This window comes from Prosopis cineraria, unplaced genomic scaffold (assembly GCF_029017545.1).
Source record: "Prosopis cineraria cultivar Desert tree isolate PC_DT_omini unplaced genomic scaffold, ASM2901754v1 PC4, whole genome shotgun sequence".
Classification (NCBI taxonomy): Eukaryota; Viridiplantae; Streptophyta; class Magnoliopsida; order Fabales; family Fabaceae; genus Prosopis; species Prosopis cineraria.
The window spans coordinates 4,533,701-4,673,655 of NW_026555335.1; the positions used below are offsets into that span (position 1 = coordinate 4,533,701).

General features: G+C 33.9%; 16 protein-coding genes, 1 long non-coding RNA gene, 1 other non-coding gene and 2 pseudogenes across 32 annotated transcripts in view; 11 read left to right on the top strand and 9 right to left on the bottom strand.

The window, feature by feature from the left end:
- Window positions 1-3,883: 3,883 nt before the first annotated feature.
- On the top strand, window positions 3,884-8,219 carry LOC129309546 (uncharacterized). Its single transcript, XM_054951155.1, has 4 exons — window positions 3,884-4,130; window positions 5,137-5,365; window positions 6,054-6,206; window positions 7,344-8,219. The coding sequence occupies exons 1-4, from the start codon at window positions 3,939-3,941 to the stop codon at window positions 8,045-8,047; spliced, it is 1,278 nt and encodes a 425-aa protein (XP_054807130.1). The 5' UTR covers window positions 3,884-3,938; the 3' UTR covers window positions 8,048-8,219.
- Window positions 8,220-11,810: 3,591 nt separating this feature from the next.
- On the bottom strand, window positions 11,811-11,883 carry TRNAE-CUC (transfer RNA glutamic acid (anticodon CUC)). Its single transcript has one exon. It is a non-coding gene; the product is annotated as a tRNA-Glu (tRNA).
- Window positions 11,884-13,744: 1,861 nt separating this feature from the next.
- Window positions 13,745-16,686, bottom strand: LOC129309643 (uncharacterized TPR repeat-containing protein At1g05150-like). Its single transcript, XM_054951298.1, has one exon. The coding sequence runs from the start codon at window positions 16,421-16,423 to the stop codon at window positions 14,024-14,026; it is 2,400 nt and encodes a 799-aa protein (XP_054807273.1). The 5' UTR covers window positions 16,424-16,686; the 3' UTR covers window positions 13,745-14,023.
- A 7,875-nt stretch (window positions 16,687-24,561) lies between these two features.
- On the bottom strand, window positions 24,562-26,585 carry LOC129309454 (plasmodesmata-located protein 2-like). 6 transcript variants are annotated; one of them, XM_054951041.1, is made up of 3 exons: window positions 25,744-26,584; window positions 25,123-25,230; window positions 24,562-25,003 (listed from the first exon to the last, which is right to left on the bottom strand). In XM_054951041.1, exons 1-3 carry the CDS (start codon window positions 26,408-26,410, stop codon window positions 24,996-24,998), a joined length of 783 nt encoding a protein of 260 aa, XP_054807016.1. In that variant the 5' UTR covers window positions 26,411-26,584; the 3' UTR covers window positions 24,562-24,995. The 6 variants fall into 6 exon arrangements, with proteins under 6 accessions (XP_054807016.1, XP_054807012.1, XP_054807015.1 ...); XM_054951037.1 differs by having other exon boundaries at window positions 25,627-26,582; XM_054951040.1 differs by having other exon boundaries at window positions 24,562-25,230; window positions 25,744-26,585.
- Window positions 26,586-31,381: 4,796 nt separating this feature from the next.
- On the top strand, window positions 31,382-36,305 carry LOC129308133 (uncharacterized). 2 transcript variants are annotated; one of them, XM_054949163.1, is made up of 8 exons: window positions 31,382-31,708; window positions 33,651-34,072; window positions 34,167-34,239; window positions 34,352-34,432; window positions 34,528-34,591; window positions 34,896-34,983; window positions 35,076-35,160; window positions 35,274-35,927. In XM_054949163.1, the coding sequence occupies exons 1-8, from the start codon at window positions 31,631-31,633 to the stop codon at window positions 35,301-35,303; spliced, it is 921 nt and encodes a 306-aa protein (XP_054805138.1). In that variant the 5' UTR covers window positions 31,382-31,630; the 3' UTR covers window positions 35,304-35,927. The 2 variants fall into 2 exon arrangements, with proteins under 2 accessions (XP_054805138.1, XP_054805137.1); XM_054949162.1 differs by lacking the exon at window positions 35,274-35,927 and adding an exon at window positions 35,958-36,305 and having other exon boundaries at window positions 31,385-31,708.
- A 10,052-nt stretch (window positions 36,306-46,357) lies between these two features.
- LOC129309713 (two-component response regulator-like APRR7) lies at window positions 46,358-50,814 on the top strand. The gene is made up of 5 exons (XM_054951396.1): window positions 46,358-46,706; window positions 48,301-49,101; window positions 49,608-49,793; window positions 49,967-50,092; window positions 50,255-50,814. The coding sequence occupies exons 1-5, from the start codon at window positions 46,632-46,634 to the stop codon at window positions 50,360-50,362; spliced, it is 1,296 nt and encodes a 431-aa protein (XP_054807371.1). The 5' UTR covers window positions 46,358-46,631; the 3' UTR covers window positions 50,363-50,814.
- A 3,800-nt stretch (window positions 50,815-54,614) lies between these two features.
- Window positions 54,615-58,844, top strand: LOC129307726 (uncharacterized; annotated as a pseudogene).
- Window positions 58,845-67,823: 8,979 nt separating this feature from the next.
- Window positions 67,824-69,713, top strand: LOC129309614 (uncharacterized). Its single transcript, XR_008592935.1, has 2 exons — window positions 67,824-68,499; window positions 69,391-69,713. It is a non-coding gene; the product is annotated as an uncharacterized LOC129309614 (long non-coding RNA).
- A 6,533-nt stretch (window positions 69,714-76,246) lies between these two features.
- On the top strand, window positions 76,247-77,634 carry LOC129309828 (acid phosphatase 1-like; annotated as a pseudogene).
- A 115-nt stretch (window positions 77,635-77,749) lies between these two features.
- LOC129308373 (peroxygenase-like) lies at window positions 77,750-79,337 on the bottom strand. Its single transcript, XM_054949453.1, has 7 exons — window positions 79,229-79,337; window positions 78,951-79,100; window positions 78,714-78,799; window positions 78,392-78,486; window positions 78,169-78,294; window positions 77,861-77,991; window positions 77,750-77,796 (listed from the first exon to the last, which is right to left on the bottom strand). Exons 1-7 carry the CDS (start codon window positions 79,335-79,337, stop codon window positions 77,750-77,752), a joined length of 744 nt encoding a protein of 247 aa, XP_054805428.1.
- A 1,504-nt stretch (window positions 79,338-80,841) lies between these two features.
- On the top strand, window positions 80,842-86,574 carry LOC129308539 (eukaryotic translation initiation factor). Its single transcript, XM_054949703.1, has 5 exons — window positions 80,842-81,116; window positions 81,461-81,629; window positions 81,722-81,847; window positions 86,169-86,234; window positions 86,323-86,574. Exons 1-5 carry the CDS (start codon window positions 80,914-80,916, stop codon window positions 86,368-86,370), a joined length of 612 nt encoding a protein of 203 aa, XP_054805678.1. The 5' UTR covers window positions 80,842-80,913; the 3' UTR covers window positions 86,371-86,574.
- A 395-nt stretch (window positions 86,575-86,969) lies between these two features.
- LOC129308541 (protein PROTON GRADIENT REGULATION 5, chloroplastic) lies at window positions 86,970-88,298 on the bottom strand. Its single transcript, XM_054949704.1, has 2 exons — window positions 87,849-88,298; window positions 86,970-87,324 (listed from the first exon to the last, which is right to left on the bottom strand). Exons 1-2 carry the CDS (start codon window positions 88,116-88,118, stop codon window positions 87,220-87,222), a joined length of 375 nt encoding a protein of 124 aa, XP_054805679.1. The 5' UTR covers window positions 88,119-88,298; the 3' UTR covers window positions 86,970-87,219.
- Window positions 88,299-89,943: 1,645 nt separating this feature from the next.
- LOC129308375 (uncharacterized) lies at window positions 89,944-90,813 on the top strand. The gene has a single exon (XM_054949455.1). It carries the CDS (start codon window positions 89,944-89,946, stop codon window positions 90,811-90,813), a length of 870 nt encoding a protein of 289 aa, XP_054805430.1.
- Window positions 90,814-97,086: 6,273 nt separating this feature from the next.
- On the top strand, window positions 97,087-100,732 carry LOC129309338 (uncharacterized). 3 transcript variants are annotated; one of them, XM_054950886.1, is made up of 2 exons: window positions 97,087-97,751; window positions 100,225-100,732. In XM_054950886.1, the coding sequence occupies exons 1-2, from the start codon at window positions 97,522-97,524 to the stop codon at window positions 100,325-100,327; spliced, it is 333 nt and encodes a 110-aa protein (XP_054806861.1). In that variant the 5' UTR covers window positions 97,087-97,521; the 3' UTR covers window positions 100,328-100,732. The 3 variants fall into 3 exon arrangements, with proteins under 3 accessions (XP_054806861.1, XP_054806863.1, XP_054806862.1); XM_054950888.1 differs by lacking the exon at window positions 100,225-100,732 and adding an exon at window positions 98,470-100,160; XM_054950887.1 differs by having other exon boundaries at window positions 97,101-97,751; window positions 100,167-100,732.
- Window positions 100,733-100,978: 246 nt separating this feature from the next.
- On the bottom strand, window positions 100,979-102,811 carry LOC129309337 (uncharacterized). The gene is made up of 3 exons (XM_054950885.1): window positions 102,397-102,811; window positions 102,151-102,230; window positions 100,979-102,069 (listed from the first exon to the last, which is right to left on the bottom strand). The coding sequence occupies exons 1-3, from the start codon at window positions 102,484-102,486 to the stop codon at window positions 101,361-101,363; spliced, it is 879 nt and encodes a 292-aa protein (XP_054806860.1). The 5' UTR covers window positions 102,487-102,811; the 3' UTR covers window positions 100,979-101,360.
- A 2,056-nt stretch (window positions 102,812-104,867) lies between these two features.
- On the top strand, window positions 104,868-109,962 carry LOC129308290 (heterogeneous nuclear ribonucleoprotein 1-like). Of its 3 annotated transcripts, XR_008592580.1 has the most exons (4): window positions 104,868-105,293; window positions 106,154-107,498; window positions 108,201-108,444; window positions 109,662-109,962. XR_008592580.1 is itself a non-coding variant. In XM_054949360.1 (2 exons), the coding sequence occupies exons 1-2, from the start codon at window positions 105,072-105,074 to the stop codon at window positions 107,354-107,356; spliced, it is 1,425 nt and encodes a 474-aa protein (XP_054805335.1). In that variant the 5' UTR covers window positions 104,868-105,071; the 3' UTR covers window positions 107,357-107,742. The 3 variants fall into 3 exon arrangements, 1 of the variants encoding a protein (XP_054805335.1); XR_008592579.1 differs by lacking the exon at window positions 109,662-109,962 and having other exon boundaries at window positions 108,201-108,725; XM_054949360.1 differs by lacking the exons at window positions 108,201-108,444; window positions 109,662-109,962 and having other exon boundaries at window positions 106,154-107,742.
- Window positions 109,963-110,272: 310 nt separating this feature from the next.
- LOC129308288 (uncharacterized) lies at window positions 110,273-120,002 on the bottom strand. Its single transcript, XM_054949359.1, has 24 exons — window positions 119,348-120,002; window positions 117,121-117,338; window positions 116,901-117,006; window positions 116,715-116,816; window positions 116,540-116,599; window positions 116,383-116,461; window positions 115,400-115,547; window positions 114,922-115,045; window positions 114,633-114,813; window positions 114,201-114,229; window positions 113,835-113,983; window positions 113,588-113,690; window positions 113,342-113,437; window positions 113,212-113,264; window positions 113,003-113,126; window positions 112,689-112,751; window positions 112,531-112,590; window positions 112,281-112,442; window positions 111,984-112,057; window positions 111,801-111,894; window positions 111,489-111,625; window positions 111,319-111,399; window positions 111,121-111,226; window positions 110,273-110,562 (listed from the first exon to the last, which is right to left on the bottom strand). Exons 1-24 carry the CDS (start codon window positions 119,522-119,524, stop codon window positions 110,494-110,496), a joined length of 2,595 nt encoding a protein of 864 aa, XP_054805334.1. The 5' UTR covers window positions 119,525-120,002; the 3' UTR covers window positions 110,273-110,493.
- Window positions 120,003-127,700: 7,698 nt separating this feature from the next.
- LOC129308347 (protein unc-13 homolog) lies at window positions 127,701-132,219 on the top strand. The gene is given in 6 exon segments (XM_054949425.1): window positions 127,701-128,435; window positions 128,879-129,751; window positions 129,829-130,284; window positions 130,477-130,663; window positions 130,755-131,429; window positions 131,432-132,219. Coding segments are annotated over 6 exon segments (3,060 nt in total). The 5' UTR covers window positions 127,701-127,871; the 3' UTR covers window positions 131,737-132,219.
- Window positions 132,220-133,845: 1,626 nt separating this feature from the next.
- Window positions 133,846-135,751, bottom strand: LOC129308379 (protein PIN-LIKES 1-like). The gene is made up of 6 exons (XM_054949461.1): window positions 135,707-135,751; window positions 135,288-135,361; window positions 134,854-134,979; window positions 134,535-134,614; window positions 134,060-134,226; window positions 133,846-133,950 (listed from the first exon to the last, which is right to left on the bottom strand). The coding sequence occupies exons 1-6, from the start codon at window positions 135,749-135,751 to the stop codon at window positions 133,846-133,848; spliced, it is 597 nt and encodes a 198-aa protein (XP_054805436.1).
- Window positions 135,752-137,650: 1,899 nt separating this feature from the next.
- LOC129309484 (protein PIN-LIKES 3-like) overlaps window positions 137,651-139,955 on the bottom strand; it is a 4,218-nt gene continuing 1,913 nt past the window's right edge. For 2 of the 5 annotated variants that reach the window (XM_054951078.1, XM_054951079.1), the window contains 6 exons: window positions 139,753-139,955; window positions 139,338-139,439; window positions 138,656-138,756; window positions 138,500-138,552; window positions 138,200-138,385; window positions 137,651-137,985 (listed from right to left, as the gene is read on the bottom strand). The exon at window positions 139,753-139,955 is cut by the window's right edge and continues 40 nt beyond it. In XM_054951078.1, coding sequence (XP_054807053.1) covers window positions 137,861-137,985; window positions 138,200-138,385; window positions 138,500-138,552; window positions 138,656-138,756; window positions 139,338-139,439; window positions 139,753-139,955 — 770 coding nt within the window. In that variant the 3' untranslated portion in view covers window positions 137,651-137,860. The remainder of the gene's footprint in view (window positions 137,986-138,199; window positions 138,386-138,499; window positions 138,553-138,655; window positions 138,757-139,337; window positions 139,440-139,752) is intronic. The other 3 variants (XM_054951081.1, XM_054951082.1, XM_054951080.1) reach the window with 2 other exon arrangements.

The following is a 139,955-nucleotide window of genomic DNA, read 5'->3' on the forward strand; positions in this document are numbered from 1 at the left end:
TATGAATGTGTTTACATATTTTTTTGATCATTTATTTTTATCTTTATTTTTTCAATCCATTTTATTCTATTTTAGTAAGTAAACATGACCTAAGTGATATGGAATGATCACTAGGACATGTGTGTGTGTGCATGTATATATATATATATATATATATATGTGTGTGTGCGTCTTTTGTTTTTCGTTGTTTGTCAAATGTGGATTTAGTATCAGTTAGTTTCAATAAAAATTAGTTATTATAATTATATTGAGTGAAGGAGCAAATTTAGTCATCAATTATCTTTTAAGGATCACTGAATAATCTATACTATTAAATGATACAAACTAAATCACAAACTTACAAAATAGTAGCACCTAGCACCAATCGTTTATTTTGACCAAACAGACGCCTGTTGACCAATTATTTGCCCGAATGACAAGCCATCAGTTCTTCCCCTCTTTCTTCTGATCCCATTTCATTCAGGAATTTTGCTTCGAGCCTTACAACCTTTCTTCCCTCTCCGATCATTCTATCTTTGATTCATGGCAACCTATCGCTGATGCCCACCGAAAGACTATAGATGTTGATGTTCACGGCAAGGATGACGATGATTTTGAGTTCTGCTATGGATTCTCCCCTTGCTTTTATGCTTAACTTGCCACCGCTAGATCGTTCAACTCCTCATCCTTATCCTCAATCCCTTAAACCTCATGGAGCTTCTTCCTCGCTTGATCATGGAGTTTAGTGAGTTAGGAAGAAGGAGCTAGTTGATGATGATGATTAGAGCTAGCAACATCGTGTTGCCTAAGCTTAGTCGTCATCCCCAACCTCCTTTATTCTTTACTAAGAAGTAGTTCTGCATGTTTATTATTAGAATTCCAATAGTGATTAATGATTGAAAGCCAATGTTTAAAGCTCCTCTGTATTTGTATGGTGCCATCTCTCAGAGAAAGTGGCACAAGCTAAAAAAAAAGAAGATGCAAAAAAAAAAGAAGGAAATAATAAACAAATCATTGAATTCATACACATGGAAAAATTTGAAAGGAACAGAGGGTGCTATTGACTCAAAGCTATAGATGGGATTTATCCTGAGGCAAGCTTTGAAAATTAAACCTAAACAATTGGGGAGAGATAAGAAGGAAGACACTCATCTCATATTCATGCACATACTCTACTTTTCTTGTAGAAACTCCTATTTAATATGACTTTTCTTTCAATTCTTGAAGGAACACTCACTCTACAAGTTGTAACTTTAGAAATAGAGCCATTCAAAAGGAACGCTACAAGAAAAGAAAGAATAAACAAATGAACACCGAGAATTCAACAGTAAGGCAATCACCTTCTCTGGTAGACGATATCATGAAAAGACAGAGCCACAACATCTAGACCGATTGCAAATGAAAGAAGGGGGGAGATGAACGAAGGTGAAGAGGCTGATGTAATGACGGGCCCACCGTTAAAAATAAACAGAAATTGGTAAGAAATAGACGGTAAGCTGTGGATGCATACGTTATAGTTGATGATTTATTTTATCCCACTTAATAGTATAGGTTATTCAATGATCCTTAAAAAATAATTAATGGCTACATTTGCACTTTTATTTTAATTATATTTGTATTATGAAAGTCAATTTGTATTATAAAAATTGTTTGGATTAAGTATAATGAAAAGCATTTTAAATGTATAATTATCAAAAGGATATTGATTTTTATGATTTATAATTTCTATTATACCAATACTTTATATTAAAAATATTTGAAAAATATATACAATAAAAATTATAAATAACATAAAATTCAATATATTAAATAATAAGGATAAAAAATTACAAAAATTGATATATTTAACAAAAATTATATAAATAATCAATTACATTAATACTCATAATTAATTGAAAAAATTAGGGGTAGCATGATAATATAAAAAATATCTATATTTCTTAACTCTTTCATTGATACCCCAACATTCAAGTGCACATTTCTTTTTTAATTGGCCAACTAAAAATTCTTATTTCAAAAGCTCTCTCGAGTCATCTTGAGCAAATATATTTTAATCACTTTGTCAAAATATTTTTAAAATGTGATTTTATTAAAAAATTTGTCCAAAAAACTTTTAACTTTTAGAAAGTTGCAAAAATGCTTTCTAAAAATAAAAGAAAAATTAGTTACCCAAATACATCCATTATCCATGTGAACGGTTAGCAATATCAAAATTCAATTCATTGTTAATGTTTGTTTCATCCAGAAGTGAGAATAAATTAGGCCTTTAATAAAGACTTGCAGCTTAACATACCTTAGGCCTATCCTAACTTATTCGTTAAATAGATTCAAATCAGGTTCAAGCTTTTAATTAGGCTCATTTAATTAAATAGGTTAGACTTATTTTTTCAAAGCCTGGCTTATAAGCCTAACAGACTAGTATAATCTCACACGTGCATGTGCGTGCACATGTATATATTTAGTAATATATTTCACTAACACATCAATTTCATCATTTGATTTTTAATCAATATATTTTTTATCTCTAATCATATTTTCAATCATATTGAACTTATATAATAATTTTAATATCGTTACTTTCTTGATATAATGTGTTATAGTTAGAAAGTCATTTCAGTTATTATATATTATATATTATAATTGATAATATTATATATTATATATTATATATTATAATAGTATTAAAGTATATTTGAGAAGTTGAAGACTAAAATGCAAACGTATTTAAAATGTTTACTTTTAAACAAACTTTTAAATAAATTTTTAGGTTGGACCAAATTTTAGGTAGGCTTGAGCTCGAGTTATAAAAAAGTTTTATATAGGCAACTCGATCTAGTTTATTTTCACCCCAGTTTCATTCACTTGTTTATGAAAACATAATATAAACATGTTCATAAATTATGATTATGAATACTCCAATTTCAAGTTGTTATAGATTTCAATACACACACATTAAACATATTCATATTGTTTGATGTATTAATATATCTAGTAGCAAAGCCTAGACATGGAGTTAGGAGGTGCAAAATAATATAATTTTAAAATTAATAATTTTTTTAAAAAATAATAATCACACTAAGACTAAAATTGTAATAATATAGGTAAATGACTATCACTTTTTCTTAGAAAATTATATTGAATGTGTTAATATAGTCTCTTATGCAAATATATCTTCCTTATATTTTATTTTAATCATTAAAATATTAAGTATCTAATAAGCTTTTAAACATACATATTTTTTATTTAGCTTAAAAGGTGTAAAATATCAAGAATTTGGGGTGTAAAGTTGCAAAATTTACACACCCTACTTGTAATTTTTTTTTCAAAGTGAGGGGTGCATTTGCCCACCCCCATGATCAAGTGACTCCACCATTGAATATATTTGAATATATCAAAACTTTTTAATTAATAATATTTTTAAAAGTTTGATAAATTATAGAGTATAATAATATTATATAATTCATGTAACCGAACTTACATAATAAAATAATACTTGTTGTCGTTGTTATATTAATATATCAAGTATCTATTAGCAGACTTTAGTTGCTATAACTGAGATCACAGAACAAAAGAAGAAAAGGAACACAGAATTCTTTTCAAAATATATTTAAATAAATTTCCCTCCAACCATCAATCAATTTTCAATAAAAGTTTCAAAGTAAATCCCCAGAAAACTCATTTTTTGGCTGAATCAATTTTGCAAGAGTTTATCCAAATCCAAATTCTTAAACGAAGATGTAAAGCGGAGAGGGAGAAGTATTTCTAAAATGAAGTATACGAACGAGAAGTTAAAAAAAAAAAAAAACCTAAAAATGCGAAGGAAGGGTTTTAGATTTTTTTTTTTTTGGTTGGATCAGAGGATTTTATATTATTATTTTAAGGAAAACCAAAAACAAAAACAAAAACCCGGGAAGAAGGGGCTTTGCTTTAGCTTCACCTCGCATGAAAATTGAGTCAACATGTGGCGCTGCAAAACAACTTGGCTCCGTCGGTTTTCGACGGCTGTGCGGCGGCATGTGGAGGACGAAGGTGACTGGTCTTACTCATCCGAGTGGTGGGGCGAGGAATCCCGGGGTCAAACCATTCTTCGAGCAACTTCCGGCAAAGGAAACGGAGTCGTTTCGGTCCTTGCCTACCCCTCTTCCAGACCTGTGAGTGTCTCTCTTCCTCATTCACCCTCTATGTTATGTGTGTGCCTTACTGACCTTGAAATATATGCGTGTCTTTGAGTAATTGTTCTTTTGATGTAAGAAATTGGATTTTACTGGTATTTAATGTCGACGTCTATTTGGGTTCCCGTAGATAACACCCAACGAATCCACCCCATGCCTGCCCTTTCCTTGCGTCGATCCTGAATCCATGTCAAAGCCCTATTCATTTGATGTGATCCTGGAACTTTGAAGTTCATCATTCTCTGAAACTTGTGCGAAAAAGACTGTGGCATACATGAGATTCTATGTTTTACTTTACTGACTATATAGACTCTACAATTTTACTGTATTTTGATTTCTAATTATCTTTTGATGAGAATTTCGGGGGGAAATGCGAATTTAGCTGGAAGATTTGTCTTGCTGGTATCTAAGTTGTTGCCGCAACAATATTTTCAGATTTACTGTTTTGGTTGAATTTACTTGAAATTTTATTGTAATATGATTTGTAAAACATGTGAAATTCGATGATTTTGTTTTTCTTCATGCTAGATTGGGCGCGAAGAAAAATGTGTTGGTTAAAACTTCGAGTGACTGCTGCTTTGATTAAGAAATGTGCGTTAATAAGCTATCTTGGTTTGGTCCTTCAATATTAAGCTATGAGAAGTGAGAAACACTCAGAGGCTTCTACTATCCCTTGTTCTATCTTCCAACATAACGAAGTTACATATATGTGCCCATCATACTTGAATGCTGGATATTATTCAGAGAAAATGAAAGCTATTATTTGTACAAACACACACTGTTTCCCTTGCAATTTCTAGTCCCTCTCCTTCTTATTTTGGGGTTAACATCTAGCTCCACCTTTCTTTTTTGGCAAACCGCAACATTGTGGTTCCTGATTTATTATTCAATGTGTTGCACTACTTTCATTTATCACTTTCCTGTTTCGATATCAATTGCATCTGCATCACATGCTTCAACAAGAAACTTGAATTACTTTGTACAGAGTAAAGTCTTCTGGTCAGAAATAGAAAGTTGGCTGAAGTGTAGGTATGAGGGTATACACCCAGCTATTGACTGTCGACAACATTTAAGGATACTAGGATATCAGTGGAGGGTTCTTCGTTTCAATGATGATACTCGCCAAAGTGCTGTAAAAGTAATGGCAGCTTACCAGGAAACGAAGCCAGATTCCATCTATCTTATGCAGCAACCACATTGTTTGGCTGTTCCATGTATGTTATTAACCTTTGTCTTATCCAAGAAAAAATAAACAATGAAGATATATGTCATTTGTTGACATCTTCTAGGATTAAAATCAAATTAACAGATTTGACGCTCAATTATCTAACCGTAGCAATCTGATATGGTCACTAGGAAAGGACTTTGATCACCAAAGTAAATATTATCCCCACAGAGAAGTCTTCTTCAGTTCCCATGTTAGTTTGTGTCAGTGGGAATTTTCTAGATATTTAATACATGTTTTCCGTTGGCTGTCTCCAGCATGCAAGTTGGGGAAAACTGATTTTCTTGTGCCTAGTTGATTTATTCAGCTTCTGTCTGCTTTGTGTGCTATTAAAAATTTACTTGCTTTTGCAATTCCTTGAAATAGATTAATTTTGAATCTCTCCTTTGTGCTCTATTGATATCTATTCTGTGAAAAATGCAGAGAGGGATGGAGCTTAAAAAAAAGTAGTGCACAAAATTTTGGTGTTTTGTACCCTTTAATGTAGTCTTTATGGTCACTATTTAACTTTGTTGCCATTGCCGTTTTTTGGCAGGCTATGATTTTTTTTTTTTTTGTATTTTCTGATCCTCTCCATCCTAGGATGAATCTTTCAATTCTATTTCAATCAAATACAAAGCTCTATTTTTTGAGTAAGAATACAGACCCTTATTTTGATTTGCTGTGTTGTCTTGCAGATCTGAGGAGTATGGTATCAGTTGGGCTGGCTGCTATAGCATCATGTAATTATGACATTGTCAGTGCACTACAGGGAAAGAAACCCATGCACATTTTATGCATCGGGCATGGTGGTGGAAGTTTACCACTTTTTTTGGCTAGTAAAATTCAAGGTGAACATTGTTGAACTCACATGTTTTCTATTGGCTTGTAGCAGCAGCATCTTGGCATCTCTGTTTAGCAATTGTATTTAATGGGAATCCCTTACATAACTTATTTTCATTCCTTTCTGGAAATTTCTTTATCATAGGAAAAATTTACATGCTATAACACATAACAAAAAGAGAAGAGAAGGCAAAAAAAAGGACAGAGTAGGAAGGATTCTTTTAACGAATGGAGGATGATTTATATGCAGTAAGCCTTAGAAAGGCAATCTAGCGACAATATGATCGGAATTAAACGGGCAAGAGGAGACATACGTCATAGCATTAGCCTGTATTGAATTGGTTGTTGCGACTTAAACAGATGCATATTTATCAAGCCCTTCATGGAATTGTTTTTTAGCAATTTCTTTCTCTCTACCCCTTGCTCTTTTGTCTCTTGCACAGATTAATTCTTTTGTGTATGCAAGCTGATAGAGCTCATGATTTTACTAAGACCTATAAGAGGAAATCAATGAAGGCAATGAGCTTAGAAGATAACATTATTGTTGGTTCAGATGTTTGCCCTCTGGATGCTGGTTATAAGGAAAAGTAATTGATGGTCTAGTGATGTGTTAGTCTTCTAGGGGTAAGGGTTGTGTCAGAGTCACTTTTTGGGTCTTTAAATCTTCCTCCTTGCCTAGAGAGAGGGTGTGGATTATTTGGAATATTGAGAGTGGTGAGGAGAGCTTTGGCCTCTCGAATGCCAGGTTGGGGGTGGAGGAAGTCATCTTTCTTCATCATTTTATCTTCTGCTTAGCGTATGTTTGTAAGTGGGTGACTTATATTTTGTGATTGTTGTTTGGTGGAGTGTATTTTTTGTGCTGTTTCTGTTTCAGTACGCTATAATTTTCAGTTCCTTATTTCGCTGTAATCCAACTTTGCTATTCGGTAATAGTAATTTTCAGTCCCCATTTGTGTTGTAGTTTCTGGTTTATGCTTGTTTAAAGCTTATTAGAATAGAGGGTTCCATCACAAGCTTAGAGAAGTCTAATGTTTCTCCTTCTACCGCATGCTTTTGGCAAATTTTCCAGTGTTTTTTCTGCTATGCTTACATTGGCAAATTTTAAACACTACCTGATCCATGTGCACCTTGCTTGAATTTTCCAGGTGCCGTTATTCACATTGCTGAAATTGACCCCCTTGTCATCTCAGCTTCAGTCCGAGCTATGGGTTTTCCAGCTTTCTCAGTCGTGACGCAATCAGCTGACCGGGTTGCAAAGCCTAACCTTATAGATGAAGTTATGTGGAAAGGCATCCATGAGAGGCTTTACCTCTACGAAGCAGATGCTGAGAAATTTATCATCGATAATACTAATACATATGATATGGTCTTCATTGATGCTTATGATGGTGATGATGTCTTTCCTTACAAGTTATGGGACTCAGGGTCTCCATTTCTTAAAGCACTTAGCAGCCGACTTCATCCTGAACATGGTACTGTTATCGTGAATCTGCATTCAGACATTGGTGTATCAAACCTTGGTGGATCTGTTCCTTGGGTTGATGAGCCAATTTTACCTATGGGAAAGTATGTAACTCGAGTTTGCCGAGCATACAAGGATGTGCTTTTGGGAACTGGAAACCCGTGTGGAGGGAGAAAAGATTCTGGTCTTGCTTTTGCTGTTGCTGTTCCATGGGTCCTGAATACGTCTGTGGTTGTATGTAGAGGATTTAGAGTCAACGTTGACTATAATCACAAGGATTTGGTAGTACGTACTCTTATTAACAAATCCCTTGAAGTTGAACAAATCATGAACTTGCCGTTCTCATGCGCAGAATACATAAGGAGGGATTTTGTTCTCGTTGAATAATGACTAGTTTGTGCAAAGCAATGGGTCATTTTCTCGATGTCTCCATCGTGCCATCAGCCGGGGGCGGAACCAGCGGTAACATTGTAGGGGGAGGAGGCGGGATTTAAATTAATATAGAGTAACTAATTTTTATTTTTAAATATTTCTTTTAAATGATTTGTACAAATAATTTTATAACTTACAAAATCATCGGATTAAAAATTGTGTGTGACTATATAAAATTTTAAAAAAATATTTCAAACTGCAAAGTGACATCACAAATCTATATATTATTTTTAACAAAAGATTACATGGTTTAGATGTTCGAAATAATTTTAAATAAAATTATATACAAAATTAATAATCAGTAAATAACTATTTAATTGAAAAAAAATCATGTCTATAATATTAATATTAACAATTACTTTTATTTTTAGAGGCGGAGATTTAATAAATAACCAAAATATTTTTATAAAGTGGAAAGTTATGTATTGTATTTATGTTTAAACATATGAATAAGAAATTATGTATTCTACCAAACATAATTATGTACAAATAGGAGATAGGAAGGTTCGGTCATCTATATATAATAGTGAAATCCATTGCCATTGAGAGGGACCCAATTCTATGCCACTACACTCCATTACTTGCTAGAACCACTGTTTGCTATAACTTTTGATGTACATTTTAGGTTTCTCCTCCTCCTCCTCCTCCTCCTCCTCTCTCTCTCTCTCTCAACAGCAAGGAGGCAAGGTCTTCATAAAATAGGTAGATGGCTGCCCTGTTTCATATGACCATTAACCAAATCCTGATTCTCTGGACTCCTACAATCACGGAGTGATTGTGATTGGCGCTCCCTTCCAAGTCATACACATTAGGAGTATGGATTCTTTGGCAGAACGAAATGCAATGTATAAAAGATAAATATATCAGATTAGTTATTAATAAAACTATAGACTTTTCATATGGGAACTTTATATTGTAGAGATGGTGGCAGTGCACCGGTGACATTCTCGGAGGACACATTGGGGCAAAGCAGCAATTCTCCCACACCAAGCTAGTGAAGTGCACTGCCCTCCGTCCCTCCCTCCTCCTTACACATCTTTTCCACCAGCAACCGTTGCATCTTCGCACCTCTCCTTATGTCCATCATCAATCTTCCTTTGCCTTGTGTTCACGGGGTTTTGTGACAGACAAAATCATTTTCTTTTTTACGATATTTCATCTATCGAGATGGACCGAGAGCAGCAGCTCAATGACCTCGAGTCGCAGCAGGGGACTCTGCTCGGAACACCATCGGCACCGGCTCTCAAGTGAAGTCTTCGGTCGGCACTCAGACTGGCGAACTTCTACTCTTATTTCTCGGAGGACTCCGGTTTCTGTTGGTCTTTATCAGGTGGTAGGTTTGAACAAATATGCCGTTGGTTTTGAAATATCGTTTAGGGGCTTGAGAGTTGAATTTTTGGAATGCCGATTATGATGTTTCATACTGGGTTAGAATTCTATGCTTAATGTCTAATTTCACAATACAAATCCGTGCACGAAAATATCCAAAATTTGGAAGTGTTATCATTGGCTTGAGCCTCGTTTTTTACGTACATGAATTTGAAGTTTTAATGCTTATTGTGCAGGAGTTCTGTTTTCTGAACTCTAAGGAATTTGATCGCAGAATGAAAAAGGAACATGAGAAATAATGTGAATGAAAATGATATTGGTATCTTTAAATAAAAGAAAATAATCAATAGGGATAAATACCATCGAACAGAAAAGATAATACGTCGCATATTGCTGAGAATATGAAATCCTATCTGTTACTGCCATTGATATTCGGTAATCGAGTCTTTTTCCCTGTTTGGTTTCTTCGCTAGGGGAGGAACAACTGCTGTAGATATCTTCTTATCCGCGTGCGTGTCTCTGCCGTTGTAGTCATATGCTAGCATCCCATGAGAAGAGGGTCTGGATTCAACGCTGCAAGAAGATAAACGCTAGTTACGGGATTGTGAAAATTTTTTCCCCAATTACAGGGATAGAGGATCTTGATTGAACTATTATTGCCTGTTTATATGCTGTGTTTCTAATCAAGTGTTGTGTGAAGTATGGCATCTCCCTTCCTTTATACTATGAATACATAATAGGAAATTGACGTGTGTTGGCAGTAAGAATTTAAGAATTAGTATAATAAAGCTTTATCCTTGGCCTTTTCTTAACAGTTATGCTACTCTGTGTTCTCACATGCTTTTCACTTGTCTTTGGCTCGGTTCTACAACAACGTTTCCCGTATTTGCACGTAGCTGAAGATTAAAAATTTTCACTGTCCTTGTCAAGTATGGAGCTTAGGAATTGAACAAATAGAGAAGAGGCAGTTCGTAAATGACAAGAGTGAACGGGAGAAATTGGGGCACCATGCTTTTAAGTGTGCCAAATTACCTATTGACTGATCGTGTTTTTGGTTCTTAGAGCTTTGTTGAAGACGAAGATGAGCAGGATTTAACATCTAGGAAGCTTCGTTTGATTAAAATTGGCGCACAGGATTTGATCGTATGAGGATAACATAGATTGAAGCATCTCATTTTGCTGAGCTAGGAGTGATGCTGGGCTTTGCCAAGGCGCCTTTACAGATTAGGACATTTTGTAATGAATTTTCTCATTCTGCCCCTGACTCCTAAAGATGCCGTGAAAGAAAGCCACTTGATCATTTACCAAACATGATATTAAAAAAATGCGTTTTTTTCTTACTCCCCCCCACCCTTTCCCCTCAAATCATGATTTTCTTCTACAAATTTTCTATTTTAATCTGAAAAGCAGCTTCATTGGCTAGAGTGAAATCTAAAACATAAGAGTCGAGTTTTTGACCTCTATTGATTTGACATCAAACACAACGATACCTATATCATGGAATAATATATACAAAGCTTGATTTTATTTTAAACGATAGTCTACTATCATTTAATAGAGCTAGCAATTAGGGTTGGGGGTTAAATGAGTTAGTTTTATGAAGTCTGATTATATCTTAGGATTTCATTTTGATCAGCCCGACCTTAACCTTCAAGGTCTTAATTTTTTTTATTTTTCAATTTAAAAATTAAAAAAACATATGTAAAATTTCAAAAAAATTTCTATGTAAAACATTAAGTCTAAAAAAATTAAGTTAATAAATACACAAGAAATTTAAGTCTAATGAAAAACAACATCACAAAATCAACATCAATAATAATTAGATTTTGCTAGCACTATTAACTAAATCTTAATGATTTTTATTATCATCACTATTAGTATAATTTTATACTTCTTCATGTGGAGCCTCATCAGTGGCAAATATATTAAAGTTTTAATATATTCTTTCTTCATCCTCATGTAATGAGGTTATGGTTTTAAAATTAATGTAATATTTAAATTTTTTAATATTAAAATTTAAAAAGATTGGCCCTTTTATTTTAAAACTTACAAAGGCCCTTTTAAATTCGAATTGTTAGTTTATACTCTAAAATAGCAATCTGATCTTAAATTTTTTAAGCTTAAAAGGATTGGCTCAATGAATTTGACTTTAATTAATGACTCTATCATCTAACATGCGTAAAAATACTCAGACCATAGTTAAATTGTCAAAAAGATAATCAAAATATTTAAAGATGTCAACGTTGTAAGCTGGGGACGAAAGACTGTCTGCACGCGTATGTTTGGATTAAAGATGATATAGAAAGATTACTTGAGGTGGCGGCTATTGACAATTCGAGAAGGAAGAGGCTAAAAGTGGAACCAGAAAGGCAGAAATAAAAAGGCAAAGTTCCGTTGCCGGGAATCGAACCCGGGTCTCTCGGGTGAGAGCCGAGTATCCTAACCAACTAGACTACAACGGAGATTGATCTTCTTTGCTGTATATTTTATTAAATTAATATAACCTTCCAGATCTCTATTTATTTTTTGTTTTTGTTTTTGACTAGCGCAATTAAAGTTTAGTAACCTCTTGCATTTCAGCTCCACATAATACACGAAATCTGTAAAGCTCTTGTACTCATAAGCCATAGATAATGTGACTGAATTCTAATTTTATGGAAAGCACGAGACATGCATCTAATTAATTACTAATTCTTGCTCCCTTCCTTTAAAATATATACATTTTTTAACTAAATTTAATTTAAAATATAAGTAACTTAGTATGTGTGAAGTTTTTTTATTTTACCTTTTATATTTATTAACTTAGATCTTTGAGTAAATTTATCTAGTATGAAATGTATTGATAATAGGGGCTCAAGGTAAAAAGAAAAAACAAAATATATTTTTATAATAATAAAAAATTTATTAATATATGAATTTCTTAAAAAAATTATTTATATTTTTAACGGAAGGAAAGGTGACTCAAGTTAACTATATTAGTTGTCTAACAGGACTATTTTGAGGTTCCTACATTCGAAACCGGGAGCCTAGCTAGAAAAGAAATATACCAAAAGACTTGGGTCGGCAATATCATGTCCCACCAACTTACTTAATGTCTAATTTCAACCCAAGCAACGTCTAAACTCCAAAGAGGAAAGAAAAGGAATAAAAATAAAAAAAATGATAATTAAAATCTTATAAAAACATTAATAATAATTATACATTTTAAATTATTAAAGTTTCAATAATATATTATAGTCTTTACTTTCAATTAAAAAAATATAAATAGTCAGTTAAAAAATTGATAAAATATATTTAAAATTATTCACAATGTTAGTTAAAAATTTACGAAAATCAATTATAATTCTTGATTTTATATTGTCAATATATAGATAATCACTTGAAAAATAAAAAAAATATAATTAAAATTATTTATAAAGTTAGTTAAAAATTTATGAAAGTTAATTGTAAATTGCAAACCAATTACTAGAATTTTTTTTTTGCTGTCAATATATAAATAAATTATTTAAAAAATTTATTAAATACAATTAAAATTATTTATAATATCAGTTGAGAATTAACAAAAGTCAGTCATACTTATAATTTTTTACTATCATTTGAAAAATCAATAAAAAAATAGTTAAAATTTATAAAAGTTTATTATAAATATTAAAACAATACAAAAAATAATTTATGAAAATAAGGGTGATTTGGCATTAGAATTTTAATAATTTAGAGTGTATAATTATTATTAACCTTTTTATGCAATCCCTAATTGTCGTTTTCCCTAAAAACAACCTCAATCACCATCATTCATCATTCGCTCGAAGCTTTTCCCAAATACAAGAAAAGCCATTTCTCACGTGTGAATAGGGAATCAGAAGATAAAGTCCATTATACAATCAAAGCTCACGAAAATACCAGACACTTCCCTTGTTTTCATGGATTCTGGGATTCATTCCAGAAAATACTCAGAAGTGGCTTTTCCTTTTTCCCCCTATTTTCCTGCAAAACTAAAAGGGATAATAAAAGAGAGAGGCTACTTTCAATTAACAGATTAAACCAGTCATAGCTGTACAGCTATTTGAATCAAAGTAGTCAGTTTCACTTGAACTTTTTATTTATCAAACTAGACATCTCTGAAAAATGCAGCAATCCGTTCATTAATTAGAGACATTCGTAGCAGATACAATACAACATACAACTCCATGTGACACTTTAAAATTACATGCAAACACTCCAAATTGTGTCGCACCAATGGCTAAATCATGCAATTCATCATCATCCCCAATTTGCCCTAGACATACAGTGATAACACATACTACTCCGCGAGGAATTTCTGGCTTCCATGTCAAAAGTCTAAGCTTTCTTTATACACAACAGAAAATAGTTGAAACAATGATCAGCTCAAAAATTAAAAAAGGAAATAGGTAAAAGATTTTACAATGTCTATAAACAGAGATACTTAAGCAACACGTGAAACAATTTATTATACAGAGGGCAAATTGCCCAGTTAAGCATGGACCGACGAGCTAACTATCTCACACCGGAAAACTGGAATAGCATAATGGGATAATACAGAGATGAAAAAATGAAAAGGCAAAATAAGCTTCAGTCATCTTGCTACTGCTGATTATTGGATTGCAGATTAAAGCAGGTACACTTATCCTTCATAGCTTCAGTCTCACTTCCATACTCCTTAAACTTGAACTCTTCGTGCTTATACGTAGAAGGCACCTTTCCTTCACTGTAGCATTGGTTACACAAACTGAAGTGACATTTGACTTCCTTGAAGCGGGAACCAATAATAGGGTAGCGACAAACTGAGCACACATAGTTGCCATGGCGCTTTCTATCCCCTGTTTCGAGCTTCAACAGAGTAGTCATGATACCAAAACCCCAATCTGGATCGTCAAACATGACAAGAAACTCAGAGAATGACACCAGTGAAGCATCAGATTCTCCACGAACTTCCATCAATTCACTAACACCCTGGGAAGGAACATAAATAGCCCTCAACAATTTGATGTATCTATTGGCATCAACTTTCTTAATCTGAGCACCACTTTCATTCATAGGACGCCACAGAAGTGCATCGAAGGCAACCCTTTTGCGCCTGTCTGGTGAACCGCCACAAATTGGAGCAAGAATAGCATAAAACATGCCCACATCAACCCTGCCCGAACCATTCTCATCCAAAACTGAAAGAATCCTCTCATTTATGGCTTTGACTGCTCCTTGAAACGTCTCAGGCTTCAGGAAATTAAGTAACCTGCGAAGTATTTCTTCCAGATTTGGCTTACGTATGGATTTTTCAGGGATGCCGGTACCAGAATAAGACACTGGCACATCATGTTGACTCATTTCCTTCTTCAAAAGCTCCACATTGCAACGACTCAATCTTGTAACCCTCTGAAATGCTCTAATTTGTAAGGCATAGGCTAGTTCCTGCCTCACAGTAGTCTTTTCTCCTACTACCTTAAACTTTGAGGCTTCAATAAGGCTAAATGACACATCTCCAGGCACATCCCCATTAGGTTTCGTCTTCTTTTTCTGCAGCTGCTTCAGATGTGAAATTGCATCATGCAATTCAACCCTATTTGTCATTTTTAACGCTTCCTTCAAAGCTTTTTTAGCTTCTTCAGTCTCTCCAGCTCCAAGTAAAGATACCGCCTTGTTTAGCTGTGCCCTCCAATGGTTTGGCCACACAGCTAGAACCCTCGCATACATCTCAGAAGCCCTCTGAAACCTACCCAGGTCCATATAAAGCCCACCTAAGTTGTACAAAGCATCTACATGACCGGGTTTCAGATCAATAGCTTTCTGAAATACCTCGATCGCCCTCTCATCCTCACCCATGGCGTGCAGAGCTGAAGCCAAATCACAGTGCGCATCAGCATAGTCAGGCTTCATGAAGATGGCCTCTTCCAATGCCTTCACGGCTGCCCTATATTCCCCTACGCCAAAAAGGGCACTACCTAAAAGTTTCAAAGCTCTAAAATGAGTTGGACAAAGAATTGCAGCTTCCCTATAATACTCACACGCACTTAAGACCATGCCTTCACCTTCAAGAGCAATCCCCAGATTGACATATATTTGCGGAAGCAAATAGGACCATTGGTTTCCACCAGCCTCAGCCGCTTCTAGTGCAAGCAAAAACTCTTCCTTGGCCTCCTTGTATTTCCCAAGAACATACAAGCAATTCCCAGCCCTAAAGTGCGGTCGGACATCAACAGGTTGCAACTCACAAGCCCTTTTAAAGCTCACCAGAGCCTCTTTAAACAGTTGATGTTCATATAGAACCCTACCAATTGCCATGTGGCCATCAAAAGCCTCTTCTCTGGACCTGGCACCGTCCGCACGACCCCTCAGCCCACCCAACTCTTTCAGAAACACTGCATAATCATGCCCAGACTCTTCCCAGAAAACCCTCTTATCCGAAATCTCCGTGGAAGGCCCCAATTCCCTCGACCAACCAGCATCCGAATACGCATCGAAATTATCCGCTTTTAATTTCCCATCTTTGGCTTGCTTCGTCTTCAATCTCTTTATCAGAATTTCCAAATCGTCCACAATCTTCCAGGTGTCGTCAAAGACAATTCCGTGGTTTGGCGACACAGCCCACGCAGCCGTCCTCTGCTTCTTCTGTGTCTCCACCACCACCCTCTCGTCCGCAATGGAAGACGAAGAAGCCTCAGAAGCCATGGGAACCCCTTGTCCATCATCCAAAGTGAGCTCCAAGCCAAGGGCGTCAAAGTCCCGGTCGACATCGCCCGCACCATCATCGTAGGTCCGCAACAAACCCTCGTAGGTGAGGCCCTTTTCCCCATCGATGAACTCGCCGTAAGTGCGGAAGACTTCGTCAAGAATGGCATTAATTTGTTCGTCGCTGAACTTGACCCTCGGGTTCACGGCCACGACGAGTGCGGCCATCTCTTCCTTGTTGAGACCCCCATCATGGTTGGCATCGAATTGCTGGAAAATTCGTCTGACCTTCTCTGATCTGCTGCCTCTAGTTGCCATGAGAGCTCGAAAAAGGGTAAACTGGTGGAGGTGGTGGCCGTGTTGTGACTGCGAAAGCCCCAAATTCTATGGCTATAAAACCCTAAATTCTGATATGATCCATTTGAGGTTTACAATGGCCGTTAATCTCCTGTTTATCTTTTTCGTCACAGTCAGATGATTTTTAATCCCAGCTGGGAAACCAAAAAGGCGAAAGGAGAAATACAACAGAGATCTCTCTCTCTATCCATTTTCTCTCCTGTCCTCTTTCAATCTGTTTCACTTTTTTTTTTCCCTGCTTTTTGTTAATTTTTATTTTATATGGTTAGACACCACAGGGTCTAATGATGGACTGGGTGAGTTGCGGGGCCCAGTAGGCTTACGATAGGATTTAATTTTTAATAACATTGGCTTGAAATGTAAGCGCGAACGTGATTGTGGAAAAATATGCCATCCATGACATTTTTTTATCAGGCCAATCAAACCACTATTTTTGTAAAACTGTTATTATTAACAGTCATTAGGTTTTCAAAAATATTTTTAATATATTTATTTAATATAAATATATAATTTAAATTTTAAAATAAATTAATTTAATTCTTATGCTCAGTTAAACTAAGTGTTCATTCATAACATTTTCTATAAACAATAAAAAATTGTACACGATTAGCTCACGTCAGAATAATAGGAAAAAAAAAGGTGATTTAATTAATAGAGATTCAAATTGTGGAAAAATATCATTAAAAGATCATGGAAGCAACTTAATGTTGGACAAAAATTAAGAGATTCTGAAATATTATTGTAGAACTATGAAATTGATTTGAAAATAATTTTAGATGATAAAAAACTATAATACCCTTACTTTACTCTTTTCTAAAAAAAAATTTCATCTAGCGAATAATTTTTTTATTAAATACGAATAGGTACTTGTCAGTTAAAAATGGTTGCTTGTTAAAATATGATCAATATTTGTCCCTTCTCACAATCAAGTTCTTTTAAATTATTGAACTTATTAATTAACATATAACTTCATATTAAATTTAAATGATTACTTGTTAATTAACGAATGACTAGTTATTAAAATATGAACTACACTTATTCTTTCTCGCAACCAAGTACTTTCAAATTATTAAACTTGTTAATTAGTAAATAATTTTTTATTAATACAAATGGATGTTTGTTAAATAATGAATGATTGCTTGTTGAAATATAATTTATAATTATCTTTTTTCATAAATAAGTTCTTTCATATTTTTACGCTTGTTAATTAGTAAATATTTTTTTAAATGTAAATAGCTATTTATTAATTTATGAATGACTACTTATCAAATAAAAAAAAGGAAGGAAAGAGTATTATAGCCTTTTTCTCTCTAAATTTATTTTTAAATCAATCCCTTAATTTTACAGTGATATTTGAAAAATTTTTAATTTTTGATTAATATTAAATACTTTTAATAATCCTTGAGTGATGTTTTCTACCAAATTATTTGAAATGATCGGGAGGCTAAAGGAACAGGGATTGAACAAGAATTAAATTAAGGATCATCAATTAAGTTTGTTATTTGATATTCTTTTAGTTAAAAAGGTTTATAATTAATTAAAGGAAGTTACTCCATACAAACTTGGTCGTGGCGGTATGCAGAAGCCAGAATCATGATTGCAATTTTAAAAAGCAAAGAAAACAACTACTTAAAATCAAACTGTTAATGATTATATTAACAACAACAGAAAAAAGAAAATCTCCCAATCACTCATTTCCTATTTTGTTTTGTCCGGTCAACCCTGCAAGTTTAACAGTGCACGCCCCCTTACATTTTTTTTATTCGTTTAACCAATTTTGATGATATTAAATACTTCTTTCCAATTTGGCTAACCTCATAATTTTAGAGAAAATTAATTTTTTTAATTTTAACTTAATTGTAATACAGTTTTTTAATTATGACTTGGTGTAATTTAATTTTTTAACTTTTAACTTTTTTATTACTTAATCCTTATTTTTCAATTTTTTTAAAAAATTATCCTTATCAAATAAAAGGGATAAAAGAAATGTGTATATCTTCTTCTAAAATATCCTCCACTTATTTTTGGATGTGAGATCTAAACTAACATGAAAAAGAGAGGTAATAAAAGTTGAGGGATTAAATTATAAGCGAGTTAAAAGTTAAAGAATTGAGTTATAAACGAGTTAAAAGTTAAAGACCACAGTCGTAGCGAGTCATAACTAAGGGATTAAGTTATAAGTAAATTAAAATTTAAAGAATCAAAAAATTAATTTTTTTTAATTTTTAACATGAAAAATTTATATCATTATCTAATATCTAAATTATTTGGTGGAGTTCAGATTTATAAATGCAAAATCATTGTTTGCAAATCCGAACTGACCTGGCTATGCTGACCCATACAACGAGAACTAGTCACCTGGATGATTTGGTTTATTGATTAAACCGATCAATTTGTAACTTAGTTGAATCAGTCTCAACTCCAAAAGATCATGTCAATTAGATGGGTTGACTTGGGTTAGATTGTCCCTCACTTTTTAAATTCTCCATCTAAATTGTAAATTATGAATTAAATTCAAATTCCTTAATTAATATTTTTAATTTTAATGTATTTTATTACTGTAAAAAATTATAATTAATATTTCTACCAGACATGTTCAAGACTTTAATCAAATATGGATATTTTTTAGTATTTCAATTATATTGTATTATTTTTAATCAATAAGGGTCTAGCTTCGGGCCGACCTCAACTGGATCACTTACTCTTAAACCACTTTTTTAATCAATTTAATGATCAATTTAATTTTCAATACGTAGTGCTCTTTTGATTTTATTCACAAGTCACTTTCAATATGTTTTATCAATATAAAAAAAAAACTTCAAAACTTATTAACTTTATCTTAAAATTTAATAAATTTTAAACTTTTTTATTAAATATATACACTTAAATAACATATTTTCTCTTTAATGTTAATAGAGTGTAAAAAAAATTTATGATATAAATTTAATAACATAATTTATGAATAGAATAAAAAAAATTTCACCTCATGAATAGTATCATCAGAGATACAGAAGTTGTTTTACCGGCAATACAGCGTTTGGTAGGAGGGCAATAATGGGCTCGGCTGTCGGATGTTGTTACTTTTCTCCTCCTCGTCTGGCGCCGATCTACCATACGGCCTTACAAAATGTCAAAGGCATCCCACCCCATAGGCCCCACACAGCAAGCGACACAATCTAATTGTAAAAAGCTCTGTTTATACTTTAGACCTTTAACTCAGGGGAGGTAATTCTGGTTAAACCAGATGGGTTTCATCTAATTAAGTCCAAAATATTTCAGAGTTGGACTTGAAAATTTATAAGATCTTTTTACTTTGAGTTTATCTGAGTGACCCGAAGAAATCTGGGTAAACCTTAAATTTAAATAAATTTGGCCCAAATATTCAAGTTCTTTTTTTATTAGTAATAAAATAATTTAAAAAAGATAAAATTTAAAACATAAATTTTTTTAGAAGAAAAATTGAAATTAACTAAAAAATAAAACTAAAATAATATTTAGTAATTTAAGTATTTGGTCGAATTCGAATAAGTTCAAAAGCATGAAGTGTTAGGATTGAGTTTGGTTATATAAATTTTTTTAAATGTTTGGGTATTCTAAATTCAATTTAAATAACCACAATTCAAATTAGGTCTAAGTCACCTGAATTATGGATTCCACTTTAATTTATCATTCTTCTTTGTCGCCACCATTAGATTTCTACTATAAAAAAAGTTAATTTATATTCATAGTCATTCACACAGAGTGTATGTTTATATGATCATTTGATTAGATACGAATTTGACGTGCCCGTTTGGAATTACATTCAAGAATCAGCCACTCAGAGGAGTGCGTAGTCAACTTTCACATTAGAAGGATATAAATTGCCCAAAAAAGAATGGAAACTCAAATTTGTGGAATCAATTAAGGGTGTTCAGTCTAAACCCGTCCCGGTTGGCTCGATATCATCTTGATCATATCAGAATGGATCTTGTCTTGACTCGAAAATAATCGAGACGGAATTTTACGGGACGGGATAGGAAAGAGGTTCGGGATGGGACGGGACACGAGAACACCATCGGGACGTCCCGTCCCATCCCAAATATTATATATATTATTTTTTATTTTAAATATATTAATTATATTAATATAATTTATACTTATATTAAGTATATCAATTATACTTTTAATACTTGCAATTCTTATTTAAAACTAAAGTTTTTTTATATTAATAATTTTAATGGCATGGAGTAAACATGATGATATCTTTCTTTATAATATATTAATTATATTAATATAATTTATCTTTATATCTATCTATTTAATAACTTTTATTTATAACATATTTCTTGTTTATTTTTAGAAGAGTAATTAACTTAGTATATCTTCACTAAAGTAGAAGAACAATAATTTGATGTTGTGTTTGACTTGCCTGTTGTTGCTAATCTTATAGCATAAAGATCATTTGTATTTGTTATTGTAATATGTAGTTGTGATTAATATAATTCAATAATTAATTTTAAATTATTGTTATTTATGTGTTTGTGTTGTTTTGATTTTAAACTTAATAAATTATATGATTTAAAATTTTAATAAACGTTATTATCTAAATCTTTTTTCGACATTATTCCATTTATCAAGACAGCGGGACGTCCCGATCTTGTCCCAGTCCTGTCCCAACTCTTAACGGGATGAGACGACTTTCGGTACAGGACGGGACGGGACACAAGATGAAGGTGTCTCGATTCCGTCTCGTCCCGTGAACACTCCTAGAATCAATGAGAAGATAAAGTCATTTTCAGCATTTAAATGAAGTCAGGTTCAAGACTTCATGGTTCACTGGTTATTTCACTGTCCACTAAGACCAATGATTGTTGATGAATTTAAGCTTGATGGATTTTACTAAAATAGAAATCCGGAAATCGTATGGGCGCTGACGCATAGTGTTATTTCTGTTTCACATGCATTGGCATCGCTGTGCATTGGTTGGGCCGTTCTTCTTGTCTTTCATTCAGGACTTAGGAGGGGAGGGGTTCCTCATAAGAGATAACACTGCAAATTTAGACCATCATATTAGATTTCACGATTGAAATTTGATAGTTTTTAAGAGTACATATTAATATATGCTGTTAAAGTTTCATAAAAATTCTACAAATTTACAACGAAGGTATAGTAGAGAGAGGCAACAGTAAAAAAAAATAAAACTGTGGCTTACTATGCATCTTTAATTTTTTTATCTTTCACCAACCATTCATTCTCACCTTACATTCTTATGACGAATCACAGTTCGTGGTTCTTTTTGAAAGAATTAGAGATAATAATTTAAGTGGGATAGAGTTATTCGGATCGTATTTAAAATATCATATTCTCTTTTAAAAAATTCATATAATCAAATTCGATCCTAACTTTTTTCAATGAGGTTTGGATTTGATTAAAGTTATCAACTCTACGTACAAATAGAATAATAAATTTTAGTAGGTGGATGCATTTAGATCAGACTTAACTTGAATCAAATTTATTCTAATTGATATTAAAATATCATACTCTTAAAAAAATTAATATAATTAAATTCAATTTTAACTTTTTTTCAAGCGGATTTGGAGTTGATGTGAATTATTGGCCTAAAGAGAATGACTCCCAAGTAATAAATGTTCTTATTTATTTTGATAATGAATCACATTCCTAATGATACGACCAACCAGTCAACCACACCACATAACTCCTCCTCGTTCACGTGACTCTGAGTTGTGTGCCGCGTCTCTTTTCTTCATTCCATACTCGCCCTTCAATTCAAGCCTTCCATTTTTAACAAAACATATCAAGAAGCAATATTTCATATAAATTACACGAAGTTACTGTATTTTCCTTACTTTGGATCACACATATATATATAAAGCATTTTTTAGAAAAACTGTTTGATCCAAATATAGAATATTAAATAGTTTTTTATAATTATTTTCTTGATTATACTTCTATTTCATTTATTGGTATGGGATATAGATGGTTTGAAATGACCTATAAAAATTAAATAAAATAAAATTTACTTGCTTTCTTTTGTATAGTATAGAAATTTTTCAAGATAAACTTTTTTATTAATACAATTAGAGAAAGATACTTCTTAAATTATCATTTCCTCCATTCTAGAATTATTTTAACAGGATTTTGCAAATCTAACCTGTATTATAGGATTAAACCAAATTATCAGTCCAAAATCTATTATGTTTTGTATTATAATTAATTTATTATATTTGTTAATGATATATCGTTGTAGATCAATAATAAACCCCTTGTATATTAATATAAACTGGTCATTCTCTCACATTTTTTAAAATTTAGTCCATATTTTTTAAATACAAGATTTTTTCCCATCAATAAGCCAATTTATCTTTATCTTTATTTTTGTTATACATGAATAACTTTGGAGAGTATTGGAAAATTTGAAGGAGGCGTACTTTTTTTTTTTAGAGCGGAGGCAATTGAAAATTTTTAAGGGCGGTTAACTGAAATTTTCAGGATATAATATCTAATTTTTTTATTTATCTAGAGGGGCAAATGCCGTCGCTGTCTGAAACCAAATTGGTCATTTCAAATTTAAAATCATGTTTGATTAATTTTTCCATCCCCATCCCTGGTGAACATCCATGGAATCCGCCACTCATCCTTGCCTGTTTGTTTTGAAAATGCCATCACTTCAAATAGAGAAATGGAAAAACTAACAAACAAGGACTTGTTTCTCTTTCCCCTTCTAATAATGATAAAGTTGACCCCCTTAGCTGGTTCATCCTTCATAGACAAGCCAAAAAGTTTCTCATCATCGTCTTGCTATCCATTATTGAATCCTTAACTTCACTCCTTTGATAAATAAAGAGACGTCCATGGATTAAATTAATCATATAAAAAGAGCAATTATGGGTCATTTAACAAATGTTTCTTTTTTTTCCCCCTGTTCTTTTGGCTGACAGGAATTTTTTTTATTTTTGTTTAAAAAAAAAAGCTCGCAATAAATTATCATGCTCAAAAAAATTACTTCCTCAAACAACTGGCTGTAACAGGGAAAACACAAAGAAAGAAGGAAAGAAGAGTAAACTCTAAAGGCTAGTTAGGTTCACTAGATTTTTTGTTCTGAGAAAGGGGAAAAAAAAAATTCCTTCGTTTGGCTGGCTGGAATTTCGAAGATTGGGAATCAAAATTCAGGGAAGAGACTGGAAAATAAATTCTTTCGCCTGAACTGATGGAAAAAATTTTCCATGAAAAATAATTTTCATTCCCTCTTTGTCTCCCCTTCACCTTTCCTCCTCCTCCTCCTGCCAGTAATCCATCTTCACCGACAGCTTCCAGATCTGCTCCATCGCCCCTGTCCCTCTTCACTGACGACTTCTAGATCCACTCCATCATCTTCGTTCCTCCATGAAGACCTTACCATTGGCACCCTCCAGATCTGCAAACATTGTTGTGGGTCTGGGCTTGATGGGTCCTAGTTTCAAAGAAGAGGAGTAGGTGTGTGGCTTTGGGTACGATGGATCTTGGCTTCTATGAAGTGGTCTTACCAATTTAGCTTTTGTTGTACAGTTTCAGCAATTTTCAGACAACAATGGCGGAACAGGAAAACCAGTGTCCAAGGGGGGATGGTTAATATTGTCCTTTCATATTTTAAAATCAATCAATCTATTTTATATGTTTAAAAAAAATTTCCACCCATTTTTAACGTCCCACCCAGCGCACTCTTAAATTCAATCCATTTTCCTTTTGTTTTTTTTAATTCCGTTTCCATCAAAATATTTTCAGTCTACCTAAGGGAGCGTAATTGAACGGACCCACATCTCGAAGTCTGTCCAATTGGATAACATGAATTTTCTGTAAGGAATCCAAATTCCCAAAAAGGAGCCTCCATGTCTTTGTTTGCAAGAGACTTTTTCAGATCAGTACACATCACAAGGAACCCCAATTACTGTGCCACTTTTTCTCCTCCCCTCGATAACATCATTTGTTTAGTTAATTAATTTTGACTTGCTAAAACTTAAAAAATTGACTCATCTCGTTCTGCTCCAATCAAGACATGAATGAATCTTAAAGACCTAAAGCGTGTGACTGAGGGAGAGAGAGTACCAAGTAACAAGTAGCAATTAGCAAGTTGCAACATGCAAGCAACTTTCTCAAAAGCATAAAGTTGGTGAAGAAAAATGCAGCCTCAAGAGTCTAGAGAGCAGGGAAAACATAGAATCGCCCACATGGTCACCTAAAATTTTCTATCCCATTTCGTGGATGACAAACGTTCGTTCCTTTTGAGGTATTTTTCACCCTTTGAAAAAAGATGATAAAACAGAAAGCAAAGTTCTCACTTTCATGCTCTCATTTTACTGCTCCTCCCAACAGAATCTTACCTAACCATCAAGCCTTACAAGTCGTCCCCACATTTAATAATGAATAGTAACCTTTCAACATGAATGATCCTTTCTCCACCACAAAATCACCGTCTCTTCCACCCCCAAAACTGAATATGCAGAAAGAATCCACAGCAAAAAGAATTTAGCCTTCTGAGAAGCATCATCTTCAATTTTTAATAATCTGCACAGAAACAGATTGTGGTTTTCAGAATGAAAGCAATAGGATTTTAAATGAGCTACGGTATAATTAATTAATGCCATGAACAGAAAAATGGCCTCTCAGTTTCATTCAACGCATACCATCATGTTTCTTAATCAGACTTCTTGCAAATAGCAAGCATATGACCAAAAATGCCACGCCAGCCGCCCCACCTAATATTATAGCTACTGTCTTCCCTGTATTTTGCCCTGTCATTCCCACCAAAAAGCCATGTTTCATTTTCACATCTTCATAGCAAATCTGATTAAAAGACATAAAAGTTTAGGCAGTTTTGGGCATGAAAGGGACGAGGATGAAGATAGATTATTCCAATCTAACAAATAAAAAACAAGACTAAAGTTATTTCATTCCTTCAAAGATTCCCCTATCACTGTCCTAATCAAATCTTTGATATGGTCCAATTTCATTCCTTCTAGCAACAGTTACTACACAATCACAATCTTTCTCAAGAAACAAATGTTTTATGGGATTGTAACAAAACTAATCATTTCCGTAGTGTCAAAATGGGGTTTTAGATTTACTCTATTATTTATTAAAAAAGATCCCATTTCTCTATGCTGGTTCTGGTGTCTCTGTGACCTTACCTGGGGAAGATGAGGACGATGAAGAAGATGAAGATGCAGCAGCGGGAGAGGATCTCCTAGGAACCCCATTAGGATAATAGTTATAACTAATGAAGCACTTGTGCAAAAAGATTTGACCTGAAATGGATCTCCCACATTCAGCGCCGGCTCTCTGAACAGCTTGTTTCACACACTCCCCACAATCCGAATCCCCAACATCTCCCTCGCACTGTCCCAACACGTACACAGATTGATAGCTCGTTGTATAAAATCCATGGCCACTCACAACCCCATTTTCCATCATCGAGAATGCCGCGTCCCTCCGCTCTTCGAACCCACTTCCGGCAACATTCGTCGCCCCACAAGTCTTGTACAGCATTTGCATTCCCGAGATTTGAGCGAACCCGGCAGCCTCGTAGAGCATGTAGCACCCTAGAAGTTGAACTCTGGAGGCGACGGTCTTGCCGCAGAGTTTGTCGGCCAACACGGGGAGTCTGCTAACGCAGCTGTAGCAGTCGGAGTTGGTGAGATCTCCCCGGCATTGGAAGAGGCCGGTTAACGCGGTTTGGCCGGAACCAGAGGTGGCTTTGTAGAACTTGGTTCTGGTGGATTGGGCGACCAGGGAGCCAAATAAGGAAGAAAGGGCTTGAGAGTATGCCCCATTTGGATCCGTGAAAGTTTCCTTCGAACAGCCTTTGTAGATCAAGGTGGTGTAATCGGAAGAAGAAGAGGACTGTGGGAGTTGGGATTGGAAGAAACCCAGGAAGAAAACAAGGGAAAAGAGTCCTTTTCTAGGAAAACCCATTTGGGTAAAAATGGTGTGGAGGGATCAAATCATGGCAAGTTCGGAGAGTCTTGCGATCCCTGGGACTCTGGTAAAGAGGAAAAAAGAATTGATGTTGCTCTTTCTTTTTGCCGAATGAGGATGCACCCCCAAGAAAATAAAGGATTTGGGTATGTATGTGCGTCGTATGTGTGTGTGGGCGCGAGAGAGATAGAGAGCGAGAGAGAGGTGAGAGGTGAGAGGTGAGAGGAGAGAGGAGAGGGGTGACTCAGTGTTCTGGAGTGGTCCTTGGGATTCGCATTCCTTTGGATGGCCTAACACTCGGCTCTGTAGCTGAGAGAGTCTGCTCTACTCTACTCTGTACTCGTGAAGTTCTGGGGAGGATGTACCACTAATCGATTGATCTGGATATAAATGTAAAAACAGAAGATGAAAGTAGCAATTTTTGGAAACTGTGAAGTTGAATTTAATAGTTGGAAGAGAATGAAAACGAAGGGGGCGAAAATATTCCTTGGTGCCATGGGGAGAAGATTTTTGGAGGGCATGACATGGGATTAATTAGATTATAAATGCTGTACAAACAAGTAGTAGTTTGACTCGAGTAGTAGATTATAAATGCTTCGTCCATGAATTTGAATTTCATCGTCTGACCATGAAAGCCCCGCAATCACATTTGTGCTCTCGTATTTAAGTGGTCGGAATCCCTGATCCTATAATAATTTAAAAATTCTACGAAGCATGTGATGAAGGGATTAATTAGGGCAAACAAGAAAGACGTGCCACTTTTTAGCATCCCGGACCCTCATATCTTCAATATGGTTAGAACTTAGAATGACATTAATTAAAGTCGTTGCATGAAATCTCGTCTCAGTTAATTGAAAATTTTATAGCCACCGTGGGAGACCGTCCAGCTGTATTGCTTAATCATGTTAGCGTAAGAAAATAATACAAGACATAAATCCTTCACAACTTGACAGATTAATATTTACATTTTTATTAAGAGTGATATCTATATTTAATATTTAATTATGTTTTAAATAAAATTATTTATAATAAAAAATACTTGTGAATAAAATAAAATAAAAAAAAGAACACCCCGCATGATGAAGGAAGCAAAAGGAGATAACTAGATTGTAGCAAAAGACAGCTTGTTATTACCTGGTTGAGAAGGGACTGTCTCCCATGAGGCCATCCCTTCTTTTTGTATCCTAGTTAGTACAAAGTAATATTAAAAATTAATATTTCGTATAATATAGTGTAATACGAAACAGCATGAGGCCATGAGCCATGAGGAGCACGTATAATATAGCATATTGACAGTATGTTGTTAGGGGCAGCATGGGACTCATCAATTAATTGACTGAATAAAGTATTGTTGAGCGGATTAGGTGGATGAAATGAAACAGAACAATACAGTGAAATGAATGAAGATGATGGTGCTGGAATTTGCTCTTCTGTACAAGTTAACTGTACGCCACGCCACAAATAATGACTTTATATTATATATATAGAGGGAGAGGGAGAGTAACAAAGTTATAGGTTAGCGATCCAATCAAAATTAAATTGAGAGCCAATTTAAAAAGTAAATCAATCATGATTAAATTAATATAATTTAAATCAAAAGATATTAATTATAAAAATATTTAATTAAATTCAATATTAATTTCAAATATAAAGTACAAATGCAATAATAATTATAGAAATATATTCACTCAAAAGTATAATAATAATAAAATATAACATTTTAAATATTCTTCCTTATAATTACAATCCTTCAACAATTAAAAATTTTAAAATTAATAATCACCAATACCAAAATTATTATTAATTTCATTCAAATCTCTAAGCATTGAAATATTAAGAGTCGAATGAGAAAAACTATAACCATTAACAATATTATCAATCAAAGATAGGGGCTTCAAACCATTCATATATTCATCAACCACAACAAACAAGAATTGATATTAATGAATGTGTAAAAAATTGACAAAATTATAATGTTATATACTTATATTAGAAACTTGATAGTAGATTTAAACCTTTATAATTCATATCGAGAATTGATAGAGCATCTACAGTTTCATCTCTACAGTTTCATCCACCAGGCATTCATGACTCAGAGGACCCTCTATTCTTCAAAGGCTAAGACTCAAAGATTAAATTTATTTTTTAAATTATTTTTTAGTTTTTTTTTTAAATTTAAAACCCCCCAAAAAAGTTTTTTGGGGTTTTGGCAAAAAAAAAAAAAAAGACTCAGTTAACCCCAACAACTCGTCAGATTACCCAAGTTAATCTGAATGATCACTAAACTGAGTTAGCTAGAAATTTGGACCAATGGAGAGGCCTATTCACAAGTTAACCCACCCAAGCTTCCATTCCCTGGAGAGTGAGAGTTGATTGGCAGCCAAGACCACAGCAGGACATGTATTTTATTCCCCTGCATGCTCATCCTTCAATGCTCCTCATTTTTTGTACATGCGTGTTCGCTTTTCACTTGCTTGGCTGAGTTGTTGATCGATACCGCATCTCATTGCATATTTTACGCTCCCTCCATAAGATGTCCCGTTAGTTACTTTTGAGATTAGTTAGAACAGTTCCATTTCGGAAATTTTTTACTATATTTGAAAGCTATCTTTTGATTGACATTGTTCACTGTGAAAAAAGAGAGAACGATGGCAAAAGATTTCAGAGAAGAGGAGAGAAAAATAACATGGAACAGGTGAACACGATCTGTATTTCGTTAATGACAGGGTGTATACAACAACAACATATACAGAGCCACGTGGTGAGGACTCTAACCAGGACCGAGTATTAATACCATCAGTTACACAGCTAACTTGTATTAGTCACCCTCACAAACGATTACTTGATTACTCCATCACATGAAAGTCACAAATATATTTTATTTTATTAAATTTTGTAAAAGATCTTGTATTGAGTATCTATTCAGAAGATCATATGAACAGGATGCGATAAGGAGATACATTATTATTAACTTGTCTTGCCTGAATCACTGAATGAATGCACACAACTTCATATTATTATTAGACAGTGTTTGGATTAATAGAGTTAAGTTTAATTCTAAAACTTTAAATATGGCGCTTAAAATTTATATAATTAAATTTATGTATGGATTGAGAGTAATAATCTTATTGCTAACTTTAAATAATTATAAATTTAAAGTTACAATAAAATATGAATTGAAATTTAAACTTTATTTAAATCTATCAACTTTTATCTATTTAAATGGGTGACTTGGTTCAAATTTAAATCTTTGTTCACCCAACATTTTTCTTCAAACTCTCAATGGGTCAAACACGGTTCATAACAATCATGTCACTGTTAATCAATCAATCAAATACTATTAGTTATTTGTCTAGTTAGCAATAAGATGCTAACATTAGTCTGGTTAACAAGAATGCTTTTCTTTTTTCTTTACTCGCTCCGCTTTTCATGGAAGATTGGTCTTAGAGAACTCAAACCCATGACTGTGACTTTAAACGTTGGTCTTATAGTTTGACATTCTACTAAACCGAGCGAAATATAAATTATAAAATTATAATTGGAAAGCCTACTATTTAGGGCGAGTTTGAATAATTTTTTTTAATATTGATTTTGATTTTTGACAATTAAATATTAAATATGTTTGAATAATTTTTCAGAATCAATTACAAAGATGCAAAAAAATAAAAAATGCTCAAACAGTAATTGATTATTAAATAAAGAAAAAATAGCTCATGTCAAATGACAAAAGGCAAGTAAAACTTGAAAAAATTGGAGGTGTTTAGATAGGATTTGTTTAGAACTATGATTTTGAATCCAACATTATTTTTACATTCAAACAAGTCCTTGCTATTTAGTCGATAGTGCGATTTATTTCCCATGTAATTATACGCAATACGTATATTCACTGAAATTGGTTCAAAGTTTCCAGCTCAACATCAGTAGCTTCGTCTATCAATTTTCTCCATATCAATATCTCCATTGTATCGTAGAGTAATTACGTCACTAATTTCTACTGAAAGGAGCTAATTTCTACGAAAAGGAGGGACCTTCCTAATATAAATATATTCCAAGTTTAATACCCTCGAGAGAAATTTTTTTAAAAAATACATTTTTATGCAATACTAATACAAATAATAATAAAATTTAACTAATTCTTTTTAATATCTATGAATTAGTTAATCATGTTTTATATTTAAAATAAAAGAGAGTGTCTAATACTAGGGTTAATAATAAGGCATGTAAATATTTTTATGGACCGAGAATATATGATTAATATATTTAAGGTTAGCGAGCATTTTAAATTCTAAATTATTACTTAAATAATATTATAGATTTTAGACTCTTAAAACGAGTAAAAACTCATCTCAATTCAAAATTTTTGATCAAATTATCCTTACTGTTTATCCATACACTATTGATCATTATGTAGTCTAGCTGTCTAGCTGGCATGTCACTTGTCGAGAAAAAATTAACGTCACACTAGTCTTTGACTAAATCTAAGTAATTTACTATTCAAATAATAGTTTAAAGTTTAAAATATTTATTTTTAAAGTTTAAAATTTATAATATTATTTAAATAATAGTTTATGATTCATGACACTCATTCACTCATATATCTATATACTTGAGACGAGAAAATTGAATAAATTATATGCCAGTTATTAGACGATTTGGGTGCCTTCTCTCTTTCTATTCTAGTGAGTATCCTGTGTCCCTATAGTTCTACATCATTCCTTTTCAAGAAGACTGCATCATTCCTTTAAGATGTGATAGTTGGCCAAAACAAAAATCTTACTCATATTTAAATTGCTCAAATATAAAACATCATATAATATTTTTGTTGGAAAAACATGATATATAACCTAACCCCAAAATCTCTGTCCAAATAAAAAATAACCTAACCCAAAATGGCCCAAAAAAAAAGAAAAAAGAAAGAAACTTCAACCCCGAAACAAGATGATATATAAGATGACACGACTGTACCCGACAAAACTTTATTCCAGTTCATGAAGAAATGACATTGAGAAATCTGTGTCCCACCGGCCAATCTAGCCTTTGATCAAATCTTCCTTTTCCCAATTTTCGTTGTTAGCTGTCTCCAACGTTTCCACTCCGCTTTCCTTCCCCCTTGTCACCGGTACTTTTTCTTCCAATTCCAAGCCTTTTATTCTTCCAATATTTCTTAACTTTCAACCCATAATCATTAATGGGATAGCTGAGTTCTGCTCCTTCAAGATGCAAACTTTGAAAGAGAAGGTCACAGACAAGCTCTCTCGCCTCTTCGCCGATTCTCCGCAGTCTACCCCTCATCAGGTATTGCTTCTTCTTCTTCTTCTTCTTCTTCTTCTTTTCCCCCCTCGAATGACATGAAAGGGTTTCATCTTGTCTCTCTGATCTGCATTGGATTCTCTTGTTTGTTCCTGTTTTAAACAATTGAAGTCTATCTTCAATCACCTCTGTCCGGTAGTTAGATCCGGGCTCTCCAAAACCTGAATCTGTGGTTGAATGTCTGGATTAAATTTCACGGATTTCATGCATAAAAGAGACAGCAACCGTGTGACTTGATTTCAGTAAATAAGTGGTACATATTAATGTCGATTGTAATTCGCACTAAGTGGGGACTGTGGTTGAATTGTTTGTTTCTTAAGCTGAGAAAGGTTAATCCTAGTTATAGTCTACATATTCCTCTCGGGTTTTTTTTTTTTTTTTTTCCGTGTCTTGCATTTTGCATTTGCTATTGCTTAGTATCCCTTTTCCAGGCCTTCCGCCAAATTTTGGATAAGCATTTTATTGGTTTGTGGAAAATATATATGAGAGAGAATAAACTAATTTTCTCAGCGATGAACATATTTTATTTTGTTGTGATGAATAGAAAATAGAATCAGGTCACGATTACAGCTTTGTTATATGTGGTGAACCCTGTATTTTTTTGTTTCATTTCACCAATAGTTTTTCGTTTCTTGTCGTTTTCATCTTGACTTTTTAGGTGAGAACTATTTATGACTAGAGGAAAAGCACCTTCATCTTGATTCAGGACCCTAACGAGTTTGATTTATTGGCCTCTTACTCTTTAGTTCAAATATTATGTCATTAAAAATTGACCTGATCAAAGATACTCCTCATATAATAAATTGAAGACTCATTCGAAATAGAATTCATCTACTGTCTATTGCCTTGTGGAGTTACCCGAGTTGGCCTTAAATTCTCCTTGACTCTACGTGCAAAATCCAAATTGACTGAAGTCACGTGTTGTCTTCCTTGCACTGGTGTTGGGTTTTTATATTACAAGGTTTCAAGTTTCCAGATACCTTGTTTATCATCCTAGCACTGCTGCTGAACTTATGGGTATCCTAGAAGGCCCTAAACTTTGCTGGAATAGCTATTTTGCTAATGTCAATGTTTACTTAGATTCTACCAAAGCCCTCACATTGGTTCAGTGGGAATTCTCTCAGCACCACTCTCTCTCAAATACTATCAATAAGATCAGGGACTTGGTTATGAGAGACTAGATTATAACTTTCGATCATATTTTTAGATAAGCAAATAGATATGCGGATTAGTTGGCTCATCATGTTTCAAACAACAATTTGGACTCCACAATTTTTGTCGACTCACCCTTAGAGTGCAAAAGTATTATTTGCTTTGACATTAATTGATTTTTTCCCTGCACAGTTTCATCGTGGCCTCGTATTTAAAAAAAAAAGATTTATTTTGACTTTGCAGAATTTTAGATCAGGATGAAATTTTGGCCCTGTGTCTTCTCTTTGAAACTCTCATAACCTGAGGATATGCAATCTTACTGGTCTTAGGTTATATAGGCATGGCTTCCGTCTTATCTTATCCGGAGATTTGTTGTGGTGGTTATTATGCGTTACTTGAGTTTTCCTCTCCCTAGGTTGAATTTATTTGCAATAAAGGTAATAGTATGTGCGTTACCAAGTTCTTATCCTTTTTCTTTCTCCCTTTTTATATCTCTAATTTCTGCGCTCACATTTTACTTTAACCTCATAGTCAATGAGGGGGAAGGGGAATCTAATTAGAGCTCATTTTCCGCCACACTGCATGAATAAATTTGAAAAATCATATATGGGTTCTCTATTATCATATGAATTTTGCTTATCAGTTCTGCATCATCATATGAGTCATGTACCATTCTTTCATTTATTAGTCTTTATGTGTGTGTGTGTGTAAATATATATATATATATATATATATATTTTCTGTAAAATATGACATGAGGTTTTCATTTATGTAGGGCAGCTCCTACTCTAAAGAGGGTAGATCTTGGTCTTCATATTTTTCCTACGCTATTCCTTCTGTCAGTTTCAGTGGGTCCAAGACAAGTAACCAGCAATATGATCTTAAACCAGTTCAAGTTACATATAATAATCTTGAGCCTCAAGATGATTCATTGGATGAATATGTTGACTGTAGTCCAGTGTATAAAAGCATGAACTTTTTGAAAGATAAGATTAAAGATGATGATCAGGCCTCCAGGAGGACTAGTTGCAGTTCGGAAGTTTTTGAAGAAGCAAATGCACAAACTCCTAATTCATCGAAGAAGCCCCGGGTCAATCTGACTGATGACTCTATTTTTATTTCAACTGAGTTGTATGAATTTTTTGAGTCATGTCTACCCAATATAGTTAAAGGGTGTCAATGGGTCTTACTTTATAGGTAACTTTGCTCTCTAGTTCTTAGCATGTGCATCAAACGTTATTGTTCTATTGCATTAAAATATTAACTATTGGTTCTTTCAAATGAAGGGCAGTACTTTGAAACATGGAATATCACTTCGTACACTAATTCGCAAGAGTGCTGAACTTCCTGGTCCCGGATTGCTAGTATGTCAAATTTTCAGAATTCAATACATGTCTCTGATTGTGGTGTTTATCTGGAATTTACTAGCAGTAAATCAAGTGATGAAAGGGGTTAATTATTTGGCATAACTGTTAGATTGTTGGAGATAAGCAAGGTGCCGTGTTTGGTGGGTTGCTGGACTGTCCTTTAAAACCTACAGCAAAACGAAAGTATCAAGTATGCAAACCTGTTTTCTTGATGATGCTGGCTTGTAATTTTATTGGGGTGCGCTTCTATATATTGAAAAATGATTTTGTTTTCTCCTGTGATAGGGGACAAACCAATCTTTTGTTTTTACTACATTATATGGTGAACCAAGGTTGTTTCGGCCAACTGGTAAGTGTTCTCATTTATTTGTCTGTAGGTTCATGTTCTTTATCGGTAGATGTTATTATTTAGGAAGATATCAGCGGTTGATCTCTGTTTGACTAAGATGAAACTTTTACTGAATATCTATCAACTTCCAATGTTAGTTTCATGAGATCCAGGATATGCATTTATGACTTTTACTGAAAATAATTTGTAAAGCCTAATATGGAACAGGAATGGCACTAAATGTCAACTTCTTTTTGGTCGGCCTTCCTTTCAATTTTTTTTTTTGTAATGCGAATATTCTGATTCTATATGTTAATATATGTAGGTGCCAACCGGTACTACTGCATGTGTTTGAATGACTTGCTTGCACTTGGTGGGGGTGGTAATTTTGCTTTATGCTTGGATGGAGATCTGTAAGCTTTTTGTTATTGCTTCTCTGTTTCTCTAAATTTGTTTAGTTTTGCACACTACTCATGGAATCTCTTCTCTTGAATGCGATGAATAGGTTGAACGGAACTAGTGGACCTTGCGACACATTTGGAAGCTCGTGCCTGGCTCATAGTCCAGAGTTTGAGTTAAAGAATGTTGAGGTAATATTCTTAAAATTCGACTTCAGTTATCTTGATTTCTTTATTGATAAGTTTCTTTCATCTCCTGACCCACAAAATTCCCCTAAAGTTTTGCGTGTGCTTTGTGCTTTTAGTATGCTCGTAAGTTTTTTCACTTGTCATGAAATAGAGAAGACCTTGTCTTCTGTGACGGTTTCTTGGAAAAGACTTGATACGTATGCCTGCTGCTGCCCTGCTTCATTTAAACTCGATTCAATTAAGATGCCCTTTTCTTGCTAGACCAGTGTTGAGAAGTGAAATTTTTTATGCTTGAGTTATCATCCATTAGTGCTTGAGTCTGAGATACGGCCAGTCGGCTGGTCCGAAAACGATAGATAGATATATGACCAATCAGAAAGCATTGTACGCATGAAACGTGAGCAACATGATGGAAATAATAATTATTCCAACCAATCACTAACTGCGTGGATCAACAGGTAAAAGAGTGTTTTTGTTTCACCGGTGGTCTCGGTGGTAGAGCCTGCTGCCCAAAAGGGTTCTACAATGCTCGATTTGGATTAGTCTAAGCCTTTGTTAAGTCCTCTCAACTTGATATGGAGGAGGTCTAGAATGGCAAGTGCCAATCAATAAAAGGAGATAACAATTCCAACTCAAGGGAAAAACAAGACAATGTGTTAGGGAGTGCAAGTTGTATTTAAGCTTGTGAAACACGATTTTGCTTTTCTTTTGCTCATTGTAGGGGAGACATATTCATTGTGTTGCTGTGCATTGCTACTATACTGTATATTATTTACATTATCATTGATTTTCTTGTGCAGTTTTGGGGTTTCACGCATGCTTCCCCTTACCTTACTCAAGGCTGATTCGACTGTGGGTGTGGATATCAGCAAAGTAGCCTTTCTCCGTTAGCTTGCTGCCATTCTATTCCATTCTTTACTTTTTGGATGTTACCATCTTGAGCCTTATTCTTCACTTTTATTAACTAACTAAAGCAGGTGTATTATCATTTCATGAATGTTTAGTGAAACAGATTCTATGCTTGGAATTCCATTTTGCTCGGCCATACCATAGGATGTTTTGTTCATGTACTATGATCTTGGGCCCAATCTGTAATTTGAGCCCAATAAGTGTTGGGTTGGACTGGTTTACTTGGTCCTACTGGGTTACACGCTCTGTTAGACGTGAATGTCTTGGAAGAGAGAGCCTGCGTTTCAGGCAGCCCTCAACAAAGGATAACCAAAAAAACAAAAAAAATAAAATAAAATAAAAAAAATGGTGGCACATAAATTCTGACACATAAAGTGGAGGGTCATAAGTAATCTTGCGGCAGCACCAATTAATGATGATGTTGACAGATTTTTTTTCCATGTAAGATTTGTTCCAGCCTGTTATCGATTTTAGCAAATATTATTTAAACAATCAAAAAATTTAATAATTGATTGTTGTGTGAGAATCATATTTTAAAATAAATTATGGAAGGTTATTTATAAATTTAATTTTATAATTAAATAATATATTTTATTTTTTAAATAAAGTTTAAAAAATTTAATAATATTGAATATAATTTTATCAGTAATTTAATTTTTAAAAATAATATTTTTATGATAATTTATATAATTAAAATTAATTATATTAATTAATTAATTAACTATATTGAATTGAAATCCAAACAAGTCCTTCATGGATTTGCATTGAGTCATGCTGCCATGGCTTAAGAATAATATATTTGACATATTTTATATAAATTTATTGATGATATGTGTCAGTATGGGTTTGAAGCATTTTGGTCATGTCTTTTTAAATCCGTAATTAGCATATGGATAAAGAAAATATAAATTATAATTTAAGAAAGATTACTTACAGTAAATAATTATCTGTTTTTTATTATTTTAAAAATATTGTACAAAATTCAGTACACTTCACATTTGATTTAAAAATCTGTTTATAAAAGTTAAATTTTAAAAAAGTAGGGTTCATGCCGCTAATAATAATTGAGAAAATGACATGTAAATTTTAAATAAGTGATTTAAATAAATCTTTCAAACATACAAGAATACAACCAAGTTTCTTGAAGTGTCAAGGGTTTGAAAAGATCGCATTATTCTAATATCAGACCTATTCAGTGAAATGTTTGTGAGGTTTGTAACATACTAATTTAAATTTTAATAGTTAATTTAAGTTAATAGAAATTTTAAAAAAATAATATTTAGAGGTAAGAAAATTAGTAAGAGATGATTATTAAATCTAACTTAGGATATAATTCTAAAAAAAATTAAAAAAATTTAAAAAAATAATAATTAAAAAAATAAATAAATAAAAATATTATTAAATTATTTTTATAATAAAAAAAAGGGAAAAGGTATGCAAAAAAAAAAGAAGAGAAGAAGAAGAACAAAATTGCTTTCAGCCGCCCACAACAATCATTGTATATAATAATAATATAAAAAAAGGGGAGAGAGAGAAAAGAAGAAATAATAAAAAAAATGTGTGGGACCCACTAAATTTTTATAAAAACTCAATTGTTCCTTCATTTCTTCATTCTTTCTTTCGTGCGTGAGCTGAGGCAGAGAGAGCATCTGTGAGCCAAGTCACCGGTGCTGGGTTTTAAGGTAAGAGTTTTTAATAGGATATTTAGAGTGTGATTTTAAGCTTTTAAGACTAAGTAAGTGTTCTAAAATTTTTTCTTAGTCATCCTTCTTCTTTAATTTTTGAGTTTGTAGTGGTAGAAAATTTAAGATCTGGAAGAGGGATGAATTTATGTTGAATAAATATGATTTTTGAGGTTGTCAGTAGTATAATAAATGTTCTAGAGTATAAATTTATTGATGATCTTTGAATCTGTGGCTTATGGATCAAATTCTAAACTAGATCTGAAAATATATGTTGATTTATTGAGGTTGAGATGATTATTTGGGATGAGAAATGAATTATTATGGTTATAGGATTATGATTCTAAGCTAGAGACTCAATTTTTAATTTTTGGGTATTTTAGGTACGAATTTATGAAATAAAAAGAAAATTTTGATAATAGAAATTAGTTTAGAAGTTGATTTTTAGATTATTAATGTTTATTGATAATTAAAAGAGGAGTTAAAAATTTTACTTGATAGTATTAACCATTGGTTTGTATTAAGATTGAGATTAGGAATTATGTTATATTTTTAATTCTATTATTAGAATTATTTTATTAGTTTCAAAAATTAAAACTAATATTTATAAATAATATGTTATTTGTAAATTATATTACTGGTGAAGATTGTGGTGAGAGAGAAATTTTAAGGAATAATTTATTGAAAAAGTCACAAGGTAACCATGCTTTTAATTTATGATTTGTGTTACTTCATGTTAATTGGGTGATTATTAAGAAAATTATAAATTTTGTAATATTATATAATTGTGCAATATTATTATGAATTTGTTTGATTATTGTGGGAGGTATTGGGAGAAATGCTATTATTGTTGTATTTATGTGCCACGTGGTACGCCCCTATTGGAGCTCAATAGGTGGTTTGTAAGGGCTCGGGCTAATCTACCTTTGGCCGGGTAATTTAGCACCGAGTGAGAACTACGGCTCGAGGTTAATGGAGGGATATAAGGATGATTGTTTGTGTGTATTGTAATATTTCTTATATTTGTTGGAATTATATTATTTTTAATTCTCATTTAGTAAGCACACACTTAACTGTTTGTATACACTATCATAAATTGGCTTTGGTTACTGGGACTTTTGAGTCTCATTATGTGGTTAACAATTTTCAGGAGAAGAGCCACGAGTGACACGTGGAGGAGTCCCAGAGGCTTAGTGGTATAGATCTACTGTCTCTTTTGGGTATTTAATTTATGATTTATAATGTGTTATATTGTCAATATTAGGGCTTTTTATTTATTGTCAATTATATGAATATATAAATGTAATCATGACTTTCAAACTATTTCTATTTTTGGTACAATTTGGATGACTGTAATTTTAATATTAGGTTTACTTTGGATTGGTTAAAATAGCATGATTATAAAGCCAAATAACTGGCTTGTGTTGAAAATTTACTAAATTACTTATTTTACTTGTTGGGAGTATAAGGATGGACAAATGTGATTTAGCTTAATGGCATGTGGGAGGTAAAAATTTATCTGAAATGTTATAGTGTGTGAGTTGAAGCCAATTATAAAATATTTTATATTGAAATTATTGATATAAAAATGTGTTGGGTGGCTGTAACACAACTATGATTGAGTTAAATTATTTAAAAAAAAAAATTTGATGTGTTACAAGGTTAATTTGTAAATACGAGAGGAGAATGACATTTTTATGGGCTTATATGTTACAACTGAGTTTTAAGGATTTACAATTGAAATATTATAATTTATAACTGAAATTTTATAATTTATTATTAAATAGGTTTGAGCAAGTTGGGGTACCGTCTTTTTACACCCGTGACAAATTACAACCTGGTTCCAAGGTGCATAGTTGTATTTTTACAAATTTGCAAGACTTATTTATAAATTAATTTTTTATTAAGATTTATATGTAATTTTTCTATAATAATATAAATCTAATCAGTAGACACACACACACAACATAAATGCACGGTGCATGTATTTTGTACAATGGGTCAAACCGCCAAAAAACAACGTGCGCGCTCGCGAATATGCATAATAATTATTGGTAGGATTATATTATTTGTTAACAACGCGCGAATATGTGTGTATATATCTAAAGATAGAAAGGCAAATTAATTTGAAAGAATTTTGAGTGATACCCATTATCCCTGTTTTGATGAAACATATTGCCTAGCCACTTGTGTTTAAATTCCAAAAAAAAAAAGACAGCTAGAAATAAAAGCCAGAGGAAAATAAAGCAGAAATTTTGAATACTTTGTGTGTATTTTATTCTACATGTTGAGTACTTTATTTTGGAAAAGTTGTATCAGATACCTCACCTAATTGAACAGGACAGAGATATACTTGGTGCTCATACATATTGTCAAAACTAGATAAGTATATGGCTCCCTTTCCAACCCAAAACAAAGAATCTCATTGTCGTGTGGTGTTGATAAATGGATTGCTCAGTAAAACTTGTCGTATATGTTCTTAGCTACATGGATAAATATTATGTAGTTATACGAATCATATTTCACGTCGTCACGGACAGAACCCAGACTATGTGTTTATGTGCATATGCACCTTTCGTGGAACAATTAAGAATGAAAAAAATTATGCAAAGAAAATAGAAATTCCTTCCTACAAATCTTTGTTTTTGTCGGAAGGATACTTCATTTTACATGAAAATTAATACGTTATGTGGAAAAATTAAAACCAAAGTAATTTCAACTACAAGAAGCCAGTCCGTGAGAATGGATTCTCGGATTTTGAGTTTATAAAAAAATAACAATAATAAAATGAGGAAAAATATTTAAAAGATTTACAAAAATTCAGGGATCTCAGTTTTAAAAAACTTGCTAATCTAATTCATAGATAAGGGATGATGAGTTGACATGTAAGTATAATTAAATGAGCCTTCAGCCACTCGAGACAAACAGGTGATAAGTATGGGGTAAGGTGGTATAGGAGTAAAAGTTTAGGACTCCTTCAAAGAACGGACTCGAATTTTGCTGCAGAGCAGTGGTGAAATATAATAGTACGATGTTATAAGTTTCAAAAGCATTGGCAGAATAAGGAAATTATGTGTGTCGTGTCAACAAAATACTACCAGACCAGATCCAGAACACGAAACATAATGACACACATCCAAGTTCTTTGATCTAGCAGAAAGAAAATTCGCTGTTTCCCATCTTTTCCTCGCACCGGCATGTATGTGTATGTGTGTGTGTGTGTATATGATATATATACTCCCTCCGGGTCCTTTTTTATACAAACTTTCTATAATAATGTAACTAGCAAATAGAATCAAAAGGAGTGAGTATCAAGTTGTTCAACTGTAAGCAAACTGAAATTAAGTTTTTATACATAGATTAAAATTAGACTTAATATATAATAGAGTGGAAAGGCTCATAAATTCAAACTTTTAAGTTTTAAATGAAGATGCAGTGTCTTTTTATTACTCTAAATTATTTGTTTTCTCCCTTCATTTATATATCTTGATTAACGATAGGCGATGAGGTAAAGTGGCAAGATATCACTTTGTTAAGAGCAAAGCTCAACGATGCCAACTGTAATCACCCATTCGTATTCATCGCATCGCGCGACAGCTACATATCAACGCGTGGGCATGTTCGCGCACACGAACACAGAACACACACATGTTGCAACTTTAGCTATAGAAAAGTTTGCCATTTAGTTTTTTTCTTTTGCCCTGAACTTTACCACATATATAGCATAAAAACCCAAGATCTCTTGCACCATATTAAAGTTATCCTTCATATATAATGATACTTTTAGTAATTAACAAGCACAACAAAGCATAGCAATGGTAGGAAAAGCAATATTGACTTGCTTCAATCTTATTGATGTACAGCAATACAAGATCTTAAGAGAAAAAAAATAATTGAAACTGAAATAGACCATCTATATATCAAAGTTAAGTTTGCTATCTTATTTTTGTAGATGGGGAAAAGGTAATAAAAAGTGTCTCTCATAAAAGAAACCGCAAGTATAAAGAGATATAGAAATTAGAATTAAATAATTTAAACAGTTTTATTATATATGGGTTAAACTTAAATAAATCCACACTACACAAGCTAGCCAGTCTTTTTTATTTTATTTTTTTGGTCAAAGAGTACGTAGTGTTCTTTATTGGATAAAAGGTAGTCTATTGAGTGAACTCACGTGTCGTAATTAGAGGAAAAGCAACGGAGTGTCACGTCACCAATTGGACCGCATCGACATGACAGTATAATTCTGTACTGAAAAAATATATCAGTTTAATAAAGTCACAAGTCACAACAATGACTATATATATCAGTATAAAAATTTTACGTAAGACTTTTATACAAGACATTCATCAACGCCTCTTTTTGAAGAGGACACCAAAAGCTATACAGTTTTAAAATCATAATTAACAGTAATTAACAATCATTTAATGAAGAATTGCATGCATAATCGCAGGGAGGTGTCAAGTGATGGGGAACAAAAAAAAAGGCTCCAAATCCAAAGACTTAAAGTTAAAGGCTTGAAAGGCACATGATGACAAACAAAGCGAGAAATATATACGAATGCTTCTTGAGGATCAAGCTAAGCAAGTAAAGAGAGCAATAAAAACAGAGAATTAAAGTGGAACTAGCACCCAGACATGCTATTGGATGCTGCTTTCTCTAGTCAAGAACCTGGGCACGAGAGGAGTGTTTAACAATGGTGCACAAAAGTACAAGTGCTTTTGGTCACCTCGATGCCTGGAATCTATGCTAATAATATCAATATTCTTGTGTACTCTTTTTGATTGCTTGTACACCCCGTATCTTGAACCTATCCTAAAGTTGAGTTGAGAAGACTTAATGTAAGTCTAAACTAATCTAGATCAAGTATTAAGAGATCTTTTTGGACAGTGGGCTAGCTCCATTATTCAGAGCTTAAAACCACTAATTAAGTTAGAACAATCTTTTACACGTTGAATAGGCTCTTAAGTGATAAATATTCTTGTGTGCTGATGATGGACCGAGTGGAGCCCAAGGGATGATATGTAGAGCGAAACGCGACCGAGTGAGAATCCAAAACGAAAGCGTATATGTTCACTCTCTTTGGAATTTTCCCTCCGCAATGGAACCACAGCCAACTTTTTCATTGAAAGGAGCTAACCTGAAGCTCTCTCTAGAATCGAATTTACCCACCAGAATTGATTGATACATATACTTATATTCATCAGTACTACTGTCACATCACAATCTATTTTAACCATCTTTTACTGGACATTTTTATGCTTAACGCATGTTGAATGTACATAAAGCCACTAGACGTGTCGATCTCCCGATTAGAGTTTTCTGAGATATAAGATGCTTATAAACACGCTCTCAATGCTTTCACGCACACTTAAATGGAGATCAAGTTGAAAAGGAATGATACCGTTAACCATCTCCGTTGGAGGTCAGAGGTATAATATATGATGCAAAGTATTGTACCTGTTTATGTCCATGGATCATATAGTTTTTTTTTTCCTTTTAACTTGTTGCTTTTTGAGATCCATCGATGGTGGTTAATCTTAATCATGTGTGGTCGGCTAGCTTGTTCTTTTTTACCAAAACCTAGGGTTTATATTGGAGAGAGAGCAGCTCCGTTTGTGATCTCTGATCAACTTTCTCTCCGTCTTTGTACGGAAGACATGTCAAAATGATTCTTCTGGGGGATCGTATCATAATCTTTATGAACAAGTGGTTTTCATTTGCTCCTTGACTGGGATGCATGCATTTTATTATTTCCTTCACTTTAGAATATATGTTACCTCACACATTCTTGGATTAACTAGTTTAAGAGTTGATATCCCTCTTATCTAGAGATATTAAGTTCAAATTTTGAGTATATATATGTGGCAGTGATTAACTTCTTGATGGGAGATATATCCCCTAAAGAGGTGCCTGCTAGCTATTGATCAGAAAAACTTGGGTCAAAAATCTAGGATACTAGAGTGAAAGAAAAAATAATCACCTAACAAAATGGTTTATAATTTTAACTAAATTAAAAAAAATGTATACTGTACCTTCAATTTAATGGGGGTGGAAAATGGCGTTTGCATTATTTACCATGTAATTAAATTATAAGAGACAATTAGCAGCGAGCTCAAAGCATCTTGAGGGGATTTTATCTTTATGCATAAATTGTTTACGGGAGGAATATGGAAGTATGATGGAGCCATTTCATGTCATCGAATCTTTTTGAGATTATTTGATAGATTTGTTGCTGTTGTTGTTGTTAAATATGTTCGTGGCGACACGAAGAAAGCTTTTCTAACACGTTAGATGATATGAAAACAAATTTACTTGAACAAAATATATTCTTTTCTTTTTAATACAATGAACAAAATATATTCTAACAAATATGTTTCTTTAGCTTAAACACAATGCACATATGGGGCAATAAATCTACATTGCTCCATATATATATAATTGAAAATTCTGAGTGCTATATATATATATATATATATTGGTTAAGATTGAATTTTGCTCTTATACTTATTTTATAGGAGTCCGGGCATCTTATATTCTTAAATGAAATAATTTTTTTTAAAATATTTTTTTAAGGTCCAAAAATGCCCATCTATTAGCAGACCGTTAACTTTGCCCTTTTTTTACTCATATGACATATGCATAGAGCACACGCACACTGACACATAAGACTCTAACTATAAATTATATTTTTTAGTGTTAATTGGCCCTAAATTCTTTTTCTAAGACCGTTAGATATCTTAAAATCTTTTTCTAGAGGCATTGGATATCTTGAAGTCTTATTAAAATAAAATTTAATAAATATTATCAAAATATTAAATATTTTCATATTTAATAATGTAAATATTATTATTTATAAATATTCATTCAAAATTTATAAATTACTTTTTAAATATTAACAACTCAAACTAGCATTTTCTAAATTTATAGATAATTTTTTATTTTTTTATAAATCAGTCTTCGATCTTCTCTTCAAAATAGTGACCAAATCGTTATGTTTTTTTTTTTACATGTTAGAACTTATTTATATTTTTAATATTAGTTAAGTTTCTTAATTTTTAGGTTATTTCTTGTAATCTTTTGGTCAACTAACTATCTTCCTCAAAAATATTACACTACTTAAATTTATTACTCTCTGTATGTTGAAGTGTTAGGAGTAAAAGAAAAAATATGACAAATTAGGATCAATAATATGCTAACAAAAATATTTATTTGAAAGATATCGTTTATTTCATTAATATGTTATAGAAAAAAGTTACTCCCTCCATTAAAAAATATAAAATATTTTTAATCGAATCTCATCTCCTAATAAAATAGCTACATATTTTTAAATTAACCCTATCTTTTCATATTTATCCCTATTAAACACCCTAAAATAAATATAAAGTCATTAATTAATGACGACACTTTTGAAAAAAGGCAATGATTACAGCTCAAAAGACTAAAAATATTTTATATTTTTTAACATCTAATTTATCAAACAATACCTTATATTTTTAAATGGAGGGAGTACTTAACAAGAGAAAAATGAAGATATGAGGAAAAAAATCTCTTCATTGATTTAAAGGTTCATTCCCTTCATTTTTAATACAAAATTACAAAATATCAAAAATTTAAAATATTAAGTTGGGTTTTGTAATGTTTTAAATAATAATATTTAAATTATTAAATATTAAAATACTTAATATTTAATTAATATTTATTAAATTTTATTTTAGTAAAACTTAAGAATGCTTAGCGCTCATAGAAAAAGAGTTTAGGGGTAAATAAGTGCTAAATAATAATGTCAAAGTCTTATATGTTATTATATGTGGACCCTATACACATGCTACGTTAATAAAAAATAAAAAAAATTAACAATTGACTAACAAAAAGGAGGTTTTTGACTCTTCAAAAAAATAATTTAAAAATAAAATTATCCCACTTAAAAGTATAGAACTTCCAACGCTTTTAACAAATAAGTATAAGGATAAAACTAATTTTTTTTACAATATAATTTTTGAGTTAAGACTTTTTCATATTGGTTTACTTAAAATTCACGTACAAGTGAGTAGTAAAACCAAAATAACGTTTCTCAATATAACTATTTTTCCAAATCAGTTTTGAAATCACATCATTCTTAGTCATTTTCTAATCCAGTTTAAGCTATTTTAAAGTGATACACTTGGTATAATTAGCATGTAAAAATCCAGTTGTCACCCATAACACAGCTCATGGGGGCGAGGAAGAGAAGAGCGTAACAACGTTTTAATTAGATCACACTATACACTCCAATGCAAAGCACTTGATGGAATGAAGAAAACCCTAAAAATAGAAATTGAATATTAATTATATTATTATTGAATTAGCACCTGAAAGAAACTAAAACAAATTAAGTTACATGTACATCCCTATGCTTGGTCAACCCAATTTCTGCTGTGTCTCCTGGCTTGGCGCGGGTTAACAACACGACCCGACCCGGATTGGCGGTGCTTGGTTCGCCGTGAGCCTCGCGTTGACGCGTCGCCAGTGAGAGGCTGACGGCTATACGCACAACCCCCATCCCTATATATATATGATTCTCGAGCCTTTTAACACCCCCATACTCTCCTTCTTCTTAGCTAACTGCTCGTAATTACCATTTTCTCCTTCTCTCTCTCCCTCCCCCCTTTTTCCTCTGCCTGTCTCTCTGGCTCTTCGCTGTTTTCTGTTTCTCTGCTTGCTCTTGTCTAACAGTCTTCTTCTGCATTGTTCTCTTGCAACTCATAGCCATGAAGACTTTTCTGGGACAGGCTCTCATCCCATTTCGCTGTGCTTTATAGGGTCATAATCTTTATATATAGAGAGAGGGGACGTGGTTATCTTCTTTTTTTCTTGGCGTAAAAAACGGGCAGAATTTTCAGGATGTTGCAGGATGTCATCCACGCTCCACCGCCACCTCCACCTCCACCCCAGGCGGAGCAGCAACTCACCAATATTGTAATGACCTCAAGTCTTAATCGTGATACTGTTTAATGCATATACGTTTATGATATGATGGGCTTTCTTTCTTTCTTCCTTTCTTCCTTTTTTTTTTTTGAGGGGGGTGATTATTATAAATATACAATGAAGCTGAGGAGTGGGTTATTGTTTCGCTCTTGAAATCATGTCATGTCTTAGGTGTATGTTCAATTCATTTATATCTGATGATCTTCGCTGTGACATTCCATGCACGCACGAATGGTATGTTTATGTCCTGTTTGATATTTGATTATTTGTCAATATCGATTTGTAATTATTGTTCATTGAAATATTCCTCTTCCTAGTGATATTCCTGAAGGTAGAGTTAAATGCAATAAACAATGTACATATACGGACACACACACGTGTTAGAGTATTTCAGAGGAAATCAGAAACCACCTTACACTGCAGGACAAGAAAGTTTTGTTTCCTTTATTTATATGGTTGGAAAGCAACGAGTTAATTTATTGACTGGGGAATAAGAACGAATCAGAGACTCCGTAAGAATTAGGCTTTGCCCTTTTTCTGATATTGTCCAATCAAAAGATGTTATGCCACTGAACTGTCATTTTCTAAGGGCAACATAGGAAATGTAGCCATATCTTCATTACTGCATTTCCGTGATAATCTTTTAAACGATTTTTAGCTGCAAGATGACTTTGAACGTAGCTTTCATTTCCTGTGGAATATATATCCATGTTTTTTTTTTTTTTGCGCTTTCTGTGCACGCTGTGCAAAATTTGATTCTTTTATTCAGTTTGATAGAAGAGAGTACTTGATGAAAACAATTCACATGTTGGAGTTCCTTGAGACTCTTTCGTATTTCCCATTGTAGGGATATTTTCCATATATTGAACAAAAAAATAAAGGGCCATGAGGTTCCTTCTTCGTTTACACAATGTTTCTGGTGCAAATATCAAATGCCCTGGCTCCTACAGGTCACATGGAGGGATAGATGCACGTCTTTTTCTTCTATGACCCAAAAAAAAGCCAACCCCTTTTAGAGAATTTTATATTTGTTTACGACTAATTATAGACAAAACTGACTGGACTTTGCAACCAATGAGTTACATTTGGAATGTGTTATTGGGGTTTTCTACGTTGAATTATTTCCTTTTCTTCTAGACAAGGATTGGGAACTAGTATTGTGGCAGACACTGTTATATATTAATTGACAGGTTTTTAACTCACTCTGGAATGCATGCCCACCATCTGATGATGACAACTGCGAAAACGAAACTAAAATTGATTAGAGAATATTTATGGGAAAACAAAACCAAAATTAATTAGAGCATATTTATGGGAAAACAAAACTAAAATTGATTAGAGAATATTTAGCTTCTCAGTGTTCAAATCATGAGATCTCTTTTCTGTTTTAAATGACCCTATCAGGCTCGTGTCTATCAACAAGTAGAGGAATTGATTCAGGCCTACAATGAAAAAAGTTATAGAGAATCACGCTTCTTCAAGTTTGTTTTAAATAGGGTCTGCCCTGCAAGTTATTCTGAGTTATTGTGTATAGTAGATTTTGGAAGCCATGCTGTTCACAATGCTTTTATATCACTTGGTGCAGGATGAAATCTCAAGCCCAATCAGTGCTCGAATTTTCGAGCTTTGCGACCCTGAATTGTTCCCTGAGACCCTCCAGAATTCTGAGGTTACCTCCAGCTCAAACTGTTGCTATGAAGAGAATTCCTCCTATGCCCCGAACATATCTCTAGCTTCAGATGTGGACAATAAGTTCAACAATAGCAATACAATCACCAACCCAACCAGCACAAATCCAACCAGCAGCGGTGCGGCTGCCGCCACCGCCGCCGCCGACAACAATAATACAGCCAACAATAGCAATCTGTCCATTGTCTTTGACTCCCAGGATGAAATTGACAATGACATTTCAGCCTCCATAGACTTCTCATCATCTCCTGCTGCTTTCCCTGTCCCTCCATTTCTGCCACTCACAACTCAACAGGACCAGCAATTTGATTTCTCTTCACTGCAGCCTCAGGTCACACTCGCAGCCAGTTCAGTTGTGGAAGGCCTTGCACACTACGCCACTGACTCTGCTGTTGCACCTCTTATGGGGGCTTCATTAGCTTCTGTTTTTGAAGAGGATTGCTTATCTTCTGTCCCTTCTTATGTGCCTTTGAACCCTTCATCTCCTTCTTGCTCTTATCTCAACCCCGGTATAGGACCTTACATGCCTCTTGGTCCCCTTAATACTGCCTTATCTGCTGATAGTTCGGGGATATTTGGTGGGAGCATTCTCCTAGGCTCTGAACTTCAGGCACAGGAACTGGATTACCAGGGAGAAAATGGTACAATTTATTGTCCAGATTCAATTCAAAGGGTTTTCAATCCTCCAGACCTCCAGGTATAAGCAATTTTCTTGTTTCTTTTAAAAAAATCTTAGTTCAGTATTTTTCAAGTTCTGGTTGATTGATTTCTTTCCTCAGTGAAAACCCTAATTAAGAAGGCTCAGTTCAATATAATATATCAAAAAACAAGGAAAAGGAAGTCCAGCTCCAAAGCTCTCTATTTGCAAATCTGAAAGGTTGAAGCAGTAACGGTCCTTGCAACCAGTAAGCTGAAGGAGCCCCATAGGTGCTCAGAAACATCAACCAGAGGCTACATTCACTGTATCAGTCCCTTTGGAATGTCACCTGCGTTAAAAAGTGGCATAAAGTTGGGCTAGCAGGAAGAAGTCACAACTTTCAACAAAAAAATTATGCATAAACATTACTAATATTATTAGTAGAGAAGACCCACTTTATGGCCACCTTTGTTGTCTATCGCTTTCTAAAGCATCTTTTTAAAGCTAAACTTGATACTTAACCGTCGGTTGATCAATAAGTGACTGTTATTTGTGATCTCGATCAGGCACTTAGTGCTGAGAATCAGCAACTTGTAGCTGGGGCTGGGAGTTCCACCACTTTGACACCAGAAATATCAAACTTGGAGGATTCTACCTTCAAGGTCGGAAAACTTTCTGTTGAGCAAAGGAAAGAAAAGATTCATAGATACATGAAGAAAAGGAATGAGAGAAACTTCAGCAAGAAAATCAAGGTACTCCCATACTTTATGATCAGGAAATTATAAAAAGAAAAAGTTCTTAGACATATTATTTTTTAATAACAAAGATCTAAGGTTTTTCAAGTCACATCAAACAATTCACTCGTGTGATTTTTAGTTCTGTAAGTTATGAAGGTTTAAAACTAATGAAGCAAATGTGTGTGCAGTATGCTTGTCGCAAAACTCTAGCAGATAGCAGGCCTCGGGTCAGAGGAAGGTTTGCAAAGAATGATGATTTTGGAGATAATCACAGACCCGCTTGTAGCAATCACGAAGAAGATGATGAAGACGACGTAAGATTCCCTTGAAAACGTTTTTGGTTCAATTTGCCTATATATGTGTGAAAGAAAAATCCCTATCACCTTTTCTTTTTTCCCCCCTTTTTATCAATTGATGTGTCTTGCAAAATTCCCTCATCCAATTATATATATTCCTTCTTGTGACGGTACACGCAGGTGGTTGTGAAGGAAGAAGATGATATGGTTGATTCCTCAGATATTTTTGCTCATATCAGTGGAGTGAACTCCTTCAAATGCAACTATTCCATCCAGTCCTGGATTTGACTCAACAACACAGTCTGATCACACTACACACATAGAGATTTAGTTTAGAAAATTTGCAGGGCCCTGTTCCATCCATCCTGGTTTGATGGTTTAAGGAAAGTAAATAATTGGGGTCGTCGTATTAATCCCAATAAGAGTCAGGAGATATATATATATGTTATATTATATATACTCACACCCACAAATCTATATCTATATAGAAACGACGAAAGAAAATTAATGTATACATTTTTGCACATATTACATTCAAGTCATTACTTGCACCTACAGAAGTGTCCCAAGTTTTTATACATGAACGCAAGGCAAAAATCTTGGAGCTCATTGATGCATTGTTTTTATATATGATGATGTTTAAGAACTAGCCTTGAAGATGAAGTGATTTTCATCACAGGCTTGAAATATGTTTCTTTGAACTGTTACAAGGCATTTGAAAGAGAAGATAAGTTGCATGATCAGAGATTTTCTGGTTTAGATGATGGTTTTGCAATGCCAGCATGTATGCCTTGCAATAAAGAAATTTCTATATCCGTAAACATATATGCTGTAATACAAATAATAAGCCTGATTCAGAAACTCCAATATATATGCAGTTTGCTTGATCAAAAAATGATGCCGTCTTCATGGAAATTTAATTTTCAAAATTAGATGTGTGCGTGAGTTATCAGACTGCAGAAAATTATTGAAGAGCAAAATTAAAATTCTTTTCTGAGGAGATAGGTCCCTTTCTTTTCTTTTTAAGAAGGCATTTTCAAGTACCTTTTAGGTAATATAATGTAATGTAATGATGTCTCTTGAAAGACCGATTTGCTCTTTAATCTTGATGAGAGAAAAAGCATGAGTTTCTAAATAAAGTATCTAACATTTGATATTATCAAGTTAAATTTGAGCATTCTTAGGTGTAAGCGAGCTAACTATTTCAAATATGTGTTTTAACTTGCATCAACACAGATTTGAACTCAACTCCATACTTTAAGTTTTTGCTTGGATAGAGAAAAAAATTTAAAGAAAATAATACTAGAAGTGAAAACTCTAGATCATATTTCCCCTCCCACTAGTGCATGGTGGGTGCATGATTTGTTTGTCCCTGTCCTTTTATACTTCTGCAAGAAAATGCAAAGCCTATCTGTGTGAATAATGCAGAAAATTCATGGGGAAGATTCTAACCAAGAAAGGAAACTATCAATATCATGGCCTGTTACGAGTGCAGGAAGCTTTAGCATTTGCATCTAATTCCTCATTAACAACTTTGACGCTTTGGAACAAACAAGCATTGTATCTTCCATTATCATTCACCTTTATTAATTCCTAATACTGTATGGATAAAATTAAGTGTTAAAGCACAATTTTTTTTTCCTTCAAAAAGTTTCACAGAAACACAATTGATATACTAAAATATTTAAAAGTATAACGTCATTTCAATATTTTTTAAAACCATGCAATGTTCAAATTGAATAAATTTCATGACTAATAATTAAAAATATATATAGGCCAACTTTGTTTTCAGTTAAGTTGAATGGGTTTGCCACTTGACCTTTGTTATTTGGGTGGCCTGAAAAAATAGAGAAGAGAGAATAGCTACATAGAAGCTGTTTGAAGTTATTTTTATTTTATTATTTTAAGAACTGGTATTTTATAGAACATGTTCTGAGAAAAAAATAAAAATAAATGTTTTTTTCATTCTTTTTTGTTCTCCAGAATAATGATCACATCATATCTAAAAGTTGTTTTCATTTTTATATTCTACAAAACAATATTTTCTTTTTTTTTTGTTCTGCAAAATATTTTTAAAAAACATGTTATCAAACATAATTATTTGTTCTCTTGTTCTTGAAAATAGAAAACTATTCTCAAAATAATTTTCAAACAAGCCCATATTTTCTTTTTATTATTTTCCCATTCATATATTTCTTTTATTTTCTTCTCTATCTAGACAAATTCCTGGTATTATATCAAGAATGATTTAAGGAAAATTCATACATTTCTTTTTTATTTTTATAAAATGATGTCTTTATTTTGCTTTTTTAATAAAAAGTTTATGTAAGTTGAATTTTTTAGACTTAAAACCATGACAAGTGTTAGGACTAAAAAAATTATGAAAAAATTACATGTAGATATCATGTAAGAGAATTTACTATTGAAAGGTCATAAAATTTTTAAAATATTTTCAAGTTTCAAATCTTACGTACTTACAACTTGATTAAGGTCTAAAAGTATTAACAACTAAGCAATAGCTATTTATAATATACTATTACAAGGTGTCATTTTTTTATTTTTCTCTATAAGTTGTAAATGATTGTTGTTCAGTTATTAATACCTTTAGTCAAGTTGTAAATATACAGAATTTGAGATTTGATAATATTTTGTGAATTTCATGGACTTTTTGATAATAAATTTCTTTATGTGAAACCTAAAAATAATTTTCTCAAACAAATATTCTTGTCACTTTATCTTCTTCTTCAAATTCTTTATAAGAAATGATTGAGAATGGTTTTTTGAGTCTGAATATAAGAAACAACTACTTGTTATCTTATATGTTTATTGAAAATTTTATTTTTTACTCTCATAGTTAAGTATGTATCATAAAATACACGGTCATTATATTAAACAATCAATATAAGCATTTTTGCAGAAAATAAATTATAAATATGTTTAGTAATTAAATATTTTTTTGGCCAAGAAATTATTCTTTGATTTATGCAATTTACTTTGTAAAAATGTGAAAGCATAATACAAAAAATTAAACTAACACTACATGTGGATAATATAAAAACATTAAGGGTTAAAGATATTTTTTTATTTTAAACTTTTTTAAGGATGCCGAACACCCTACGTTAAAAGGTAGAGCGATATTTTAATAAATATTTTTTAAAAAAACAAAATTATCATTATTTACCCACCGTCTTCGCCATTGTGAAAGAGTTGAGTTGGGGCCCATGCATGGAACACCAATGTATTTAATTCTATTTTGTTGTCATTCCTCAACCAAAATTAAGTCGATTCCTATCATTGCCACTATCACTTTTAACCTCTTTGACCTATGTCAAACTATTAAAATATATCAAATTTTTTGTTATCATTGTATATAGCCTCCTCACTATTTCATGTTAACAAATAATAAAAAAGATTATGAATTTTTAATAAAAAGATAATTTTTCTTTTAAAAACATTTGTTTAGGATGAATAATATCCCACTAAATGTTTAGCGCTCCTAAAAAATCATTGATGGAAAAAATGATGAAAACCCAAACACTAAAGATGATACTCCCTCCGTTTTAAATTATAAGATATTTTTAAATGAAATTTATCATCTTAAAATATAAGATACTTTAAAAAAATTAAAATTTAATTAAATAGGCTTATTCCATACTATCTCTCTCTTTATTTAATACAACCTCTATCCCAAATTATAACACACTTTTAGATAAAATTTACATACCAATGACCCTCAATAAATACACTCAACAACTTTATTTTTTTCAAAATAAAATTATAAATTTTTAAAAATACTCTTCATTTAATAATCTTAAATCCACATCTAATTAGTATTAAATAGAGATAGAAAATGATAATATTAAAATAAGTTTATTTAACAAAAATTTAATTTTTTTAAAGTATTTTATATTTTGAGAAGTTAATTTTTTTTAAATATTTTATAATTTGAGATGTAGAGAGTAATAATTACGTATAGGTTTAAAGTTGTTAAATGAATGATATTTTTAAAAATTTATATTTTTATTTTAAAAAAAATTATTAAATATATTTAATAAAATTTATTGTATGAGAAATTTTATTTAAAAATATTTTGTAATTTAATACGGATGGGTTTTTTTTTTTGGTAGATTAAAATATGGTATATTTAGTGCGAGAGAATGCAGGCAAGGGGCCTGCCCATCCTGCCTCTGCTAAATTGTTGGTCAATGAAAGAGGAATATATGTGCTTGACCACCATATGCGCAGTTAATATCACACGCTCTCTCTCCACCACATGCCTCAAGCAAATGTGGAGTTTAATCAATGCATGTGTCTCAGTGTCTGCATCAAGAACAACAACAATTTCTTTTTCACTGGCCCCACAAATTCTGAGTTCAAGAAATTGATTATTTTCCTTTTGAGATCTCCATCCAAATATTTTCCCTCAGCGTTGCAAGTGGCCTGCAAAAATTCCTCGGGCTCTAGTGGACTCACTTACCTATCGTGCGCACCAGCTCATCAAAATCTGACATCTTTCTTTGTCACTTACGACCCCCATTTCCTTTATCCTTGTTCAAGAGCTTTTGGTACACAGTACATTGTGGAACTCGGCTCAGCTCACCGGATGCGAGATAAAAAAATTGGGTCCTACAAGCGAACCCTGATTTTTTGGGCATTCTGGGTCAGTGGGCGAATTTTCATCCTACATCATGGCTCACGAACCCATTTTCATGACACCACTTTGCTACTCTTCCCTTTAGCTTAGGTAGTTTGGTCTTCGCTTTCTCTCTCGATGGGGTCAAATATTATACAATTTCTTGCTTTTCTCGATGATTATTAATAAAAACGAGTTTTGGAGCTTAGTTTTATAATTACGTGGGGTGGCTGTCGCTGTGTCTGCTGATCTTTGCTTCCCATGTGCCGCTAAGTTGGGTTTTCCCTTCCTTCTACTGTTCTTTTCACTCTGTCCGTATGGGTAGTTGGGTTTGCCCTCTAAACTTGGTTTCGAGGATGAAAAGCTCAAATTTTTAGGACAATGAGTGTTGGTGTTCGAAGAACCAGCCTTTTCTCTTCAGTCCTGTGTGTCCGTTTGACTAAGGTGGAATCGGCTCTTCTTGGATCGAGTTTCTCTGGTAATACAAAGTTGTTCTTAGTAATAGTAGTTATATGTACGGGGCTCATGCTTTCTGCTTCCTTTTATAACAATTTTTTTTTAACGGAGGACTTTCCTCGCTTTTGTTTCTATAGATTTGGATTTTACCAACTTAATTTGGTTGTTGAATGATTGATTGACTGATCGGCCGACCTTACTTTGTGAGTTTGAAGGTTGCATAAATTGCTGGAATTCTGGGCTTCCTTGCTCTTTTCTTCTTCCTCACATCTTCAAGAGACTTTTTACTCCAACCAGTGGTGAATGAAGTGCTGTTTTTGTATAACTGGGTCTATTTTATTGGTTAATTCGTGGAATTGCATCTTCGTTGAGCTTGCATAAGTCCTGCGATCATGCATAAACATGCTAAACTTCTGAGCATTTTAGTCAATTAATTCTTCGTTTTCTATAGGGAATGTGCATGGCTTCCAGATTTCTTTGTAGTGCTATAATTTTCTCTTTCACGTTTATTTTCAATTTCTTTTAATTGACGTACATTCCAAAGTTGCATGTCAAGGTATATATAAAAGACTTCCAGAATTTAGTTGCCTCTCAAAGTATCATGTAGTTGTGCAGGTCAACTCTTTAAAGCAAAATGCTCCTTTTGAAGCTCTGATGTGTTGATGTTAAAAGCTATGGAGCTATCTTTTACCAGGGGCGTAACAATTTTTGTTGCTTTTCAGGAATCTTTGAAAGCAGGAGATTTTGAAAGAAGCGGCCTGCCATTAATGCATAGTAGTTAGTTGCAGGTGAAAAATGGAAAATAAAATCGTATGCCTTCGTGGGAAAAAGGGTTTAGCGCGTAGCTTGAGCAAAGATAGGGAGTTATCAGATGATGACTCTTCAAAATTTTCTGAATCACATCCAAAGAAGTTGATCAAAAGGGCGAATTCACAAGGGACCGTAGTTATGAATATTATCCAGTCGCAAGCTAACAAAGCTTTCTTGAAGGATATATTTTTCCAATGTGTTCGTGGACTTAACCATAGGATACCAAAGCATTTGGCGAGTGTAGACGAGAAATATCTTCGCCACTGCCTGGAATATATACACATGAGTGCATTGAAAGCTGGTCACCGCAATGCACCTGTGAACTTAGGATACACAAACATGGGAATTTTGTCAGAAAGCTATGCTGACTTTATCCGCGGAGATGCTTGTGATTCAGATGATTTATTAGTCTTTGAATGTCCTGAAGCAGCTGGGACTGGTAATGGGGGTATAAATGATAAAGCCGCAGAACATTGGACTTTAGGTACAGTGATGGGGAGTAAGAGTATGATAAATATATTGAATAATCCTTTGTTTCACCAGTTTGGGCTTTCAGGTAGCAATAACAAGCTCAGCGGGATGACTCTGACTGATGCTAAAGGGTTTATATGCTATGATTTCATGGACCCTCCTTGTGGTTTAAGTATCTCCTCGTATAAACTAGAAAAGGAAGCACCAATGATGAAAAGCCACAAGTCTCGCTCTGCTTCTGTTAATAGAAGTCTAGCCTCTACCTCCAGCTCGGGTTCTACTTGCTCTGACCGGCTATCATTTACTTCTCCTATTCCTTCTCATGCAATGCTCCGATGCAAATGGAGGAAAGGAATTCCTCATTTTGTTTTTTCTACAGATGACCAAAAGGAGGTCTATATAGCCATATTGAGGAAGGTAGATCCAGCAGATGTTAAGGCTTTGGACTATGTATACTTGTTCTATTTGAAAAGGGGTGGCCAAAAGGGCTGTCAGCTCCCTGACAATGATTTGCAACTCGTTGGCAAGATGAATGTATCAACAACTTCTACACTTGGCCCAAACAATTATAACGTTATGGAAACTGCATTTGTAGTATTTGGTAACAATGAAACTTATGACAGAGAAATATACACTTCAAGCCATACTCAGAGGAAGAACAAGGGGTTGTCAAAGGTGTCACAAGTATTCAGAGCTAGTCCGTCATCAAAACGCACAACTCTCTCTAACTTAGGTGGATCAGGTGCCATAGTGGATAGTTGCCCATTGAAGTCATATGCGCTACGTGAGAATGATGTAATTGAAACCAATGTTCCGCCAAATTTTGAGATGGTTGCTATTGTTGTGAAAGATCTTCTTCCTTGTAGCAGGCCTGGCAAAGTAGGAGGTTGGGGCTTAAATTTTCTCAGCAAATCTGGAGTCAAGCAAAGTACTTTGCCTTCTGAAAGTAGTCGAAAGACCAGCGATTGCTCACCTAGCATGAGCATTCTAATTCCAGCAGGGCAACATGGTGGCACAAGAACCAGAAATGGTGGGCCATCCAGTCTCATAGATCGATGGAGATCTGGGGCAGTTGTGACTGTGGTGGTTGGGATGAGGGATGTCCTCTGACAGTACTCCATAGAAGATCATGTGAAGGAGATTTTCTCTCTCAAGTAGATATGCAAGGAGAGTGCAACTCAGTTGATTTAGTTATACAGGTCTGTAAATCTTCTCATATCAGTGGAGTTTTATATTGATTTCTCTCGTCACAAGTTCCTTACTGACATTATGCCTCATATCTCTATAAGTAAATAGAATTAGGGTAAATGATATTTGGCCCGTTTGGATTCGGCCAAAAATCGATTATTGAGCCAAAATAATCAATTTTTGCAAAATTTATTCAAACAGCTGCCAAAGTTAATAATTGATTATTGAGTCAAAATCACGTTTTGAAATAAGTTCTGAAAGGTTGCTTGTAGATTCAATTTTACTGTTAAATAATATATTTTACTTCTTAAACAAAGTTTAACAAATTTAATAGTATTAAATACAATTTTGTCAATAATTTAATTTTGAAAAGCAATATTTTGTATGGTAATTTATACAGTTAAAATTAATTTCAGTATCTAAAGAAATTGTGTTATAATATAATTAATTATAATTAAAATCAATTATATTAATCAATTATTTTTATAATCAATTATATTCAATTGAAATTCAAATAGGCCTATTGTGATTGATTTTTCTGATTTTTTTGCAGTTGTGAATAGATAGGGAAATGACCATTGTTCATTGCTTGATCCAATGGTCACCAAGATCTAATTTGTGATAGTTCCGTATCAACATGTCATGCATATGTAATACTTCATTAGTTCATTATGCTTTCCATGTCTATGTACATATAGATTCTTCGTTTAAGTTTGTCATGACAATCCTTCAAATTTTCAGGGTTCAAGCGATTTCAGACCCACTTTGAGGATGGTGAAAGTTCATGATGATTTATATTATATTCATTCTCAACCGTTCCTGTCGTCTCTGCAGTCTTTATCCATTGCTGTGGCAATAGTTCATTCACAAAGTCCTACTCTCCGGCCAACCAGTGGACAGGATCTGTGAGAACAAAAGTCAGAAATGAGAGTTATGTAGTGGGTCATAATTCTTTCAATTGTATTATAATGGAAATTACTGAGAAGATTTAGGAGGTTATACATGAATCAGGCTTTTATTCCTTTGCTCACAGTTTTTTATTTATTCATACTGGTAGAAGTTAACTAGTTTAGGAGAACTAGCTATGATTGTTTTCCCATTTTCAATTCCTAGACAAGGATTATTTGTAGCCATCCTTTACCCCGGTCCTTTTTCAAAGGGAAAGAATGTAAAATCTTTTGATGAAGAATACTTGGTAAATCTTTGCATTTAGATTCGGCTTTCTACAAAGCTGTTACCCTAAGGTAAAAGTGGATGTCCAAACCTTAGGTGTCCAAAACCTAAGGTAAAATCACATTTGTGGTGTATTTGAGCTTCTGCACCTTTTGTTTTGGCATCTCGGACATAAGTATTTACCCTTTTAACCTAGTTGTTTTATGACATTACTCAATTGCTGCCTATACGTGGCAGTGCCTGAGTAATGTAGCATAGCATCACTTTGATATCTTGATAATAGTCCAATCTTCTGTGCGTTATAACAAAAATATGTTGAGCGGGAATGCCAGACACGTCCCTCTATGTTAAATGTTCACTTCTACATGAATGCTCCATGCACAGGGTATCTTTGTCTCACAGGTGTTCTCTTCCAAAGAGGTGAGGGATGATGATTTTTACAAGCGAGTTTCCCTCAATTGAGATTTGAGAGTAACCATGGATCTAAGTGTGCCTCTTCGACATCTCTGCTAAACGAATGCTTGATGCCTTGGTGGTCAAGTTTTCTGAAGTTCCTTATGAAAGATGGATGAAAGAACAGCAATCCTGACTGGTTAAATTAATTAATTAAGGAAAAATGATAATTAAGGACCTCTTAAAGATATTAATCTCAATTGAGGGCCATAAAATTTAAAAATCTCAATTAAGGATCATTGGGATTTAAAAAAACGTAGATGCTCTTAAATGCGCCTGAGAAAAAATAGTAAAATGCCCATGCGCGCGGCTCTATACTTATTTCAATGTCTCCTTTTTTCTTCTTTCGTTCTCCTTCGTTCTCGTTTTTTGTCATTCCTCGACGTGTCCATATTAGCTTTAGTGTTGTGAACACATTATGCTAGATTTGGGAATTTGCTGTGATTCATCACTCTCAGAGTTTCATACTCTTTCCCCCTGCTTGGCTTCACCTTTCTCAAATAGTAGTGACATTGCCACTGTTAAAGAGAAGATTAATTAACAAAGTTGAATAAATTATTGATGATAAGCATGTCATTGAGTGAAACTTGCAACCCAAGAATGGAGAATGTAGGATTAGCTACTCCAATAAATGATAAAGAGAAATCCTCTCTAAAACATAAAAATAATGTCTACATATATTGAAATTAGTGTAATATAATACTGATGTCTATTTCAAATTTAAATATGTGTAAGTATAAATGTTGTCATCATATAAGATTGTTGAAATCACTAATGTAACATAGGAATATTTCTATTATAAATAGTGAAAACATAAAACCTCACTTGGGAATAGATTTTTCAGGAGTATTTCAGACTTTGAAGTTTAAATACTGTCATAACATAAAACTCACTTTTGAAATGTTCTAAAACTGCTTATGAAAATGCAAACATCACTTAAGAAGTCACTAACTTCAATGAAGAATATGAATACTAATGTGACTTGTCAAATTTTACTAACCTAACTAAATTGGAACCCACTAATGTCACTTAGGAATTTAGTAACCCAACTCAGGAGAATGGCTAGCATATATTGTGAAAATATGAAACCCTACTTGGGAATAAATTGTTTAAAAAAAGTGACTTGTCCAAATTGGGATCTAGTAATATCACTTGGGAATCCACTAACCTAACTTGCGAAAGTGGCTAATGTATATTGTGAAAATAGGTAATCCTACTTGAAAATAGATTGTTTAACATTAGGCATTTTTTCTAGTTGGATTAGTAGATTCTTAAGTGACGTTACTGGATCTTAATTTGGACAAGTCATTTTTTAAGTAATCTATTCCCAAGTAGGGTTTCGTGTTTTCACAACATACATTAGGCATTTTCGCAAGTTAGGTTAGTGTATTCTTAAGTGATGTTATTGGATCCCAATTTGGATAAATCACTCTTTCTTAAATAATCTAGTCCTAAGTGGCATTTCGTGTTTTCACAATATACGTAAACCATTTTTTTGAATTGGATTAGTGAATTTATAAGTGACGTTAGTGGATCCCAATTTAGTTAGGTTAATGAAATTTAACAAGTTGTGTTAGTATTCATATTTTTCACTGAAGTTAGTGACTTTTTAAGTAGTGTTTGTATTTTTATAAGTGGTCTTGGAACATTTCAAAAATGATTTTTATGTTATGATAACATTTACACTTCAAAGTCTAGAATATTGCGAAAAATCTATTCTCAAGTGAGGTTTTATGTTTTCACTAGTTGCAATAGCAATATTTCTATACTACATTAGTGACTTTAGTAGTCTTATGTGATGACAGCATTTACACTTGCACGTATTTAAATCTGAGATAGATGTCATCATCATATTATATTGATTTCAATACATGTAGACGCCATTTTTATTTTTTAGGGAGAGTTTTTCTTCCTCATTTATTAGAATAGTCAATTCTACATTCCCTATTTCTAGGTTGCAAGTTTATGTTCTAAATAGTCTTTTAACCATAGTGTACTCTTTCACTTGATGGCATGCTCATCATCAACATTTTATTCAGCTTTGTTAATTGAGAAGGGTGAAGCCAAGCAGCAGGAAAGAATACGAAGCTTTGATAGAGATGAACCACAGTAAATCTCAAATTAGCATGATGTGTTCACAACACTGGAGCTGATATGGACACGTCGGGGAACAACAAAGAATGAGAATGAAGGAGAACAAAAGAAGAAAGAAGGAGACGTCGAAACAGAGTAAGAAATAGAGCTACACACATGGGTATTTTGATATCTTTTTCTTAAAGGCATTTAAGACCATTACATTTTTTTAAATCTCAATGGTCATTAATTGGGATTTTCATATTTTTTGGTCCTTAATTAAAATTTTCATATTTTATGGCCCTCAATTAGGATTAAGGGGTCCTTAATTTCATTTTTTCATTAATTAATTAGTTGAGAAGCTTGATCTACTCCTCTAGAATCAGTGGTAGATCTAAATGCATCTGAGGGTTGGGCAATTACTCTCATCAATTTGTGATACTTCATATAAATATGGATTGAATTTTAATTTGCCCCTAATGATGTGTTAGTTTTAAACCTATTGGCCAAGAGCCTACAAGGGAAAAGGAAGAAAAAGGGGAAAGATGATAGTCACCTAAATCTAAGTAAGGGGTTAGAATGCAAAATTTATCAAAGAGAAGAGTAAGTATAATTGAATCTAGAACTTTAGATTTGAAATATTAGGACAAGTAAAGTTGAGGGTGAGATCATGAAGATTTGGAATAGTAGGTAGTGAGAGACCATTGAAATTTTATAATAATTTAAGTATTATGAGGTTCTTTTATTGAGACTTTTATTTGAAGCTGTTTAATTCTTATATTTTTAATTTTTTTAAGATTTTTACCAAAATCATTTATATAGTTTAAAATAACTTTGATCTTTATATATTCAATTTTTTTTAATTTTTTTAGCAGATAAAGTTGTTATATATGGTAGGGGTTTTATTATTATTTGAAACTTTGAGTTTGAATCTCAATTCTTGTGCTTGTAATATAGCCTAGTTTATATAATTATAGCAAATTATATTTTGCTATTGGTGAAGTATATATCATTCGTGTCTCACTAAAAATAATTTTGCCCTTGCTAACCTCAGGTTCTAGATCTGCCACTATCTAGAATGCTAGTTTGAGAAGGATCTAGAAAGAGTTTGGGTGTTTAAAATGCCATGTAATTTGTGTACTTGAGCACAAAATAATAATCTTTTGGTTATAAATGTAGGCATTAGTTTTGAAATTTATTTTTTATTGCTTTTAGGTATTTTTTATTTATTAAAATCAATCATATTCGAGACATGATTGGATATTGAATGTCAAAATTTATTCAAACCTTAGTTTTTGTGAGGGATTTTGATTCTAAATGCAAGACTCTAATTTCTACTATCTTTTCTATTTACTAATTCTTTTTCTCATGTTACTCTTACCTTCATTTGGATGGAAAGAAAAGTTGAGAGGAAAGAAAATGAAAGAAAGAAAAAACTAGAAAGAAAATATTATCACTCCTCCTGTTTGGATGGACAAGAAAATAGGGAGGAAAGAAAATGAGCAGATATCATGATGACTATAATTCCTTTATATCAAAATATATCATGTTTCATATAATTATATTTATAAAAATAAATTGAAAGCTAAAATTATATTAAAATTAACATAATAAAATTAATTTATAATCAAATTATTTGTTAAAAATGTATTTTTATATTATACTTTAAAATCAAGTAATTTAGTAAAAATATGTTATTTTCATATTTTAAAATCAAAAGTGGGCACTGATAAAATAAAACATTATACTTATAGAAACAAAATCTCCAACACATTGATAATGAAATATTATAAACACTATGGTCAAGTTGTCAATACATCATAAGCATCATGACAAAATATATATGTTCACTAAACAAAAAAGACCAACAAGTCTGAAAAGCATGATATAATATATATGTTTTCCTAAGCAAAAAAAGGCCATCATGTCATCACAAATTAAAAATACTACTATTCATAAACAAAAAAAGTCCAACCCCATATCTTTACTTTGTTCATTGAACTCCAACTTTAGTCATCATATTGAGCAATGTTCGTAATCGCCTATGTTGTAGAACCCTAAAGAAAGTTCTCTTGCATTTATCATCATCACATAAGAAGAAGTAGCATTTTTCTTTGCTCTCTTCAAGCACTCCAATCTCCTCAATTACAGCCTACACTTCCTCTTCACTATAATGACGAGGCCTATTCTTTTCAAGTATTGAAAGACCCTTCTAGTAACTTGAGCCTACTTTTCAACAGCTTGAGCTTGCCTCTTAGAAGTTTGAACTTGCCTCTCAACAACACCATTCCTATTTCGCATGACATCAATCGGTTTCATTATTTCTGTTGTCATTTTTTCACACCTTTCTTCAATAGCTTCAACCATTGAAGCCTTATGCTTTTGTCCTCTGCCTGATGTAGTTCCTACCAATGCCCCATATGTTGGGCTATACTCTAATTTAACTGGTGAATTTGGTGACTCGTGTTGATAATTATAATTAGGTACATCTGCAATAAAGTCATTTAATTGATTGCCTTCTTACTCCCATCGGGCAACCCTTTCCTTAGCACTTTTAGTATATTTTCCTGTTGCCCTATCTACACTGAATAGGTCATGCAATCTGTCATAATGTAATACAGGTGTATTCTTTCACTTTCTTGCATTTGGCTTTTTCTACAAACACAAAAGGAGATGTGGATTCCTAAATAGACTACTCATCTTAATCAAATCATCTAAGTATTCATTCCATTAACATAAATAGATTAAATATAAATAGATTACTTACCTTGATCAAATCATTCCAAATTTGATTATCTGCTTCAAACAATTTTGTGATAGGACTCTATGAGAATCTACTCAATTCATGAAATAAATCATAAAGATCTAAAAATCTTTGTGACAATGTCTTCTTTCTATTCTTCAAATATTGTGTTGCAATGTGAGACCCAAAAGAACTATTAAGAGTCTCCACCATGTTATCATATACGAATGTTGAAAATGTGCCATCAGGACGATTTCCTTTCATTGTCCCTTTCAATAAGGTATCAATGAATTTTTCATCCATTTTAGGAGTCCAACGCAAATTGTCTTTTGTTGATTCCTTCCTTTTTGATGCCATTGTTCAATCTACATAAAAATTATGCATACATTATTTAAGAAGCAAGCAATTATTGTAATCAAGTAGTAAGCAATTGTTCAAATGCTTAATTTATAAAATAAATATCATTATACTTCAACAAATACAAGGCCAACGCACACTTCAAATTAATACATTGAAACACATACTTTTAAGTAATACAAGGCAACATCTCAAGCAAATAGTTTGAATCACAATCCATGATTCATATGAGTTAAATAGTCATGCCATATATGAGTTGCTATATTTCTCTTAAATTTGATCCTTGTCTATAGTCATCCTCTTGATTGGATGCAACTTGATCATCCATGTCACGATTGTGTGATAATTCATGATCAACTTGAGCTATTAGATTCTCATCAGGGTCAACACATTAAATAATTGTGTAATATGCAACAAGCTATCACAATGTCAACCATAGTCTCAAAAGCATAATATGGCTTGGTGCCACTACTAATTATGAAAAATCTTTTTTTTTAAAACACCAAATGTTCTTTTCAATAACTTTCTCAATGATACATGTCTATGGTTGAAAATTTCTCTTACAGTTTGTGGTAATTTTACTGAATATTCCTTCAAATGATATTGGACTCCTTTGTAAGGTGTTATTAGACCACGCTTGAGTGGGAAGCCAGCATCCCTAAGATAAAATTTCCCTAAACAACATAAATTAATCCATAAGCATTTTTAGTCAATAAAAGCAAATAATAATTGATAATATATAATAGCTACTTATTCATCTGGGAGAATTATAAGTTTATCCTCTCTTGATAAAGCATTTGTTAAGATTATTGAATCTGAGGTTGTTCCTTCCCGTCTGACCAATACGTAAGTAAATTTCATATCAAATGAACATGCAGCAAAGATATTTTGAGTAAGGTAATCTCTACGTCCTTGAAATCAACCAACTTTTTCTCTAAGTACTTTTTCTCAAACATAAGTTCCATCTATAGCTCCAATGCAATCCTATTATAAAAATAATGGTGTCATTTATATATATACACAATAGAAAATTTTAACATTATGCACAAATATAAAAAAATGCCTTAAAATACGGATAAAGTCTTTCATTAGTTAGAATTTCAGGAGGAACCATTGACCCAAAGGATTGCACAAGATATTCAGCCTCAAGAAAAATAATAGCTCATAATACATTATGAAAATGACAACTAATAGTCTCTCCAGATCAGCTAAAGGAAAAAGCCATTGTTCTATTTCTTACATTATGTCCTAATATGTGGAGAAATTTTGCCACTTGCTCTTCAACTGTAGCATTTCTAGAATCCTTAATTATGCCAGTGTTTTAAAGTTTCTCGCACAATTGCAAAAATGCTTGTGGTCCTATGTGAAGAACATCATGACATTGTTCTGTGTCTTGTAATTTTTGCATGAATATTCTCCTCATGCTCTCTCTTTGACCTTTACCATCACTTATAGGTTTATTAACTAGCCTTGAAATTTTCCAACAAATAAATTACATGTACAATCATACAAATAATTTATACGATACACATATGCCTACGACGTTCCTAATCGTTTAACAGAAGGCTCAAGTCTATAGAACTTCCATTAGCCACTTCAAAATCAATTAACCTTTTAACTTCAAACTCAAAATCCATAAAGTCTTCTTCAATATCCTTGATCATTCCTTCACTATTATGGTTGCTTATCTATATAACAATTCAAAACCACACAGCCATATATTGATACAAAGTTGTAATGAGCATGTAAAAAGTAACTTAGAATATGGTGGCCATGAACTAATTAGTTGCTATGATATAAGCTTTAAAGATACAATAAATAAAGAATCAAGAATTAAATAAAGCATAAAATTATAATTTGAGGCTTCATTCCCATTCAAAGGGATTATTATAATTTAGATAGATATGTACACACCTTAAAAAAGTCTATTTCATATGCGATTCAAGGAGAAGCTGATGAGATAATCAACTAAAGCATCCAACTATTACTTCTCCTTAAAGTAAAAGGAACAGAAAATACTATGAGCAAAAAATGTAAACATTATATGGTCGTTATACTATATAGCATGTTGCAAAGATTTGTGACCTGCAACTGTAATCATCTGCTTACTGACATGAATGTTATTCACATACAAATGTTATTGCTTTTCTCCCTTGCAAATACTTGAGGCTTGGAGACAGCTTTGCCTTCTGCAGGTTGTTACAACTTACATGTTTTAAAATTTCAGACCCAAATAGCAGGACATTGACATGGAAAATTAATGTGGGATATTATTAGGAGCTATGCTTATTTTTGTTTGTCTTTGTAGAATAAGGCTGGTTTATATTAGTTTATTTAAGCAACAATTCAAATGGGGTTTGTGGCCATGAACAAGAGGTACTCTTGCCAAATTTATATAAATAAATCATGAACAAGAGGTATCTCATAATCAATCACTCATTCCATTCTAATTAAATAAAGGATGAATACGAGGTACTCTTGCTAGATTTATATAAATATAATATCTTTACATTAGGCAAAATAAAAATAAAAAAAGGCCCATGGAAAAACTTCACGCTAGTTAGGTATGAAGAACAGAATAGCACATTATTCAATATTATGAAATTAGTCCAACAAAATCATTCATTACTTCTATATTATCCTAAGAAGACAAAAGGACTTAATTGAGAAGTAAAAAGAATTAGTATCTCCCTCTTGTAAATTTTGCTAAATGATCTAAAATGGAACAAAAACAATCATGAGGTGGAACTCAAATAGATCATCTACAAAATTCCTATCTTGCTTTTTGTCTCCTTGTTTATCAAATTAAAATATTACAAACATAGGCAGAATAGGTGTGCTGAATGTTAAAGAAATAAGAATGAAACTGATGGCAATAAATACACTGTAGATACATTATCAAACTAGAATGAAGACGATGTTGAAGAAGAGAAGAACTAACCTTGATGAGTCCAGAAGTTGTAGCTAGAGCACGCCGAAGAAGAAAAAGAAGCCATTGAACGATGCTTTGACTAGGTCGGTCAAAGATGGGAGCCTCCTGAGCTGAGACACATGAAAATAAAAATAAATGGGAGTCTGAGCGCAAAACAAATGAGAACAAGAAGAAGGGCAGATATTGGAAAAAAAATTACTCCCAAAATCTCTCCACTTTGGGAGAAAAAAGATGGAAAGAAAATATAATGGCCACATCTTATTTTTTTCTCATATTTTCTTTCCTTTTATTTTTTTTTCTATTCAAACCGGAAAAAATTGTTTTCTTTTCTATTTTTTTCATTTTTTTTCTCATATTTTCTTTTCAATCAAACAGAACATTAATGATTGCACCCATTTAGTTATATATAGGTTGGAAAATTTCATGGATAATGAATATGGGCTCAAGCGAGGGCCTGGCCTAGTGAAAGGTTGGAAAGTTAATACGCTGGGCTTAGACGCTAACAATATACCCCGGGATGGGGGGTGGAGTAGCAAAGAAAACGAAATTCAACCATTTAGGCGGTGGTTCGTTTGAACTTTGAATCCTTAAACCCTAATTCAAGCCTCCTGGAACCCTAATCCGGACTCCCAAGATATAAGGCTCCTTATAAATATCATCGAATAAGCCCTTTGTTTTCGTGAGCAGCGACAGAAGACGGCGAAGAGAGGTCAGTCGGCGAGCCTATGCTTAGTTTTTGTTGTTGCAATTTGGGTTTGCGTGTAGAAATAATGAGGTGTTGCTTTCGGTCTTTTATTTGATAGAAAATGTATTTCTCGGAAATCCTCAACGTGTATCCTTTAAATCTGCACATTAGATTTTGTTATATCTATCATCTCCTGCTGTTATGATATATCACAGTTTTTATTAGCCCTTCCCCCCCGAATCCTTCCTATTGACTTGGTTTTGACAGATGTTCTGAGACATCTAGTGATGAGTGAGGTGGTAATATGAAATTTGATAATCCTTCGATCTAGAAGCATCTTATGGCTGCTTTTCCCGAAAAAGCTCATTTAAATCGATGATGAACTTGTGGTGACCTGGTCTTCTGTTTGGTTTGGACGTGTCTGCTATACGCTTGCAGTGCTTATGTAGAGGTAATTAGGCATCTTTTTGACCCTGGGCATTTCTTTGTCAGTTAAGGGGGAAGACAGAATGTATAGAGGTTGCTGGTTCAACTCTAAACAGTGTCCTGATGCGTGCACATTGATGTGCGTGTAATAATGATTGATGCTTCTGTAGCCAGCTACATAAATGTTATCGGATATATCAAGTTGGATGTCTCTTGAATGGGATCTGACTTTTCGCTGTTCGATACATGTTTCTTGTGCTCCTTGTCCTGTTTTTATTTTCAATGTTTCGTACGCCTTAAATTCATTATTCCCACGATCCTATCCTTACTTCATACTAAATACTGTACATGTCAAGATTGAAACTCGTTTTTCTTTATCATTCTTTCTTGTTTCTTGGTTGTAGATCTATTGGTAGTTTGATTTCTTTTAAAATGTGGAGTGATCAACGTGATATGATTGTTTTAGAAGGATTTACTTAAATAAATTTTTTTAATAAAAATTAACACCATAGGAGTTCTGAATATGTCTTGAGTTTTCATTTCTGGTACTCTATAAAACATCGCTTGCCCCAGACTTAAGTCATGTATCTCCGTCAACGCACTATGGCTGATACAGTTACAAGTCTGGAAAATTAACCGAGTCCATCGTTACAGATGTGCTGGCTTTTTCAGTGCTGACATCTGCTCCATTGGGGCTCTACAATATTTACAAGGCGTCATTCATCTTAAGTTCTTGATGATACTTAAAACTGACTCATTCTTGCGGAATATCTTGAGAGATCCAATTAGCTGTTGGCCTAGTCAAAGTCTATTTACAAATAGGATTTTGATAGTTGTTATCTCACGTCCCTAATTTTAATTGCTTCATGAGATGCAACGCACGAAAGTGATTCAAACTGATTTTCATTTTCTTCAGGCTCAGCCATTACCAAATCAATTGAGAAGGCCGGGGATTGTAATTGCAGCGAATGTCATCAAGTTGGAGCTAATATGATTTCTGATTTAGTTGAATGATTTCACTTGCGTATAAAACTTTTAAAAGTGAGTCATAAATGTTCTTACCCATATAGTGATTAGTTTAATCAGGGAATAACGTTTAAGCTAGACATGACTTGGCTTAACTGTAGTAATTCCTTGTTCAAAAAAAACCTTGCCTGCAGAGCCAGAGAGAATGGACGAAGCACATGTCATGGTATTATTTGCATCACAATCAAATAAAATTGATTTCTTTGTAGAAAATTTCTCAACTAACCCATAACTGTGCTCAGCTTTGAATCTGTTCATTCTTTGGCTGCCAGCATGCTGATCTTCATCTGAAGCACCATTCTATAACATGACCATGATCGCGTTGAATTGTTAGATGGATTGTATTCATCTGACGTGCGTGATGTCAAGTAGTGAGTGATTGAGATGAATTGGATAGATTTAGAGCACAAAAAATATGATCGATTATAGTAATATCAATTAGATCTATATATAATATAAAAATTTAACCATATTATTCATGTGTCACACTTGTAATGATTATAAATTAAATTAAAATGCAAATTTTGAAATTATAGTCTAAGAATTAAATTTAAATTAAGTTTAACTTAAGAATCAAAACAATTGTGCAATAAAATATGATAAATGATTATGAATTATATATAATGAACAATATTAAATCAATTTAGCCATGGGATATCTTTATCTTTATATCTTGTTAAGCTTGGTGGTTCACACTTCACAGTTCATTTACTGTGTTTTTGAAAAGTGAACCTCTCTCAAATTTAAAATTTTACTTTCTTTTCCTCAGTTAGTTTCTTTGAATTTTTATTTTCATATTATTAGCAGAAGTTGAAAGAATATGAGGCTCATGATTAAAAATTGTAGGTGTGGGATCTATAGTAGAAAATAAATAAATAATAAATATGAGACTACAGTTAAAAAAAAAAAAAAAGAAGCGGATTCGAGATTGTAACAACAAAGTTACGTATTTTTGTTCTTATAATTTGGTTAACTATTTTAATCATTAAAAGTTAAAATCCTTAAATTTTATTTTAATCATATTGAACTGAAGTTAAAAATGAAGTTGTTGTTTATATTTTTATATAAGAATATATTTATTTAGTTTAATTATCAAAAATAGATGCACCAAAATTAAACATATAATTGCTTATGTTTTCATTATTATAGTTAGTAAATTTTAATTACTTATACAATTCTATGTCACGCCTTCTAAACCTTATCATTTTGATAAAATTATCACATTGATATTTATACAATATTAAACTTTCTTTTCTTTGTATGGTTTGAGGGAAATGGAAGAAGGAAACGAGGAGATTTGCACGATTTTTTTTTTTTAAGATTAAGAAGTGAAATAGTTTTTAATTGGTTTTCCTTAATCTTTCTTCCTAAATTTTCTATTCATTAAAATTTTATAACATTGCTTGTCTTCCCCTCCCCCCAAAAAAAATTGAACTAATTAAGATCTTCTTTCACTTTTCCTAATCACTTTTGACCATTTCAAACTAAAATAAAGGGTCAATACAATATCATCCTGCATTTAGGGGTGTAAAATCTAGTTATCCTATGAGTTTAAGAGACAACACACGGATATTAGTTGGCAACAATTAAATGAAATCGTGATAGTAATTTCTACAAAAATGCTTCTAAGAAGCAAGCAAATACATTCTTGCTAATGATGCACAAGTCATAAATAATAGTATTTTAAAATGTTCACATAACGAGTCATTTTTTTGACAGAATCATGAAGAAGTGGGCTATTTTTGGTGCGTTAAAGGGTCTGTTTGGATACCCTTTTAGAATTAATTTTAAGTTCAAAATTATGGTTTTGAAAAATTTTATCTAAACATCTTAATTTTTCCAAACTCCATTTGGTTTTCAAAACTCCATTTGGAATAAGTTGAAATTTGTTCCATTTTGAAAAATCAATATCATAATTAATTCTTGAAATTTTATCCAAACACCATCACATTCTAATAATCAATTTTTTCCAATTAAAATCCAAACACACCCAAGGTACATTTATTTAATTTACACTTTCCAATAAATTAGTTATTAAAATTTAAAATTATATATTATTTTTATGTTTATATTTATTTAATATATTATCTTAATTAAAATTTTTTAATCAATTATTGCTAAAGTTACAGTTTAAAAGAATTAAAATATCATATATTTTTAGTGTGATATTTTTAAAAAATACCTATAATATTCAAGGAAGGGAGAATTTGAAATAACAAACAATCACAACGTGATTCCATTTTCCAAACCGCATACTTTGAGAGACAAATGGAAGCGTGCATTGTTCTTGTCATTTTTTTTTTTTTTGAATGGGAGGCTATGCAAAAACCGTGCTAATCAACATGATGAGTTATGTCAGTATATAAAAAATTTCTACAATCAAAGGGTGCTGTGTCAAAAATAAGTACATTAAAATTATTGGTGAAAGCTTGATGGATCAATCAATCTACACATTTGTTTGCATTGTTCTTTTCATTTTATTTGCAAGTCCTAGCTTTTAGGAATGTCAAACAAAAAAAAAATGAGGGGAGAATTTTATTAAAGGCTCTTAAATTTTACATAATTTTAATTAAGGTTCAAAAAATTTTAAAATTTCACTACAAGTCTATATGACTGAAATGAAATAAATTTTTTTAATTAAATAACAAAAATGTCCTTCAATTATGATTAATATTGCTGAAATAATAAGTTAAGTTATATTTATGAGTAAGATTGCTAAAATAATAAGTCAAGTTATAGTTTTTATAAGTAATATTATTAGAATAATAAGTTAGATTACATATTTTACAAGTAACATAATTAAAATAATAAGTCAAGTAATATTTTTTACAAGTAACATTAGTAAAATATTAAATTAAATTACAGTTTTTGCAAGTAACATTATTTTCATAATAAGTCATAGTTTTTATACATAACATTAGTGAAATAATAAGTTAAATTATGAATCTTACAAGTAATATTATGATAATAATAAGAAATTGCATTAATTCAAGTGAATATAATAACAAGACTTGTTATTCTTTGTTTGGTGTGAGGGAAATGGAAGGAGGAAAAGAGAAGACTTGCATGAATTTGATTTTTTTTTTTAGATTAAGAAGAGAAATTGTTTTTAATTGGTTTTCCTTACTCTTTCTCCCTAAATTTTATCTTTATTAAAATTTTATAACACCTTTTGTCTTTTTCGTTTTGTCTAAAAAAATTAAACTAATTAAGATCTTCTTTCACTTTTCCTAATCAATTTTGACGGTTTCAAAGTAAAATAAAGGGTTAATACAATATCATCTTGCATCACGTGGTGTAAAATCTAGTAATCCTACATGGGTCATATATATTAGTATTTTAAAATTTTTACATGATGTGTTAAAAATGAAGTTTACCATTGCCTTCACATTCCTACTGTTGATGATCTTGGATCTCATTTAGGATTACCTATCCTTTGGGGTAGATCTAAAGTAGAAGTACTTGATTGTGTGAGGGATAAGGTTGGTAAGAAAATTTAAGGATGGAGAAACAAGCATCTCTCCTTTGCTGGCCAAGAGATAGTGATAAAAGTTGTCATTAATGCTATTCCTTTCTACCCAATGCTCTGCTTCAAATTTTCAAAAAGAACATGTAAAGAACTTGATAGCATGGTAGCTAGCTTCTCTTAGGGTCAATTTAATGATAGAAGTAACATTTATTGGAAGGCTTGGTCTAACTTTATAATGCCAAGGATGATGGTGGACTAGGTTTTCAAGACTTCATGAACTTTAATGATGTGCTCTTTGCTAAATGGCATGGTGGCTTCTTCACAATCCTGACCAGTTACGGGTCAAAGTACTAAAGAGTGTGTATTTTTCTACCGCATCTTTTCTTGAGGCTAAGCATGGATCTAAGGCATCCTAAGCTTAGAGTAGCCTCCTTACAGGGAGAGATTTTCTTGCTAAAGGCCTTTGTTAGAGAGTAGGCTCTAGTTCAAACATCATGGCTTGGAAGGATCCTTGGATCCCTAACATGCCCTCATTTAAAGCTGTTTTGAAAGATAGAGTTGATAAAAATGAAGGGCTGCTAGTCTCATATTTGATTGTTGACAGTAAATATGACCTTTCATCTTTATCTAACCTCTATTCCAGCAGTGCAATCACTAATATCTTGAAAATTCCAATTCTAATAAATTCTATTATTGATTCTGTTGTTTGGGCTGCTGCATATAATGGCTGTTATGCGGCTAAGTTGGGTTATAGGAAAGCTATGGCTGATTCGATAAAAGGGGTTAGCAAGGCCCCTAGCTCATCCACTTCTATTCCACATGACTTTTGGAAAGGTATTTGGCTCCTTAAACTACAACTAAAGAGTATACATTTTTTGTGGAGGGCCTCTAACAATTCTTTGGCAATTATAAAAGAAAATGTGCCATTCATCCACTTTGCCCTGTTTGTTTTAAGCATCCTGAAACAATCGAGCATCTTCAATTGCTTGGTGATTAGGCTAAGCAAGCTTGGTATGGTTGTTATTTATCCTTTAGAATCAAAGCTGATGATATTACTACTTTTGATAGATGGTGCTATAACTTGATCTCAATTAATAGATTTCTTGAGGATTATGACAAAATGTATATTGCTAATCTTTGCTGGAATATATGGAAGATGAGGTCACCTGTTGTTTTTTTTTTTTTGCTGTAGAAATAGATCCTTTCAAGGTTGCATTAGTCACAAATGCAGCTGCTAGTGAATTTTGGAATGCTAATACTGTTGATAATTCTTTGACTAATGCAGTGTCAACTCAACCGTCTACATGGATACCCCCTATGCTTAGTAAAATCAAAGTGAATTGTGATGACTCCTACATTAGTTCTTCGGGCCATGCAGGTATTGGTATTATTTTGAGAGATCATTCTTGTAAGCTCATTAAAGGTTGCTGTAAACCAGTTGCTGCTGATTCTAGTTTCATGGCTGAATTGCTTGCTTGTAAAAAGGCTATTGAACTGATTTCTGCCTTTAATTATGAGTTGATACATCAATGTTTTGTCCTCAAATTGGATTGCCAGGAGCTTTTCAGAGCTTTGACCACTAGAAGCTTGTTTAATTGTAAATGGTCCTATCACAGCTTACTTTCAAATCTCTGGGATGCTTCGACCTCCCAATGTAACTTGCACTTCTCCTAGTCAAGTGATCAGGAAACTCTACTACAGATCACCTTGCAGTCGCTACTTCAAAGAGGGTGGAACCTCCAGGCTAGGTCTTCAAACCTCCACCCTCTCTTTCTATTATTTTGGATAGAGATGTTAAGGCTTTCCATGATGATCAGCTACAAAAGTCAGTTGCCAGACAAGACTGTGAGGGGATTAGCTGATTTATTGTCTCGATCTGTTTCTACGTATGCCTTTGCCTCTTGCTCACGGCTAAAACTCTGTTTTTTTACATCCATTAATGATATTTTTCCCTTTTATCCGGTCTAAAAAAAAATTCACATGATGAGTCATTTTGTCAACCGAAACATGAAGAAGTGGGCCACCTTTGATGTGTTAAAACACATTCATTTAATTTACATTTTTCAATAAATTAGTTATTAAAATTTAAAATCATACATTATTTTTATGTTTATATTTATTTAACATATTATCCTAATTAAAAAATAATTTTATCAATTAGTTAATAAAATTACACTCTAAAAGATTTAAAATATTTTATATTTTTTAGTGTGATATTTTTTTAAAAAAATACCTATAATATTCAAGGAAGGAAGTATTTGACACAACAAAAAATGAGAATGTGATTCGATTTTCCAAACCGCAGAATTTGAGAGACAAATTGAAGCGTACATTATTCTTGTCATTTCATATGCAAGCCCCTTGCTTTGAGGGATCTCAGACCAAAAAAAAAAAGCAAAGGCGGGGGGTTTTCATTAAAAGCTGTCGTATGTGACATAATTTTAATTGAGACTCAAAAATTTTAAAGTTTCACCACAAGCTCAGAAAAATGAAATGAAGTAAATTTTTTTAGTTAAATGGCCAAAATACCCTACAATTATGATTAATATTATTAAAACAATAAGTTAAATTATGGTTTTTATAAGTAAGATTTCTATAATAATAAAGTCAAATTATGCCTTTTACAAATAATATTATTAGAAGAACAAGTCAGGTTATGATTTTTATATGCAACATAATTGAAATAACAAGTCAAATTATGATTTTTATAAGTAATATTAATAAAATAACAAACTAACTTACTATACTTACAAGTAACATTATTATAATAAAAAATTAAGTTATAATTTTTATAAGTAATATTAGTAAAATAATAAGTCAAGTTATTATTTTTACAAGTAACATTATCAAAATAACAAGAAATTACATTTATTTTAATAATATTACTTGCAAAAACTATAACTTCACCAGTTATTTCTAACAATGTTTATTTCTAACAATGTTAATTATAATTGAAGTGTATTTTAGTTATTTAATCAAGATAATTTATTTTATTTCAATTCTCTAGGTTTATAGTGAAATTTCATAATTTTTTAATGCTTTATTAAAATTATGTTACATCCAAGGGCAAATTCTCTCAAAAATAAAAATAAAAATGAAACTTTATTTTTTAAGAGATGATTGCCTGATTAAATGAATCTAATTTCATTAAGGCGTTTGCCAGCGATGTCAGCATGTGACGGCGGCGCGGCAAGTCAAGTTTCCAGCATCCACCCACTATCAAACCCATGTGATCACGTCTTATTCTGAATCAATGACAGGTATACATAAGGCTATCATGCTCCATTTTATTCCTCAACTCTCTGTCATTTCCCAAAAATGGGTAAATCTCTTTGGTACTATCTGGTTTTCTTGTGCCTTTTCATCCCCCTCGCTGTAGCAGATTGGAATATACTGAACCTGGGGACCCGTAATAGGTTGAAGATCAGCTTGAAGAATTACTGTGAGAGTTGGAGAATGAATGTTGAACTGCACAACATTAGAGACTTTGAAGTCGTGCCTGAAGAATGCACAGATCACATTGGGAAATACGTCAGATCCCCTCAGTACAGAGTCGACTCAGAAAGAGCTACTGAGGAATGCTTGGTTTATCTTAGCACCAGCTGCAATCTGAAGAAAGATTCCAGGGACGCTTGGATTTTTGACATTGATGATACTCTCCTGTCAACTGTTCCCTACTACAAAAATAATTTATACGGGTAACTCTCATCCCCTAGTTGCATTTAGGCACATTAACTACTGATAAGCTTTTAAGTTTTAACACAATATATTTGTCATTTTCACCCCGCGTTTCAATCAGCATCTAAGATATCAAAATATAAATATGGATGAGCAAAGACTATGTGGTATAACACCTCACTTGACTTGTAAAATGCTAATTGTATTATTGCTATGATGGCATTCTCATACCAAGCAGCTCCTTGAGTTCTTAGCATACAAGTCAAGCATTATGAATGATGGGCTTTCTTGATTAAAACAGGGGAAATAAATTGAACTTGACATCTCTAGAGGAATGGATGAGCAAAGCCAAGGCTCCTGCTCTCGATCACTCCTTAAAGCTTTTCAATGAACTGAGTCCAGAGGAGTTCAGATTATTTTGGTTTCTGCAAGGAGGGAGCATCTCAGATCAGCCACCATTGACAACCTTGTCAGGGTTGGTTATCATGGGTGGGCTGGTATTGTATTGAGGTCAGTACATACATGATACATCCCTATCCTATCTTTTATATATGTTCTACCCTCTTACTCTTCATTTTCTGGCTAATTTTTTATTTTTTGCACAGAGATCATGCTGATGAATTGGTATCAGTACAGAAATACAAGTCTGGTGGGAGAAAAATGCTAATTAGTGAGGGTTATCGCATTTGGGGCATTGTTGGGGACCAGTACAGCAGCATTGAAGGGCTTCCAAGCGCTGGAAGGACATTTAAACTGCCAAATCCAATGTACTATGTTGCCTAATTTACTATTTAACGTATTGATATCTTCTCCTCCCCTTGGGGATCTCATAAATGCTAATAACGTTGATTCAGAAATAAGTTCCCAATTAAAGGAAACAGCCAGCCAGCTGGGTTTTCTTTATGCCTCTTTTATTGTAGACTTTGTTGTTTCAAATTTGGAGAAACCAAATAAAGTAGATGAGCTGAACACAGTAGTGGCATTTCACTGATGAGAAAAGAACTACATTACATGAAACAGTCACAAATACAAGTGGTGCAAAGCTTATGCAGGATATTGGAGTGCACTGCTATTATAACACATGGATGGGTCAATCTCAAAGCTAATGTTCCCAGATTTTCACGTCAGATGACATGAGTTTGCCAATCTCTAATCACACCAAACCAAACAGCAGAGTCTATCATATACTCCTAACTGATTCAAACCAACTTACCTGCCTGTATTTTAGCACAATATTCAAATAAACTCCCATCATAGCAGCGCCTAACTGCTTCTTTAGAAAGGAAACCTTCACTGTCTCTAGCAAGAAGATATAGATACCCCCATTCCATTTTAGATGTAAGCCTGAAAACACACTCCATATACATGTTTCAGACTTTCAGTAACAACAACAATAACAATAAAGGTCCAGCATGCTTTCATTTGAGGATTTTACATGCTACTGTCAATTTAGTTCCATGTTCCATGAATTAACAAAATACCGTATGAAAAAAATAATAATAATAATGTCTGGATATTCACCAGCCATATGGGTCAAATGCATTTCGGTTTCCCTCAGTCATTTCCCAGAGCTCTCCAATTGTGAGCTTGTCAGGCACTGTGCGAGCATACTTGCTAAACATGTGTTCAAGATTTGCTGGTACGTAGCTGCAGTTTCATCGAGCCATGTTGCCAAACATATTGTAATCAAATTGCATGCATGATATATTGGGACACACAGTTTCTCATAATCATAATTGCATACCGTCCTTCCGTGTCATAAACTCCAGCGTCACTCCCATGCTTTACTCTGTGTATGTTGTGTATATATATCGGAAACAAAAGAGAAGGAATCCAACTCTGCAAAATTGCATTCTCTTAATGTTTTTATATATTCTATAGCCTTGACTGTTTTTTCGCTTCAAACCCAAATTGCATGTTAAATGCATATGTTACTCCTTAAAATGAATACAACTGAATGAAAAATGAAGGCATACGGAGCTAAACCACTAAGGGAACATAGGAAATGATCAAACTTCTCCACTTTTTTTTCCTCTAGTTTTCCAGGATGAGTTAGAACGACTTACAGGCTGAGTAGGATAACTCATAGCCAAATTGACGCAAACTGCCATGAGAAAAGAGGCAAAGATGTTAAATCCAACTGCTCGCAGCCCTGATCATTTCAAAAATAGATAATTAGAGATGGTTGGCTAGACATAGACATCAAATAAATTTTAAATATTTAATGAATCTAAAAATCTTATAAGTCTTGGACACCTGAAAAATCATAAAGCTCATGATCAGTAAATAACAAGAGCTATTACCCATGTAAGTTTCCCAAGGGTAAACAATTCCATTGTCATCTCGATCAAAAAAAGCACAATGCTGCTGAAGAACAGTCAAGTTGTGGTGCCTATGTTGTGGAGTACCATGTGGGTGACTTGTATCAGGAGCTGTCAGTGCTCTGGGCATGTCTGCCAAGACATGAATCCATATGAATAACAAAATCTTATTGAAGGATTTCTGTTTCTTTTTCCTTAGCATTAAAACATAAAAAGGTTTCGGATCAGGAGGAGAAGAGTAGTAATGAAACGAAACTTACATGGCTTGGGAAGAGAAGTTTCCAAGTCATCCCTGACCCTTCTCTGAGCAGTAACAGGTGCATTGTTAGCCTCAGTTATGAGCGATTCCCTCTCTATCTCTCCTTCCATTCTTTTTATAATCTCCTTCTTAAGCTTTCTTTGGCTGCAGCAATACTCAGTAATTTTTGAAGAAGAAAAGCTGTTCGTTCTAGTTGAAGATATACCCGGGGTTGAGAAGCAGGGAAGAGAACGGTAGCTAGATGGGCACAAATGACAAGAGACAGCAAAGCTTCACAGATTTACGTGGCTTGCATGCATAATTTCATGGGGCGTTTGTTGAGATCAGGTGCAATGTTCATGCATGTATACGCTGTCTTTGCTGCTTGGCTTCTGAGTTCTGCATACCCATCCTTTTCACATACCTTGCATGAAACTGACATTCTTGGAGGACAGTGACAAATGTTAATGGAGATACCTTGCATTACTGGTTCATATTTAAACATTGTTAATTCGGTCTAAATAGGGGATAACTTTCCCAGATTAATACTTCTTTCCATGAAGAACTTCTCATAATTGATTTATTTTTTGTATTTAACATTATTAAGTATGTAAATTTAATTATCTTTTCATTCTATAAATTACTCTCTTCATTAAAAATTATAAAATATTTTTAATCGAATCTCACTTTCAATAAAATGGTTAATTGTTCACAAACTATCATTATCTTTTTATATTTATTTTTATTTAATAAAATGTTTTGATTTAAAATGAATATAAAGTGATTGATTTATTATTGACATTTTGAAATATTAATTTTTTTTTAACATCCAATTTTTTAAAAGATATTTTACATTTTTGAATGAATTGAGTAATAGGACTAGGTGTGATATGAAATCATTAACAACTATTGAAAAGTAGAACTTAGAATATATGTGTGTGTATTATATATTTCTTTATTGATACTGATCATTAATTTGTTTTTAATCAACACTTGGGTGCTTTATATAGTATACGGTTGCTTTATAACAAATAAAATATGTGATGGGTTTGTTAATAATAAACGTGAAATTAATATTAACTATATTATCGGTTTGTGCTTGCTTTTGCCGGAATTCAAGACCACTCATGGTTAATTAATAGTGTTGGAAACTAAGAATTACCTAGAGAGCTTTATCCAAAAAGTAAAAAACAGAGAGAGAGAGAATTATATAGGGACTAATGCACAAGAGCCTCTCAATTAGAATAATCTTTTCATTCCATGTTTCATAAAAAGAAAAAAAGAATAATCTGGTCAATCTAATTGTTATGATAATTAAAGCAACATTTTAACTCAATACAAGACCAAGGCAAACGTAGTAGCATCCGTGCATATTATATCTCTAAGCTTGCAATGAGCCAATGATCAAGACTCAAGTGACTATGACAATTAATATATCAATATCAATATTAATCAATATGTAAATAAAAATAATCCATAATTATTTATTTAATCTCTTATTATGATTATTTTTAATTCATAATATAAATAAATTTTATTTTTTTAAAATATTACATTTAATGCTGAAAGCCCAATACAAGGGTTTAGACTTTTGACTTGGACTTATAGAAAGCCCAAAACCGGGTGAAGAACAATGACATCTGATCTCGGAGGTGTAGCCATTAAACCTGAGACTTGCAAGCCAGCCCTCTGTTCTCCGTGCAAGGGATGGCGAGCGAAGCAGTAGTTGAAGGAACTGAGGCTGTGGCTGCGCCGACGGAGGTGGCGGCGTCGGAGACAGGTTCCAAACATAAACTTGATAGAAAGTGGACTTTTTGGTTCGATAATCAAACAAAGCCTAAGCAAGGTGCTGCTTGGGGAACCTCGCTTCGCAAGGTTTACGACTTCGACACCGTCGAGGAGTTCTGGTGGTATGCTTTCCTGTAGAATGATATTTTTTATTCCTTTTGGAAATTTTGTTGCATCTTATTCATTTGTGTGAGATTTAGTTGGTTGTTACGGATTCAGATAATTTTAAGGGCAACTAGAGGAAACTTTGATAAGATCATGGATCTCCTGAAGTTGTTTTGTTGGGAGAGGCTCTGTTGATCCAACTTCTTAAAAGTTTCTGTAGTTTTGGTTTAGAAAAGTTTGTCATTTACGAAGCATGGGCTTAAACGCTTAATGATGCTGCGGGGGTTAAGAATTTCTGTTGTTGCTTTTTGCATCAGATTTGCTAATGGCAAGACATTTTTAACGTGAAATCCTCCTGTAGTTTGTATGATCAGATATTTAAGCCTAGCAAGTTGCCTGGCAATGCGGATTTCCACCTGTTCAAATCTGGAATTGAACCAAAATGGGAAGATCCTGAGTGCGCTAGTGGAGGAAAGTGGACTGCGACCTGCAGTAGAAAGGCTAACTTGGATACCATGTGGCTTGAAACTGTAATACTTTTGCTGGCCATTTTGTCCACTTAGCAAAATACATGAAGATCTGTTTTATGCAATTTTTTTAATCCTTTGATTCCGGTCAATAGTTGATGGCTTTGATTGGGGAGAAATTTGATGAGGGTGACGACATATGTGGTGTGGTTGCAAGTGTGCGCCAGAGGCAGGACAAAATTTCATTATGGACAAAGACAGCAGCAAACGAGGCTGCCCAGGTTTGATTTCTTTCTAACTAATACTTCAATTTTATAAAATCCATCAATAGTTGAGTTTTTGTTGAACTTTTCAGCGATATCTCTTTCAATACAAGTAGTACAGTTTGCAAGAAAATTACCTTTTATCTTACGTCTAAGCTTAATTTTTGTAATGTTTATAGCTTAAATGACCTCTCACTCCTTGCATTTGAAGAAACATTTGGAAAAACCAGTTTATTTCCTTTCTATATGTCAGCCTTTAAACCAATGCAAGATTAACATATGAATCTATATAGTTAAGAAGATATGATGAAAATTCAAAACTCAGAATGGAGATTACCTATTAGTCTTCCCGTAGGAAAAGAAAATGATTGTTTCTTTCCTAAGAATTTCCCCGTGTAAGGAATTGCTTATAAAAGGTTTTGCAAGTTCAACATCTCCCCCCGGGGGGGTTCATCTTTGGGAAAAGTGTTTTTTTTTTTTTTTGGCTTTTTTTTGGGGGGGGTGGTTTCTCCCTCTCACCATGACTATATGCTGGCATGTGAAACCGCTCTTGTCTTCATGTAGTTGAATTATTAATGATTTGGGCCCAACCACAACTTAGTTGTATAAATTGAGAGGAAGTCAAAACCTTTAAATATGGAACTGGTTTAATTTCAAAATCCTTTGGGATCTCCAGTAAGACAATGGAAGATCCTTTGTTGACAAGTATCAAATACTTAATATAAACTTATGTTTGTTGGCCAATCTCAATATATGCTTCTCACATGCTGACATCTCATTGCAATGTTGAATTATTGTTTGCTTGATTACAAGCTACATTTTGTTCAGGACAAACCACGTTTTATTTTTCTTTTTTTTCTGTTGATGTATTTTATTGGTGGAGTTATTGTTTCTATTGGGAAGCATCATTATGGCACTTACTGTGTAGCGATCTCATGTGAATCTGGACGCGGAGGTTTATTTCTGTGATTTGACAGAGTGACAGTTCATAAAAAAAATATTTTGCTATCTTTAGTGTAATAGTTTATTATGATACTATTTAGTGTAATAGTTTTCTTGCTATCTTTTCCTGCTTTGGCACTTTACAGCTATTCATTCTAATTTTACTTTTCAAATGTTGGTATTCTAGTGCCACAATGGCATCAAGCACCTCTGCAAAAGGGGAAGTTGCTGGTCTACCCCTAAGTGGGTTTTGGGGTGTGTGAGTTTTCCTCCCCTATGGGGAAGGGTTGTAATGGGTGGAAGGGTTTGTGTAATTGTCCTTTGAAAAAAAATTGAAGTTCTTTGATGGAATCAAGGGAAAGGGAAAATGAAATCATGGCAATTTCAATTTTCATCCCCAGTATATGCTGAGTGTGTTCTGATCATCGGTTAACTGAAATATACTCACCCTAGATTTTGTGACTCCATGATATTCTTTGAATTTTTTTTGGGGGTGAGGGCATTGTGCTGCGCTGCACATATAAACAAACCAAATGCTATGATTTAAAAATGAAACATTCTGATTACCTGATAATATTGGTGGTAATTCTGTGAATGATTTCTTGGCATATTGGCTAATTCTAGTTTGTGATTTTTCGTTAGCTAAACCTTTTTAAATTTGGGAAAGGTACAGTATGGCTAAGAAAGAAATTAAAAGAGCTGTGAGTGAAGCTCGTTCTAAAATTTTTGAAGAATTTTATAAGAGCCTTGAGATAAAGGAAGGAGAACGAAACATTTATAAGATTGCTAAGAGCAGGGAAAGAACATTAAGAGATCTAGAACAGGTAAGGTATATAAAGGATGAAGAGGGAAGAATTTTAGTTACAGATGATGAAATTAAAAATAGATGGGAGACTTACTTTTTCAAATTTTTCAATGATGGAGAGGATTCGTCTAATAATTTGGAGGATTCAGTAACTCGTGAAGGAGAACAAAATTTGTCATTCTATCAAATAATATGTGATAAGGAGGCAAAGGGAGTTCTTAAAAAAATGGTAAATGGTAAAGCTAACGGACCTGATTGTATATCTATTGAAGTGTGGAAATGTTTAGGTGAAAAAAGGTGAGATGATTAACTAAGTTATTTAATGTGATTTTATGGTTCAAGAAAATGCCTGACAACTGAAGGAGAAGTACATTAATTTTTATTTATAAAAATAAAGGAGATATTCAGAATTATATTAACTATAGAGGGATTAAAATCATGACCATACAATGAAATTGTGAGAGAAAGTAATTGAGCATAGGTTGAGATTGGAGACAAGTATTTCTGAGAATCAGTTTGGTTTTATGCCAAGTAGGTCGACTACAGAGACGATTTATTTACTAAGAGGATTAATGAAAAAGTATCATCGCAAAGATAAAGATTTACACATGGTTTTTGTTGATTTGGAAAAAGTTTATGATCGTATACTAAGAGAAATGCTTTGGAGAGCCTTGGAAAAGAAGGGAGTACGGATTGCTTATATTAAAGTTATACAAGATATGTATGAGGGGATAAAAACTAGTATAAGAACACCTAGTGGTCAAACAAAGGACTTTTCTATAAAGATTGGATTACATTAAGGATCATCTTTGAATCTTTATCTGTTTAACTTGATCTTAAATGTTTTAACGGAACATATTCAAAGGGAAATTCTCAAATGTATGCTTTTCACGGATGATATAATTCTTATAGCAGAGATAAGAGAAGAGATTAATTGTAAACTTGAGTTATGGAGGAGCACATTGGAGTTGAAAGGCTTCCGTTTGAGTAGGAGTAAGGGAATATTTATATTGTAAATTTGATAAGAGACTAGTCGTCAGTAATTTGGAAGTAAAATTGGAAGATCAAATTATACCTCAAATGAAAAAGTTTAGATATTTGAAAGCCATTATTCAAAATGATGGCGAAATTAGTGAGGATATTTTACATAGGATTCAAGTTGGGTAGTTTAATTGGAAAAAAGATAACGAAGTTATTTGCGACCGTAAGGTGCTTAATAAACTTAAAGGAATGCTTTATTGCACTGCTATCAGACTGGCTATGTTATATGATAGTGAATGTTGGGCTCTAATGGAACAACAAGAGCATAAAGTTGGAGTAGCAGAGATGAGAATATTATGATGGATGTGTGGACATACATGTAAAGATAAAATTTGAAATGAGCATGTACACAAAAAAGTAAGGGTAGCACCTATAGAAGAAAAAATAATAAAAAATCATGTGAAATAGTTTGGGCATGTACAAAGAAGACTGCGAGAGGCATCAGTGAGAAAAGTGAAACATATAATTTTAAGCTTTGTTAATAAGGGTAGAGGAAGGTCTAAGAAAATACTTTTGAAAGTTGTTGAACGTAATTTCTTAATTAATAATATTTCTAAAAGCTTGGTAAATAATAGAGCGCAATGGTGTCTTGCAATCCATGCAGTCGACCCCACTTAATGGGATAAAGGCTTGTTGTTGTTATGGTAATATTTCAGCTTATGTGATAAAAATATTTTTTGGTTGTGGCCTTAGTTCTATGATTGAATGCATGCTCGTTCCAACAGCTGTGGCTCAAAGTTGTGCAATGTATGTAAATGATTGTGGTCTAAGGGTTGCTTATATGATGTTGTTGTCATTACTGGAAAGGAGCTTGCTATATTCCAATGATGCCTTTGTTATAACTGGAATTTGATTTGGTTAATGATACATTCTTTTATAGCCAGCAATATTGAACTTTGCAAAAAACATGCAACTGAATTGGAAATATGTGAGATTCTTGGGTAGACTTGATCTACCTTGATTAGATTTGTGAATTTCTCATGTGTCAGTATCCTTTTTTCACTATGGGACGGGTTAAAGTTTATGAATATAGTGCACTTATTTTGATTGAGTACGGGATAAATGAACATTAATTGTGTATTTGGAGTCCAAGTATGGTCAAGTTTAGGGGTTGGTCCCTCATCTTTATTCCTTCCCTTTTCTTCTGCCTGGCAAATTTTACTTATTCTGTAAAGGATCAAGATTCAAGAGTGAATTCTTTATTACAGCTCTTCCCTTTACTGGTGCCTAGCTGTCTTACATCTTGAAGGATATACGTGTCCAATGTTGTTTTCCAAATTTTATCAATAACTTTACAATGCGATTATGATTAAACAGCATGTTTATATTTGTTTATGTATCTTTTAATGTCAATTGGTAACTTGGCTTCGTAGTTTGAGTCACTGAGGATTCAGTTAGTTGCAGAATTGTATTGATTCTGTTCTGATCAATTACATCTTTTTGTGCCTAAAGTCAGTGATATATTTTGTTCATTCGATTGTGAATTTAGTAAACCAAAACCCATCACAACACATTTAATGTGAGCTTGTTATGATTTTGAAATGTATGCAGATGAGCATTGGGAGGAAATGGAAGGAGATCATTGACGTCAATGACAAGATCTACTATAGCGTTCATGTATACTTCTTCTCTGCCCTGCTTTTTTTTTTTAGGACTGACTATCAGGGGGAAAAAGAAGTTATTTTCACTTCTCTACTTGGTGCAGGATGATTCGAGGAGGGATAGATCAGCAAAGAGTCGATACAGTGTGTAATCGCTCACTGGAAATTTCCTCGCTTTTATGCTAGTCTTTTAACCTATTTGTGCCATGTGTATCAGAGCATAGGTTTTTGGTTCAAACGTTAGTTTCCTTTGCTCTTTTCCCCCATACTCTCTTCTGGATGTAATACCAAAAGAATATTGATTTTTGTTGCACCATAGAACGTTTTCCATCAACGTGGACTGCCATTTATACTGATTTGGTGCTGTTTTTCTTGACCCTTTTTTCTTTCCAAGAGTTTGAAGAGTCGCTCAATATGTGAAGCTGCGATTTGCCCTGTAGGGTCGTGAGTTCTCCTTACCCTCTTTGAACTGATACAAATGAGTATATTGGTGAAGAGAATTAGAGAAACAGAATGGTGAGTTCATTGTGAGGTAAAACATTAGATGTAGAGTGTTTGGTTTCATATCAAAATATGGTTTATAGTAATTTTTATTGTAAAGCCTAACAGATATATAATTCAGCATTTGCAATCAAGGCAACCTGAGGAGTTAGAAAAACTGTTATAACATCTATGTCAGAAATGATATCGACGTTATATTGCTCGTAATCTAATATCAGTTCAACGGGGCAATGAGTAGAGATCATAGATATGTAAAAAGAAAACGTCAAAACAGCTCAATTTAGTGGATACCATTAATTGTGTCACAATTGGTTAAGGCCTTACTAATTTTATCTCAAGTATATAAAGAACAGAGTACAAGACAAGTATAATTGAAGAATGAAGGTTGCATGAGTGGGAGATGAGTTCCTAGTTTACATTCTCACGTAAAAAGGTGAAATTTATAAAGTTCAAACTTCAACTTTCACCCCCATGAAGATGATTACAATATGCTAAAGCCTTCATGCAAGGAATCCAAGTCTTTCTCCATTCTTCTTGGCCAGCCTAATCAGTCCTTGTCTCTGTTTTGCATCTGCTCCTATTGATTTGCAGAACTCTGTAATTACCTGCCAGACATTTCAAACCGTATTAGCAATTCGACCTCTTATCTACCCACGAACAATTCATCCTTCCTTCTGTACCTCAAAATCAGCACGAGCAAACTTTGCAAACACTTGCTTCTTCAAACACATTCTATTTTAATCAACTCACAGTGATGCTCGAGACATCTTGCACGCAATTTTTATTAGTTTACTTCTCTAGATGTGATTAAAGACAGCATTTGCATCAGAACTATCTCTTCAGATACACTGAAGCAGAAGCAGAACATTTCCCTTCCAAAAGCTCAGTTTATCCCCCACTCAGTTTTTGAAATAAAGGGAAGGAAGGTTGATTTCAAAATTTCCAAATTGAAGTTTGCGTTCTGCCCAATCCTAACCAACATAAATCAATACAAAACATGTTTTCGCCAGCTTCTTTTTCTGGTAAATTTCAAAACATAACCTTAGAATGCAAATTTTCTTCTGGAAACCGAGCAACTAAGAAGCAACATGTACATGTACAGGCCTTGCCGTGAAAAGAAGAGGCATACCTGAGAGTGTAAAGCAATGGCTTTGCCTCTAAGCTGGTTGAATCGCTTCTTGCCAATGATATTGCGAGTGACAACCACAATAGGGGCGAACAGACCCTTCCCTTCGTTGACGTTCTTCATCATGGGCTGGCACCTCACTGCCTTGCCACCCCCAAATCGAACTTGGGAAGGCACCGATTTGACCAACACGCTGTAATCCTCGCCCGCCATTGAAGAAGCTTCCCAGCTTCCATAGAAGTAAGACCGCATTGCAGGAATCGCAGAAGCCATTTCGAAAACTCAACCCCTTCCTTCTTCTGCGTCTCTCTCGTTGGTTGATTCTAGAGGTGGAGATAGAAAGGTATCTGGTGCTGGGCTTTATTAGCTTCTGTGAAATATGGGAGTTTTGGGTGTAAATTTTTGTGCCAGTGGTTCATACTTTGGAGGCTAGTGTGATGCTGAGCTAGGAAGCGCTAGGAGCCACACAATCTGGTGGCTTTGATTTTTAGTTACAGTTTGTGTTTGTCCAAGATTCTAGAATTCAATTGAACACAATTTTGTGAGCGGGGGTCCCTGCTATGGGTTACTCTTACAATATCTTGATCTCGAGTCCTAATGGCTAGCCAGCATCTCGTGGGCCAACCTTCATCTCAGCCGCCGTCGCCAGATGAATCCACGTGGCATCATTGCGACCGTTGCTTTGAACGAAGAAAATTGCATTCCACTCCTTTGAATTTGGTTGGTGTTAAATGTTGGAGCAGGTTCATGAATGAATGCAAGCAAAGATGGTGCTGGTTAAGGGACGGTGAAGAGCGTAGCAACCTTAAATTTGGTGTGAACGTGACTTCCCTCAACCACCAACAGTCCAACATGTCGGCGTTGCATTCTCGATCTCACCTACGTTCTTCTTGTTTTCTTTTTTCTTTTTTTAATTTGAATAGAAGGTTACAGCAAAACGGTATAAAATAGACAAATATTAATCATATCTAAAATCATAAAATTTTTACGTAAGAAATTATTAAGAATCCAAATATCAAAGTTATCCTATGATGGCACCTGCCTTCTTATTTCTTTGATCCGTTTTCTTTGAGACCTTGAAATGGAAAATGTGTAACGTTCCACGCCTCGTGTGTGTGTGTGTGTTTTCTCCTTCCTGTACATTGTACCATTTATGTGTGCGCAACAAAACATTTCAGAGTTCAGATGTTCTTCAAAGCACTTTTAAATTCTCTTTTTTTTTTTTTGATACAAAACGAAACCCAAACCAGCTTAACGCTCACCAACAGTAGCTGGGGAGAAGTCCAAAGTTAAAAGACGAGCAAGATCCTCAAACACTTGATTCATATGGTAAAACCAGGCATTGCATGCATACCATTTTTTTATATCATTACTGAATTCTTATGGTAAAACGCAGGCACCTGAAGCACTTTTAAATTCTTATTACTGAATTCTTGTATATCATTTTTTTTAAATAGTTACCCCACACATTTATGATTTGATTAATTAAAAACTGAAAACTTTGTAATCATATGCTTTACAGATATAATTTTCACGAAACATTACTGTCTTTTTAAAAAAAAAATTGGTCAAAATGTATTTTAAAAACTTAATAATGATTTTTTTCTTTCAAAATTCGATATTAATTTCAATACTTGAACAATAATTAGTTATTCTGGACCAAAAAAAATAGCAAGTTAAAATTTTTGCGTAAAAAATATTAATTCAGTTAATAAAAAATTGACCTATAACTCATACATATTCAAATTCATTGTCAAGGTAACAGTTATGTTTAAAGTTAAAATATTTTATCTGTAATTAGAGCTCACAAATTTATACTAATTATTGATGCTGATATCTATACTTTATATTTTAAAAAATTTACAATTACGTTTTGGGCTCATTTTTCCTGTTAATTTCTTCGAAAATTCAAATAACTGCAATGTTGTTCGAAAAAGTCCAAACCCCAAGTCTGTTGCCAACGTGTGAGTCAGTCACACTAGTCTGTGGGGTTGACGGCTCGATGCTGAGTTTTCATTTTCTCCGATTCCAGACGGCCGCGAGAAAACGTCAACGGAAAGCAGAACAAAACCGAGACGAAGGCTAGCATGCTTCACTGATGGCATCGGTGGCGACCCATTTCTCCGGCTTCCTCTTCTTTTTCCCCGTCGGCCTGCGCCGCTTGCTGTTTTCTTCCTCCCTTTACCTGAAAAACCCATCTAATTTCCGATCCAAATTATGGTATTTCTCTCACCCCGCATGGAAAAACATCGATCTATATTTTCTCCTCGTAGCCCTCCCTATCGCTTCCTTGTCTGAGTTTGTCATCTTCTTATCTCTTTCCACCCACCCCGCCTACCGATTTTCATTTTTCCTGCAATCAATCGCGCTTTTTATCTTCTGGGTCATGATCCTTTTCATTTTAGCTCAGGAGCATTTGGGCGCATCTCTGATTAGCGAGAGTTTTGTATTCATTTTTGGATCCATTTCCTTTCTTGTGGAGTATTCAGTGATCGGTAAAGGAATTGCGGGTCTTGGTGGAGTCGTCTACGGATTCTTGGGTGCATTAACTCTTGTTTGCGTCGGTGCTTGCCTATACTTGTCAATAAAGCCAACTGCATTTTTCGCCGATTTTTTGCTCTCTTCGGGATTGATTTTCAAGGGTACGTGGTTGCTACAGGCTGGGTTCTCGCTGTACACTGATGCTTTTATGTTGAAAGGGTGTAAAAAGATTTCACTTCCTTCGCCATCTCTCGAGAATGTCGATATACACTGTGATCTTGACGAGGATGGTCTGAGGGGTATCACTGTGATGCATTTCATCTTCACAGTGCATGCCATTCTGGTGCTGCTTTTGAGTCTTGGACTATTTGGGTTGCTAGCAAGTAACCGAAAATTGAGATGTGAAGAGGCAAGGGGACCATTACTGGCTGAACTTGAATCGCCACAAACGCTTATGCATGCTCTTCCTGGGCAGGAGATGGACTAAAATGTATCATTTTTGTGTAAGGGGAAAAAAGTTGGGGGGGGGGGGGAAACTCTGCAGGTTGACTCTATTTCCTGACAGGTAGGCAATTTATTACAAGTTTGTTGTTGGCAGATAGCAGGTTTTCAAACCATCACAGTTTGATAGATATTTACAATTCTTGAACGTAATAGAATTTGTAATATATTTTGCGGGTTCATCTTTTCCTTTATCTTGCACGCCGAATAGTTTACTGCTATGGTTTACAGTTGAAAAGGTTGCATTCAAGAAATCCAAGAAAAGTGTTTAATATTTCCCTGAACATAAAATGACTTTATAATGCCTGCTGCTTTTGTTGATCAAGATTGTTTGTACATAATTCTCTATTCTTGAACATAGAAACACTAGGTAATTGATTATACTGCCAACGATGTTGATGTTTTCTTCTCGTACCTCAAACTTTTAATAATTTTACAAGTATTTAAGAGTGTATCCCGTATTTGTTTGGTGCGAAACACATGGATCAATAGCTCTTTCATACTTCTTCCCGGAGAAACAAAATCTATAATTTAGAATGAGCTTTTGTATGATTATTGTTGACATGCAATTGTGATATTTCTCTAAAAAGGTTTGAGCTGGTTGGCAGAGGAATCTTTGTTCTTTAACTGTTCATAAGGGTGCAAGTAATGGTTTTATCTTAGTTTTATGCCTTTATCCGTTGAGTGCATCATGCATTTAGGTCATGTTTATGCTATCTGCCTAACATTTGTCTTTCTCATTTCCTTAAGTCAAGCTTTGCAAAATTTTTTATTTAAAAAAAAAAAGCTTGGTAAAATTGAAATTGGAAGGAACCAATCGTCAAGTATCTGCATATGCACGCTTTCTTTAATCAGTGCTATCAAGCTAAGAGGTACTCCCTTACCTCAATAAAAGCGGAATTAAAGAACGAAAGAAACAGAAGAAAAGATAACAGGTGTAGTTTCTGTCATTTGATAGTGTCAAATAATAGGAGGGTGTTGCATCCTCTGAATTAGCAATTCAGTTTTAGGAGCTGGTAAGACACGAAGTAATAATATGGTCATTACATTTTTTGTTGCTGGCATGGTATTATGGCTCACATGTTTAAATTGAATGGCGTCATTCCTTTTGTGCATTCGGTGTTGCAGCTTGACAAAAAAGGGATGATTAGCAATCTTATGATGGCAATGGCTGTAACGTATGAAAGGTGACGTGCTTATGGGCACTGGGAAAGTGTACTAAATTTCCTACTAGGTGAACACATTAATGTTATTGCTTTTCTCCCTTGCAAATACTTGAGGCTTGGAGACAGCTTTTGCCTTCTGTAGGTTGTTACAACTTACATGTCCCAAAATTTCAGACCCAAATAGCAGGACATTGACATGAAAAATTAACGTGGGATAATACCAGGAGCTATGCTTGTTTTCTCTCTCTTGGTGGAATTTTGTTGAACAATTTATAAAGTCAAATCTCTAGGTGTTTTGTCCCTCACTAACTAGTGGAACAAATTCTGTCAAAAAATTCATTATGACTACAATTATAGGGTATGCCGATCAATGGTACTGTTCATATGCTGATCGTTTGACATTGCAGCATGACAAATATGGTAAGATCTCAAGCGTGGAAAGCATCTTCGTTGTGTCAATAATCAAGTAGTTGAGAGTCAGTTAGATTTTAGAGACTTGAAAATGTAGTAATTTGACATTTAGGTTGAAGAAAAAATTGTTACACTTTGTCTCAGGCAATGCAATTTCAAAAAAACTATTAGGATTGGATCATTACTCATTAGTTAAATGATGGAAATTGGTGTGGATTAATTGCCAACCCATTTGAATTGGGTGGACTAGATGATTCTCAGCGATAGCTTAACCTATCTTGTTATTTTTGTCTCCTTTAGCTCTCTGCTTCTTTGCTTTCTATAGGAAAGATGGAATGGAAGTTAGAAAACTGCACCCAACGCTACTGATTATTAGTTACCTTTTTGCTGTGTCATAATTTTTTTTTTTTTAGTAAATGTCATAAATTATATTTTTGTACTTTAGTTGTATGAATAAGATTTTAAACTGGTGCAATGCATGGGTGCATTAATTCATATTGTTGAGATTAATCCACGTTGTTTAAGAGAAATAGAAGAGAGAAGAGTGAAGGTTAAATTTTATTAATTTTTTTAAAAATGGTTTATTAACTATATTTTTTAATTTCATTAGAAACTACTATTTACTATCTTTTTTTTTCCTTGCACAATATAAGAAGTTTTTTTAGTCATTAGAATATACAAATATGAATAATAATTTATTTTATTTTCACACAATTTATTTTAGAATATACAAAAAATATGACTAACATTTTATTTTAAAAAATATAAAATATTTTTAACTCAATTTTGCTTCCTAATAAAATATTTAATTGTCTTTAAATTAGCATTATTTTTTTATATTTATAATTATTGAATAGGATATTTTATTTTAAAATAAATATAAAATAATTTATTTATCATGTGCACTTTTCAAAAAAAAAAAGTAATTAACTACACTTTGAAATACTTAAAAAAAGCCTTGCATTTTTTTTTAATATTCAACCTCTAAAAAAATATCTTAAATTTTTAAATGGAAAAGAGTACAATTTAAATTTTAAAAAGCTAAAACATACAATAAAATTTTAGTTTTAATTTATCTTATTTAAAATTAATTTTTTAAAAAAATTTTAATTTATAAAAAAATAAAAAAATTACTGTGTCGGTAGAGTGCCAATTTGACGCAAATTACAAAGAAAGAGGACTCCTTTTATGTTTTGCGTAATGGGTATTAAGTTTGGATAACAGAGAATGGTTGTATTAGTTCTCAACAATTAATATAAATGAAAAAATGATAAAAATATTAATGATAATTATAGATTTTAAATTTTTAAAATGTCAATAATAAACTATAGTTCTTACTTACAGTTAAAAAATATAAATAATTAATTAAAAAATGTATTGCATACATTTAAGATTTTTATAACGTCAATTAAAAATTTATGAAAATCAATTATAAATCTCAATTTTTTTATTGTCAACATACAAACAAATCACTTGAAATATTAAACAAATACATTTAAGATTTATAATCATCATTAATATTCTTAAAGAATCCTTAATTGTCATTTGCCCTAGCATAAACCCTTGTGGAATCTCGCATAATGGTCAAGATATTTGTGTGATTACCAACAGAATCTAGTAATGAAGTGAAGCATGGAGCAGGTTGTCCTGTTTCAGCAGACTCCTAAGGCCATTTACCATTGGCGTAAGGAAAAAGCAGTTATGGAAAGATATGCGAGCAAGGAGGTCCCTTTGCTGCTGTTACTGAGATCTCAAATAACTTAAAGCTGTGCATACAAAATGGATAGCACCTTTAGCAAGTAATTTCTGTGACAATGGCCTGCCCCAAATTGCTTTCTTCAGATTCCACACCTTTGCTTTATAAAGTATTTTCAACTTATCTATCCATCTATCTGCCTCCAAAATTTCTCAACGAAATAATAAAACTCCCCAAAAACGTATTTTCAGACACAAATTATTAAGTGCTTGTTTGGTTTTCAATTCATTAAAAATTAATTTGATAAAAATTAGTTATCATAATAAAATTTATATTTATATATATTTTTTTAAAAATTAATTGGTACATTAAAAGTTGTTTGAATTATGATAGTGAAATATATTTTTAAATGTATAATTATTAAAAAGGACATTAATTTATTATGATTTATAATTTTTATTATATAATTGTAATATATTTGAAATATTTCAATAATATAATAAATATTTTAAATAACATAAAATTTAATCTACAATGCTAAAAACTGAATCTTTACTTTTTTGTACTTTTGTAATTTGTAATCTTAAAAAATGTGATAAAGACCTGTAATTTTTGTTATACATTAATACTAAAAATTAGCATGATTAATTATTTAATTTATAATTTATAATGTTAAAAACTTGATATCTAATTATTATTATTATTATTATTGAAATGATAATTATATTTTTGATGAATTAACTATTTTTTAAATACAAATTTGGGGTTATATGTTCAAATAACACTATTTTTTAAAAGCTACAAAATGCAGCTTTCAATTTTTATGTTTGAATCCAATTAGAAAGTCCTTTTTAAAAGCACACATGATCTAACAAAATGATTCCAAACAACTTTTTATAATTTAAAAATAGAAAAGCACTTTTGAGATATTAAAAGTAGATAAATCAAATGACGCCTTAACATAAAAATTCTACCAACCATAAACATGGAGTTTAATTTTTTCATATTTTTGTGACTCAGATTAGTTTTAACCTAAAAATAAAAATTAGTGACGTAACTTTATAGAGTAAAGACATGGAATAATGGCAAGAAGTGAACTGAGAATATAATCGTATTATGGTGCGCCGAATCTTTTCTGCCATGAAGCATTGGCGTCCACGTTCAGCGGTTTGGGTTCCGGACTCTGTGGATTCCCTCAAATGCGACAACCTCTTTTGTTTTCGGGAAAGGTCAATATTTATTTACTTATTTTTCCTCCACCAGCATAATAATCAATAAATATTATAATATTTCATAAAAATATTTAATTTTTCCCAGCGATAAAAATTATTTAGTCAATCCCTGTTACATCCTTATTAAGAAAAAAGAAATTTTCCCCTTTTGGCTTGGGTTATTGGACTGGGGTATTAACTTGACAAATCTCAAACAGTTTTAAAATATCATTGAGAAAATGTTATTCTCATATATGATCATTAATCTTTGTAGTTTCTGGCACTTTTGGCTGCGATTAATTAATGTTGCTAACAAAATTGGAAAAAGAGTGGGTCACAGGTAAGGTAAGGGAAGTGTAATTTAGATCGAGTGCACGAATGTTTGATGACTAAAAATTTGAATTCGGCCACAAATTAAATCGTGATTAGTGATAGAATAATACAATTAAGGAATTTTCATTTTTGATTGATAGGCCGGTGACCCAAATAGTATATATGAAGATGTACGGCGTAAGGCGCCCATGCAAAATTTTCCCTGGTATTGCAAAGCATTATATAATGGGCTTGTTTATTTTAAATTAGAAATAATTAATCCTTAAATATTCTAAATATTTTATTAAAAAAGTGATTTACCATGTAGAGACTTTATAAAAAAATATTATTTTTTTTATTTGTAGGTTTTACAATGTCTTTGGACTTTTGTAGATATTTTTTTAAGACAATAATGTATTATTTAATTATTTTAAAATTTTATGATATACTGTATTTTTATATCTCCCTTATATTCTCTCTTATCTTAATCTATAATGTCAGATTATTTTTATAAGTGGTATAAAGTAACTTGTCAAAACAATCAAAAACTTGTTTTTTTAGATTCTAATTATTTTTAAATGCAGTTTGCAATTTTTCTTTCCTAAAGTATTCTATTTTTTACATTTATTTTTCAATTTTAATATTTGTGGAAACTAAGTTGAAAATGTTGAAAAAATAATAAATGGAAAAAAATTGTTAAAAATGGATCTAATAGAGACTTCCAAAATTTTGAATTTTCAACTTGCATGTAAGCACTAAACATGGATATTTTTTTGTCAATTGAATCACTAAAGGGCCACAATCTTTAATTAACATTAAAAGTTTGGGATGTGGCTGCAAGTATCGGTTTCTCTCCTCCATGATTGCTTCCATGGCCACCGTAATGAATCGCCATTTACATTCTGCAAATTTTGCTTTCGGAATACTCCAAAAACTACCTGACCCTACCTCTATATTGTTGCCCCCGAACCAAAATCATCAAACTATTAATTATTAATTATTATATGAATTAACAAACGCGTTACTTAATTTATACTTCTGTTTAGTACCTTACTATATTAGTACTCAATATGCTTGGATACACTTGTATTATATTCATCTCCTAGTACGCATTTTAATTATATCATTTTATCTACACTTTCTCGTGATCCCAATTGCCGATCTTGTCAATTTTATTTAGTTACAATGGGGAAACATATTCCGGCGTATGTGACGTGTCAATATCTCACATGACAACCTGTCACGGCTTAACGAGATTAACGAACGTGCCACAAGCCCACAATTCCGATTTCAAGATCACCTTATCTTCCCTTTGAATTTCTACCGCCCGATTGGAATAAGTTCGGGCCATTAATTTAATAATAAATTCTTGGAGCTTTAAATTATGCTCTTATTCGGCAACCATTTTGCGAGCCTAATTTTTTTTTTCTTTTTTATAATCTTTTTTTTTTAAATAAAACCAACTGGGCGATCGGTTCTGTTCCTTTCGCTTCTTTATTAGCTGTTCATGGTTCAATTTCGGTTCTGGTGGGCTGTTGCTTTGCGACGAGAAAAGATTTTCCCGTCTTTTTCTCCGAAAATAATGAACTTCCACTTCCTCTTGACACTAAGATTTTCTCTCAGAGCTGCTGAAGCCCAGCCGTAGTCTGGGATTTTTCTTCTCTTTTTCCCTCTTGATTGTTTTCTCTCAGTTCTTCTCTGCTTCAACACATAACTAAATCATGGAGAAAGCGTTGACCCCTGCTAAATGATGCCTTAAACGCTCCCAGACTCTGAGTTTCTAGTGATTCGGGATCGAGTACGTGATTTCTAGGCAATTAGGATCTTTCAAAGCCCAGGATTTGCTGATTGGGTCCGCCTGTATCGCGGTGGACTTATCTGGAAGAGTATAACTGTTGATGGATACGGATGCCGAGGATCCTAACGGCTGCGTGAATAAGCCTGTGGCTTCTGTGGATGCTGAAAAGGTTGAGGATCGAACTAATGGAGAAGACGACAGCGATTCGCATTCATTGTTGCCGCCACGTAGAGGAGGGCTTTCAAGGAAGTCGGATAAAACCCGACGGAAAGTGCAGTGGAACGACAGGAATGGAAACAAACTTGTTGAGGTTTTGGAATTTATACCCAGGTAAATTTCCTCATTAATACACCCATAAATTAGGTTATAGCATAACAATTGTTCCTTTGGCCTTTTCCCCCTTGTCCTCCTATTTTGATGTCTTCAATTGTAACTATTCAGGAGCAGTAACATATCTGTTAATCTACTTATGTTTATCGGTTCTTTACGATGGTAGGATGATTTTGATAACTTTTGCACCAAATGAACATTTTTTCCTGCAAAAAGTTGATTAAGTGTGGAGAGTTTTTTGTTTACCATTTTCATGGTCATGATCATTAGTGATTTGGATTAACATAATTTAGTTTCAAGAGTATGATACATTGCTAACTCTTGTTAGCCTGTGTTGGGGTCTGAAGCCGCATGTTGGGCTAGAAATAGGAAACTGATTTGGGATGGTCGCTTAATTCTGTACTGTCTATTTTCTGCAAGATGAGTGACGGTGGCTTTTTGTTCTGTATCCACTGAATTTACTCGAATGTTTTCTTTTTGGCTCAGCAAAAATTTCGTCATCCTTTTCTTCTGTTGCCCTTCTGTTCTTCTTTTGGCTTTTGGCCTTTCCTGCCACCGCTGACAATTTCCGTGATTCGTTGCTTTGAACCAGCTTGCTTTTTTTCCCCCTCACTCCTCTTTTATCTTTAGGCTATTTATTTACGAGCAGACTATTAACGTTTTTTGCTTTTTCTCTGATATCTAACTCAGCTTAACTGACGGCTGACCTTTTGTTCAGGTCTCTTGAGAACTAGGAGCTTGTCTCTTACAAGTTGCCGTTTATGTCATGTCATAACTTGCATTCAAAAAAGAAATATTGTGATCAAGCCAACTTAAAGTCCTCCCACTTTTTACCACCAAGTTTGCTTTGGTTAGCAGCTTAGCATGGTTCATATTCATATCATAAGCACAGCATCGCTGTGCTATGTTTGAATTGTACTTCTGATCATGTTAAAAAAAAAAAGTGTCTTTTTTGGCGGTTAATCTCTTTCCAGTGTCCAAAGGGGCTGCAGAACGGTGTCAGTGCTTCATCACTTGTGTTTCAATGCTCTCTCTCTCTCTCTCTCTCTCTCAAGAAAAAATGGAGGATACCTTGTCCTTTGTTAAGTGCCACTCTCTTTTGGGGTTTATGTGATGAGTGCGCCAAAAGAAACTGTATACGCTTCTCATTTGCTTCTGTGATCTCGACAAGGTTAAAAATATTTAAGTTGAATTGATTCAGACTTTATGCGGACCTGTAAAATACTTGTAAGATGATGCTTGGGCTTGATGCCTGCATAATTTAGTTCTTAGCACAGGAGATTTTTAGATACCTCTTTAAGCTCCTGTTCTTTTGCTTTAGCTCTCAAATATGATGTTCATGAGTAGAGCCACTTTTCTAAAGCAACTACCTAAAGGTTCATTAGTTAGTTGAGGCATCTTTTATGTGTGCTTTTATAAGAAGAAGCCTCATGTGTTCAGTGTATCCTCGTTCAAGTGTCCAACGCCATGATGAATGACTGAATTATATATTGTTCTTAATTTCCTTTATTTTTAGGAATGTATGATTGAGGGAAATCCTCTCACTTAATCCCTAGCATCAAAGAATGAGAGAAGAAATTATGTTAAAAGAAAACAAAATTGTAGATTTCATGTCTTGGTATAGAAGAGCACATGGGAATGTGCTGAAGTAAGCTGGAATATGGGCTCACAAGAGTTAATTCTGTTTAATATTTATATCCTTGCCGCCCACTCTAGAAAGAGATGATAAGGTAGAAAAGCTTGATGTGCTAATTGGGTTTCAAAGTATAACCAAAGCCTAGAATTAGAAAGGATTTAGGGTTGATTTATCTGCTTCATGAGGCATGGAAGATGGCATTTTGATAAAAAGCACTTTAATGCCATGTTTTGGTGAATTTTAATTGCTTATTTATGAAAATGTGGTAACAAGTTGCGGCTGTCAGCATCGAGAAACTTACATTCTGTAGAAACTAGAGGAGAAAGTGCTAGTAATTGTAGAGAACCCATTGCTGTTTGTTTCATAACAAGGGATGATACAACTTAGAAGTCATGTTCTACCTTCATTCCAATTGAGAACTTTTGGTATAAACCGTGGACTCACTTTATATGGACCTTGTACAGTTTAGAGTTCAGACAAAGGATTTTAGGCATGTTTCAAAATTAGGGAGCTGCTCTTAGGTATGGTGGTGGAATTAAACGCGTTGAAGCTTGTTGTTCTAACTTATATATACTGTAACCTTTGCTTAAATAGCTTTTTTCCAGAGGAGGGGGGGATTGTGGCATATGAAATTTTCTTGCTTACCTGGGATGCAGCTTTAAATTATTTGATAATACAAAGTCAATGTACTAAGCAAAATTGAGTATGATAGAGTAATAGACCTAATCTGTGATATATTCAAATCTATATTATATCTGGTCTCCCAATTGTGTCTGCAGTGATGATAGTGGCTCAGAGGATGAGGATTCAGATTCTTGTATTTGTATGATAATGTAGAGATCCTCAAGATAAACTGTCTCGAACATTCTGCTGGACAATCAAGAAATCATTCTTGCCACCCATGTTGTTGAAATATACGTTACGACCATCAGCCCAGTAACCAAGATTGGAGGCTTCTCATTATCAGTATTTGGTTCCAGTTCATCTCACTTGGGTTTGAGATGATTTCCGAGGTTGAAGATTGAGTGAGTTCCTTATGCAGATCAAAGTACACGCATAAATTGCTGCAAGATGGTTTTGGACAATGATGATTGATGACAGTGATGCGGCTTAAATGCACGTAAAATAAATGAGCTCTTTCATGCTTAGTTATTTATAGTGATTCTGCAAGAGTTGTGCACTAATTTGTGTAAATTATTATATATTTAGTCAAAGAGCAACTGCCTTGTAATTATTCCTCTTGCTTGCTTTTATCATTTTTTGTCAATACGTGAAACAAATCTTCATGAGCGTCTTACTTGACCACTTATTAACATATAATTTACAATAGGTCCCCTTTGATCAACTAACGGGCCTCCATGAGCGTCTTTTTTTGTGATGGAAGCAACTTAGGATTTAAGTTTTCGCTAGAAAATAAGTTGACGCTTGATTCAGCGGGAAACATCATCGGGGGAAGCAATGTTCTGCTTGGTATTGCTTTTTAGAATCAAATTTAAATGTATCGTGTTGTAGTTCATTTGTACACAGATCACGCCTGCAGGCAATTGTGCAGAAGATAAATTCCATATCTAATTACTGAAGGTCCAGAATGTAATATTTTAGAACTTATGTAATTGAATTGCTGCATTTGATCGATGTCTCGTACAAACAAACACAGAGAGATGAATAGACACATATGGCCATCTAATGATCACAACATTATCATTCACAAAGCAAAGCAGAGTTAAAGAATCAGACACACAAATAAAATGAAAATCACCCCAACTAGCTCAGACTGACAAGCCAGATAGTAAGCAGTACAAGAATCAAAATTTGTAGGATCCTTTAGTATTTGCGTCTTCACAAGTAAGAGGAGTAATTTTGTTGTCATGTGCTATGAGATCCCTCAAGGTCACCAATTAAAAAATTGGTCGGTCAAGTCAAAGTCCATGGAAATAATAGATCCTAAATCTTTCATCCTGATGCCATGGCCCTCATTGACAATGGATTGTGGTCTTAGACACACAAGGTGGAATTAACCAATTTGAAAGACTAGCATCAACTGCAATTTCTGTCAATAGAGGCTTGGAAACATTTGACTCTAGAAGATTGAAACCTGGTTCTGAAAGTAGTGTGATGCTTGTCTTTTGTTCAAGTGGAACATTCTCCTTCCTCCTGTGCTTGTTTGATGCAACCTGTGCTTTGATTGCTTTCCACTGAGTAATGTTCTCCACAGGTCTGAGTACAGAATGCATGTGACTCTTTTCCCTGTCTTCTTCCAAAGAATAGATTGGCTCAGAGCATTGTTTCTCTCCTGCGCTTGTTTTGTAAACTTTCGACCGATCTTCATCTTCACTGCCGCTGCTGTTGCCACAATCCCAACCATCTTCGTCATCAAACTCATCATCCTCGTCATCATATGCATCAATATCAGATGCCTCATTTTCTATTTCATCATCCTCATTGCAGCTGTCCAAGCAGTTGTAATATCTGTAATTTGATGGGTAATTCAAGGCTGCTGAGTTTTCTCCCAAGATGGAAGAAGATGAGCTACTTTTCTCCGTTTCTCCATTATCCTTTTTATTTTCTTCTTCCTCATCACTCTCCAAAATTTGATAGGGGTTTGGTTCATATATCTGTACATTCAAATTAAAACTAACTTTCTTCCTGCTCTTGGGTCGGGCCTGCTCCTTACATTCATCCCTAACAAAAACAAGAACAAGATAAATAAACTATCACGCACAGAGAGAAGAAAAGGGAAAGAAAGAGAGAGGGAATGCTGACCTGAAATTAGAATAGGGGATGATAGAGTTGTCTGGGGTCGCAAGATTTACAATGACAGAGGAGTCCAGAGCTACATAGTTCTGCAAAATGAAGAAAAATAGAAAATCCAGATGGTTCTTACTTTTTAAAAGATGAATTAACAAACTGAAATGAGAAAATGGTTCTAAATCGGAAACACGGATAATAAAAGAAAGAAAGATGAGAGCAGGAATGAGAAAGACCATAACATGAAAGAAAATGGGTTACCTGGTGACCAGGCGCAGCAAGAACCTTGTAGAGAGTCTTTCGACGCTTTCTCTTCTTGGAGAGGCCAAAGCAAGCGAGAAAACAACCCATGTCTAACGGAAGTGGAGGAGGGGGGCGAAGGACGTTGTAGGCTGTTTATAAGAAGAGAGAACCCGAATCTGAACGGACCCAGGCCCGAGCACAGGCCATCCGGGGGGAGAGAGATGTTTAAAACTTGAAAGCCGTTTGGCTCCAAAGAGGTTCGAAAATGTTAACGTTGGGCAATTAATGATTTTGGGGTGATACGGTGGGCGCATGAGAATGTAATAATAAAATGAGAAGAGGAAGACGAAGGAGTGAGAGTGGGGACAAAAGAGTAGAGACAAGCTGCTTTCGTCTCAGATCTGCAGCTGCAAATTGCGGCGGCTCCACTCCTCTCCTCTCCTTTTTTACTCTCTATTTTTCTCGCCTTCGCCCACCGTCTGTAACGATCCCTATTGTACATCTAGCCCATATAAAGCTCATGTGTCAATACAAAATCATACTAAATGTCTACAATATCTATGTGTGTGTGTTAAATGTCGTGGATACTATGTTTTCTTTTTTTAAAAAACATCCACTATTTTATCAAATGATTTTTTTTTTGGGTCTCGTTTCCTTTTACATACCTATTAAATGATCGGCTAATATTTGGAGCTAACAAGAGAAGAATAATTAATCAAGACATTAGTAATTCGACGAAAGGATTACGAAATTGACAGGAAATTAGTCAGCGTAAAAAAAAATTAATCACTTACTTCCTGTAGACCATGGTTTGCATTTGCAAGCCATTAGTACATATATAGGTTATTGGCTAAATTCAAATATTGGCTCAAGGATAAGTGCACATGGCAAAAATTACTTGTCAATCCAAGTAACTTGAATACGCACACTGAGAAGGTGATTGAGGATGTAAAGGACTTATAACCTTAGAGGAACTTATAACAATTGCGTTGTGGGGACTATATGACTTTGCTAGTTAGTTTTGTGACAAGGAAACAACCAAGTATCCCAAAATGTTGCATGCCACGTGTGTACTTTGATAAGACCTGCCCAAAAGGAAGTTTCCTCTCGCATGCAAATGTCAGAGATTAATTTATTTAAAGAAAAATTGCTATGAAGGACCAACTGATAAAATAAAATTGTCTGGGCAAAGTGATTAAGGTTTTTTTCAAGTGAACTTGAGATTGAATGAGAAATTACTTGAAGAGCGAGGACTTTAGTTCACTTGAAAAACTGTGGTCTTTTGATTCAAATAACTTCAATGTGTGGTCCTTTTTAGCAATTTCCCCTTAATTCAACATTTGGCTTGCTATCTCTGCCTTTCTGGGCACCTTGATGTCCTATTCACTAATTGCTTGGAAGGTTTTAATTTAGTCACTAGGTGTGATGTGTCTCAACATCCTTGCAAGGATGTCATTGAACAGGCGCTGGCTCGGTTTTTTCTTTTTTCTTTTTTATAATATTTTTCGAGTAAGACCTGTTTCCATCAAGGGGCGTTGCTTTTCATAATAACGTCTACTAAAGATTCGTCCATTTTCTTCAATCTCATCTTATTAATAACTACTCAACAAGTTTTATTAAAATTAAAAAAAATCTAATAACTCATTAACTCTTTCTAATAATTTAACAAATTTTAAATTTTTTTTCTATTAAATATACATACTTTAATAAAATACTTTTTCTTATTAATATTTAATGGACATACAACAATAAATAAATAATAACAACAAGCCTTACTTTGTTAGATGTGATTAATTATATAAATTGTATGATATTATTGTGCTTTATCAGCAATCAAGTCTCTAAGTATATTTAATGGATACATAAGGATAAATTTAAAATAAAAAATTATTACCTAAAGTTTTTATTAATAATTTAATGACATGACTTATCATTAGAATTTTTTTTGAAATTTATTTCACATTAAAAAATAAAATAAATTTGTAAAAACTTGATATGTTTTACTAAACATGTCCTCGTTTAATTTGTCTCTAAGAGCGTTAATAATAAGTAGTGATTTTTTTTTAAAGATAAAATTATTTCACATTAAAAAATAAAATAAATTTGTAAAAACTTGATATATTTTACTAAACATGTCATCGTTTAATTTGTCTCTAAAAGCATTAATAATAAGTAGTAATTTTTTTCTAAAGATAAATAAGAAAATTGTTGTCAAGTACTGCTTTAAAATCTAAAACCTACAATGAAAAAAAATTCTAAAGCTATAAATACAATGAAACAGAGGCGGAGGTAATTTTAGTTGGACTGTAATTTTGTCTCATAAATAATATTAATTTATTTGACCAATGAGTAGCGAAGAGCTGAAACAAGGCCACACCAAATCGGATCCGTTTATTTTCCACCATCTCAGGTGAGGGCTAACGGATCTCATCCGTCAAAATTGAATACTTGGAGCTGTCAAAGCACACAACATTTACCCCCTCTCGCACTTGATGACCATCGAATCTCTCACTTGCCCTCCCTCGCTCACTCTCTTACCGCGTCGGCCACACAAACCCTCTCTTGCTTTCCGCCCTCTACTTCCCCAATCCCAAAACCCAACTTTTCTTAAAATTCCTGCGATCAATTTCTTCAGAAACTAGCTTGCAGGGAGAAAGAGAGTGAAGAGTACCCGGAGGGTGAGCGAGAGAGAAATGGATTCGGATCAAGGGAAGCTTTTTATTGGTGGGATATCGTGGGATACGACGGAGGACAAGCTGAAAGATCATTTCAGCAACTACGGTGATGTCTTGCACACTTCCGTTATGAGAGAGAAGAACACTGGGAAGCCCAGAGGCTTTGGGTTTGTTGTGTTCGCAGATCCTTCGATTCTCGATAGGGTTCTCGAGGAAGAGCACAAAATCGATGGCAGAACGGTGAGAGAAAGGATTAACCCTCCATTCTCTCTTTGTGCACTATATGAAATTATGTTTCATCTCGTATTCCTCTAACCCTTTGGATGGCTGAAATCACTGTTAAATTTCTCTAAATTGGGGCTTTTATTGGGGTTTGGTTTCTTTTGCGATGGTCATTTTCTTTGTTTTAAATTTGCTTTTCGTTACTCGGGAACTCATGTCGTGCTATTTGTTGCTGCTGGTGCCAAATTTCTGTTGTTTGTCGACGGCATTTTATCTTTATTTTTGTCTGTTAAGTGATAACTTCGTCTTCAAATCTAATGATTTTCATGGTATATTTTAATCCATGTGTTTATATGCGCTCTTGACAATTTCTTTTTCCTGGATGTTATTTCAAACGGGTCACCTCTTTACTGGTAATAATCATTGGTCTAATCTTCTTTGTTGATGGCTGACTATCTTGATAAAATGGGCCTGAGTAAAGGCTCGGAGGTTGTGGGGGGTGCTGTGCAGTACACAAATAACAAGCACCGAGTCTTTTTTTTTTTAGACCTGTTGGCTTAGCTAGTAGACAGTAGTTAATCAACCACTGGTGCTGAGTTGAATATGACTAGAATTAAGTACATCTGTATGTTCCCCCTGGTTTAAGTGTGTTTAGTTATTGGATATGTAAACCATAGTTTATTTGGTTATTTCATTGGATGTTAAATGGTTCTTTTTCATAGTAGATGATCTAATCGATATCCTTTTTTTGCATCATTCTGGCTTCTTAACTCTAATATCTTTTAAAAGACTGTTCATTTTTCTATTGAACTCTTGGATGTTAAACATTTTTCTTGTCATTATTTATATGTCTTATTACCAACTTCTTTAATTTCCAGGTGGATGCTAAGAAGGCCTTCTCCAGAGAGGATCAACAAATTTCTGCCACTTCCAGGGCAGGAAATCCCAACTCTTATAGAAATTCAGGAAATGGTGGAAATATCAGGACCAAAAAAATATTTGTTGGAGGGTTGCCTCCTACATTGACTGAAGAAAAGTTCCGTCAGTATTTTGAGGGTTATGGTCATGTTACTGATGTAGTGGTCATGTATGACCAGAATACTGGACGGCCACGTGGATTTGGGTTTATTTCATTTGACTCTGAAGATGCAGTTGACAGGGTTTTGCATAAACCATTTCATGATTTAAATGGTAAGCAAGTAGAAGTGAAGCGTGCACTTCCAAAGGATGCTAATCCTGGTGCTAGTGGCCGTACTATGGGTGGTGTAGGAGGAGGTGGCGGCGGCTATCAGGGGTATGGGGCATCTGGTGGCAACCAAAATGCATATGATGGTCGGATGGATTCTGGTAGGTATGTGCAGCCTCCAAGCACTGGAGGTGGATTTCCACCTTATGGGTCTTCAGGATATAGTGCTCCTGGGTACAGTTATGGTCCTGCTAATAATGGCATTGGTTATGGCGGATATGGAAGTTATGGTGGTGCAAGCACTGGGTATGGGGGACCTGCTGGTGCAACTTATGGGAATCCCAACATCCCTAACGCTGCTTATGCTGGTGGTCCACCCGGTGCCCCAAGGAGTTCATGGCCTGCTCAAGCTCCCTCTGGTTATGGTTCTATGGGCTATGGGAATGCTGCTGCTTGGGGTGCTCCAGGTGGTGGTGCTGGATCTGGTGGTGGCGGTCCTGGTGCAGCCCCTGCAAGTCAATCACCCAGTGGGGCTGCTGGTTATGGGAATCAAGGGTATGGTTATGGTGGTTATGGTGGGTATGGTGGAAGTGATAGTTCTTATGGGAACCCTGGCGTATATGGTGCTGTTGGTGGGCGTTCTGGGAGTGCCCCAAATAGCTATGCCAGTGGTCCAGGAGGAAATGAACCACAAGGAAGTGGTGGCAACTACAATGGAAGTGGCTATGGTGATGCAAATGGAAGTTCAGGATATGGAAATGCTGCATGGAGATCTGAACCTGCGCAGCCATCTGGAAATTATGGGACTCCTCAGGTAAATGGTCCCCATGGTGGGCAAGTTGGTTATGGCAGCAGCTATGGCAGTGCACAATCACGGCAGGCCCAACAGCAGTAATTTTGACAGATAAATTTTCAACTGGATCATCAATTTCATCTCTTGGACCCCTCTCCACTCTTGAATTATGAGATCGTCATGAATTCTTCTGCGCAGCAGCAATTGAGTAGCCCAAGCTCAATGTCAATACACTTTGGGACTGGTTGGGTTGCTTGAATCCCAGTAGCTTGCAGTTCTGTTTCCCTAGTCTATAATAAGTAGTATTTTTCAAGAGATACTAGATGCTCTTTACTATTTGATATTTGCTAATGCGTGTAGCTTTAAATATTGCGTGCCTATGATTTTCTTTTAGCTGATTGGGAATTCAGTTACTGTAGCTTTTGACCTGTAGCAGCTTATTGCACTTTATATTTTGGTTCTATGCAGTTGTTATCTATATTTTGTTATCTTCTTGTGCTTTCATTCTGTTCATATTCTTTTTATGTCTCCCCTTATGACTAATTATAATTATAAATCATAATTAGAAGTGGAAAGAAGGAGATGTAGTCGAGGTATATATTGGGTGATGACAATGACTAGTCTCTTACTATGACAATATTACCACTTTATTTATTGATTTGATGCACATAATTATCTCTGTTGTCATCATGTTTTCATGTTTTGGTTCTATTCTACTTAGGGTACCCCTTACTGGCTTCAGTCAGGAGGTAGGAAATTCTTGTGTAGACACTCATGCTTCAATTGTTTTGACAAGTAGAAATAAGGAGATTAGTCAAGGTATTTACTGATAGCAGTGGACACTTGGGTTGATCACTTCGTAATGGGTAGCGATAATGGTAGTGGTAGTTGAAACTTTGAGGATGGCATAATCATTTCCCCCTGTATTTGCACTTGTGTTGTACAGGAGGAGAGGTGCACAAGTGCTGAAGTGGAGCCAAGTGTCCACTTATGGCTGAACAGGAACTTCATAATGGGCTTGGTCAGGGGGTTGATCAGCATGCTATGAACTTTGTTCAGTCAAGTTGTGTTTTTCTGGGACAAAGCAGCTTCACACTTCGAGATTCCAGGCTTGTTCAAGTATATGATAAAATTCTTAACCTACAGTCTGGTTTGTGGTGGTTGACAGAAAGTAAGGTGGATGGTTTGCGGTACGTTGACTAACGCAGTTAGCCATGACTTGTTTCAAAGTTCTGTCCTGAATATTAGTTGGCCAGCCAATTGATATCCACTTGTTAACTTATGGTATCTTGTGCTAGAGGACTTTAGAGACTTCATATTCATATTAGCGTTGGCCAAGTTTCTAATGGAAGTGAATTACTAAAAAACTAATTTGTTGTGATGTAAATTCTGTTTTGATGTTTGCCTGTGATAATGACTTGTGATTGAGACAGATTTCGTGAGTGGGGGATTACCTCATTCCTTCGATTTATGGCTGTCTTCTTGCTCATAGTTTCTATTTTTGGTGTCAGGTTCAGTAATGAAAGTGTGATGAATGTGGGGCTGGGCGCCTCTAACGTGTTCTTCTCTAATGCTCACTGTAATGCTCCAAGTTCCTAATTTTGTTTTTTATTTTTCTTTGGATCATTGAATTTTACTTAAAATAAGAGACATTTGGATATCTTGAAGTTCCAAAATGATGAATATTTATAATTTTTTATGATTTTTCAAAAATAAAAGGGTATAATTCTAATATTTTAAAAAAAAAATTGTAGAAAATACAAATCTTCACCATTTTGGGACTTTAAAATATCCAAATGTCTTTTATTTTAAGTAAAATCCAATGATCCAAAGAAAAAATAAAAGACAAAATTGAAAACTTAGGGCATTACAATGGATATTAGAGGAGGACACATTAGAGTCCCCAACCCCGATGAATGTGCAGCTTCCCGTGATTGGGTTTTCCAAAAATTTGTTGCACAGGTCATTTTTATTAAAGAACCTGATAGTAGATATATTAAAACTGTGTCCCTTGCCCTTTGCCTTTTGCCTTTCGCTTCACTTCTCACGAGGTAAATTTCCATTGGCGCTTCAGGCATTATATTCTTCCTTGGTACAGGTTGGTGTGGGAGGTCATGATTGCAGTCTTTCTCATGCATCACTTCGTAATATGGTTCTAGAATTAGACACAATTTACCATGCGTTTTGTGGAATTTAAGGAGTTGAGTTACACTGCTCATGATTTATGAACAGTGCATTATTTCAAGTTGACATTGTTTGTTGTTAGATTATCAATTAGACGACCAATTAACCCGTTATTTTCTGATTGCATATCTTATCATGGTTGTATGATTTAGTACTCCGGTCATTTATTTAGAGAAGCCTGTCGCGGATATTTCAGTGGATATCTGACTGTCTGCATATTCAGGAATGAGCAGTTGGAATTGTTAAATTTGAGAAGGCTAAGAGGAAAGATTATATGTTTGTGTCAGGGAAGTGGGAACCCTGACGTCTAATTGTTCTTCTCGGGCGTTTCCTTTGATATATTCTGCGCGTCCTTCATTACCTATTTCAGTTTTTAAACTTCACACGATCGAAGTAAACAATTGATTATGTGATGAGATGAACTCGGACCATGGAAGGTTAATGTAATTGAGCCTTGAAGGAGGCATGGTTTTTATTTCATAGCAGCTTTGAATGGCTTTTCAAGTTAAGCCGTCTTTGGCTCTTGTATATTTGCCCAAATTGTTATCCTTATGCCTAAAAAATTACACAAATATATAAATATGTATTAATTAACTACAGTCATGGAAGAGATCAAATCATAGGGGACACAGTTGGTCATGTAATATTGTCAATTTATTAAAAAAATTAAGTATTTTATATTTTTTAATTTATCAATTTATTTTAGATTTTTATAATTTGCAAATAATATTTAATTATATATAGACTGTTCTCTTAAAATTATATTTAGGAAAATATGATCGAGATTGGAACTCTTTAGTAGATGAACAAGTATCTCCTAATCGTGCTAGTGCATGATAAAGAAATTAAAGCTATTGAAAATAATGCTCGCACAAAATACAAGCCTAGTAGTGAGTTTGACTGGTTCAGAGCAAGACTAAGAACAATTCACTCTCTGCTTGTAATAAGTGGAGATTCTATCAAACATTGAAGGCATGGAAGATAAAAGATGGCAAAAGAATAAGCTATTTTCAGTTTTGCTTGAACGCGAAGCCTTTGCTTCTCTGAGAATCAAGTCACCAGGAGGGCCAACTTCTGTACGGATCTGTGAACGCAGTAGTGTTCCCAGGGCGTGAAAAAACCACCTACACCAAGCATTAGGCATTAGTTTAAACCTAACAATCCGCTATTTCTGGATTGAATAATGAACGATAATGGCATCAATCGACTAATTAACAAAACGGGGTTCAGGTTCAGTTTGAAGCCTGGCTACCGACAGAAATACAGACTAGAACAGAGGCAACAGAAAAGCTCATGAAATGCCGAAAACATAAGCCCAAGCCCTCCATTCGTCAAATGGTAATGCCGACTGTTATCAGATGAAGCCTTTTGTGTTGCACATAAGATGAAAGGACCTTCACAGAAAGTTAATTCATAGAGATTTGAAGGGATATTAACAACTCAGACGATCCATTCTGAGATAGGCATGTAATGCATTTCAATACAACCTTGAAGAAAATGTGGTGACAAATGAGGCTGTAATGATCAAGATCCTAAAACTATCCTGGGTTCTGCTAATACAAAATCTTCGCCAGAAAAAATGGACAAACAATTTATACACATGACTATCTTAGATCATGCCAAGTGATTTTAAAGCATCACATTAATTGCTCCAAACTCATACAGTAACTCTTTAGGTATACCTGATAATTCCCAAGTGTATGGGACTTAAAACCTGCTGCACAGTAATCAAAGTAGTATTCCCATGTCCGAATGAACTTCTCATTAAATCCAAGACCCAAGATTTCACTACCATCATCAAGAGGTGAAATGTCCCAGAGTTAGTGTAAGTCTAGTCTGTAGTTTAGTATAGAGAACTAGTTGATGAATTAAGGGCATACTTCTGTCTTTCCATGAAGTTCTTCCTCCACCACCTAAGCGTATGGTAGTAATGAATTCCTATATTTTCTATGTGCTCCACACTACATTTGAGAACATTTGTTTTAGTATAAAAAGAATGAAAGGAATTCTCTACTTTAGAATGCAGCAACAAAACATGTAACTCACATACCTGAATCTAGATGCAGCTGCCATAGCTGATGTTATTCGACTTAGAGAGGGTAAGCAACCACCTGGAAAAATGTACTCCTTTATAAAATCTGAACTGCATCTGTACTCATCATAACGCTCATCCGGTATTGATATGAACTGAGGAAAAAGATAAACATCCTCAACGATTAGCAGCAATTTGAGTGCTACAATGATTCTAGTTTTAACGGTTAACTGGGGAAAAATCAGCATATTTTGGCTTTACGATCGAACATTACACTATCAAAAAGAAAAGATTGAAGGGACACAAATATTTCATATCCTATGTTATTACCTGCAGAACAAAAAGTCCATCATTAGCCAATACTGATTCACAGCAACCAAAGAACTCTTCCATATATTCATGACCAACGGCTTCTATCATCTCGCTGAAATATGCCAATACTGATCAAGAAAAATGTTGAAAGTATTGTCATATTGGATATGATTCTATTGAAAACCAAAGAAAATAACTCACCAAGATATAATCCTATCATATTTGTATGTCTTGGGTAATTGGCGATAATCACGGAGAAGAAATTTTATATGATCCTGAAAGCATGAATAACTAAAATTGAATACAAAGTTGCTAAAGATTTTCTAATTCCATAAGCACATTGGATACAGCTAATTTCTCTCTGGCACAAAGAGAAGAACTTAAATGTCATAAGCGCAGTGTAGCAAAGAGATGAAACATTGAGGCTTTTTCTGTAACATCCATAACTATAATGAGGATCTCAGTAGATGAGGACCAAGTTAAGCAGTAGTTCAATACCTGAAGCCCAGCATCTCTAACTCTCTTTTCTGCAAATTTCAGTTGTTCCTTGGACAATGTTATGCCAGTGTATTTGCAACCAGTTTGTTTGACAACTTCAATGGCTAAGCTCCCCCATCCACATCCTATCTCAAGAATGTCATGCTTCTTTTCTATTCTTGCCTTTTTATTTATTTGAAGAGGAAAATATTAATGGAGATCTTCTCAAGGATAAGCACTAAAATATTGAAATAACTTCTTAGAAACTCACCTTTTCAATCAGAAGTGAGATCTTTCTCATCTGTGCATCTTTCAGGTCTTCATTTTCATTCTATGAAATTATTTAAGAAAGGAAAACAAAAAATTAATAACGCTGCTTCAAAAGTTATATGAGATTGAACAAAAGAATCAGAAAGTCAAGATCCGAACCTTAAAGACAGCACATGAGTAAGTCATTGTTTCATCCAAAAAAAGAGCGAAGAGTTCATTGCTCTAGAAACAGACCAAGAAAGAAATGTGAGCTTTCAGGCATAATCAGTCGACAATATATAATAGATGGGAAAGGTCTAACTAATATCTTATCACCATAGTTCATGTAAAAAACATTTTCACTAATATATTTTAGGCCATGCAAAACTAATTACATGTTCTAAAATTTCTCAATGGATTAAATAATATAAATTTGTGCTTGGTACAAGTGCATCACTGAATACGGGCAATTTTGCAGGTTACGATCTGTATACCAGATCATAATGCCTGGAGATGTTCCTGCGAGCCTGTGTAAGGGTATTTTTCCTTGAAACATGATCGATGAAGAACTTTGCAGATGCTACACAAGATGTGAACAAAACTGGTGTCCACCAACCCCTAAAGTCATCAAAAGCAGAAAATGAGATATAAAATGTGAGTGATACTTCATTGTAGGCTTCAATATATTCCATATGCAGCTTACCTGTTCTTTGATTTTGAGTTATGGGTATTTGAATCTCTATTGGCTATGAGAATCTGCATTAAAAATCAGGGAGTATTTAATTGAAGACCAAAATGGACATTTGTTCTTAGCATGAGATCAGTTCACCTACCAAAAAGAAATTTAAGAGGTCTTCATCTTGATCAACGAATGAAAAGTCCCCATTGATATATGCATCTGCAAGGCCTAAATCAGCTTGTGTCATAACCTGAATTGCACATAAAAGATATCAGTTTTTTTGTTTTGGCCAACTATTAGTGATTTTATTTGCTCCGACAGGAATAAGAATACATCATAAATTAAAAACTTATAGTAAGACCAATCATCGATAGTTCATACGTAAGTTCAAAGTACATACCTTCCAATAGAATTGAGGATGGTGGACCCTGATAACACTTTTCAATAGGCTCCCTTTTCCATATCCCTCAAAGGTGAACATTGTCCCTCCTTCCTCCAGTAACCTGTAATACCTCAAGGCACAAAGGTATTGAAAACCTTTTCTATACTTGTGTAGAGTATTAAACAATAAAAGCATGCATATATATTGGGTATATTTTTATCTTGAGAATTTACTCAAAAATATACAGTCTTGGAAGTGAACCTACATTAAACATCCAGTAGAGATGTAAGATTTCAGGAATCTAGTCACAAGAAGTCGAGCACCCAGTTCTGTCCAAGAAGGTACCATGTGTTTTGGGTTGCTTAAAAGGGTGCAGCACCTTCCAAGAACCCCATGTGCTGCAGTCATGCCAGCCTAAAAGTTATACTCAACTGTTCAGTCATTTTTATTTCCACTCAACAAAGATGATGGCCCGTTGCCCAATAGTAATATGTGTATTGCAGTAAATGGTTATTTATATCTCCAATTCAGAAACCAAAGAGTTTGGTTTGTCTTAAATCCTAGCTTAAAAGTCAATTAAAAATAAAAAACATGTAATGGCTTTTTTTCTTTCAAAGTTAGCTCACATTACCTTTAATCCATCCTCATGAAATCCATAACCTGAAAGAAAAGCACAATGTACATTTCAGTCAATGGTAATTTGAACTAGATCAGATTCCAGAACCAAATATAATTACTGCATATTGTACAGTGTTGATAAAGTACATATGTGTGTGCATGTAAAGTTAATTTCATTGAGAGCATTAAAAATGTGTTCAATTGCACACTTTACCAATTTAGTAAACTATTTGTACTTCACTTCCTTCAAAAAAGGCTTTTACATATAAATGCAGTTACTACAGATCAAGAAAATGTGTCACATGGACTATTCAAACGATAACCAGCCTTTTCACACATATTTTGTAGTTGAAGAAACCAAAAATAAGTGCTCAACAACAAGTCCATAAACACCAGTAATAAACTAAAAATCAAGAATCCATCAACACAATAAGCAGGAACTTACCCAGGTAGGCCCCACAGAACCAGATTCTTCTTTTCCCTTGAATGAGATCTAATTCAGATGAAGCTTTTGATGCAGCGACGGAAGGGACTGGATGGCCAGTTGACCACTTAAGCAATGTATGTTCTGGTGGATGATCTGGGTTCAGAGTTATAAGGAATGGTAGACTCGTTTCTCCTAAGTTCTACAAGTTCAAATATTTCACCGTACGCCATGATCATTTACAAGGAACAAAATTATAATTGTGCAATTGAACTTGTCTATTTTTCCCGAGAGCACAAGATCAACTCACCTGAAGAATATTGAGCCAGTAGGTCACACACACTCTATTGTCAGTATTTCCCAAAAAATTCCATGCACTCCATGCTGCTGGGTTTTTGGGCATTAAATCTTTATCACGATGAAGAAAAATATCACTGCCAATACAAAGTAAAAATATAATTGTGCAATTGAACTTATTTGGATATATGCAACATCTCAGTTTTAGCACCTCTTATTTTGAACACAACCATTACGTGCACATTAGACTAGTATTATCTTCTGAATATTCTGCTTGCTCTAGCTGCTAAAAAAGAAGTTTGAGAATTCTGTCTTTCTGACTCTGTATTGGGATATCCATATCATTTTTAGTGTGGTGTTACTATAAAGATTATTGTAAAAAGATACTCTGGGAGGCATTTCAAAAAGGATGGAACAGATATATGGCAATACATGCGTGTTCAGGATCTGAGATGCATTAATGAATTGAAAGACTATGAGGATGAATTAACCTATACTCATATTGAAAAGCTCCAAGGATTCTCCTTTCATCAAATGTTGCTTGGTCTCCTAATATTCTCAGAGCATCAGGGGCATGGACAGCCATAATGCATTCATCATAGATTTCTTGAGTACCATCTTTGCATTGAACAACGCATCCTGCAATTATGCCTCTAAAACTTCTTACAATACCATCATTTAGTACAAATATGGTACTTCGTGTGTTTCTAAATGTAAGAGCTAGTTAACTAATACACAGAAATTAAGAAAATTGGTTATTTGTCATTATTGTGTGTTGGTTTCCCTGTAATACCACTCCTTTCAATCATTTACATTGAAAACGATCCTAGCACACATTTTTTGGTTTTAATAAAAAATACTAACTCCATCTCAAATTATCTTATAATTTGAGACAAAATTATGCATGCCAATAAAGCTCAATAATGACACTTTACAGACTTACTTTTTTCAAAAAAAAAAAAAAATCAAGAATGCCCTTTGTTTAATTTAACTTTAAATCTACATATTTAATCATTACACTACCATCATTTCAATTCTCTTCACTTTAAGGGTAATGTTGAAAAAATATCATTAACAAAACCTTATTTTTATTAAATTGTCTTATATTTTGGGATAAGAAAATACTTCCAAGGTTGTCTTATAATTTGGTATGAAGAGAGTATGTGAAATCAAAAATGATAGTTTGGGGGAAAATTACACATGTGGGGGACAAAATAGATTGAGGCCTTACATTTAGGACCAAAACATGCCCCTCAACTAGCTCACACATTTAGAACTAGAGGGAGCATTTGTCACAAGAACTTCCATATCTGAATGGTTAGCCTTTCACGAAAGTTTGTATTGCATGCATTGCCTTATCCTTTCAACTGATATATATTACATAAGGTCCTTTACAAACTTATGAATGCAAGTTCTTCAATTTTTCATGGAAAGCAAAAACGAAAGCAGTAAAAAAGTGATTGACATTTCTCACCTTTTTCAGATGTTGAAACTGATATGACTGCAGAGTTAGTTAATATACGGCAACCTTTTTTCTGAAGCTCTTCTCTGACCTGATTTTTCCAATATAAGAATGAACACTAGATTTAAGAAGAAGACAGGCTTACTATCATAATGAATAGATTCTGCACCTTTCTAACATAGTTCTGTGAGCGCCATTTGACAGTAAGCCATTGGGGTCGGCCAAAGAGCTAAAGAAAGAAGCAAGTGAATCAGGAAGTAACCTTAGAAAAATTTTGACTTGAAAACTAGAGCAAGAATTAAAGATATAAACAAAGGAAAAATGGTCATTTGCAGTAGGATTACCTGAAGCAGATGATGGTTGCGACAGAATGAGAGAACTGAGAAAGCAGAAAAGCTCATGACTCCTTCGGAAGGACAGGACCAAATTGAACCACAAATTGGAATCTAGAGAAGGTAATGACTTGTTTAACGCATAGAAAACTACAGAGAAGAGGCGTAACAGTAGTTACAAGAAGTAGCTTATCATACAAGGTAGGCCTTTTGGAACAACTCTGAGTAACCCCGGGACTTGACAAAGTTGCCCAAAGTCTCATTGCGATCAACATCTGGGTTACTCTCAAGCCTATCAAGATAGCTGCATTTGCAAGAGAAAACCAAGTCAATTCAATATTGTGATGTGTCAGTGTCCAAGCTTGGAGGGTTGAGAATGAAGAAACAATGGAGAGAGGGAGGGAATGAGTATGCTAGCCTGAGAACATCATGTTTGAAGTTGACAATTTCACGAATCATTTGCCAGAAGTAAGGGTTGAGGATGTTTGTTTTCTGGGCAAATAAGCTAGAGAGACCGTTTCGACTGCCCCACTCGCAACGTCGGCCTTTGTCCAGGCTCACTGCAAACGACATGTCCGATAGTTCCATGTCAACTCCCAAACTCTCGAATAACTCCATCATGTTTGGATATGTCACCTGTTCCATTAATTCACACGCACGCGTTACATAACATTGCACTCCTGTTAATGTTAGTGCTCATTACATTACTCTTGTTCTATTCTCGCACAAATAATCTGCTGACAGAATGGAGATCAATCTTGAATCATTTGAAAGCACACTCTTTTTGTGATTTGCGTGATCAATTCTAAGTTTCACGAAATATCATAGGATGATATTGTGGTTTGACTCTCATGCAACAATTATAAAAATTGAACCTGATACCAAAACTGAAAACCCCCCCCCCCATTTTTCTTTTGTGTGCAAGCAACTACTCCAAATTAGACTTTATTTTATTTTTGTTAACTAAAATTATCTGTGTACTCGCTCCGGTCGTATTTATAAGTCATTTCTACCAACCTCATCAATACCAATACAATAAAAGTACAAGGAATAAAAATAAGTAAAATTTCAAACATAACCCTCAAGTAAAAAGTAAAAAATAAGTCAATTATATAATATTACTTTTTCTGTTTTTCTCTCTCTTACTTTTTAAGGGTAATTTAAAAATTTTAATTTGAAACAAAACAATCTCATCAACAAATAACTTATAAAGTGGACCAGATTATGTTTCTAGAAAGTGACTTATATATGGGACCGAAAGAGTATATCTACCATGTGCACAAGGGAATGGATCTGGTACACTTTTTTTTTTTTCATTTTCTTGTGCACCTCGTTTTTTGTAACAATTAAAATGAGATGTAAAAGTTGGAAAAAAGAAATGATAATTAATAATAAAGTAAGATATGCACAATGAAATATAAAAAAATATTTATAAAATAAATTACATCAATTTTCTTCTGTTCTAATTCTTATTAACCACATTTCGCCACTATTTTAAAAACTACACTTTAATTCAAAATATTTATTTACTTTTAAACAATGTTTTGCATTGCTTATTAAATTGTGTAACGTACACTATAATTTAGATACAATACAAGAGAGTGAAAGTATTTTACTCTAATAAAATGAAAATACCTTTTTCCACAAGGAAACAGGATTAAAAATCATCTGCAGTATGCACAGTAATCCCATGCATCACTTTAAAAAAAATTATAAATATAAATTCTTTAGGGGTGCAGGGAGCCAGGAAAGAGTCCATTTGCTTTCAGCATTAATTATTAATTGTGTGATTATCATAATGGGACATAAAGGGGATCGGATGAACACCAATGGAATCACTTCAGTTTATGTAACGCTAAACATATTCCTACAAAATCCCTAACTAAACACAAAACTAACAAACGTTAATTCACTGGTTAACCTTGTCTAAAAATAAAAATTTTAACCAGTTTTACTTTTATCAATAGTGGTTCATAAAATGCTACTCTCTCCTATTTTTATTATAAACAACTAATAACAATTTTACACAAATTAATGAAAGTAGTTAAAATTAGTTATTCCTTATAAAATTTTGAGATTATCCTCCATAAAATTTATCAGTTAGAAGAGTTTATAGTTAGTGAAGCACATTAGATTAAAAAAAAAATTAATGCTATGGACGGGATATATTATATTATATGATACAGAAGTACAACCTAACAAGAAAGCCCTATCTACTTGGTTGTCTGTGCAACAACAGCTTAACTTTTATTTTTATTCTAATCCTCTCATAATGTTTTGTTCTGTTGTAAACCTTTGCCGGCACGCACACTTGTTCCAAACCGGAGCATTCAAATTTTTTTGACTCAAGTTACCAGCGTTGATACTAATTAGTTATTGAGTACCTATTATTTATAGCTCCCAAAGTAAAATATATTTCTTTCTTGTTTCTCACTGCATGCAGGAATCAGAGTTACCCAGAAAATAATCAAGAAGCAAAAGAAAAAAACAATGCAGTAAAACAGAAGAAGAGATTAACACTGAAGAAGCATGAAATCAGCTAAATTTTTGCTGCAGCAGATATGGTTGTGCTTGTTGCCCTTTCTAGTGAAAAGTTAAAAGCCGGAAGCTATGATGAATTAATGCAAGAGGTGATGAATTCATACCCGATTGAAGACCATGAAGCCCAAGTCAAGAAGAAAGCCATCGGCATTGACAGTCCTGGCATGGCCTCCCAAGTAGTCTTGTTTCTCATGCACAACCACCTCCACTCCTGCTCTTGCCAGCTCGTATGCTGAGACCAGACCGCTTATCCCTCCGCCCACCACTCCCACTCTCTTCATTTTCTGCTCACTTTTCCCAAAGGATGGCCTTTTCACTGATTAAAAAGCCCACATAATTGGAGACGTGGAGCTGAAATATCCACTAATCCAATGCTGCTTCAGACCCTAAACAATGCAGATGCCTGGGACTGCCCCAGACCAAGCACAAGCAGGCCGAGGCTTTCATGCCCAAATTAAAAACAAGTTAATCACTCACGCCACTTCAGCTCGGATGACAAAAGCTGCAGAAAAAGACAAGCAAACTATAAGGCCTCCCTATCCAAATAAGCGTTCCATTGTTATGCTATCCTCTCAATTAATACTTATGCATCTGCCTCTTCTCCTCTTTCCGGACATGTGTTTATGGCCGTTTAAATAACAAGACTTTGAATTCGTGAAAACATTTACTCTTGTTTAGGACTCAGACTCAACACACAGATTATTCAGAATTCAATATGACGTTTGATGCCGGGTAGTTTGTCAAAAAAAAAAAACAAAGAAAGAAAAGAAAAGAAAAGAAAAGAAAAGAAAAGGCTGGCGTTGTGGGGTTAGCCTTGCTTGGACAGGGCGTACAGTACTATTTGCCTGAAAGGGGACTAGGGGTCCACATTCGCTTGCATAAAAAGAGAAAAAAAGAAATTGTGAATTTCTTTTCATTAAAATTACTTATATTAGTGAGGTATGTCAGAAATGATATGATGTTGTGGGAGCGTCTGAATATTTCTGGGCAGGTAAGTTTGTGCGGCATTCATGGACGTGGGGTATCACCGTCACATGACCTCCAAGGGTTAGAGTTGATGCAGAGATTGCAAGTGTGTGGAGCCGGTAAGCCCACGACTCCTAAATTATTCCAAAGTCGCCTCCCAAATTATTCATCACATTTTTCACTACATGAATAATTTTTAATCACAGTTCGTATTATTTTGAATTTTAGATTGCCAGCCTCAGCCTGGGCCACAACACATACAAAAGTATATATATGATCACATATGATTGTGAATTGAGCTCTGACTAATTAAGAAGATAGATATCAATCCAACCGTTACTTATATATGAAAAAAAAAAAAATTCTCTCTTCTCGTCTTTCGCAGGAAAAATAATGCAAATCAGGTGAAGGCGAAAACTATATAGCATTAAATTTTAGTTCATTAGAGGCATCGTCACATGTGAAAACTTGTCCATTCTTCTGACAGGGCAGGACACAACGGAACCGTGACGTGAGGTAAATTAATTGAGATTGATCCGAAGAAGGAGACAATTGTGCAGCGCAACTGTTTGGTTTATTTCTGTTCTCACCTTTTTCAAAAATTGTTTTCTAATAGTTTTTAGAATTGTTTTTAAAAATAAAATAAAATAAAAATCTGTTTAGTTATGTTAATTAAAAAACAGTTTTAAAATTGAAAAATAACTTGACTGTGCTAATTGAAGGCAATCAATAGTAGTGATTTATAATAAAGATCAATCAAGCTAGTTATATTTTTCAATAATCAAATGGAATATATTTTAAAAAAAATAATAAAAATAACTAAATCCAAAATGCTTGTCCAAATGAATTTTTTTATTTTTTATTTTTTAAAACAGACAAAAACTCAAAACATAAATCAAACATGCCTTTAATATCAATGATAAAAAAAAGTCTAGCCTTATAAATGGCACTCGATAATATTTTCAAACTTTATACTGTCTTTATTTAAAAATATAAAATATTTTTAGTTGAATCTCACCCTCTAATAAAGTAATTACTTATTTTCAAGCTAACTTTATATTTTTATAATTATTTATATTAAACATCATATAATAAATATAAAGTTATTATTAATATGAACACTTAAAAAAAAAGACAATGATTACGCTTTGAAAAATTAAAAATACTTTATATTTTTTAATATCTAATTTCTCAAAAAAATATTTTATATTTTTTAATAGAGGAAGTATAATGTATGAATTTATGATTAGTTTTTTAATAATAATATTAAAAAGGATTATCATCCTACAGCAAAAAGTATCTATATACAATAAAAAATGGCGCATATAATGTGTGTGTGTGCGCGTGTGAATGGCGGGAGTAACTGAATAATTAAGATGGTTATATAAGGAGGGAAAAAATCACCCTGTCAAATTTTGTCCTAGATATGCTGGGCAACTCGTCTTCGTCAAATTAAGTTTATCGTGAAGGAGACGAGTATGCCTGTACAAAAGCCGCCCAGCGGCCAAGGTGATCAGAAAAAGCCTTTTAATTCTCTCTCTCAGAGTTTGCCACCTTATTAATCTATGCACTGGCGTATCATACACAGCTTGCTTTTTGTCAATTAAGCGTGTGCATACAAAGGATATAGGCATACGAAATGATTAGTTATATAATGTCCTAATTTTTAAATCATAAATTAACTGTAAAAATTGAAATTTTAAATGAGGACATATATTTAGGGTTGGTATTGTTTTCAGGATTGATTTGGAGAATAAATTGAAGTTGAGATTATTTAAGTTCACCCATGAGTTTAGGCATGAAACTATGACTTAAAATGAACTTAAAATGATTTGTTTCGGTAAAATGGGGTCTCAAAATAGGTTTTGGGTGGGATCTTGGCCCAAGCTCATGGACGAAGTGAAGTGTAGCGTTTCCGCACCATGCACCATAGCACGTGTCGCGTGTAGCATCTTTAATTTTAAACTCAAATTAACTAAACTTAAAAGGGTCAGTAAAGTGAATTTTTGGGGTGTGTGACTAGAGATGCCTAACGAGCGTGTTTGATCTCAATTTTAATAGCAAGCACAAGTTTGAAGGAGAATCAGGTCGCCCGAAGATAAAAGAAAAAGAATTTTTAAAAGGAGCAGTTCATGTTGAACACCACTTGCATTTCCCCTGTCACCAACTTCTCCAACTATAGTGATACTCTAGTTCACCAAGTGTGTTTCTCTTTTCATTTAGTTATGACACAAACCTATTTCTCAGACTGTTAAAGTAATCTAAAAAATAAGCCGTGACCTTATAGCCATAGTCCCACTCATCGCCCTGGCCTGGTTTCACCTTGTGGCTCAATGCATACCTTATTTTAAGCCTCGCATTTAGATGATGGTAGTTTGAATTGTTTAGCAAGCACTCCGAACACTAGTAAGGCCAAACTTAATTGTAGAGCGAGAGAGCATGTAAAATATAGTACATGTACCTCATGCAACACATGTATTATATTTCATGACATGTATCACATGTTTTAACATTTGTATCATGGATTTTTAATAAAATATTTCTACACTACTTAAAAACTTAAAAATTAATTTTTTAATTGATTGCTATGAATATTTTTATGTCATTTTATAAATATTGTTTAAAATTCAAGATACTTAACTTATATTCTAAGAATTTAAAATATTGCATACACACAGTTGTGTCTATATCTTAAAATTTTAAAAATTATTATGTATATTGTACAATGTCATATTTCATACAGGGTAAGGATTTTCTCTTATTTCCTTCTCTTCTTTTTTAACCGTTAAATCAAGATTTGAATGGTTGAAATTTGATGCTTGTAAAATTATTATTAAAATTTTAAATTATAAAAAATAAATAATTAAATTTAAACTGTTATAAATTTAATTTGAACAGTTCAAAATTTTAGTAAAAATCAAATAAAAAATAAATATTTTAAAAATGATCAAATCCAAACCATCCAAACTATTAATCTTAATGGCTAGAATAAAGAGGGAGGAGGGATTGAGGAAGAAAGGGGAAGAAAAGAAAATCCTCTCGCTTGTTCTGATTAAAAAAGAGAATTATACCAAAACACAAAACAAGGTAATTAAATGTCCTAATATCTCTTGACAATTAAGCATGACAAATAATAATATACTAAATTATTAACATAAATTGAGGTTTAACTACTCTTTTAGTTTTATTTATAAATTATTTATAACATGTTTTATTGAAGGTAAGGAAAAATTTAAATCTCATTAAATTTATTTAAAATTTAATAAGTTCTTACTTATCCTGTACAAAAAGATAAAGATGAATATAAAAATAATAAAATATTTTATAAATAAAATTAAAATTAATGTTTTTTTCTCACTGTATAAATAAAAGTAGAGAAGCATTCCCTCCTTTTTTTTATTTATAAGAGAGACTGTCATTTTTATATAAATAAAATCATATTTTTAATAAGTATTTATTATAAATTTTTTAAATTACTTTTGGAAAAATTAATTTTTTAATCGTCCAATTTTTATGTCACTTATAACTCAGTCCTTAACTATGAATCGTCGTGACTCAGTACCTCAACTATGACTTGCCTATAACTCAGTTTTTTAACTTTTGAACCACTTACAAATTAGTCCCTTAACTTTTGTTAATTTTTTTTTTCATGTTAGCTTAGATTTCACATCAATGAGCAAGATGAGGGTATTTTAAAATAATATATGAGCATTTTTTTATCCCTCTTATTTGATAAGAAATTTTAAAAAAAATTAAAAAATAAGGATTGAGTTATAGGTGAATCAAAAGTTGAGGAATTGAGCCGCAGCAAGTTATAGTTGAGAGATTGAGTCGCAGCGAGTCATAGTTGAGGGACTGAATTACAAGTGAGTTAAAAGTTGAAGGATTAAAAGATTAATTTTTTTTTCTCTTTATAATTTTATCATTTACCGTCATAAAAAATCATTAATGAAAGGTTGATTAATATTATTAATAAATAATATTATAGTTTAATTCTTTTATTTTTAAATATAATTAATATCATAAACTAATTTTTTTTAGATCATGTGATGCCTTTTTCCCCCTCCCATAAATAAAAAACGGAAGGAGCAGTACAATATTGAAGAGGCGGGAGTTGCCTAAGTTGTCGGAATATTAAATTGAGAAAAAGAGCAAAGGTGGAATGCGACGTGTATGAAGAAGATTGGTTAGGAAAAGAGGGAGGGAGTGGGACCGGGGCCCAGATGAAGGTCACGTGGTTTGGATTGGGTCCATGAGAGCACAGCTCCAGCGTGGACAAGGAACTCACCCCAGACGTCTCTGTCCACTTCACTCTCATACTCTCCAATTACTCATCCGCTAATTTCCTTTCTTCACACATCTTTGATTATGACATTCTCTAAACCAAAACAGGTCCACGCTTGTCTCCTTCATTTCTCATCACCATTGTCCTCTAATTGTTACTTTTACCTCCTTATGCCTCCACGAGCTACCGACCATTTTTTTTTTTAAAAGAAAATTATAACTGAAATACTTTCATTCACTGATGAGCATAGGGAAACATTACGTATCTACAACCAAGTCAGAACGAAGAAAAACAAAACAAATTTTCTCTCATCATTTGCCTCCTCTACTCAAGCTATTAATGCTAGATATTTTAATCATATTATATCATATTTATAAAAATTGTTTTAAATTTAATATCCTAATTTAAGATATCATTGAGCTATGAGATATTGTTAAAGATAATAAAATATTCTAATCGTAGCCAGAATCAACTGGTTGTATCTAGATTTAAGGATTTGTTCAATCTAAATTAAATAGTAAAATAGCCCTGATGATAAGTTATAAATAAGGGCATATGGACTGAGTAATCCTGAAGGAGGGTTTCCTAACTAATTTTAAAGATTTAATTTATAGTTTGTCCTGCAATTAAGTCTATGAGCTTTCCTAGCCAGACTTTTTGTAGTATTATTGCCTTATTGGCTTTCCTATAAATTTTAAGGAAACATGCCACTGTGACTGGGCAGAACAATTCGTGATTTGTGTGCAGCTTCCTGAGTCATGTCCACGTAAGAGTGTTGTATATCCTGCCATCTGGGAATGACATTAATAGCTTCTGGACCTCCACGAATTTCCAACTCAATTCAAGTAATTTTATAGTCCTCTAAATTTCAGAAATAGCAGCCTGAAAGATTTCCCCCGTACACCAATAAGCTACCAACGTTGTATTATCCCATTCTTCACATTTTTCTCTCTGTTTTTTTTACTTCAATTTTTTCTGGTAAAGTTTTCAACCTTTTTTTTAGTTGCCTAGATTATCCACCGTCGGTAACGGTGACTAATCCCTTCTTTACAGAATCTCTCACAAGGGAACAAACAGCTGGTCATAGAGTGCTCTTTATTTGTATTAGTGAAAAATCGAATCTTCCACTACATGTTTAAGAGATGAAGTGAGATAGCCATTACGTCACGCTTATATGGTTGAAGTTTTTAACTTTTATTTTAAATAGTTCCATCCTCAATCCTATTTGGGCTGTTGGAAATAAATATCTCTCTAGGCTTATACTCAAGCCCAAACAGGATTCACTACAGGAGTAGCCCATTGCATTATTTATCCAACACCTTTTGACTTTACACATTATCGGCCCATTCCAGCGAAGTTGGGTTCCTTTTACTTACAGTCAGTTTATCGTTTTTTTTTTTTTTTTCAAAAGATGTGTTTGATTGAAAGGTTTTAGAAGGAAGGAAAGATACTCCCTTCTCCTCATTTAGTTAAGAAACTCTAGAGGGAAAGGGAGTCAAAATAACCCCTCCCTCCCCTCAAATTGAAATTTTTTGGAGAAAAGCTAATTTTTTTGACCATTTTGTCATTACTTATTTTTTAATATTTTAAGTATACTCATAGATGAAAAAAATTCTCTTTCATATCAAACAATACTTCACTCTAAATCTTGACTGACTTCATTGGATTTTTCAAAAAAAATTACAATGCCTCATATTTTATTATATATTTAAGGAAGTTATTTATTTTTTATAAAAAAATTGTTATCATTATAATTATTGATTTAATTTTTTTATTTACATATTGACAATATAATAGGATGAGGGTGAATTTTTAAAAAATTATTCAATTTAAATTGAAGTGTAAACTTATTTTTTGCAGAAAACTATTAAAAAATTTAAACTAATGTATAAAGATATAATGATAAATTAGTTATTACTTTCCTTCCCTACCCTCCCAAATCAAATAAAATATTATTAAAAAATTTTCTCTTCCAACAAAATTAAATAAAATAATATTAAAACTCTTTCCTTCTCTTCCCTTCCGTTAAACCAACACACCCTGAGTCGACAGTCTTACCATTTCTTTTAACGGCATACATACATGCATACATATATAAATGATCCCTTCAAATGTTTTACCCCAAAAATAAAAACACAAATTTACTGCCCCAAAAATAAAAACACTGCAGTATCCAAACTCCAAAGGCTTAGGCCTTGTTTGTGTTCTATTTTTAAAAACTTTTTTAAAAGTAGAAAAATTTAAAAATTTATTTAGATAAGTATTTTGTATTTAATTATTTTTATTTTTTATTTTTAAAAACAAAAAATAGAAGCAGCTTCAAGTTGTTTTTGTTTTATTTTTAAAATACATTATGTTTAATTATTGAAAATTATAGTTACTTTGATCAATTTTTATTATTAATCATTATTATTAACTGTTTATAAACATCACTATAAATTTATTTTTTAATTTTAAAACTGTTTTTTAATTGACATAATTAAACTGATTTTTATTTTATTTTATTTTGAAAAATAAATTTTAAAATCGTAATACGAAACAGTTTTTAAAAATAAAAAGTAAGAATATAAACCAAACAAGCTCCCTGCCTTCGTTTTGTTTTTTAATAGTTATTGGAAAACAAAGGAAACATGAGCACTTTCTTGCTTTTTTTTTTTTTTTGGGATTCACACAGCGCTTTCATACTAGATAGAAATTTAAGCCACATTCTAAAATAAGAAACTTCGTCTTCGGACATTGGCGTGTTCAGTCAATGCCTTCTTTAATATATTTTCAGACAAGCTTGAAAGCATATTTCAATTAAATAAATCTCGCTCCAAATAGTGTTATTGTACTAAAATTTCATTAGAGAGGTTCATTTTAATGTGACCCTCCTTCTCTATTTAATTTCCATCCTCATTTTTTTTAAATATATTAAATAATAGATATTTATAAAAAATATATTATTATTTTTAAAAATAAAAATATTAAACACATTTAATGAGATTTATTAATATATAAAATTTTATTTTGGTGTATTTTATAATTTAAAATGTATGATATAAATATTTACATTCATTAATAAAAAAATAAAATAATTTAAAAAATGAGCAATTTAATTTGCGCATCTAATTTGGATGGTTGCATCGTTTTCTTCGCTCTCACAACGTTGGCAAATCCATCATCACCCATCTCTATCTGACCTTGCAGGAAGTTGCTGTCATCTAACTAACACCACGATTATCACACCCCTCCCTTTCTCCATTCGCTCCCTCCTCCGCTTTTCTTCTTTAAGGTGGCATGTTCAAGTTCCCTCCCCCGCCGGAACTTTAACGTCCATCGTTTTGCCACCCTCTTCCATCGTGGGTTTCTGACCCGCCTTCCCTCCGCTCTGCCGCATGGGTCAGCATGCCCGCCGTGAATCTTATCCCTCCTCCGCTTCTTCCCGTCTCGATCATCTGCGTCACCACCCTCGCCGACTAGACTTTCCCGAGAAGGACAACGACGTCGTCTGCCCTTTCGGCGAGCTCGAAGGCTTCGACCAGGATGACATTAGGGAAACCGCCTACGAGATCTTCTTCACGGCATGTCGATCGTCGCCGGGCTTCGGAGGCCGAAACGCTCTCACCTTTCATTCTGTCCACGAGAATGGGGATGGCGGCGGGTCCAAGCCGAATCAGGTGGTGAGTCATCCGACCAGCCGGGTGAAGCGGGCCCTCGGGTTGAAGATGTTGAAGAGGTCGCCGTCGAGGAGGATGGTGGCGGGAGGGAGCGGTGGAGTGTCGTCGACCCCGTCTTCCCCGGTGGGGCAGGGCGGAGGTAGCCCTCTGGCGTACGCTGCACCTCCATTCAGGCCGAGGCGGCCGATGACTTCGGCGGAGATCATGAGACAGCAGATGCGGGTGACCGAGCAAAGCGATAACCGTCTGAGGAAGACCCTCATGAGAACCCTAGTCGGTCAAGTATGCATCCAACATGCAAATTAATAAATAAACACATTTCTCTATAACATAAGAAAATAAAATGCGTGAAAATGCATGGTGCTCATTGCACACACAGCCCCACCATGAACGACGTCGTTATTTCAGTCTTTCATGCCTTTAGCCTTGCAGAAAGACGAGAATCATCAGCATCATGGTCATAAATCGCCGACGTTTATTTTAATTTATATGCTATGAAATTAAATTCAAGATTTCGCAGAAAGAATCGTTGTCATAATCGTCAATTAATGCGCATAATTAAGAACGGCGACAAATTCATGAGAAGGAAATGACAATGAAGTCCTTCCTGCCATTTCTGTTGCTGAATTAAAAAATAAAAAAATAAAAATTACAAAAAGAAAGTGTGTTAGAAGATGAATGATTATGGATGAAGCAATTGACGAGGGTGGCGTGTGGTATGGCAGGTGGGAAGGAGAGCAGAGACGATAATCCTACCTCTGGAACTATTGAGGCAGCTGAAGCCATCGGAGTTCAACGACTCGAACGAGTACCACATGTGGCAAAAGAGACAACTCAAGATCTTGGAAGCTGGTCTCCTTCTTCATCCTTCCATTCCTCTCGAGAAGAACAACACTTTCGCCATGCGTCTCAGGGACATAATCAAATCCGGGGGCTCAAAACCCCTCGACACTGGCAAGAACTCCGACACCATGCGAACCCTCTGCAACTCCGTCGTCTCCTTGTCCTGGCGCAGCTCCAACGGCACCCCCACCGATGTCTGTCACTGGGTCGATGGCTATCCCGTCAACATGCACCTCTACTCCTCCCTCCTCCAAGCCATCTTCGACATTCGTGACGAAACCTTAGTTCTGGACGAGGTGGATGAGCTTCTCGAGCTCCTGAAGAAGACCTGGTCCACTCTAGGGATTTCCAGGCCCATTCATAACGTGTGCTTCACGTGGGTGTTGTTTCTGCAGTACGTTGAGACGGGGCAGGTAGAGTCGGATCTTCTGAGCGCGGCGTACGCCATGTTAAATGATGTGGCGGCTGACGCCAAGAAGGAGAAGGAGGCGCTGTATGTGAAGATATTATCGTCGGTGTTGGGATCGGTTCTGGAGTGGGCCGAGAAGAAGTTGGTGAATTACCATGAGTATTACGTGAGAGGGACGGTTGGGCAGATCGAGAACCTTCTTCCACTGGTTTTGTTGGCCTCCAAAATTCTGGGTGAAGACGTTATCATCTCTGAAGTGGAAGGCCCTGACGTTACCATTGTCGATTCCTCCGGCGATCGGATTGACTATTGTATTCGTTCTTCCCTCAAGAATGCTTTTGACAAGGTTGGTTATTTCAACTATAGCTCATCTTCCATCTTCATTCTGTATGTATCAGCTTCCTCTTTTATATATGACTGCAGATGATAGACACGGAGAACGAAAAAGCAGCTGAATCTGAAATAAAGGAAGAGATGAGTCAGGTTCTGCTTCGATTAGCCCAGAAGACTGAAGAATTGGCAATGAAGGAGAGGGAAAGTTTTAGCCCAGTTTTGAGTAAATGGCAGCCAACGGCATGCGCTGTGGCTGCACTGACGCTGCACAACTGCTATGGGCATGTGCTGAGGCAGTACCTGGGTGGAGTCAATTCACTCACCACTGAAATGGTTGACGTGTTGCAGAGAGCTGGAAGGCTTGAAAAGCTCTTGGTCCAAATGGTGGTTGAGGAATCCAATGATTGTGACGATGGTGGCAAAGCCGTTGTGAGAGAGATGGTTCCGTATGAAGTTGATTCTGTCGTTCTGAACTTCTTGAGAAGATGGATTGATGAATCACTCGACAGAGGGAAAGAGTGTTTTCTTAGAGCAAAAGAAATTGAAGTAAGTTTTGGCTTCATGCATTGTTGTCATTTATATGAGGCTTGAATTAGTTTTCAAAAATAACACCGCACAATAAATTAGTCCTTGTATTATTTTTCGAACCACTAATGACTAACCAGTGCACAGCACTTGTCATTAAGTTTTGAGAACAGAATATTATGGTTTTGTAATTTCATGTTCCTCCTGACGTAGACATGGAATCCCAAGTCCAAATCCGAGCAACATGCACTATCAGCTGTGGAATTGATGAACTTGGCAAAGGCAACGGTGGAAGAGTTCTTTAAGATCCCAATAGGAATTACAGAAGATGTGGTTGTAGATCTTGCTGAGGGAGTGGAAAGTATTTTCCAGAACTACACCTCATTCGTTGCAGCATGTGGTAAGAACTAAGAACTGACAACTCATTTCCAAATCTTGAAACTGTTAATAGTAGATGAACAATTTTTCCCCCAAAACTTACTGTGATTCAGGTTCAAAGCAGAGCTATATTCCATCGCTTCCCCCGCTAACTAGATGCAACAGAGACTCCAAGTTTCTGAAGCTATGGAGGAAAGCAGCCCCTTGCAGCATGACATCAGAAGAGCAAAGCATGAACGAAACCAATGAAGGGCATCATCCTAAGCCATCAACGAGTCGTGGCACACAACGACTCTACGTTCGTCTTAATACCTTGCACTACCTGATTTCAAGCATCCAATCCCTTGACAGATTCCTCTCGCTGAAGTCAGGAGTAGTTCCTTCCAGCCGCCATTGCCTGGGAAGCAGAGGAGGCAGGCCACCAAGTGCTACTAGCTCAGCATACTTTGACCTTGTGACCACTTCCATCCAAGCAGCCTGCCAATATGTCTCAGAAGTTGCAGCCTATCGTCTGATCTTCCTTGACTCAAGCTCTGGCTTCTATGACGGTCTCTATCTTGGTGATGTAGCCAACTCCCGGATTCGCCCTGCATTGAGAACCCTCAAGCAGAACCTTACAGTTATGGCTGCAATCCTCACAGACAGAGCACAAGCCTTGGCAATGAAGGAAGTCATGAAGGCCTCATTTGAGTCATTCCTTATGGTTCTGCTTGCTGGTGGAAGCTCACGCGTGTTCAACCGGTCAGATCACCAGATGATCCAAGAGGATTTTGAGAGCTTGAAGAAGGTTTTTGCACTTGTGGAGAGGGACTAATAGCAGAGGAAGTGGTGCAGAGAGAGGCTGAGGTGGTGGAGGGAGTCATAGACTTAATGGGTCACAGTACTGATCAATTGGTGGAAGATTTCAGCATTATAACCTGTGAGACAAGTGGGATAGGAATGATGGGAATTGGGCAGAAGTTGCCAATGCCTCCAACCACAGGAAGGTGGAATAGATCAGACCCCAACACAATACTGAGGGTATTGTGCCACAGAAATGATAGAGCTGCAAATCAATTCTTGAAGAGGACATTCCAGTTGGCAAAGAGAAGATGAGATCAAGTCTGATAAGTTCAAGCACGGGTATCCAATGTTGCAATGCATTGCTCTGTTAGCACAGAATTCTTCCCTTTCAAGAAAAAAAGAAAGAGCTTAATGGAACTTTGTGGGGGAGGGAGTAGATTGCTAAAAATTGAGTGAAATTTTCTGGAACGAAAGGTATTTAGGTGGCCCCGGTTTACAAAAAGATGAGTAATTTAAGCTAATCATAAAGAGATACATGTGCTTCATCTGCTAATTCTTTGTGTAAATTATGCCTACCGAAGTTTTTCGTTGTGGAATTGAGAACTTTTCGGGTTCAGACAGAACTGTACTTTTTCTGCAAAATAAGGGTGAATTGTATTTCAACTCAAAATAATCATCGTTGTATTTTTTGCGGAACAGAAAGGGAGAAGGAAGAGGATAGTATATTTCTCTTGTACATTTGATTAATCATTAATAGTAGCTCGTAGCTAGGATGCTACCAGCAATTTTGCTGCAGTTAGTGTGCAATGTTCAGGAAACAAAATTTGTCCATATCTGCGCAGATAATTTCTGTCTGTCGAATTTGAAAAAGGAAGGTCCAAACTGAAAAATATTTACTTTTTAAATTTATTGCGAAAAGAGAGCTTTCCTCGAACACTGGCTTAAATCAACTTGTTATCTAGAAGTTGGATGAACATGTAACCATTTATTTTCTCTTATTCCTTGTTGAATTCATTTCACTTTTTATGGTGCTCGTTTTATAAAATACAACCATTTATGATATGGACTGCACTATACAACCAGCAGTGATAACTGATCACTGATCTTTATAATTTAAGCAGTTCTTCTTTGAACAATCGGTTCACACCATGTGAAATGGAACAATGATGAAAATCATTTTAGGGTAAATACTGATCAAGTCATGAATTAATGAAGTTCTTTGCTAGAATAATGCACTAGTGTTTGCACTATGTAATCCTAATGTCCAAATCTTCCTTCACTTTCTCTGATTTTTAATTTGAGATCTATGAGGACTTCAATATGCTTTACTTTGAAAGGGAGACACTAGAAGAGGCAGTGCAACAGAAAAAAAGGCTATAGGATCAGCCACATGAAAAATGTGAACAAGAGAGTAAGTGAAACTGCAGCACAGGCATAAGTTACTAGAATGACAAGTGAGCATTCACTCGCACCAGCCCCAAACATGTGAGTGATTGTACCTGGCATAATCAAGAAACTAGAAATATTGTCTCAATTAAATTATAAGCAAGAAATGGTTTAAGCATTTGTTGAAATTTAAATGGAAAAAATCTTGGGCATAGTATATAGCAGAAGTTCTAGGAATACCGAATTGTTTTCTTAACCAAAAACAGAAAAGAGTTTATTAATCTTGAACTTCGCTATAAAAATGCCTACAAATAAACATGATGCAAGGCCGAGAAACTGCATCTGTGAAGTCCTCATGATGTTACAAAACGCTGCGTGCCTTGCTAAAAAAAATGAACCTATTAGAGTAATATAAGTAGCGGTAAATTGTAATCTTGGGCAATCAACTTACTTATGCTCATTGCAGGTGGAAAAGAATATTGAAGCAGTAAAAGAAACAGATATAATGGATCAGGGTGAATCATGCCAACACGCATTGCGCCTTTAAGAATGCCTACACCACATAGTGGTAAGGCAATGTATCTGACAACAAGGATTCTACAAATAATTGAAAACTGCATACCTGATCCTTCTAAACCTGACGAAAATCCAATAACTATCATTAAAATCTTGTTTATTTTAAGAAGCAATGACTTCAATGAACTTAAATTGAAATTAAACACCAAATATTCATGTCCTTGATTACCATCAAGTATATTTGCTGCCCCAGCTAACAAGGTCATAGTTGGAATGGCGGCATCACTGCAAATATAAAACAAATTATACAACATATTTGAGCTGTCTAAAAAAATTTCACCGATTTTCTTGAGCATGATGAGGTAATTTTTTTTGCTTTTTTTTTCCCCATGTAAGATTTCTCACGAGAGTCACTTAGAGTATCTTCTGTGTTTTAGTCTACCTGCTGAAACCTGCGACCCATATTAACCTACAGTCTTCAAGATACAAAACTCTAGGCCCAAAAAAAGGATGCAATACTTAGCCCAGCATGGATATGGAGTTTTCAACCACATGAAGAGAAGCAGTATCACCGACTAAAGCCTTATGAAATTGAGGGACTACACCAAGTATCAAGCCAAAAATCTACATGTGGAAAAGGGTCAGAGTCAGAGGATGTATCCTTGCTGGCAAACAAGGGTTTTGGTAAACAACGGCTTAATTGGAAGGACTTTCAGAAAGGAAATTCCTTTACCTTCCTTGCTGCCTCCTTTTCTCTCCTTTCCCTATTGTAAAGTCTTAAGTGTCTCAAAGGAACTACTGCCATACCAATCCAATTGTTGCTGGTGCTAACAGGGCCTTCAGATTGATCTTTTCTACTAATGTTTTGAAAAGCTTCATTATCTTTTCCTGTTTCGTTACCTGCAAACTCTGAAAAAAAAGTCAGAAACTTCTATCCTATGCCTTGCATGTATAAACATACAGATGAAATGACATTTATTGTTCATCAATGAAGTACTGTGCAGAATGGCAGTCCAAATTTACTATTCAAGTTTTTCCCTTAAATGGTTTTTTGGACAAATCGCAATTAGTCTCAAATATTACCGTTCACATTAAACCAAATGTACTAAAAATCAAGACTTCACCAGTGAAAGGGTTCAAAGGAAATAAAAATATATACAATATAGAGTGAATATATTGCTTTAAATTATATTAGAATGTTGAAAAACTTTCATCATCGCCCTCTGGCATTGCACTTTCAGTTTCAGGTCCAATGGCGCTGTCATTTGTTTGCGAGATGTTCTGTGGACTGTGGAGTGATCAATGGCTCTATTTAACATGACGAAGCATTTTCAGGATCAGTTTCTGGTTTAGACAACAGCTTTACTTGGGAATTTGCATTGGAACTCTTGCATGAGTATACCCGACAAGGTTGTAGATATAAGTCCAAATGAAAATGTTTCCCAGCTGAAAAATCTAAAATTAGAAAAATTTCAAAAGTTTGCCGTTGATTAACATACTAATTTCCCAATTTTTGGAAGTTAGTGCCTTACTGCCAGGGTCAGAGAAGCATTTGCCAATCCATTTCCGTTACAGACATCCTTATCTCCAAATGGACTGCTTGCTTCATTACATATAGCAGGCATAATGATAAGAGACATGTTGCCATATTTCCTGTTGACAACACCGAAAATAGCTAGAAACACAACATCCTTAGTTCCAAGTCTCTCTCTTTCTCTCCAGCTACTGTATATCTCTAAAACAGGAAATTTTGATCTGTTTATTTATTTGGAGTTAAACGGGTGGTAATTGATATGGTATGACTAAATTTTCTGTGGTTTGATCCTTGCCCAGTATTGGCGGACTTTTATGTTATAGCAAGCGTAAAAAATATTGATGAAGGCTCCATTATAAGCTCAAATAACCTGATTTGTATAATGAAATAATCAGAAAAGCAACTTTTAGTCCATAAGTGGACCTGCCTGCTGCACAGCATCCCAAGATAAGCCCTTGCACATTTATTGGCATGAGCTACTAAATGAGCCACCTGAGCCACCTGCACCAAGATGAGGAACTCTTATTATAACAAGTAACCATCCGATTGCAGAACCGATGATAAACTTGAGGAGAATATTTATTGGCATGAGCCACCTGCACATTTAAGGAAAGCCTAAAAGCTAACAAAATAAATTCATGGACACTAAATTTTCCGACTTAGAAAAGAAAGGAAAAGAAAATGCAACAAGTTGTGAGTAAAGAACATACAGCGTGACAAGGATCTTAATTGTCATGGCTTTTTGCTAGGAATGAAGACAAGAAATACCATCTGACACAAAAAGAAAAAGGGTATACTAAATCGATCCAGAGCTAGAATTATCCCAACAATAGCGATCAAGAGTACCTTTAGGATTGGCATTAATGCAGTAAAGAGACTCCAGAAGTCCATGGTGTCTTTTTCCCTAATTACCAAAAAAAAAAAAAAATAGTCTAGCGCATCAGCCCTGTGGAACCCAATTTATATGATTAATCCCAATATATTGATCAAACATTTATAAGACATTGACTAATTGACTGCACATTTGTTGCTACTGAGTGAAGCATCACCGTCCTTTAACCAATTGAACGATTGGCGTCAACAGAAACATTCTATAGGCGCTCCAAGGAAGAAAATTTGCTAGATGGTCCATTCAACTTTGATTTGAAAATTATTGGTAAAAATTTAGCAATATTCTCTCTCTGTTATCTTTTTCCTGGCATGAATTTGCCTATAAGGTTCTGTTAGTCCACTTTTGCTTTGAACTTTTGAGTGATGTATGAAAATTCGATGACTGTGGCTTCATATTACTTTGAACTTTTGGGGATGTAACTTGTTCTGGGAAAATTAAACCTTCTGTCCCTGTAGTTCTACAGTATATTGGAATTAGTCCTTCGCTTTAATTAATTAATTTATTTTTTTAAATAGCTCCCAGATATTAATGGCTGACAGTCTGCATTCATGGAAGGTGACTAGGACAGCTGTGGACTAAAAAGTGGGTTCATTAAATTTTGTGGGGAATAAAAGAGGAAAGAAGCAAAATGTAACAAAACCTGTTGATTATTATCATTCTTTTCACTTGTTTAGCAAACAAAACCAGCAGATATCATCAAAAGCGTGTCCAGAAATCACCCATGAAAAAGAATAAGAAAGATATTGGAGATAGGAGTCTGGTTAAGTGGAAGAAAAAGAAAGAAAGGTCATGGTCCAGAGAACCTGCAAACTGCTCTCAGACAGAAAAGCAAGCTCCATTGGATAGGAAGGAAGCTAAACGACAGAGCAGAAGGATAAAGAAGGAGAGGAAAACTTGAGACAAGTAAGTTAAGCTCTGCATATTGCAAATTTGCAAGCCGTAAGAGTGAACAGTGACTCGCTTGGAAACACCACTTAGTACACTTGTAAGCCTGTGAGAAGAAAACATGCTCAACTATTTCGGCTAAAGTCCGACTTCTAGCCACCATATGCTTCATACTTCTAACGTCTTCTGGTATCCCATGCTCTAACAAACATATCCAATCCAAGTATATTTGAATGTCGACACACACACACACACACACACACACACACACACACAAAGGATAGATTCGTGGATAGTTTGAAGTGCAGAAAATTTATCAAGTGTATTTTTTAATATATATATATATATATATATAAAGGAATATGATGGATGAGACGTATGATGCAAGCATCGAGAAGCCGTTTAAAAAATTTTAAACAAGGGGATTAATGGGAAAACTCGGGTGAAACTACTTAAATTGAATTTGGAGACTTAAATATACAATTTTTAATTCCTAATTTTTTATATTATGTGCTTATTAAAATAAAAAATATTTAACATATAAAAACTCAACTAACCATCAAAAGCATTTATTTATTGGCATTGGATCTTAATTTCAAAAGTTGTGGTCCAAGTTGGGAGGACTGTGGTCAGAATTGGAGTAATTTTTAGCGGACGTTTTCTGAATGGACTTTTTGTGTAGATAGTGAGAAGCCACCAAAATTTGAGCAGAACTGTTGTTGTGGACTGTACTATTCATTGTACAAGCCACTCAATTCAAAACAGTTATTTTCCTTGGTTTTATTTATAAAACATTTTTTAAAAATAATTTTTTATTCAAAATATAAGATACTTTATAATAATTAAATTATTTTTTTTAATTTTAATATTTCTTAATTAGCGTGAATGTATTTAATTTAAATATGTTATTATTTAAAATCAAGGATAAACTTAAAAGTACATTTACCTTTTTATGATATCAAGAAAAAAATAATTTTTTTAAGATATGTGAAACGATTGAAAATGTTCTATAATAAGTATCCAAAAGAGTAATTCACAGCATCTGAAATGTCATGATAATGGAAAACATTTTGGTGTAATCATTGATTCCACTACAGAGTAATGTAGTTCTTTGCTAGCATAGCTCAGCAGTGTTTGCGATGCTTCCTCAGCCTTTTCCTTTTCCTATTTTGAGATCTTTTGAGACTGTAACATGCTTTGCTTTGAGGTTGGCAAGAAAACCGCTATAGCACAAGCCACATGAAGAATGTGGACCATAGAGTAAGCGAAGCAGAGGCACAGACATAAGTTGCTAGCATTACAACTGAGCATTCCCCGACACCAGCCCCAAATAACTGAGTAATTGTACCTGACAAAGTCATAAAAGTAAAAAGGTCAATGAATATAATCGCAACTAAATTATATTTACCAGCAAGAGACCCTTCGAACTTCCAACTCTTGGCTGTGATATGAAGCCTATGGCTTATAATGTTGCAACGGAGTACTTTCATAACAAAAATTAAATTTATTAGAGTAACACTGCAAGAAGAAATTGTCGTGTTTAAGTGGGATAATCAACTTACTTATGCTTACTGCAGGTGGAAGAGCATATTGAAGGAGTAAAAGAAATTTATATAATGGATCATGGTGGATCAAGCCTATGTGGATTGCACCTTTAAGAATGCCAACACCAAAGGCTGGCAAGGCAAGATATCTAACAATGATGATCCCTATAATAATTGGAAATTGCATGCTTGATCCTTTCAAACCTGAAGAAAATCCAGCATCTGTCATTAAAATCTTGTTTATTTTGAAAAGAAATTACGTAAATGAAATTAACCTAAAATGGAAATTCAACACTAAAAGCTCATGTTCTTGATTACCATTTAGGAGATTTGCCCCAACTAACAAGGTCATAGCTGGAATGGCCGCATCGCTGCACATTAGAAAGAAAAGAAAAATCATAGAATATATTTCAGCTGTGTAAAATGAGTACATCTGTTTTCTTGAACATGATCAAGATAGAAAATCCTACTTACCCCAGCATGGATATAGAGTCTTCAATTACGTGAAGAGGAGCATTTTCACCAACTAATATCTTTTGCAATTGAGGGATTGCACCGATTATTAAGCCAATAATCTACATATGGAAAAGGGTCAGAGGAGGTATCCTTGCTAACAAATAATACGGCATGGTAAACAACAGCATCTTTGAAATAACTTTTTGAAAAGATATTGCTTTTCTTTCATTGCTTCTTCGAGTTTCTTTCCTTTCACTTTTTATAGTGTACATATGGCTATGCTGGTGATAGTCTAAAAACTTTATATCAAGAAAAGGTAGCTCCCTCAAGTCTCACAGAATTGCCCATTTATATTTTGATTCCTGCTGTCTTGTTCAGAAAATTTCACTTGCTTCATGTATAAACATATCAAATGTTGCCTTGCTTTCAATGCCTTCAGAATAATGTTCATATCATAGTTTGCCTAAATAAGTTATAGAACGACTTTACTTGGTACTCATTTTAGCTTTTCAATGATGAACTTTCTGTAAGTGATGCATATTATTATTATTATTATTATTATTATTACTATTACTACTACTATTACTACTATTATTATTATTTCATGCTAGAGTTTACACTCTCTCTCTCTCTCACTCACACGCACACAATTAATCAAGAGAAACAACAAAAATAGAGTAAAAGAAACTTTTTGTCATACCGATCCAATTGTTGCAGGAGTTAACAAAGCCTTCAGGTTGATCTTTTCTGCTGATTTTTTTAATAGCTTCCTTACTTTTGCCTGCTTGGTTACCTGCAAACTCTGGAAAAATGTAAGGTTAAAACTTTCACGCGTCACTATATGTAAAAATACAAATGCAATAATGATAATTGTTAACTGGAAAATAATAAAACGGCATTATAAGCAGGCATTTTTTGTTGCACATGATTTCCACTTTTCATTCCTTGCCACTAAATGGTATTCGGACTAATCATGATCATTCTCATATGTTCCTTAACACTAAAGGTACGAAAAATCAAGATTTCAGTAGTGAAAGAGACCCAAGAAAACATAAATATAAACACTATAGTACAATGAACATATCGATTTAAAATATAAAAGAATGCAGAGCAACCTTTGCTACTCCGTCAGGCCTTGCAATCTCGATTTCAAGTCCACTGGCAAAGTCATTTGCCTGCGACACATTCTCTGCAGAGACCAATGGTCCAACTGGACAGGTTGAAGTGTTCTCTTGACCGGTTTCAGGCAAAGATACCAGATTCATTGGGGAATCGTCAACGTCATTTGCTTTGGAATTCTTGCATGAAGATATACGGA

What these genes read in the sequence shown, in the direction of transcription:
- LOC129308375 (XM_054949455.1), top strand. Translation starts at nt 89,944, where the DNA reads ATGGCATCGGTGGCGACCCATTTCTCCGGCTTCCTCTTCTTTTTCCCC.
- LOC129308539 (XM_054949703.1), top strand. Translation starts at nt 80,914, where the DNA reads ATGGCGAGCGAAGCAGTAGTTGAAGGAACTGAGGCTGTGGCTGCGCCG. An exon ending in ATACCATGTGGCTTGAAACT is followed by an intron (nt 81,630 to 81,721) that starts GTAATACTTTTG and finishes TCCGGTCAATAG; the next exon opens with TTGATGGCTTTGATTGGGGA. An exon ending in CAGCAAACGAGGCTGCCCAG is followed by an intron (nt 81,848 to 86,168) that starts GTTTGATTTCTT and finishes AAATGTATGCAG; the next exon opens with ATGAGCATTGGGAGGAAATG.
- LOC129308541 (XM_054949704.1), bottom strand. Translation starts at nt 88,118, where the DNA reads ATGGCTTCTGCGATTCCTGCAATGCGGTCTTACTTCTATGGAAGCTGG. An exon ending in CCATTGCTTTACACTCTCAG is followed by an intron (nt 87,325 to 87,848) that starts GTATGCCTCTTC and finishes AATGTCTGGCAG; the next exon opens with GTAATTACAGAGTTCTGCAA.
- LOC129308133 (XM_054949162.1), top strand. Translation starts at nt 31,631, where the DNA reads ATGCAAACTTTGAAAGAGAAGGTCACAGACAAGCTCTCTCGCCTCTTC. An exon ending in CGCAGTCTACCCCTCATCAG is followed by an intron (nt 31,709 to 33,650) that starts GTATTGCTTCTT and finishes TCATTTATGTAG; the next exon opens with GGCAGCTCCTACTCTAAAGA. An exon ending in TTGAGTTAAAGAATGTTGAG is followed by an intron (nt 35,161 to 35,957) that starts GTAATATTCTTA and finishes TTTCTTGTGCAG; the next exon opens with TTTTGGGGTTTCACGCATGC.
- LOC129308373 (XM_054949453.1), bottom strand. Translation starts at nt 79,337, where the DNA reads ATGGAAGGAGAGATAGAGAGGGAATCGCTCATAACTGAGGCTAACAAT. An exon ending in GCATTTGACCCATATGGCTG is followed by an intron (nt 77,992 to 78,168) that starts GTGAATATCCAG and finishes GTGTGTTTTCAG; the next exon opens with GCTTACATCTAAAATGGAAT. An exon ending in TTGTGCTAAAATACAGGCAG is followed by an intron (nt 77,797 to 77,860) that starts GTAAGTTGGTTT and finishes TGGTGTGATTAG; the next exon opens with AGATTGGCAAACTCATGTCA.
- LOC129308379 (XM_054949461.1), bottom strand. Translation starts at nt 135,751, where the DNA reads ATGGACTTCTGGAGTCTCTTTACTGCATTAATGCCAATCCTAAAG. An exon ending in CATTAATGCCAATCCTAAAG is followed by an intron (nt 135,362 to 135,706) that starts GTACTCTTGATC and finishes ATCTTGGTGCAG; the next exon opens with GTGGCTCAGGTGGCTCATTT. An exon ending in TCTCTGACCCTGGCAGTAAG is followed by an intron (nt 134,615 to 134,853) that starts GCACTAACTTCC and finishes ATCACTCCACAG; the next exon opens with TCCACAGAACATCTCGCAAA.
- LOC129308290 (XM_054949360.1), top strand. Translation starts at nt 105,072, where the DNA reads ATGGATTCGGATCAAGGGAAGCTTTTTATTGGTGGGATATCGTGGGAT. An exon ending in ACAAAATCGATGGCAGAACG is followed by an intron (nt 105,294 to 106,153) that starts GTGAGAGAAAGG and finishes TTTAATTTCCAG; the next exon opens with GTGGATGCTAAGAAGGCCTT.
- LOC129309546 (XM_054951155.1), top strand. Translation starts at nt 3,939, where the DNA reads ATGTGGCGCTGCAAAACAACTTGGCTCCGTCGGTTTTCGACGGCTGTG. An exon ending in ACATTGTTTGGCTGTTCCAT is followed by an intron (nt 5,366 to 6,053) that starts GTATGTTATTAA and finishes GTTGTCTTGCAG; the next exon opens with ATCTGAGGAGTATGGTATCA. An exon ending in TTTGGCTAGTAAAATTCAAG is followed by an intron (nt 6,207 to 7,343) that starts GTGAACATTGTT and finishes TGAATTTTCCAG; the next exon opens with GTGCCGTTATTCACATTGCT.
- LOC129309454 (XM_054951036.1), bottom strand. Translation starts at nt 26,410, where the DNA reads ATGGGTTTTCCTAGAAAAGGACTCTTTTCCCTTGTTTTCTTCCTGGGT. An exon ending in ATCGTCCTCATCTTCCCCAG is followed by an intron (nt 25,231 to 25,626) that starts GTAAGGTCACAG and finishes TGGGAATGACAG; the next exon opens with GGCAAAATACAGGGAAGACA.
- LOC129309338 (XM_054950886.1), top strand. Translation starts at nt 97,522, where the DNA reads ATGGATACGGATGCCGAGGATCCTAACGGCTGCGTGAATAAGCCTGTG. An exon ending in GTTTTGGAATTTATACCCAG is followed by an intron (nt 97,752 to 100,224) that starts GTAAATTTCCTC and finishes ATGATAATGTAG; the next exon opens with AGATCCTCAAGATAAACTGT.
- LOC129308288 (XM_054949359.1), bottom strand. Translation starts at nt 119,524, where the DNA reads ATGAAGAGAGTGGGAGTGGTGGGCGGAGGGATAAGCGGTCTGGTCTCA. An exon ending in TCTCCAGGCATTATGATCTG is followed by an intron (nt 112,752 to 113,002) that starts GTATACAGATCG and finishes GTCTGTTTCTAG; the next exon opens with AGCAATGAACTCTTCGCTCT. An exon ending in TCTCACTTCTGATTGAAAAG is followed by an intron (nt 112,443 to 112,530) that starts GTGAGTTTCTAA and finishes ATAAATAAAAAG; the next exon opens with GCAAGAATAGAAAAGAAGCA.
- LOC129309337 (XM_054950885.1), bottom strand. Translation starts at nt 102,486, where the DNA reads ATGGGTTGTTTTCTCGCTTGCTTTGGCCTCTCCAAGAAGAGAAAGCGT. An exon ending in TTGCTGCGCCTGGTCACCAG is followed by an intron (nt 102,231 to 102,396) that starts GTAACCCATTTT and finishes TTCATTTTGCAG; the next exon opens with AACTATGTAGCTCTGGACTC. An exon ending in ATCCCCTATTCTAATTTCAG is followed by an intron (nt 102,070 to 102,150) that starts GTCAGCATTCCC and finishes TGTTTTTGTTAG; the next exon opens with GGATGAATGTAAGGAGCAGG.
- LOC129309713 (XM_054951396.1), top strand. Translation starts at nt 46,632, where the DNA reads ATGTTGCAGGATGTCATCCACGCTCCACCGCCACCTCCACCTCCACCC. An exon ending in AGCAGCAACTCACCAATATT is followed by an intron (nt 46,707 to 48,300) that starts GTAATGACCTCA and finishes CACTTGGTGCAG; the next exon opens with GATGAAATCTCAAGCCCAAT. An exon ending in TCAATCCTCCAGACCTCCAG is followed by an intron (nt 49,102 to 49,607) that starts GTATAAGCAATT and finishes GATCTCGATCAG; the next exon opens with GCACTTAGTGCTGAGAATCA.
- LOC129309643 (XM_054951298.1), bottom strand. Translation starts at nt 16,423, where the DNA reads ATGGCAACTAGAGGCAGCAGATCAGAGAAGGTCAGACGAATTTTCCAG.